Raw genomic sequence first — 121,896 nt, 5'->3', positions numbered from 1 at the left:
ATCGCAACCCCACTGCGATGAGCTCCAATAATGTGAATTTGAAATGGTGCCTTCCGCCTCCCGGGCGCTGTGTGCCTTGGCCCAGGTAGAGCTCAGAGAAGGATTTGGCATTTTGAGACTGAATGTGAATTGGGTTGGATTGGAAACACTCTCCTAGTTGATGATGAGATGACTGAGGGTCAGCTCCAAGCTGAACTTAACTCTGAATATAAATGACCTCCTACACAAACGTGGTGTTGAATGGTAAGACCAATGCAAACAGAGTAGGGACTAATCCAATTAATGTTTTTATTGTGAACCACTTTGCCTACTCTCCATTTATATATTTTTATTTAAAAAAAAGTATTTATATTTTTAAAATCTTTTTTGTATTCTTTTTTTTTACCCCTTTTTTTCTCCCCAATTTCGTTGTATCCAATTGGTAGTTACAGTCTTGTCTCATCGCTGCAATTCCCATACGAACTTGGGAGAGGCGAAGGCCAAGAGCCGTGTGTCCTCTGAAACACAACTCAGCCAAGCTGCACTGCTTCTTGACACAATGCCCTCTTAACATGGAAGCCAGCCGCACCAATGTGTTGGAGGAAACACCGTACACCTGGTGACCGTGTCAGCATGCACTGCGCCCGGCCCGCCACAGGAATCGCTAGTGCGCGGAAGGACAACCCTGCAACAAACCCAGAATCTCTAGTGGCACAGCTAGCACTGCGATGCTGTGCCTTAGACCACTGCCCCACTCGGGAGGCCCCCTACTCTCCATTTGACCTCTCCTCTGCATTGCTGTCCTAGTGTTTAAAACATAGATGAAACACACACAAGAGAGCAATAACTATCCCAAGGTCACCTCTGAGAGTGATTTTGCCAGAGCATTGATGCTCAAACGGTTTGATAGCCACCCATAAGGTCTTTATAACCACGCTGTCAACACTCTGAGTAAGGCTAAAGGAACTGGGGTTTCCCTCTCCACTGCATTAACAGCTGTTTAATGTGTACCCATAAATATTTCACATTTCAACCATCACACCTCAGTTTTCACAGAAAAAAGAAAGACGTAAAAAACCCTGTGACTGTGACTACTGTAGCTTCTGGCGCTTTCATCAGAAACACTTCCAGAGAGAAAGGCTTAACGCTCAGTTTAGAATGAGTGAAATGGAGCTATGGAAGACACCTGCTGCTTCTCTCCACTCTATTTTTATGCAAATACATCAATCAGTCTTTCAGCAAACGCAATATGAAAGTACTTTTTGAAACAAAACAGTCTCAACACTTCTCCCACCAAATCCACTCACTATGCAAAAGAGAGCTGCAAGCAAGGCTTGTTTTCAATGCAGCACCCCACCCTTATCACAACACACCCCACCCCAGCACAACACACCCCACCCCTATCACAACACACCCTACCCCTATCACAACACAACACACCCCATCACAACACACCCCACCCTTATCACAACATACCCCACCCTTATCACAACACACCCCACCCCTATCACAACACACCCCACCCCATCACAACACACCCCACCCCTATCACAACACAACACACCCCATCACAACACACCCCACCCTTATCACAACACACCCCACCCCTATCACAACACACCCCACCCCATCACAACACACCCCACCCCTATCACAACACAACACACCCCATCACAACACACCCCACCCTTATCACAACACACCCCACCCTTATCACAACACACCCCACCCCTATCACAACACACCCCACCCCTATCACAACACACCCCACCCTATCACAACACACCCTACCCCTATCACAACACAACACACCCCATCACAACACACCCCACCCTTATCACAACACACCCCACCCTTATCACAACACACCCCACCCCTATCACAACACACCCCACCCTTATCACAACACACCCCACCCTTATCACAACACACCCCACCCCATCACAACACACCCCACCCCTATCACAACACACCCCACCCAAATCACAACACACCCCACCCCTATCACAACACACCCTACCCCTATCACAACACACCCCACCCCAATCACAACACACCCCACCCCAGCACAACACACCCCACCCCTATTACAACACACCCTACCCCTATCACAACACACCCCACCCTTATCACAACACACCCCACCCCATCACAACACACCCCACCCCTATCACAACACACCCCACCCCTATCACAACACACCCCACCCTTATCACAACACGCCCCACCCCTATCACAACACACCCTACCCCTATCACAACACACCTCACCCTTATCACAACACACCCCACCCCTATCACAACACACCACACCCCAATCACAACACACCCCACCCCAGCACAACACACCCCACCCCTATCACAACACACCCTACCCCTATCACAACACAACACACCCCATCACAACACACCCCACCCCTATCACAACACAGCGACAGTGATTGAGTGGGGGTCAAATACTTATTTCCCTCATTAAAATGCTAATCAATTTATAACATTTTTGACATGCATTTTTCTGGATTTTTTTGTTGTTATTCTGTCTCTCACTGTTCAAATAAACCTACCATTAAAATTATAGACTGATTATTTCTTTGTCAATGGGCAAACGTACAAAATCAGCAGGGGATCAAATACTTTTTTCCCTCACTGTATTGTACATCTTCCTAAAATCTTCCCTGTGCCATTGCAACACATGGTAGGTAACTTATGCAAGTGTTTTTGAAACTGAATACAGATGCACACATAAACACAGTCTTCTATCAGTCATTTCTTGCCATGCTTACTGGAGGCAAGTCAACAAGAGCCACTGAACAGATTCCAGTGGTAGTCACACTAGAGTGATCTCACTGGCCCATATCATCCACCATTACAAACCCATTAGGACAGTTGGAAATCCACATCTCACCCCACAACATGGATTGGCTATAACATTATGCTAATGAAACCTACAAAGGCCACATAGCTATAAAGCTATTTACATAAGCACCCAGACAGCAGCTCTGGGCAAATAGAAAATGAGCAAGCAGGGGAGAGAGGTGAGGCTAGTACTCCATTTTTCATCACATATTACATTCTGTAATATTTGCAGTCATATTGTCCTGTGTCTTCAGTTCCATGTCCATGTTTTTCTGAGACTCGTCTCCAGACTAAATGACACTGACAGTGGTGGCACCATGTGAGTTCTGGTAGTTGAATAGTTGGTCTAATCAAAGTGTCTAATCACGTTAACATGCAAATAGGTTCATTAGGGTTTAATTGCGTCTGTAAGAACCATGGCTTTTTTTATGTTGTTGTTGATGAACACAACAAGAGGTATCAGAGTGATTCAATATACATATGTTTCTGTATGAAGCTAGTTGAGAACGTATGGGTGCCATAGGAGGCAGATGGGATACTATGGCTCATCACGTAAGGAAAGATACAAAATACAAATTGTTCTGGAGGACTTTGGTAGCCTGGGCCTAGATGTTTGTGCTCTTGCCTACTCCATTGTCATTGTAAATGTAGGCATGACAATTCCATGAGGAGTTGGTAAGATAGTAGAAACAGACTGGAAACCAGGCTAGGACTTGGCCACTGGCAGTCCAGACAGATGTAACAGTGTAGGTTCCGTCCCTCTCTTCGCCCCAACCCGGGCTCGAACCAGGGACCCTTGCACACATCAACAACTGACACCCACGAAGCATCGTTACCCATCGCGCCACAAAAGCCGCGGCCCTTGCAACGCAAGGGGAAACCCTACTTCAAGTCTCAGAGCGAGTGACGTCACTGATTGAAACGCTATTAGCGCGCACCACCGCTAACTAACTAGCCATTTCACATCGGTTACACAGACATGCATCAGAGGGTCACGGAATGGCATGGGCATCTTGGAGCCAGTGGAGGGGGACATGTCGTGACAGGAGCAGAAGGGCCCTGCCAAGTCCACGATGAGCTACTCCTCCTGCCTGGCAAGCTGTGCCAGCTGAACGGCTGTCCTAGTCATCGTGACACTGCAGTCCTTCTGATGACAATGCCCGCAGTGTACAGCAGGGTTTCCCAAACTCGGTCCGCTGTGTAGTGCTAGGGTAAAAACCAAAACATGCACCCTGCGGGGTCCCCAGGACCGAGTTTGGGAAACCCTGCTGTACACCATGTTCAAAATCAGTCTGACTCATTTTTCACATGGCCAACTCTGAGATGGGTTTATGGGAAGAAAAATCCACTAATAATAGGTTTGAGTCTCCACGCCCCGAGAGTTTGGCATTGAAAGATCCATGCAATTAAATTTCTAATTTCAGGAGGGTAATCGGGTCAGACCAGCCTGACTTCAAGCTAGTGCAAACCGCCCAGTTAAATCAATTCTACAAAGACAGATGCATGATCGTGACATTAGGGGGAAGAGGGGTTGAGGGGTGCATCTCACTCCGCTAATTATATTTACCATTTTAAACCCATGTCGTGGATGGAGTGTATCAAGTGATACATTATTAGGTTGTTATTGTCAGCATTAGCTACCTGCTTGCTCTTCTCCCGTTTGATCAAAGACATGATTTGGGCTCCCTTTTGAGATTTAAATGATTGTATTCATACACACTGATTTGATTTTGACCAGTGTGTTTGAGTTGACAGACACACACACACACGTCTCTCAGGGCATCTGGGAGTAGTGTCATCTCAGGGGAATCAAATATCTGATCATAAAAACAGTACGGTTCCCTATTCTCTCCTAGTCTATACTCCAGGACACAAACACCTCCACATCTGAAATATTCTGTATGTTTGTATGCATGTGTGTATGTGTGTGGGCCTCCAGCTGCATGTGAATGAATGCATCTCCGAGGCAGCCAAATACAGGACAAAAGGTGAGCGTGGCTTTGATGGAGATGGAGCAGCTTTCATGTGCTGCCAGAGGGGAAAGTGCCTTGGCAGTACAAGTCATCTACCCCCCCCCCGTCTGTTCCCCTGCTGCAAGAAGTGGTAAGACCCTAAGGCAGAGAGACAGACAGACATCCAAAAAACAGCAGACAAATAGACTGAAAATATATATACAAACACACGCAGTCAGACAGACACATGAAGGAATATTCCTTAAATGGTATTGCATTGTAACTTCAAAATCTAGTATCATCCACACATCAGGACAATAGTGATAATGAAAAAGCTTTCCTCATTGGTTGAAAATACCTGGATTTCTGCATAAATTGGTCATAACATTTAATCTGATCTGCATCTAGGTCACAACAATAGACAAACACAGTCTGCTTAAACTAATAACACACAAAGAATTATACGTTTTCATGTCTTTAATGAACACACCGTGTAAACATTCACAGCGCAGGGTGGGGAAAGTATGTGAACCCTTGGATTTAATAACTGGTTGACCCTCCTTTGGCAGCAATAACCTCAACCAAACATTTTCTGTAGTTGTGGATCAGACCTGCACCACGGTCAGGAGGATTTTTTGACCATTCCTCTTTACAAAACTGTTTCAGTTCAGCAATATTCTTGGGATGTCTGGTGTGAACTGCTCTCTTGAGGTCATGCCACAGCATCTCAATCAGGTTCAGGTCAGGACTCTGACTGGGCCACTCCAGAAGGCGTACATTTGTCTTTCTGGCTTTTAGAGATAATTTTGTTACCCTTTCCAGCTTTATGCAAGTCAACAATTCTTCATCTAAGGTCTTCTGAGATCTATCAGGCAATGCTTCTTGTGAATAGCAAACTCAAAAGCTCTAACCAACATCTCCAATCTCGTCGCATTGATTGGACTCCAGGTTAGTTGACTCCTGACTCCAATTATCTTTTGGAGAAGTCATTAGCCTAGGGGTTCACATACTTTTCCCAACCTACACTGTGAATGTTTAAATGATGTATTCAATATAGACAAGAAAAATACAATAATTTGTGTGTTATTAGTTTAAGCACACTGTGTTTGTCTATTGTTGTGACTTAGATGAAGATCAAAACAAATTTGATGACCAATTTATGCAGAAATTCCAAATGGTTCACATACTTTTTCTTACCACTGTACCTTCCCTTTCACATGATGTATTGTTTAAATGGACCCAATCAAACAACAAATGCAGGAGTAAACCAGTCTGTTATGAACTAGGGCAGTCCTTAATTGGGGTATCTGTTCAAATAAAGCAAGTGTTGAAATGTTCTTATTCTGTACACACATTGAAGAAAAAAAACAAAGAAGAAAAAACAAAGGAGAGGCGTGTTTCCATCATAACATTTCCCAAGCGGTTACCGAGTCTATTCTGGCGTCTGACGATATGGTCATGTGACGTCATGTGGAGGCAGAGTGTGTTTGTTACACCCATACTGTGGAGACAGCTTGTCATGGTTATTCATGTTGTCAACCCGATGTATCACTGTGTGTCAGAAGAATATCTCAGAGCAATAGCTCTCTCTTGCTACTAAACAATACCTTTGAAATATTCGCTAGTGCATTCCTTCACTTCTCTGCTGGGAGAGAAAAGATAGAAAGGAGGGGTCAGGTGGTTGTTTCCCATCTGATTACCGCCATCCCAAATACAAATCAACAGCTAGGAAAAACATAGTCAGTTGCTGCCGTAGTTAAAACACCAATTCCTCTGTTGTTGATCAATAGATTAGTTGGGAGACCGTTAAAAAAAGGGAAATAAAAAATAAATAACATCTAAATTCACCATTATGTATTTTATCTTTAATAAGAAACTGAAATGAAAGCTAAGGCACTACATGGGGATATCTAACAGGATCTATAAGTTATTCAATCCAATATTTTTAGTTAAGAGGGCCTGTAAGAGGCTGATAATCAAATGGTCACAGATAAGAGGGGCTTTTCAAATGTCTGTCTCTCTGAGGGGTGAGGAAGGGGGCGGGTTGTAGTCATGAAGGACCTCGCTCTGCAAGCCACATAGATACACTGTTACACTGGCCCGGCCCACCCCCGCTGTGTGGTGCGGCCCGGTTGGGTCTCTTTGGAGCAGTACAGGGCATGAGTCTGTGTCTGGGTCATGGGGGTGTTTCCAGCTCTGTCTGTGGGCCCCCAGGGCACAGCGGTCCAGAAACGTTTCTTTTGTGACAGGATGCTGGATGCTGTTACACAGAGCTGGAAGACAAGATACACACAGACAGGAAGTTAGTTCAGACATGATGATGGACCCTTCCTGGGCTTGGTCCACCTCTAATGCAGGCTGTTTCTGCAGTTACATGAAAAAAATACAATAAATCCAGGCCATGTTCACTTCATAGTGGAGGTAGTATTAAACCCTTTGACCAGCACTGTTGCAGCTGTACCTTGCATTTACATCTGAAACCCTGTGCATGTGACTAATAAACTCTCAAAATCTCTAAACCTTTTCCTTACCTCAGGGCACAAGTGTACTCCAGCAACTAAACTACAATATAACTCCTCAAATTCCATTAAAGAAGATTCAGTAACTTAAAAATACATATTTTTTATGTTTGGACTGCCTTGACATTTGCAGTTATAAGGTTGGCAGAATTCAAGCATTAAACATAGATTTGGGAAACCAAGAAGATAAAAAGCCTTGAAGCGTAGAAGAAAGAGTATGGTATTCAATCAGTGGACATTTCTACAATAAAATAAACACAATAAAATAAACATAATAATCTCACACACACACACACACACACACACACACACACACACACACACACACACACAGACACACACACACACACACACACACACACACACACACACACACACACACACACACGAGTAATGCAAAAAAACTGGCATTAAAGTAAGACGGCATGTGTGAAATATAGATGAAGTAAGCCATTAATCTAATAGGCCCAGTGATTGTCTTATTGCAGACAGAGATAAAGAGGCTGTAGATATTAATACAGATTGCTCCAGGGCTGGCCAGGCAGGCAGGTACTCTCACCCAGCTGTGAGCCAAATAGCCCACTACTTACAACTACACTGAACAAAAATATAAACGCAACATGTTGGTCCCATGTTTCATGAGCTGAAATTAATTCCAGAAATTCTCCATATGCACACATTTCGTGCACAAATTTATTTACATCACTGTTAGTGAAAATGTCTCCTTTGTCAAGGTAATCTATCCACCTGACAGGTGTGGCATATGAAGAAGCTGATTAAACAGGTGCACCATGGTCATTAAACAGGTGCACCATGTGCTGGGGACAATAAAAGGCCACTTCAAAATGTGCAGTTTTGTCACACAACACAATGCCAAGTTTTAAAAGGAGCTTGTAATTGGAATGCTGACTTGCAGGATTGTCTACCAGAGCGGTTGCCAGAGAATTTCATGTTCATTTTTCTACCATAAGCTGCCTCCAACGTCGTTTTAGTGAATTTGGCAGTACGTCCAACTGGCCTTACAACCACAGACCACATGTAACCACGCTAGCTCAGGACCTCCACACCCGGCTTCTTCACCTGCGGGATCGTCTGAGGGGGTGTGGGGGGGGGGGGGGGGTGCTTCCGAGTATTACTGTATGTAATTAAGTCTTTTTGTGGGGAAAAACTCATTCTGGCTGGGCCTTGCTCCCCAGTGGGTAGACCTGGCTCCCATATACAGTTGAAGTCAGAAGTTTACATACACTTAGGTTGGAGTCATTCAAATTTGTTTTCAACCACTCCACAAATGTCTTGTTAACAAACTATAGCATTGGCAAGTCGGTTAGGACATCTACTTTGTGCATGACACAAGTAATTTTTCCAACAATTGTTTACAGGCAGATTATTTCACTTATAATTCACTGTATCACAATTCCAGTGGGTCAGAAGTTTACATACACTAAGTTGACTGTGCCATTAAACAGCTTGGAAAAATCCAGAAAATGATGACATGGCTTTATAAGCTTCTGATTGACTCAAATGGTGTCAATTAGCCTATTAGAGGTGTACCTTTGGATGTATTTCAAGGTCTACCTTCAAACTCAGTGCCTCTTTGCTTGACATCATGGAAAAAGCTAAAGAAATCAGCCAAGGCCTCAGAAAAAAATTGTAGACCTCCACAAGTCTGGTTCATCCTTGGGAGCAATTTCCAAATGCCTCAAGGTACCACGTTCATCTGTACAAACAATAGTACGCAAGTATAAACACCATGGGACCACGCAGCCGTCATACCGTTCAGGAAGAAGACGCATTCTGTCTCCTAGAGATGAATGCACTTGGTGCGAAAAGTGCAAATCAATCCCAGAACAACAGCAAAAGACCTTGTGAAGATGCTGGAGGAAAAAGGTACAAAAGTATCTATATCCACATAACCTGGCCGCTCAGCAAGGAAGAAGCCACTGCTCCAAAACCGCCATAAAAAAGCCAGACTATGGATTGCAACTGCAAATGGGGACAAATATTGTACTTTTTGGAGAAATGTCCTCTGGTCTGATGAAACAAAAATAGAACTGTTTGGCCATAATGACCATCGTTATGTTTGGAGGAAAAAGGGGGAGGCTTGCAAGCCGAAGAACACCATCCCAACCGTGAAGCACGGGGTGGCAGCATCATGTTGTGGGGGTGCTTTGCTGCAGGAGGGCCTGGTGCACTTCACAAAATAGATGGCATCATGAGGGAGGAAAATTATGTGGATATATTGAAGCAACATCTCAAGACATCAGTCAGGAAGTTAAAGCTTGGTCGCAAATGGGTCTTCCAAATGGACAATGACCCCAAGCATACTTCCAAAGTTGTGGCAAAATGGCTTAAGGACAACAAAGTCAAGGTATTGGAGTGGTCACCACAAAGCCCTGACCTCAATCCTATAGAAAATGTGTGGCAGAACAGAAAATGCGTGTGCGAGCAAGGAGGCCTACAAACCTGACTCAGTTACACCAGCTCTGTTAGGAGGAATGGGCCAAAATTCACCCAACTTATTGTGGGAAGCTTGTGGAAGGCTACCCGAAATGTTTGACCCAAGTTAAAAAAATTAAAAAGGCAATGCTACCAAATACAAATTGAGTGTATGTAAACTTCTGATCCACTGGGAATGTGATGAAAGAAATAAAAGCTGAAATAAATAATTCTCTCTACTATTATTGTGACATTTCACATTCTTAAAATAAAGTGGTGATCCTAACTGACCTAAAACAGGGAATTTTTACTAGGATTAAATGTCAGGAATTGTGAAAAACTAAATTTAAAAGTATTTGGCTAAGGTGTATGTAAACTTCCAACTTCAACTGTAGGTGGACCTATTCCCTCCCAAGACCACCCATGGCTGCACCCCTGCCCAGTCATTTTAAATCCATAGATTAGGGCCTAATTCATTAATGACAATTGACTGATTTCCTTATATGAACTGTAACTCAGTAAAATCTTTGTTGCGTTTATATTTTTGTTCAGTATGTGGCTAGCTACTTAATTGACTTCAAATTGGGGAGAATCAATTGATTTGATTTTGAATGGCTGCTCACTCATCCATGGCTGTGTCGTAGGAGTTGGAGAAGCTCTTGTCCACCCTGTGTCACATGAGCACCCAGGTGTCTTTGTTAAAGGACCACTCGATTATCTTGTTGTCGTACTGCTTCAGCTCCTTCGAGGCCTAGAGAAGGAGAAAGGAGTCAAAGTGGTTGGTTTAGAATGTCAACATTTACTGGATATTATTTCCAGTATATTATACAGTCTACAATCATTCTGGTCCTCCTATCGCAATACTGGAACTTACATTATACAGCAATATAACGGTTTGACAATTGAATTAAGAATGTACTGTACACTTTGAATTATGAGTCAGGCAAGACATTTGTGTATCGGTTACCCATTTGTCATGAGCTTGATTTGCCTAGCTTCCCCTAGCTGCTGTTCTCAAACACTTGTGCTCTAAAGTAGCTGGATTTCATCACACCAAAGACAGACACATTCTACTGAATGCAAACAGCTGATGGTAATACAGGAACACTTTATTAAGAAACTCATCATCAACTTGCGCTTTAGCTTCACTGATATTGACTGTTCTGTTCAACAAATCATGAATCATTGAGTATGTATCTATATGGGTGAGGTGGTGCTAAAGGAGATACAGAGAGGGGAGCAGAGCTGCACTGGACCTCCAGGGCTCAGAGGACTGGCGAGGGCCCACTGCCAGGCTGCCCCTGAGCAGATGAAGGCCCGGCAGACACCAGGGAGTGGGCGGCTCTGCCAGGAACACACCACCGTGCCTGGCAAGAGGACCGAGCGCTCCGTAAAAGCCTGTCTGCTCCTGGAGAGAAGGGCATCTGGGTGCTCAAGTGGGGAGGGAGTGTGGATGAAAGTGTGTTGATGACTGTGTGTGAAGAGAGGGAGGCGTCATGCTCAGAACACATCACACCACACCACAGTTTGCATGACCATGAGAAAAGTGGGATGAAACCACAATTATACACATTAGACCTACGGGTACATGTTGTCACACTACCCTCATCACCAGTGTCTGTACCAACTGCCAGAGAAGATGGCTGACGTTTTACATGCTCCTAATCAACTGTGCAATTTTGTTCTGCACTGTTGGTTAAGGGCTTGTAAGTAAGCATTTCACGGTAAGGTCTATTCGGCACATGTGACAAATAAACTTTGATTTGAAGTAGCAGCACTGTACTATTAAAATGAATGAGAACAAGCACACATTTAGCTGTCAAGATCTGTTGATTCAGTTCCATTTCCAAACCAAACTATTATTTCAGACCTTCCGAATAACAGCTGAGAGACAAAACTCTGGAGAAGAGACAGAATGGGCGATGCTCAGAGTTTAACACAAAGCCAAGAGAGCTGCCAAATAACAATGCAGGAGGCAACTTTTTGGCAGGCAGGGATGAGTCTGTCCTGTTTGCTGTGGTGTTTTCTGGGATCCCTTCCCTAGGTGTGTGTGTGTGTGTGTGTGTGTGTGTGTGAGACATGCTGGCTGCCATGTCTCCCCTCCCACCGCTTGGTGTTTAATCCATCCAAATCCACTTCATTATGGTCTCACACCTGCAGCCAGCTAGTAGGTGACTCTGGCGAAGGACCCCCCCCCAGCTATTATTATGTGTAATGCCGGTGTATTCAACCTCACATCATAGTAATAACTACGACAATCTATCCTCCATACCCCTCTATTCCAATCATGGCGTTTGGAACCAGAAACTTGGCTATTTGGGAAAAATAATATTGTGCTTCATCATACCATTATGCCAAGCGGTTGCCTCCGGTGAGCTTGTGATTAGTTTTCAGAGCACAAAAATTCTTAGAGAAATATCAAGTTAGACTGATCTTAAATAAAAATCGTATGCCCATCCAAAGTACCCTACAGCTCACGGTATTTGATTCTACCAGACAGGTGTCAATAGTCTAGACTTAGTAGTTTCTACCAGTAGTGCACTACATAGGAAATAGGGTGCCATATAGGATGCATCCAGTGTCTGTCTGTATGCCCCCAACTGTCCTCCCGTTGGCCTTCTGAGGGCATACTGATTACAGCAGAGAGGACAAGTAGAGCCTACTGCTTTATGAGCTGGAGGGGATTTTATGACAAAGCTCCCTGGTCGCTGCGGCGTTGTGAAGACTTGTTGTATTACTGAGCCTTTACAAGTCAGATGTTGACAGAGGAAGGCATTCTATTACACGGCCAGGATATTTCTCATTCCCCTCCGTCTGGGCGGATCTTTCTTTCATTCTGGACTTAATCAAAGCTGGCCCGGAGGTCTGGGACTCTGTGGTGGCACTTGGGTCCCTTTTAATAAGAAAGCAGTGCTCTGTATAGACGGAGGACTGTTATACGATGCAGGGGATGCTGATGCAGGAACTCTGAGACCGTGTAGGTGTCGATAGACAACAATCACAATTCAAGGTTAACACAGTCCTTTGATATCGACACATAAATAAAAGGCTGCTCTTAGCTATTGATATGATATGAGACAGACGGCCCCTAGCGACCTTTGTGTTGCTATGATGATGTGACGGTTAGGCGCAGGAAGGACTGTGCCATTAATTTCAGCCTCCCAACCAAACCCATCCCATCTGTAGGGATGTCAACATCATGACTCAGCTAAGAACAACAGCGCATTAACGCCTCTACACATCCACCTCATGCGCTATTGAGTAGTCTTATTCTACTAGATGCTTTGTAATTACACAGAATTACTGATAACCCCAGGAACTGTAATAGCCGTGTAGAGGCTGAAACTGTTTTAAATGGGAACACCGTTAACAGTTTCGCACTGTGCCATTACTTGTTGTCAATGTCTGGCTACTGGAGGGTCATACCAATCGTTACCCACTTCTCTCAAAGACGGATAATAATGTATTTGAAATTAGAGGAAGAGGCGTGAGTACACACTAATTGGTAGACTAAAGCAGAAAGCTAAGTTGAGAATTTTGAGGAAAGGTGTGACTGATAAGCTAAAGACAAAGCATCCAAACAAAACCACACTAACAACAAGTCAACACAGACAGAGGCTGTTGTACCCATGCAAACTTTTAAAAGATACCAATTTGTTTGGTTTGGGAGATAAGACTGTGAAGGGTATATTGAGTTGTGTCTCCATTAAAGAAAGTCAATTATATACTGGAAAATATCCAGGGCCTTAAAATAACAAACTGGCATCTCCTAAGAGGCGGCTTCTGTACTCGACAAAAAATAACTATTGCAATTACCTAACAATTAAAGCATATCAAATTAAAGTGTGTTTGGCAAATTATTCTTCCTGAAATGACTGAGGAGTTGAGTCGGAAATTACCCAAACAATCTCGAGGTACCTACGCATACAGAAAATGTATCCCATTAACTCAGATATAAGCATTCAACAGTGAAACTGAGATAAGAGCCCCCCCGTAAATGCATCGATGAATAAAAAGATGGATCACTATCTGGGAAGGTGACGAACACATTTGCACACTCCCACACTGCCTGCCATCAAAGGGTCCTCTCGTTTCCCTGCTACCGGCTGCTTTCACTAGAAACGGTAATGTCTGACTTCAACAGATCTGTCATGGATGGTGCAGCGGGCTATGTATGATTAATGAGTTAGCTCCTCTTCCACAGGCCTCATATGGCTCTGCTCTGTATAGGGAGCCTGGTACTCTACCAGACCCAGAGACACTCTACGAATAAAGTTAAATGAGACATAAGTGGGCATTAACTTGAACAGGCTTTTAACAAATGCCATACAGAAAGCTTGTGTGGTGGAGAAAATTCCATGATTGGCCACACAGTAGAGTGCATTGGAGGGAATATCTGTGAAAATCTTTTAAATTTATAAAATCTATAACCTTTTCATGTCTCAAGAAAGGTTGAGTATCCAACTTTGGGTTTATCGATGATGTTTACATGAGCCGGGTACTGGTGTGTTGGATGCAGACTGTATGTATGACATTTCTATGGCATATTATATAATTCCTAAATCTTTACCATGGAGTCTTCGTTGTAAATCCCTGTTAAAAACAAAGGCTCACTTGGTGTTTTTAGGCAAACATTTGTAAGGGCTTGGGCTTACAGCATTTCCTTGTGTGTGTAGGTGAGGTTGAATTTAGTAGCACATCCAGCTCCTTGTCTCACCGTCTTTGTAAAGGGCATGTCATAGCTGCTGACGTAGAGCAATCCAACAGTCTTGGGGAGCAACATGCAAAGACAAAACATCTTCATTAACACCTCCAGACTCCCTGAGGTCACACCCTAAGCGCCAAGCCCCACACAGACAATATCCCCTGCTCCTTAATGAGAGAGGGAACAACGTTTCTCAGAGAGTTAGCTTACTACAACACACCACTGTTAACCAGCTAGAGACCTGGCCGTGTGGTGCCAGGACAGCAACCTCTCCCTCAACGTGATCAAGACAAAGGAGATGATTGTCAACTACAGGAAAAAGAGGACCCGAGCACGGCCCCATTCTCATTGACGGGCTGCAGTGGAGCAGGTTGAGAGCTTCAAGTTCCTTGGTGTCCACATCACCAACAAACTAACATGGTCCAAGCACACGATGACAGTCATGAAGCGGGCACGACAAAACCTTTCCTCCTCAGGAGACTGAAAAGACTTGGCATGGGTCCTCAGACTCTCAAAAGGTTCTACAGCTGCACCATCGAGAGCATCCTGACTGGTTGCATCACTGCTCGGCAAGCGGTACCGGAGCGCCAAGTCTAGGTCCAAGAGGCTTCTAAACAGCTTCTACCCCCAAGCCATAAGACTCCTGAACATCTAGTCAAATGGCTACCCAGACAATTTGCATTGCCCCCCTCCCCTCTCCACACCACTGCCACTCTCTGTTGTCATCTATGCATAGACACTTTAATAACTCTACCTACATGTACATACTACCTCAACTAACCGGTGCCCCCGCACATTGACTCTGTACCGGCCCCCCCTGTATATATTGTTATTTTTTACTGCTGCTCTTTAATTACTTGTTACTTTTATCTCTTATTCTTATCCATTGTTGTTGAAACTGCACTGTTGGTTAGGGGCTCGTAAGTAAGCATTTCACTGTAACCTGTTGTATTCGGCGCATGTGACTAATACAATTAAATTTGATTTAGTAACAGAATGAAAAAGCGCTCTTTAATTGGAATCACACCTCCCATCCCCTCTCTCTGGGTGTGTCACATTAATACCTCCTTTCTCCTAAAGTGAGCATTTGTTCCTATACCAGTCATTTCCTTCCAAATTAGTGAAGGGAAGTGAAGAAATACACTTGTATACACTTTGGGAAGAACTGGAGATGATTGGGATGTAGCCAATCTCTCAGTGCATCTGGAGGCTTCAACATGTAGGTTACCCAACGCAAACACACGACGGCGACGATGCCATGTCTGGAGGACAATTATAGCTCCATTCAAAACCACACAGGCATCAAACTGACCACCTGCTTGCAACGACTTTACATTCTTTCCCTACATCATCCGTCTGTCTTTAGGTCAGCTATATTAATTGTGACTTCTGATTGCCAGCTGTGAGCACTCAGCAGTTAATGCACCGTAATGTGGCGCAGAATCAGGGTTTTTGCTGTGTGTGTGTGAAGCTTTGTGTGTATGTGAGGCCCCAAACAAGCCCCCCCGTCCTGTGACCATGTGCTTTTCCGTCTCATCCCAGGGTTCACGCCCCACAGCTGGCCTTAATGACACACTGACACACCCCCTGCCTGGCTACTCATGGTTATTTCAGGAAGCATTGTCTGCTTTTGTTACGCACCCAAACCCTCCTCCCCAGACCTAAATACTGTTACTGATGATACCGCCACTGGCTTCCTGTTCCTGGCTCTCCCTAACTAGTGAGAAGCACAGGCGGAAATGAGGGGGCTATCTGGGCTGATCTGATGTTCAAACCGCAGTGGCAGGGTTCTACACTAACTTTAAAAATTAGTGTCACTGGTGCTACCAACTTTTTCAGATGGCACAAACACATGACTTGGTCGCACCAATTTATTTAATAAAAAATGATATTGATAATGACCTGACCGGTGTCCCATAACGCGCCTGTATTCCATACAAAATTAGGCTAATAATGACGAGCCATCTTTTACATTAGCATACCCTTGTGTTCTTACATTGATTTGGATAGATTTACTGTAACAGCAAATTAAACAGACTTCAGATTTCAGTGCGCCATGTGTTCTTTACTGCGAAATCCTCTAGAGGGCAACATTTGAAAAAACAATACTTAATACCAAAACGATACCACGGCAGACAAAAAGAAAGCGAGAAGAAGGACCCATTTCCCCCATTTTTGTTGAAAGGTTTTTGCTCTCAAAATCACACTTTTTTAATAGAAAAACAACTATGCTTAAAACACATCAGGGGACCACTTTTGAGGTCTGTAGATGCCAGACAGTTGTGTTTGGCCAGCACACTTGTGATTGATGCAAATAATTATGATTCTTCCAGGTAGGCATAGGCTACTTTGTAGTTACCTTTTAATTGCCTTTCCATCTTCCCAAAGAAGGTTAGGCTATCATTAGCACACACAGGGCTCGACACAGGGTCGGCCATAGCCTTTTGGGAACGCTAAGCGAGATTTGGTTGGGGGGCTCCCCACCTTGCGGCAAAACATTATAGTGCCCCCCCCCCCCCCCCCTTGACAGTAGAGAAAAAAACATTCCAAATTGCACCAGGTGTATTATACTATTCTAATAGTAATTTGAGACCCTGATTGAATTGCGCATCGCAAATATTCAACCAAGACATTGAACTTTTTAAATACATCGTTTGCATACCTATTCTTGCATTAGAATTTACTGACTGCTAGAGATCATAACTTGGAACATCTTTCCTATACAGTTGAAGTCAGAAGTTTACATACACCTTAGTTAAATACATTTAAATTCAGTTTTTCACAATTCCTGACATTTAATCCTAGTAAAAAAATCCCAACTTTAGGTCAGTTAGGATCACCACTTTATTTTAAGAATGTGAAATGTCAGAATAATAGTAGAGAGAATGATTTATTTCAGCTTTTATTTCTTTCATCACATTCCCAGTGGGTCAGAAGTTTACATACACTCAATTAGCATTTGGTAGCATTGCCTTTAAATTGCTTAACTTGGGTCAGACGTTTCGGGTAGCCTTCCACAAGCTTCCCACAATAAGTTGGGTGAATTTTGGCCCATTCCTCCTGACAGAGCTGGTGTAACTGAGTCAGGTTTGTAGGCCTCCTTGCTCACACACGCTTTTTCAGTTCTGACCACAAATGTTCTATAGGATTGAGGTCAGGGCTTTGTGATGGCCACTCCAATACCTTGACTTTGTAGTCCTTAAGCCATTTGTCCATTGTCCATTTGGAAGACCCATTTGCGACCAAGCTTTAACTTCCTGACTGATGTCTTGAGATGTTGCTTCAATATATCCACATAAATTTTCCATCCTCATGATGCCATCTATTTTGTGACGTGCACCAGACCCTCCTGCAGCAAAGCACCCCCACAACATGATGCTGCCACCCCGTGCTTCACGGTTGGGATGGTGTTCTTCGGCTTGCAAGCATCCCCCTTCTTCCTCCAAACATAACGATGGTCATTATGGCCAAACAGTTCTATTTTTGCTGCATCAGACCTGCGGACATTTCTCCAAAAACTACGATCTTTGTCCCCATTTGCAGTTGCAAACCGTAGTCTGGCTTTTTTTATGGTGCTTTGGAGCAGTGGCATCTTCCTTGCTGAGCAGCCTTTCAGGTTATGTCGATATAGGACTTGTTTTACTGTGGATATAGATACTTTTGTACCGGTTTCCTCCAGCATCTTCACAAGGGCTTTTGCTGTTGTTCTGGGATTTATTTGCACTTTTCGCACCAAAGTACGTTCATCTCTAGGAGACAGAACGCGTCTCCTTCCTGAGCGGTATGACGGCTGCGTGGTCCCATGGTGTTTATACTTGCGTACTATTGTTTGTACAGATGAACGTGGTACCTTCAGGTGTTTGGAAAGTGCTCCCGAGGATGAACCAGACTTGTGGAGGTCTACAATTTTCTTTCTGAGGTCTTGGCTGATTTATTTAGATTTTCCCATGATGTCAAGCAAGGAAGCACTGAGTTTGAAGGTAGGCCTTGAAATACATCCACAGGTACACCTCTAATTGACTCAAATTATGTCAATTAGCCTATCAGAAGCTTCTAAACCCATGACATCATTTTCTGAAATTTTACAAGCTGTTTAAAGGCACAGTCATCTTAGTGTATGTAAACTTCTGACCCATTGGAATTGTGATACAGTGAATTATAAGTGAAATAATCTGTCTGTAAACAATTGTTGGAAAAATTACTTGTGTCTTATGTAACCGATTTGAAATGGCTAGCTAGTTAGCGGTGGTGCGCGCTAATAGCGTTTCAATCGGTGACGTCACTCGCTCTGAGACCTTGAAGTAGTTGTTCCCCTTGCTCTGCAAGGTCCGTGGCTTTTGTGGCGCGATGGGTAACGATGCTTCGAGGGTGGCTGTTGTCGATGTGTGCAGAGGGTCCCTGGTTCGAGCCCAGGTTGGGGCGAGGAGAGGGACGGAAGCTATACTGTTACACATACACTAAGTAGATGTCCTAACCGACTTGCCAAAACTATAGTTTGTTAACAAGAAATTTGTGGAGTGGTTGAAAAACAAGTTTGAATGACTCCTACCTAAGTGTATGTAAACTTCCGACTTCAACTGTACCTACCCCTACCCACTGTCGAGCTGCTCCACGCAACAACCAGCTGTTTAAGAGCTGCACGCTCTCTCTGACCGACAGATTACCTATAGGCTATAAGTGTGGAGCTCACGTGATAAATAATCAACATAATGAACGCATAAAAAAGCTTCGGAAATCCATGTTTTTTAAAAATGAATTATATAGCCTAGATTAAAAATAGCATTATTACAATATTATTTTCACTGAGGATTTGTGACTCCCGGCAGAGGATTTCCTGCCGGGAGTCACACACAGACGGGGGCATTTCTGTGTCGTTGTTGCCTCTTCAGAAAGTTGGTTTATTTTTTGTCAATTGCACATTACTGTTTGAATAAATCCTGATAATAACCACAAAAAAAGCAAATTGTGAACCAAAAACTAACGTGACCAGGTAAAAAAAATTCACTGGCACCCAATAAAAATTGTCGCACTGGTGGCAAACGCCACTGTTTTGGCTGCAGTATCGAACCCTGAGTGGATAGATTTCATCTCACCCACCATGTTGGGTCACCCTGTTGGAGGCTGCCTTTTGGGTATGAAGTGGTTTGGGTAGGCAGAGCACTCATTAGGGGGGGGGCTGCCTCTCCACTCCCTCTTGGGGGGGGGGGGGGGGGGGGCTGCCTCTCCACTCCCTCTTCCTCTGTAATGACGGTGAGGAGAGGGGAGGCAGGAAGCAGCCGTCAACACCACCATGGAGCCCTCCGGCCATCCATGAACTGAGGGAAACAACTGCAGAGCAACCCTGAGTTCACAACATAACCTTTCACTTCACACCCGCCCGCACTCACACACTTTACCCATCCTCTGTCTGACATAAAACATTCCTAAAATAGCCTACTTTGCCGTCGTAAACTGTATGGTCTGTGTATTTACCAAGACCTCTGGTCACTGACAAAAAAGTTAAACCATGACAAAAAGTTAAATTGTATTGACATGGTGATCCGAAAATAACCTGGATGTTGTCAATTTTTTGTTTGATCAAAGTCATTGAGGCAGACTGCAAGACTGATGCTGTGAAATGATGGACTGCCTGTGGCCTATTGTTTGTCATTTCAATTTCTGAATCTAAGTTGATGTTCCACTGCAATCTGAATGTGTTACTCTGTGTTATTAAGCATTTCATGCTGCATTTGATGATTGATTCATTGATTTGAATCAGTCCCAGATAAAAACGACCTAAAATCCACTGAGTAAAGGTGATAATAATGTGCTGATTACATTTATGGCCTACATTACTTAAATCTAATGAAACACATTGGGAACGGGACTTAGTATGAACCCCAAATCACAGAGCGCAACAGTCAACAGGTCAGCTCTTCTATATTCAAATGGCATTTGTCCAACAAGCTCCAAATGGACTGGGGCTGAGCTGTCAGCAAGGGCTGTGGGCCACATGGCCATTCCCGATAACTTGTTATACATGCAGAACAGTCATTTCTCAGAGTGAAAACAGTCCAAATTAACATGTTTTGCCCTGCACATCTCCTTCTGAGTGCTGAGCGTGTTGGAACCAGATGAACCTCTGACTACATCCCAAATGGCACTCTATTCCCTATATAGTGCACTTCTTTTGACCAGGGCCCATAGGGGTCTTGTCAAAAGTAGTGAACTACATAGGGAATATGGTGCTATTGAAGACGCACACTCTGTCTCTTCTCAATGCAGCTGGCTGAGAGGCTGGACCGGGTCTGTAAAGCCTCTAACCCATGCCCGCCGGCTATAAGCTGCAAGGCCACCAAGCCCAGCCTATTCTCACTGGGGTTCTGCTCAGCAGCTGGTAAAAGTGGAACATTGAGATTCTACTTTTATCAGCTTGTTTGTGTCCGACAACTGGAATTTCATTTCAGACGGAATGAATGTTTACACAAGCACAAATTCCTCCAAGCTTTAATCCAAAAAATCCACAAAGAAGTTTGAGAGACATTGTTTCCCCATGACATGGAAAATGGTTTGCATTCTCTCCCTACATCGTCTATGTCCATTTTTTAAAATGGTGACTTCTGATTTCCAGGTGTGAGCACACAGCAGTTAATCCACTGTATTGTGGTGCAGAATCAAATACGTCTGGTCCTTGGGAAGCAGGTCCAGTCCATCTTTACGCCCTGGCTGCCGGCCTTCATATATCTCACAGGTTTTATTCATTTAATGACCAACGATTGGTTGAATTTACAATGACATATGTAGAAACTGTTTTAATGGACCGATTCGAGGTAGCCAATGTCTCTCCATAATTCAAGTTGCTACGGTAAAAACCTATGTGCCTCTTCCATGCCCACCTGGGAAAACTCCCTTTATCATTTGCTGTCTCTTTCCCTCACTGTCTTGTTCTCTCGCACTCTGTCTTCTTCCTCTCTATCCTCTAACTATCCACCCTTTTCTCTCAGCTTCTCAACCTGTTTTTCAGTCGAGGTAATGAAAGTGGTGAGACTGTAAGCTGCTTCTTCTCTGAAGCACAGAGAGCAGAGAAACGCTGAGGGATGGAGTGCGTGGGCAGATAAAAACAAGCGCTCGTTCCTTCTCTGTCTCCTCTAACAAAGACAAAGACAGACTTAATGACCTGGACCACTACCACTGGGCTCTGAGGAGGAGCAGTACACTGCCAGCTAACAGCTCTTTCAGAACTACATCAGAACATTCTCAAACAGGATGGAACAATGATCACTTGTGCTCTCAAAAGTAGAGACAGAGACGGAAGCCTGGCAACACTGGCATGCCAGAGTCTGGTGTAGCGGTCTAAGCTCCTCACACACACTACCGTTCAAAAGTTTGGGGTCACTTAAAAATTAACTTGTTTTTGAAAGAAAAGCACATTTTTTGTCCATTAAAATAACATCAAATTGATCAGAAATACAGTGTAGACATTGTTAATGTTGTAAATGCCTATTGTAGCTGGAAACGGCAGATGTTTTTATGGGATATCTACACAGGCGTACAGAGGCCCATTATCAGCAACCATCACTCCTGTGTTCCAATGGCACGTTGTGTTAGCTAATCCAAGTTTATCATTTTAAAAGGCTGACTGATCATTAGAAAACCCTTTTGCTGTTAGCACAGCTGAAAACTGTTGTGCTGATTTAAAGAAGCATTAAAACTGGCCTTCTTTAGATGAGTTGAGGATTTGGAGTATCAGCATTTTTTGGGTTCGATTGCAGGCTCAAAATCTTCTGAAAATCTTCTTCTGATACTTGTCAGTCTATTCTTGTTCTGAGAAATGAAGGATATTCCATGTGAGAAATTGCCAAGAAACTGAAGAACATACAACACTGTGTACTACTCCCTTCACAGAACAGCGCAAACTGTCTCTAACCAGAATAGAAAGAGGAGTGGGAGGCCCGGTGCACAACTAGGCAAGAGGACAAGTACATTAGAGTGTCTAGGTTGAGAAACAGACACCTCATAAGTCATCAACTGGCAGCTTTATTAAATAGTACCCGCAAAACACCAGTCAACATCAACAGTGAAGAGGCGACTCCGTGATGCTGGCCTTCTAGGCCTCCCACTTTCTATTCTGGTTGGAGACAGTTTGCGCTGTTCTGTGAAGGGAGTAATACACAGCGTTGTACGAGATCTTCAGTTTCTTGGCAATTTCTCGCATGGAATAGCCTTCATTTCTCAGAACAAGAATAGACTGACGAGTTTCAGAAGAAAGTTCTTTGTTTCTGGCCATTTTGAGCCTGTAATCGAACCCACAAATGCTGCTGCTCCAGATACTCAACTAGTCTAATGAAGGCCAGTTTTATTACTTCTTTAATCAGCACAATAGTTTTCAGCTGTGCTAACATAATTGCAAAAGGGTTTTCTAATGATCAATTAGCCTTTTAAAATGATAAACTTGGATTAGCTAACACAACGTGCCATTGGAACACAGGAGTGATGGTTGCTGATTATGGGCCTCTGTACACCTATGTAGATATTCCATAAACAAATCAGCCATTTTCAGCTACAATAGTCATTTACAACATTAACAATATCTACACTGTATTTCTGATCAATTTGATGTTATTTTAAAATGCTTTGTTTCAAAAACAAGGTCATATCTAAGTGACCCCAAACTTTTGAACGGTAGTGGATATGCCCCCCTGGCGACATGGTTCGACCTCCTCTGTGTTCATCTCCCTCTCTAACGTCCTACTGTACTGTCAAAAATAAATAAATATGTAAGGTGGTCAGAAGTCTGTTTGCCTTAACAAAAACACAGAGTGGCTGTGCTCAGATCCTCTTAGTCAGTTGTATGCGACAGTGTATGACCTGTGGTTGGCTGATTGTGAGAATGCTGGGGAGGTTGGTCACAGGGTTCAGCTGTCTCTCAGAGAGCAGGGGCTACATGTACTGTCAGCACCGAGATATTGATCTGTTTACGATCACAGCAGTGAGTCTTACTCAGTGTACCAACTTAGAAACACCTCACCTACAGCAATACACAGCATAAACGTGCCTGGGAAGGTTTTATTTAAAAAAAAATAATACAAAAAATGTATCCTTTATTTAACTAGGCAAGTCAGTTAAGAACAAATTATTATTTACAATGATGACCTACCCCGGCCAAACCCAGACAACGCTGGGCCAATTGTGCGCCGCCCTATTGGACTCCCAATCACGGTCGGATGTGATGCAGCCTGGATTCAAACCAGGTACTGCAGTGACGCCTCTTGCATTGAGATGCAGTGTCTTAGACCACTGTGCCACTCGGGTACAGAGGGATTGATTAGCAAGCAGGCATTTTTTCTCAAATATACTCCCAACATTATTTATTTAGCATGTATGATGTATTAGCTGTGCTGACAGCACAGTAAAGCACAGAATAGCACAGCAGTGCCTGGGTAGGTACAGTTGAAGTAGGAAGTTTACATCCACCTTAGCCAACTATATTTAAACTCAGTTTTTCACAATTCCTGACATTTAATCCGAGCAAAAATGCCCTGTCTTAGGTTAGTTAGGATCCCCACTTTATTTTAAGAATGTGAAATGTCAGAATAATAGTACAGAGAATGATTTATTTCAGGTTTTATTTTTTTCATCACATTCCCAGTGGGTCAGAAGTTTACATACGCTCAATTACTATTTGGTAGCATTGCCTTTAAATTGTTTAACTTGGGTCAAACGTTTCGTGTACACCCATTTGCGACCAAGCTTTAACTTCCTGACTGATGTCTTTTTTATGGCGGTTTTGGAGCAGTGGCTTCTTCCTTGCTGAGCGGCCAGGTTATGTGGATATAGATACTTTTGTACCTTTTTCCTCCAGCATTTTCACAAGGTCTTTTGCTGTTGTTCTGGGATTGATTTGCACTTTTCGCACCAAGTGCATTCATCTCTAGGAGACAGAACGTGTCTCCTTCCTGAGCGGTATGACGACTGCGTGGTCCCATGGTGTTTATACTTGCATACTATTGTTTGTACAGTTGAACGTGGTACCTTCAGGTGTTTGGAATTTGCTCCCAAGGATGAACCAGACTTGTGGAGGTCTACAATTTTTTTTCTTAGGTCTTGGCTGATTTCTTTAGCTTTTTCCATGATGTCAAGCAAAGAGGCACTGAGTTTGAAGGTAGGCCTTGAAATACATCCACAGGTACACCTCCAATTGATTCAAATTATGTCAATTACCCTATCAGAAGCTTCTAAAGCATGGCATAATTTTCTGGATTTTTCTAAGCTGTTTAATGGCACAGTCAACTTAGTGTATGTAAACTTCTGACCCACTGGAATTGTGATGCAGTGAATTATAAGTGAAATAATCTGTCTGTAAACAATTGTTGGAAAAATTACTTGTGTCATGGACAAAGTAGATGTCCTAACCGACTTGCCAAAACTATAGTTTGTTAACAAGAAATTTGTGGAGTAGTTGAAAAACCAAGTTTTAATAACTCCAACCTAAGTGTATGTAAACTTCCGACTTCAACTGTAGGTAGTAAGTACAGAGGAATTGAGAATGGTTCCACCATTTCTTTAGCATGTTTGTAAGATGAGATGTGAATTTGTTGATAATAAATATGGTGTTTTCTAATCTAATACACAGGTCCAGACGAAGAAAGTAAAAGAGAGCTAGAGGAAAAGTGCCTATCAGAGGGAAAACAACCGATTCATCTGTGGAGTGCAAAATGAATAAATAGATCCAATTTTGTTTTTCAGGTAATAACGAGAACAACCATAACATTATTGAACATAAAACCTTCCTGAGGCTAGAATTAAAGTCTGCAGTTTAGGTAATATCCTGACTCATGTATTCCTTCATTATCTGAAAAGTGGCAATAAAAGACAAATGTGTCTGGGACAGATATTGTAGTTGAATTCAATAAGGCCCTATGGCAAAGCATAATATCAGTGATTCAAGGTATAGCTCATTTGGAAGAAATACTTACTATATAAGAATGATACACAAATCTCTTAAAGTTACAGAACCAATGATTTATATATACACTAGATGACTGTAGTGGACGCTGTGTTGAAGCCATAGTGCCTCCATCTTGGCACTCACCCACCGTTTAAAAAAAAACATTTTGGAAGCTATAGAAATGAATATCTACATTTGTTTTTGCTACATTTATTCTATTACAGACACCGTAATGCATACTTTAAAATTACATTATGTGAGCTAAACATACAAAATATATATATATATATATATATATATATACAGTCCCAGTCAAAAGTTTAGACACACTTACTCATTCAAGGGTTTTTATTTATTTTTTACTATTTTCTACATTGTAGAATAATAGTGAAGACATCAATATTATGAAATAACACACATGGAATCATGTAGTAACCAAGAAAGTGTTAAACAAATCAAAATATATTTTACATTTGAGATTCTTCAAAGTAACACCCCTTTGCCTTGATGACAGCTTTGAACACTCTTGGCATTCTCTCAACCAGCTTCATGAGGTAGTCACTTGGAATGCATTTCAATTATTAGGTGTGCCTTGTTAAAAGTTAATTTGTGGAATTTCTTTCCTTCTTAATGTGTTTGATCCAATCAGTTGTGCTGTGACAAGGTAGGGGTGGTATACATTTTTACATTTTAGTAATTTAGCAGACGCTCTAATCCAGAGCGACTTACAGTAGTGAATGCATACATTTCATTTCATGCATTTTGTTTTGTACTGGCCCCCCGTGGGAAATCGAACACACAACCCTGGCGTTGCACACACCTTGCTGGCGTTGCAAACACCATGCTCTACCAACTGAGCCACATGTATACAGAATATAGCCCTATTTGGTAAAAGACCAAGTCCATATTATGGCAAGAACAGCTTAAATAAGCAAAGAGAAATGACAGTCCATCATTACTTTAAGACATGAAGGTCAGTCAATCTGGAAAATGTCAAGAACTTTGAAAGTTTCTTCAAGTGCAGTTGCAAAAACCACTAAGAGCTATGATGAAACTGCCTCTCATGAGGACCACCCCAGGAAAGGAAGACCCAGAGTTACCTCTGCTGCAGAGGAAAAGTTCAATAGAGTTAACTGCACCTCAAATTGCAGCCCTAATAAATGCTTCAGAGTTCAAGTAACAGACACCTCTCAACATCAACTGTTCAGAGGAGACTGCGTGAATCAGGCCTGTGGAAACTCCTTCAAGACTGTTGGAAAAGCATTCCAAGTGAAGCTGGTGGAGAAAATGCCAAGAGTGTGCAAAGCTGTCATCAAGGCAAAGGGTGGCTACTTTGAAGAATCTAAAATCTAAATAATATTTTGATTTGTTTAACACTTTTTTGGTTAGTAAATGATTCCATATGTATTATTTCATATTTTCTAAGTCTTCTGCAGAGACACGAGGAGAGAGACTGACATTAGACTAGATTGATGTTTATTGTCCTACAAGAGGAAAGTATTCGCACACCGTACACATATAATCCACATAGGAACACAGCAGGAAATAAACAACAGTAGACAGTGAAAGATAAATAGTACACCCCTGTCCCACACCTGCACATTAGAGGAAGTTACATGACATGCCAGTGTGTCAGATCGTTCATTCCAAACACAAAGCACGCTGGCATGCACTCAGACAGTTTTTTAGAACATGACCCAGTCCTGAAATGACAGGCTCATAATGTTTCTGTTACCTTGGTTTGACAACCCTGCAAACGTAAAACTCTGTGCCAGTGAGTTTCTGGGGCACGCCCCATACACTTTAACAAGCTTATTTCAACCTAATGTCACCTTGGGGATTAATAAAGTACAATGAATCTCATCTCATTGATTTCTCAATCCATAAACATAACGAATAACACATACAGTGGATCTACATTCACACTCTTCAGAGAAATTGACTGAATGTTAAGGTATTTTACACTGCTCTCTTCAAAAAATCAACACATTTTTCAAAAGGCAGCCAATATGTCTGAAGGTAAGCTCCATTCGTAATCGATTTGGAGAGCAGAAAAGAACATATTGTTCGGGGAATGGCTCCAAACCGTGACTTTGTTGACTTTGTTCCACTGAGTTTAGTGGAAAAATGGTAGTCAGGTTATATTGTCTGTAACTTAGCAACCTGGAGTAAGAGACAGACAAAATACATTATGTTCATAACAGGGAAAATGTTTTATTTGTCACATGCAATACAGTGAAATTCTTAACTTGCAAGCCCTTCACAACAATGCAGCATTTAGAAAAAAATCGATATAAATCTACATATAGAAGAGAAAGAAAACATTAGCATGTCCAATTGTTGCGCTATCTGACATATGACAGTGGGGTGGTTGGTGATAGAGATGGTGGCACTATGATGCCAGTGTGTCTGAGTGGTCTTTAGCTCATCTCTGAGGATCGCTTGTAGGGCCCTACTCTTGAGGAATCCTGCCTGTTCCCACACCAGAGGTGGTTGGTGGGAGGAGATATCGGAGGAAGAGCTCAATGTAATGGCTTGAATGGAACGAATGATACGGTATTAAACACATGGAAACCATGTGTTTGATACCTTTCTATTTATTGTCTTCAGTCATAAAAGCCGGTATCTCCTCCCACCAGCCACCACTGCCCACACAGTCCCTGGGAGCATAGTTCTGCTACTGGGCAACCTGATATTTACACCATTGGCTCATCTGTTCCAATCCCGCCTCCACTTTACTCTATGGCTTTACATTGTAAATACCACATTCACACCCTTTAGTCTACAACTAGTTGCATACGAGTCATCTTAAATCCCAGGTATTGTATGTACAGTTCCGTGAAAAAGTATTAGCCCCCTTTCTGATCTTCTCTATTTTTGATACTGAATGTTATCAGATCTTCAACCAAAACCTCATATTAGATAAAGGGAACCTGAGTTTACAAATAACACGAAAAGCCTGTACTGACTGAGGGACAAGAGTCACGTAGGAGTGACGCCACCACTCACCACTATTCCAGAGAGAACAAGGAAGACAATACATTTCCTGGAAGAATGTATAGTACAATTCCCCAAATTCCAAGAAACCAATTCCTATGACTTGGGAAAGGATGGAGCAAGGAATTTGGCAAGAATTGAAAGGAGAAGTAGAGGAATATATGATTACAGACAGAAACTAAAATTACGAAACCCATTTCACCATTGAACAAAGAAACTGGCAAAAGGACAAACTCTCTACCTTACATTGCTCTGGATCTGAAATAAATATACTACCCACAGACTGAGTAGAGCAAACCCTATGTATCTATAGACTAATCTCCAACTCATTCCAGCAGAGTCCCGGAGTCCCTTCACACAATACCTGCTTATACACAGCAGCACACTTGAGGCCTGTTGTCTTGGTGTGACAGCCTGCTCTCCTATAGTCAGATATGATCAAGGTCTGTGCTCTGACATCTTCGTCTGAGACCCTCTCTCCCAGGGGCTGTTGATTCATTCAGGGTCACGGCCACTTCGATTTGCTGCCTGGGAGGAACAATGTTATGGTTTCCTCCACCTGTACGCTGCCTGTTTCATCCACCTGTACACTGGGCCCTCTCAGGGGAATGCATGGCTGGAGATCAGTCACAGGAAGACAGGCATCAACCACTGAGCTCTGCTGACTGGATGGAGGATCTCTGGATAGCAACACAGGCTTGCAGAGCAAGGTTAAGCAGCCAATCAATATGTAGGAGGTTCAAACTTAAATTCTTTAATAAATTGTTACAAGAAACGTTTCAGCTTCCTAGCATTTCTCATTCTTCAAGTTAGAGTAAAACTAAGAGCTTGAAGTTTCTTGGAGCTAAAGTGGCAATCGATCAATGTGATCCAGTCCACACACTCCTCTGCCGAGGCCCCCATCGGTAATTAAATAAGCTTATTGATAGTATAGGTCAGTGAGGTGAACTTTTTTTCAATTTTCTGTTCGCTTGAGTGAAAGCCTCACTTTGTGTCATTCAGTCCAAAGAGAGTAGAGCAGAGCACAGCGTCTCCTTTTCCTGTATCCCTGATGTAGCGTTGCATGTAGGTGGAGGCCTTCACCAACCTTCACAATGGCCATTCAGCAGAGGCTGCCAGACAGGGCACTGCACTCTTCAGGACATCCACGTCGCAAACATCTTTTCTTATGAAAAGGTGGGAGTAGAGGGAACATTCTTCAATAAAGGCAGTTATGTGGTACGGTGGATAAACAGGTTTAAGGTACAAACACAAAACAACTCTCAGCAAGGTGAATTATTCTGTCTGAAAACTCGGTTCAGTCGTCAGTTGGAGCAAATGAAAAGCCGGTACCTATTATACAAGGCTCTGCAGTTCTGTCGGAGGGTACATAGTTGACCAAACTGCACATCAACAACTGTGAAACATTTTAATAATGTTTTTTGTCCCCAAACTTTAGCACTTTAACACTATGCAGTTGCAACTTGACAAAAACATTTGATAACACTACATCAATACAAACGAAGTGGCGAAAGCTCGCCTGTGACGTTCTTGACTTCACATCAAGTCACAACCACTTGCATAATACATATGTGACAAATATGAGTCTAAAATGCTCTGCAGAGATCTGTAATATAGCCTTCCTACACTACTGCACCGGAGAATCTTAACCATATCTACCATCGACGCATCTACAAACAAAGATAAGAAATGAGACCAAACTCCCTTATCAATACACTGAGTGCCAGTCGGGTTGTGCCATCATGCCAACTTTTTGTGTCACTTATTGTCATGACAAACATGTTTTAGGACAACTGACGTAATATTGGACAAACTTGAGCTGTGTCCTGTACAAAGACAGAAATGATAACAGCAGGAACAGAATAAACGCTGGACACAGATAATGAGATTAGATAATCTATAGCACATTAATTTCACACACACTGGATGGGTAAAGGGTTAAATCAATCAATACAGGCCTGAAGGAAGGAATTATGCTGTCCTCAATGCAACCATGGCAACTAACGTACCCCTTAAAACTAGACTCCTCGATAACCTTCGAGTTGATTCTCTGATTGAAAAGTACTTATTTTCATTACTGTTGGTCTGCATGTCAAAAACCAAGGACAGATACAAAACGATGTCTGAGTTTCTACATTATTAAAGTGCAAAACAGACCCTTCGACTTGAATTCAGGCAAATACTGCTAGCAATTTCATTTCTATGTGATGGATCACACATTGCATATGAATTGCCAACTGTCACTGCCAATGAATTCAGTGTCTACCATAGTAAGGCAGACAACGTGAGGGAGTTGCCCAGTGGAAAGGTACCACTGAGTGGGTATACTCCATCCTGTTTCTGGCCGGTTCTCTATGCCATCTGGACATACTGAGGAGTAGCACCAGGGAGTCCTACTATACTGCTGTTAGCCTGCTGAGACGTAAAGATCACTCTCCACACTGCCAGTAAAGATCACTCTCCGCATATAACTGCCAGGATGACGGAACAGTTAGGGATATCATCAGAGGCCGATGATGATGGTTCACTCAGGAATGAGGTGTTCCTGGTAGAGTTCTGCTACTCGACCCAAGCCCGACGGGCCCTGACATTATACATTGGGTTAGGGCCGGGTAGGACCTGTTTTTTCATCAATAACTAGCGTACGGGCAGGGCATAACTAAATTGATAGCTAACACTTTGAAGCCAAGTCATTTGCGTGTGCTCTGCTGCACAGTAGTCATATCTGACTAAGATCATAACATGGTGTCAGAAGTGCTTCAACGTTGTCAAATAAAAGACAGGAGAGACTATTTCACAGAAAATAAATGTTCCTTGAGTTTTGTCAGAGTTTAGTTTGACGAAAAGTATCTAACAGCTAACTGCTCTCTCGTGTCTCGTCATTGAGCAGAGCAGCCCAAGCGAAGTCGTTGCTATGGATACTCACAGACTCAGAGAGCCATGAGCAGAGCGCATGCAGAGCGAGCTGCGTGCGAAGGAGCGAGTGACAGAGAGGATTTCCCATTTTGGGCAGGGCCTTAAATTTGGCATAAGCAATCGTGCCTGGGTAGGGTAGAACCTGAACGTTGCGGACATGGGTAGGGCTTGGGTTTAGAATGAATGCCCGTGCAGAGCTCTAGTTCCTGGTGCCCATAGAGAACACATGGTAACCATAGAGAACACATGGTAACCATAGAGAAAAAATGGTGCCCAGTGCCACCTACACAGTAAACCCCTTTCAGGATTATAATGTGATGAACAGAAATATAGATTATAGTATAATAGCAGAATACTGCTCTCTATCATCTGACACAAGTGCAGAAATGGCAATTCTGAATTGTGAAATAGATTATGTATTTTCTTGAAGATCTGTCAAATGATTATCTATGGCTTGGAGATCACTCCCCTCCCACAGTAATACTCAAAAAGAGTTGTCTCATTAGAACAGCTTTTTGATTGCTCCAAGGCAGGCTTTGTCAGAGTGTTGCTGAGGATTAAAGACAAAAAGAGGGACCACTCCACTAAATCCCATCCCCTGAGAGGAGCCGTCTCGGTCAACGCTCACACGTGCACACAAACAAGCAGGGCCTAGGGAAACTACATTGCAGCATAAATCATGCAACAAACACCCCGCAGAGATGTGCACACACCCACCCTCACAGCGTATGATTTATAAACCACAGAGCCGAAAGGTAAAATGAAAACGATCCATCTAAATCGATGACATCAATTATCTCAGAGACAATTTACCCAAAATGAGAAGAATGTATTAACAGGAAGTGAGGGTTAAAGGAGGCAGTCATTTATAAAACCAAATGAATCTGATATTTACTAAGATCATATTGAAGTAACAATATTTCAGGATAATCACTCCAATCTACCACAGCCCTCCCACACCGGGACCAGATAAGAAGTCCCTCCATGATATTTTGTCTTATTTTTCGTCTTCTTCCTTTAGAAATTAAGCATTATTTGAAATGAACACAGTGCATGGAGTGAAGGGGAGTTGGTGCGGGTTTTAGTACATGCAACAACTCCCCTTCGCTCTATGCACCGTACAAAGATCACCATCTGGAGCGTTGGCCCATTTGCTATTCAGCCATCTGTGGCAATGACACTCTTCTGTTATTACTAATGCTCAATTTCTGTTTTTTTCCTTCTTAGCCCCCCACACAAAGAAACATTTTCCAAGGACGCAATGTGTTGGGCAAGATAACAACCAAAGTGCAGTGATGAAGAACCACTGCTGTGTTGTGGTGGTGTACCCTGTTTATATTACTGCATGGACATCTGAGCAGTCAAATCCAAGCACTGGCATTAATACCCTGTTAAACTCCACCCTGTCTGTGTCCCAAATGCAGGGCCCATAGGGCTCTGGTCAAAAGAAGTGCACTATATAGGGATTGGGGTGCCACCCAGTTCACTTTAAAACTAGGAGAATATACTGTGGTACTGACAGAAGTTAAGGTGAGAAAAGAAACATCACATTCTTTAAAATGTTTTAAAATATTTATTCATGTCATAAATCCTAACTCAGTCTTTCACATTCCGTTCTCCTGCAGAATCGACAAAGCACTGGCCCTAAAGATCAAAAGCCATGTCTTGTCTGTGATAGGCTATTCCTCCTTGCCACCATGGCATGTCTGTGTTTATTGGGTGTAGTATCGATGTTTGGGGTCAGGAGAGAGGTGTGTGTGAGCGGCTCTGTTCTGCTATGCAGAGGTAATACTGCGTGACATTTGTTTGTTTGGAGGGGTTCACCACCCGGGCCACTAAGGTCCAGCTTATCATTCTGATGGATTACTCCTAAGTGGCTCCCACAGTCAAAGGTGGTATCCCTCTATGCAGATAAAATATATTGAATAAAAATATAAACGCAACATGTAAAGAGTTGGTCCCATTTCTCATGAGCTGAAATAAAAGTTCCCAGAAATGTTCCATACGCACAAAATGCTACTTTCTCTCAAATTTTGTGCACCAATTGCTTATATCCCTGTTAGCGAGCATTTCTCCTTTGCCAAGATAATCCATCCACCTGACAGGTGTGGCATATCAAGAAGCTGATTAAACAGCATGATCATTACACAGGTGCACCTTGCGCTGGGGGCAATAAAAGGCCACTCTAAAATGTGCAGTTCTGTCACACAACACAATGCCACAGATGTCTCAAGTTTAAAAAGAGCTTGCAATTGGCATTCTGACTGCAGGAATGTCCATTAGAGCTGTTGCCAGAGAATTTAATGTAAATTTCTCTACTATAAGCCGCCTCCAACGTCGTTTTATAGTATTTGGCAGTACGTCCAACCGGCCTCACAACCACAGACCACATGTAAGCACGCCAGCCCAGGACCTCCACATCCGGCTTCTTCACCTGAGGGATCGTCTGGGACCAGCCACCCGGACAGCTGATAAACTGAGGAGTATTTCTGTCTGTAATAAAGCCTTTTTTGGGGAAAATATTATTTCTGATTGGCTGGGCCTAGCTTTCCAGTGGGTGGGCCTATGCCCTTCCAGGCCAACCCATGGCTGCGCCCCTGCACAGTCATGTGAAATCCATAGATTAGGGCATAATGAATGTATTTCAATTGACTGATTTCCTTATATGAACTGTAACTTGTTGAAATTGTTGCATGTTGCGTTTACAGTAAAACGTACTACCCTTCCTTGACTTCTGCTCGCTTTAGCACAAGCTAATGGAAAACTCTCACACCTAGGGTTAAGCTTCTAACATTTGTTGGTCTTTTTAGGATACTCAATTGTTTGCCTTGAAGGAAATTAAAGCAGTTAAACAAAAGAAGTACTTTTTAGCTTATTCCAATGCAGTAGCACCTCCAGAGAACTGGATGTTTGACAGGCTGCTTGTCATGAGGAGAATGTGCTTTCACACGGACCACTACATCAAGACACCAGCTAGCTCGAAGACATCACACATGATAAAACACACATCAACGCTATGACCTTACTCACACGATAACCAGTACATTTGAGAAATTGTAAATAGACTGTTTGTCAATCTACGCTTCATCAAGTTATGGGAGAGAAAAGTCTTTGTAAAATGAGAGAAATGTAGCTTCACTATATAGAATCCATCCATCTATACCCATCTCTGAAATGGCATATATCAATAAGGAGGTCAGGCATGATTGTACTTCTTGGAAAGCTCCATTTAATGAATAGCCGGGTCAGACAGGGACAGGCCTAAAAATAGAAGGACTACAATCACAATCCCCCATTTGCACAATGGATGGATGGACACATCCTTGCTGGTGGTGACACAGATAAGAGGGAGGGAATAACAGGGGTTCTGGCTCTCCCTGTCACCAGTACAGAGAGGAGACTATTGATGCACACCCACTGAGGGAGCTGATGGTTCAGCCGGAGGGCAAATAGTGGTGATAGGATAAACAGAGGAGGAGCTCCATGGTTGAACACACCCTGGCTACATGCGCACCCTATTCCTTTTATAGAGCACTACTTTTGACCAGGACCCAAAGGATAGTACACTATATAGGGAACAGGGTGCCATTTGGGACGCACACCCTGCGCCCTCCCTGGGCATGTGGCCAGCTCCCTGCAATACATATAACACCTATCTCTCTGCAGGACATATAACATCTCTCTGCAGGACATATAAGATCTCTCTGCAGGACATATAACATCTCTCTGCAGGACATACAGCATCTCTCTGCAGGACATATAACATCTCTCTGCAGGACATATAACATCTCTCTGCAGGACATATAACATCTCTCTGCAGGACATATAGCATCTCTCTGCAGGACATATAGCATCTCACTGCAGGACATATAACATCTCTCTGCAGGACATATAGCATCTCACTGCAGGACATATAACATCTCTCTGCAGGACATATAACATCTCTCTGCAGGACATATAACATCTCTCTGCAGGACATATAACATCTCTCTGCAGGACTTATAGCATCTCACTGCAGGACATATAACATCTCTCTGCAGGACATATAACATCACTCTGCAGGACATTTAACACATCTGTAGGACATTTAACACATCTCTCTGCAAGACATTTAACCTCTACGGGATTGGTGTGTCCCCCGCGGGACGGTTGAGCTAACGTAGGCTAATGTGATTAGCATGAGGTTGTAAGTAACAAGAAGATTTGCCAGGACATAGACATATCTGATATGGGCAGAAAGCTAAAATTCTTGTTCATCTAACTGCACTGTCCAATTTACAGTAGCTATTACAGTGAAAGAATACCATGCTATTGTTTGAGGAGAGTGCACAGTTATGAACTTGAAAATGTATTAATAAACGAATTAGGCACATTTGGGCAGTCTTGATAAAACATTTTGAATAGAAATATAATGGTTCATTGAATCAGTCTAAAACTTTGCACATACACTGCCACCATTTAGTGGCCAAAATCTAAATTGTGCTTAACCTGGAATAGTACATTATGGCCTTTCTCTTGCATTTCAAAGATTACAGAATAAAATAAAAAAATGCATGTTTTTTTCTTTGTATTATCTTTTACCAGATCTAATGTGTTATATTCTCCAGATTAATTTCACATTTCCACAAACTTCAAAGTATTTCCTTTCAAATGGTATCAAGAATATGCATATCCTCGCTTCAGGTCCTGAGCTGCAGGCAGTTAGATTTGGTATGTCATTTTAGGCGAGAATTTAAAAAAAGGGTCCAATCCTTAAGCTCTCACTGCAGGACATTTAACACATCTCTCTCTGCAGGACATTTAACACATCTCTCTCTGCAGGATATTTACCACATCTCTCTCTGCAGGACATTTAACAGATCTCTCTGCAGGACATTTCACACGCATCTCTCGGTGAGTAGAGAGGCCTTGATGTAGTAACACATGAAATATGTATAAGCCTCCTGGTGACATAAGTCTGAATTAGAAAAGTCATTTATTTCATGCAGCGATGTGATATAAGTAAACTTTTCAATTTAACTGTGAGAATGAAGTACATTGGCCTACAGAAATGTAGAGACCTACTGACAAGATGGATGGTATGGACAGCTGTCTGTCTGTTGTCCTGTACTTGTCTTAAACATTTTCACACTGCCCACAGCTTCAAAGCACACTGACAGTTCAATTCACACATGATGAAAAGCAATCACGGCAGGCTGTTCACTGAAGGCTCATCAACACAAACTATAAAGAGTTGTTCTTTAATGGAATGTTTGAATGTGAACTTCACTGTTGGTTTGAGCTGGGAAGAAGGTCATTCAGTCTCATTATGCAGGCAGCTCGGCCAGGTTGGGTCGCACATCAGACCACCACATAAGCATCCAAACCTCGGAAAAGGCCAGTGTGTATCCAATCCTCCTCTCATTCAGTGCTGAGAACCCATCAGGTACCCTGAAAATATTAATGAGACTCTCAATAGAACTGGACTTTAGTCATAGAGGGCACTCTGACCCTCCGCTAGGCTACATCAATTGACAATGCCGACGGAGGCTTATTGTGGGGGAGCCAGGCAGGGCTAGGCTATTTCTACAAATGAAAATTCAAATGAAGGCTGCCAAACATATTCATTGTGGAGCATGTTGTGCCCAAGGGCTAGTGCTGAGCGATTAGTGCTTTTTGAAGTTGGTTCAGTAAGATTATAGAAAAAAGAAATCACAGAATCCCAGAATAAAACAATTAATAATAGTCCCATGATGGTAGTGACTGTCCATTACGGCATATCACTTATCAACCACCATTTATTCACATTACTTTACTTTAATCAAATATTTCAGTTGGTGTGTACATTACATTTGTTTTATTTGATGGCTATCATTTCATTCCAAGTCACCATCTCATCTCTATTGAGCTGCTGCATATGCTGTCTGACAAAATCACTATTTTGTAGTTCTCCAAAGTAAATAAGGCATACTTTTATGACTGCTGAATACCAACTATCAATCACTTAGATAATGTATTTTCAGGAAGAGATACCTCGCCAAGCAACAGCTGCTCTCTATATCCCCTCAAGATTGTGCATTCTTCTGCCTCTTCCGTAGCAGTCTTAAATAAACAGACCGGACAAGTATTATGCAATAGATTATGGTCATTGTAGTTAATTACCACGTTTTATGCGCTAAACTATGTAGAATATTGGCCTGTTGGTAACTACAACACTAACTAAATCGCACAGTTCAGTCTGGATCTGATTTATCTCTAGAGAATCTGTGCAATGTGCACATTGAGCTCACAGAAAAAATCCTGAACAAAATGGAATTCAAATAATCGAACCAAAGTTGGTCAATTAGTTGTTCTCTCAACAGTATGTGCATATGTCAGCTGAATCCAACAAACTCAACTCCCTTATTTTTTTATAAATACATCTATAAATTATCATCACGATGTGCATGTAAGTGCCAAAATAAAGGAAACACCAACATAAAGTGTCTTAATAGGGCGTTGGGCCACCACAAGACAGAACAGCTTCAATGCACCTTGGCATAGATTCTATAAGTGTCTGGAACTCTATTGGAGGGATGCTCCATTCTTCCATGAGAAATTCCATAATTTGGTGTTTTGTTGATGGTGGTGGAAAACGCCGTCTCAGGCACCACTCCAGAAATTCCCATAAGTATTCAATTGGGTTGAGATCTGGTGACTGAGACAGACACACACACACACACCAGGGTTCTAGACTAACTTTTTCAACTGGTGGCACTGGTGCTACCAACCTTTTCAGTTGATGGCACCAGCACATGATTTGGTTGCATCAATTCTTTGCTGCTGTGGGGAGATAATGACCTGACCTGTGTCCCATAATGTGCCTATATTCCATACAGAACCAGGCTAATAATGACTAGCCATCTTTTACATTAGCATGCCCTTGCAGAGCTTGATAATTCAGGTGAATTTGTGCCAACTGAAAGCTACTGGGCCGGATGAAAAGAATACTGGGCCGGATGAAAAGAATACTGGGCCGGATGAAAAGAATCCTGGGCCGGATGAAAAGAATCCTGGGCCGGATGAAAAGAATACTGGGCCGGATGAAAAGAATACTGGGCCGGATGAAAAGAATACTGGGCCGGATGAAAAGAATCCTGGGCCGGATGAAAAGAATACTGGCCGGATGAAAAGAATACTGGGCCGGATGAAAAGAATCCTGGGCCGGATGAAAAGAATACTGGGCCGGATGAAAAGAATACTGGGCCGGATGAAAAGAATACTGGGCCGGACGAAAAGAATACTGGGCCGGACGAAAAGAATACTGGCCGGATGAAAAGAATACTGGCCGGATGAAAAGAATCCTGGGCCGGATGAAAAGAATCCTGGGCCGGATGAAAAGAATACTGGCCGGATGAAAAGAATACTGGCCGGATGAAAAGAATCCTGGGCCGGATGAAAAGAATACTGGCCGGATGAAAAGAATCCTGGGCCGGATGAAAAGAATACTGGCCGGATGAAAAGAATACTGGGCCGGATGAAAAGAATCCTGGGCCGGATGAAAAGAATACTGGCCGGATGAAAAGAATACTGGGCCGGATGAAAAGAATACTGGGCCGGATGAAAAGAATCCTGGGCCGGATGAAAAGAATACTGGCCGGATGAAAAGAATACTGGGCCGGATGAAAAGAATACTGGGCCGGATGAAAAGAATTCTGGGCCGGATGAAAAGAATACTGGGCCGGATGAAAAGAATACTGGGCCGGATGAAAATAATCCTGGGCCGGATGAAAAGAATACTGGGCCGGATGAAAAGAATACTGGGCCGGATGAAAAGAATACTGGGCCGGATGAAAAGAATACTGGGCCGGGAAAGCGGAGGACGCAAACATCATTTAAATGTTATCTTTCATTTGCGGGCTCAGCAAGTAGCCTATAATGACCTACCCTCCATACACAAATAATGACATTTTAACTTGACAATATCAGATTTACACTGATTGTTTGTGGGAAAAATGTAACCTTTGCACAATCTCAAAAGGGTGTTATTGTTAGCGATTTTGTCTAAGTTGTGGAGCCCTATAAAATCAGTTATCTTTTGGTAAAAAAAAAAAAAATCCAGTTTTTCCAGGTTTTCACTCTTAAAATCACACTATTTATATTGAAGACTACAAATAGATCATGTTCTAAGTCCACCGCTTATTAAACCACATCAGGAGACCACTTTTGAAGTCTGGGAACATTTCTCCCAAAATGTTGGGGAAGCTGTAGTTGCCCTATAATTCAACTGTGCACATAGCAAGAGACTGTTATGTTTGGCTAGCGGTGTTTTTGTACTGTACAATGTACAGTCTACAAGCAGAGCTTGACACAAACTTTTTCATCCACTTATCTTACGGACAAGTAGGACTAATTTCTTACTTGTCCCCCCCACAAAAAATGTGCTGACACCATGGGCCAAAAAGGTGACTGAAAATTGTGTTGTATGACGCAAGGAACCATTTCACAAAATAACCTAACGTTATTATCACTGGTATTGACAATGGACGGCTGTTGGTCTCTGATCCCATGTATTATATGTCTGGCCATTGTGCCCTTGAGCAAAACACTTAACCCCCCTCCCACAAAGTAAAATACTGCACTAGGCTACTGTATGAAACACATATGGTCCGTCAACCTTCCATCTGGAGAGCTACTGGGAGTGCAGGCTTTTGATCCAACCCTGCTCAAACACAGTTTAACAAGGTCCTGTTGAGTAACTGATTTTAAAACGTTTTTTTTTTATGTGGTATGTTCGAGCAGGGCTGGAGCAAAAGCCTGAACACCCAGTATCTCTCCTGGACTCTCTTGGAGGAGTCCAGGAATGGTTGGCCACCCTGCAACATTACAATTACAACCAAATACTTTTGTCTTTATAAAAAAATTCCCTCATTCAATGAGCCAGGGATCAAATGGCTAAGGTGGGCGAGGTAGCCAACTAAGTTGTAAGGTTAAAATATTCAGTGTTCAGGGGTGACCTTGACAGCATAGGAGTTACTTGCCAATTAGGCTATTCTAAGAATATTTTTTTACTTTCTCAGAATTACATGGCCAGTATTGAATAGAGGAGAATTCTAGACAATTTTGAGCACTTAAAAGATAGTTTTACAACCAGAGTATGCAGCATTAGTTTCATCAACTGCGCACCCGAATCAACTGCGTGTTGGCCATTTGCAGTAATACACGAGTGCCGGTGGAAAGTTATTTTAGGACATGACAATGAAATGCACGCTAATAGCTAAATAGTTAACTAGCGAGTAAAAATAAAAAATGGTGTAGTTTGGCTGGTTATCTAGTTAGTCTGTTGTCTCCCTCTCTTTGTTTTCTTTTTAACATGTATTTAACTACAAATACTTATTTACAATGACGGCCTACCGGGGAACAGTGTTCAGGAGCAGAATGACAGATTTTTACCTTGTCAGCTTGGGGATTCAATCCAGTAACCCAATGCTCTAACCACTAGGCTACCTGCCTTTATTTTGGCAAATACCTGTACAGTCTTCCTGGCTTTAATAGCAACAGCAAAAATATGAACACCGAAAATGGAATGGAATCAGTATTTTCCACACAGCCCTCCTTTACTCCTAAAGTGGAGCTTACGCTCCAAAGCTAACCACAAAATGGCTTTAAGAAAACAAAGATTCCCAAGCCGGAACTGTCAAAAAATAGGGAGAACAAGAGGGGGCAGGACCAAAGCGGAAATAAGGCAAACACAGTGGTTCTGTCACAAATTGCACTCTATTATTCACTATATAGTGCACTACTTTGACCAGAGCCCTATGGACTCTGGTCAAAAGTAGTGCACTATAAAGGAATAGGGTGCCATTTGGGAGCACCACAGTGACCGGCTATAATGGGAGAACAGGAAATTACCTCTGTGATAATAACGTAAATGACACATCAATTAGTTCCCCTGAAAGAGATGCCTGTTCACGTCAGAGAGCCAGCAAATCTCCATTTGTGTTCCGGTGCAGTGTGGGGCTGTTGCCACCCCTCCAAACCTCCAGTTTGCAGCCTAATCTCATTCTCAGCCCAGCACACCCAGGAGACTGCCTCCCACTAACTGATAGGTACTGAGATTTTCATATCCTCCATTATAAAATCTGAAATCAAAGAGCGATGCAAAACCAAAACGGTTTTACAGAGAGGAGGACTCAGACAGAGCGTGCTGTAAAGGCTGGGGGAAAGCTCTGAATGAATCCCAGGTGGGTGATCTCAGACTGCTGCTGCTGCTTTCAGACAAAATGGACCGACTTAAAAATGGCTGACGCTGTTATCTCGTGGCAAAACTTGATTCCTTAGTCACGGTCACTTGAGTGGCAATCTAATCTGACAACTTGGATAATAAGACAATGCATGGCCATTGTTTTGCCCATAGGGAAGTGTTTCATCAGGCTTAAACTGGACTGTATGACAACATGATTTGAAAAGCTGCTCTTCTAGCAGGTGCAGGGCTGGACAAGCTCTCCCTCCGGCCCAAATATTTCTCTATTATCCATTTACCACATTTCACCTGTGATTGTGTGACAATTGATTAAAGGCACATTCAGCTCAAGGGATATTGGCAAACAGGTTGGATTTTTAGCTTGAGTCCAAATCTACCCTCATTTCCTAGTTGGGGACAGATTCTATATAATTTCCTAGTTGGGGATAGGTTCTATATAATTTTATAGTTGGGGATTGGTTCTAGGTCATTTTACTTCCCTTCTATACTGAACAAAAATATAAACGTGATACAAACATGATACAATTTCAAAGATTTTACTGAGTTACAGTTCATAGAAGGAAATCAGTCAATTTAAATAAATAAATTAGGCCATAATCTATGGATTTCACATGACTGAGCAGGGGTGCAGCCATGGGTGGGCCTGGGAGGGCAAAGGCCCACCCACTTGGGAGCCAGGTCTACCCACTGGGGAGCCAGGCCCCATGCCCCCCATTTGTGGCATTGTGTTGTGTGACAAAACTGCACATTTTAGAGTGGCATTTTATTGTCCACAGCACAACACGCACCTTTGTAATGATCATGCTGTTTAATTTAAGTGACTATCAATGACATTGCTGTTGCTACCGTATGATTTGCAGCTGGACCAGGGATATCAATATTGTAGCACACCGTCATAAAGAAGAAGACAAGGCTCAAATAGATGAGACCTCCGAGAGAAGAGAACAGAAACGTTCCTGAGGTCAGAGGAAAAAAGCACCCAACACCAGAGAGGAGGTACTTAAATACATAGACACGGTTTGATAGTTTGTTTGACACCTACCGTAGCAACTGACTAAAGAACAGACTGACTGGAGTATATTTTATATGAAATTGATGTCGAACACCTGTGGCACCAAACTAGAGAACTCCTGAAGGTGGTACTTCATCAGTATTTGGAAGAGACGGGTTTGACACACAATGTGCATCATCAGTGATAAGACGCTGAGTCAGCAATTTATATGTAAAATACTCCATGCCCCATTACTCTGAGTGCCTGCAGGTGTGCACGGCTGCACGCCACCTCTACTTATCGCGAGCACGCCTCTCTCTGAATTCCATCACTTCCATTACGCTGTGAAGACACCATCTGTCATGTGCCTGAGGTGATGATGTTGTGCTAATTAATTTACTATGTACAGAGCCATGTTGTATTACATTTCCATTTGAGTCATTTAGCACAGAGTTTCCCAACTCGGTCATGGGGCCCCCCTGGGTGTTGGTTTTTACCCTACACAGCTGATTTAAATAACCAACTCATCATCAAGCTTTGATTATTTGAAAATCAACAGTGTAGTGCTACGGCAAAAAATAAATGTGCACCCAGGGGGGGCCCCAGGAACGAGTTTGGCAAACCCTGGTTTAGCAGAGACTCTTATCCAGAGAAACTTAAAGGAGCAATTAGGCTTAAGTGCCTTGGTCAACGGCACATTGACATAATTTTCACCTAGTCGGCTCAGCGATTCAAACCAGCAACCTTTCGGTTACTGGCCCAACACTCTAAACCGCTAGGCTACCTGCCACCCCAGATAAAAACACATCCTCTTCAAACAATCCAAATAGGGGATACGGTGTCTCCTTGAGGGAGGGAGATGATCGAAGACCAGGATTATTGCCCCAGATAGGGTAATCTTCCCCGGGACCGCTGCTGTAATAATAACATCATCATAACATCGTTACAGTGGTGCCCGGCAGAGATGGCTATTTCCCTCCAACACAAAGCAGAGATGGTGTATCTATCTTCCACCTTTTATTGTGTAGACAGTGGCTGTTCCACACAGATACTGGACCTGTTGACTGTCAGAGTGCAGGTTTGGGCATCCCTCCCTTCCTTCACAATGACAGGAGGACACGGAGAGATGACTTTGACACAGAGTGAGCTTGACAAATACATTTCTCCAGAGACCTGAGGGCCGAGTCCTACCCCACTGTCTTATTATTAGAGGGAGGTCGTTAAAAAGTTGGTGCTGCGGTGCAATCAGCCTGTAGAGACAGGCCAGTGACTCTGACACAAATAACAGTGTTTAAGACAGACTCACCCCGCAAGGCTGGAAGATAAGGTCGTTGACTTCCTAGCTGACCGGGGACATGAAGCTGCCTTCCAGGAGCTGAAAAAAACACAACAGGAGATTTCGTCAGCAACAGGACAGATACTGTAACACTGTACAGCAAGGAATCAAAATAAGCTGGAGTCTGGGGAATAGAATGACATCTATAGCCTCCTATAAGAACGCACAGAAACCCATAGCCTACGTCCCAAACTGCACCCTATTCCCTTTATAGTGCACTACTTTGACCAGAGCCCTATAGGCCATAGTAAGGCTCGAGGTTAAAAGTAGTGCACTATGTAGGGTAGTGTTGCACAGTATACCGAAACTTCGGTACTTTTTCGATACTAGTACAATAATTTTTGTTACTTCAGGTACTTCTGTCAAATGTGTCTCACGCCATACAGGTTGAGAGGATCGAAACTGTCTAGTAATTTGTCTGAATATTTTTAAGGAGGCAGTAGTAAGCTAGTCAGGCTACATGCGCATGCAGCTGACAGCGCAAGACACTTTTGAGGAGCAAGCGCAGAGGAGAGAGAATGCCAACAGCATAGCTTATAACGAAAATATCTCTACACCCACAGCTTGACAAAACTGGCTCCAGAAGCGAACTATGGGAATACTTTGCTAGCAGAGAAGATGAGGGCCAGCTCACTGAAACAACTATGCAAAAGGTGTTACAATACAGTGCAGTGCATGGGAGGTTTAGTAGAAAAACGACAAAAAAAACTATTTTACACATGACATCAGGGCTGCCAACTTTTGAAGAATGCATGGAGTGAGATTTGCTATGTGAATTTCATTACCCCCTGGCACAACCCTTAGATGGGGCACTGGGGTCCTCCCACAAGAAAATGTGACTTTTAAAGCTAATTTCCTGCAATTATACGTATTTTGAAATGGCTTAGGCCTAGATCCAGGGTAAAAAAAACAGGTCATGTGTATTCAGGATGCTTTGAAAATTAATTGAACTCAAAATTTGACAACTTTATTACCTTGAGAGTTTTGGGGGATGAAATTGAAAGTATGCTAATATTTTGGTAAACATATTTTTTTAGGTGGTTTGACGCTTTATTCAGATCATAATAACATGAGATATGGAGGCAGGCAAATGGTAGAAACAGTGGGAAGGTTGGAAGCAGGGACTGATCCCTGTTTTCAGGTGGAAACTTGTATATGTGACACGTGTCAGGAGTGTTACCACTACGCCAAGGCTCTGCACAGGTAATGTTAATATTAATGGTTGAATGGCAGTAGGTAACCAAATCATAGACTGCAGTCTCCTTGTCAATAGACTGCTTTCAAGGTAAGGACAAACATTTTGTAATTTGGGTGAATTGTCTCTTAGGGCTAGAAGAAAATCCTGATCTGTTTCCCAAGTGCTGGGTGTTTGAAAATATTCATTTCTCTAAATCACCCAACCTTCAAAACAAATAGAATGAATATCAATATTCAGGTGGTTTATGCCTACTAGTCGAAGATCCTTGACATCATCTTACTCTACATAGACAAAATGTGTGTTCATGAGATGTGAGTCCCCCTACCATCTCTGCCTAGCATGTGCACGATACTAAAATGTCCAAAACTATATTTGATTCCTGGAGCATTTAATATCCCATGCTTATTTGTATGACTTATTCAACACTTGTAACGCCCTGGCCATAGAGAGGGTTTTTTTGTTCTTTATTTTGGTTAGGCCAGGGTGTTACATTGAGTGGGCGTTCTATGTTCATTTTTCTATGTTGGCTGGTTTCTTTGGTTTGGCCGTGTGTGGCTCCCAATCAGGCACAGCTGTAGTTCATTGTTGCTGATTGGGACTCACACATAAGTAGCCTGTTTTTCCTTTGGGTTTTTGTGGGTGATTGTTTCTGTTTAGAGTTTTTCCTGACAGGACTGTTTGGCTGTCGTTTTTGTTTATTTTTGTAAAGTGTTCTCTTTTCATTAAATACCAAAGATGAATACACATCCTCCGCTGCACCTTGGTCTCCTACTTTCACCGACGACAGCCCTTACAACACTGTCCATGAATGGCAGCAGAAATACAAAGCCTCATATAATTAATTTTCAAAGTAGGTATATCAGATTTCAAATATGTGATTGCACTGGGAAAATGAGAATTGTTCCACTGATCAGACTAAATAAAGAAAATAGATAAAATATCCTGAAGACAAGATTACATAATTCTGCCCCTACATTCTAGCCAAATTATTAGTCTATTTATTATCCCCCCTCTAGAATCAAATTCACACTTGTGGGTTTGGTATTTTTCGGCATTTTATTAGGATCCCCATCAGCTGTTGCAAATCAGCAGCAACTCTTCCTGGGGTCCACACAAAACATAATTACATAATACAGAACATCAATAGACAAGAACAGCTCAAGGACAGAACTATATACATTTTTAAAAAGGTACACGTAGCCTACATATCAATGCATACACACAAACTATCTAGGTCAAATAGGGGAGCGGCGTTGTGCCGTGAGGTGTTGTTTTATCTGTTTTTTGAAATCAGGTTTGCTGTTTATTTGAGCAATATGAGCTGGAAGGAAGTTCCATGCAATAAGGGCTCTATATAATACTGTATGCTTTGGGGATTTGGGGACTGTGAAAAGACCCCTGGTGGCATGTCTGGTGGGATAAGTGTGTGTGTCAGAGCTGTGTGTAAGTTGACTATGCAAACAATTTGGGATTTTCAACACATTGTTTCTTATAAAACGAAGAAATGATGCAGTCAGACTCTCCTCAACTCTTAGCCAAGAGAGACTGGCATGCATAATATTTATATCAGTCCTCTGATTACAATGAAGAGCAAACCGTGCCACTGTTCTGGGCCAGCTGCAGCTTAACTAGGTCTTTCCTTGCAGCACTGGACCACACGACTGGACAATAATCAAGATTAGACAAAACTAGAGCCTGCAGAACTTGCTTTTTGGAGTGTGGTGTCAAAAAAGCAGAGCATAAGGAATGGTTTGTACCAAATAGAATGCTCTTAGTTTTAGAGATGTTCAGGACCAGTTTATTACTGGCCACACATTCCAAAACAGACTGCAACTCTTTGTTAAGGGTTTCAGTGACTTCATTAGCTGTGGTTGCTGATGCGTATATGGTTAAATCATCAGCATACATGGACACACATGCTTTGCTTAATGCCAGTGGCAGGTCATTGATAAAAATAGAAAATAGTAGAGGGCCTAGAGAGCTGCCCTGCAGTACAGCACACTTTCCATGTTTGACATTAGAGAAGCTTCCATTAAAGAAAACCCTTGGCGTTATATTAGATAGATAGCTCTGAATCCACGATATGGCAGAGGTTGAAAAGCCTTAACACATTCGTTTTTTCAATAGGTTATGATAAATAATATCAAAGGCTGCACTGAAATCTAACAGTACAGCTCCCACAATCTTCTTATTATCAATTTCTTTCAAACAATCATCTGTCATTTGTGTCAGTGCAGTACAAGTTGAGTGCCCTTCTCTATAAGCAGGCTGAAAGTCTTCATTTGTTTACAGAGAAATAGCATTGTATTTGGTCAAACACATTTTTTCCCAACAGTTTGCTAAGAGCTGGCAGCAAGCTGTTAGAACTAGTAAAGGCCGCTTTACCACTCTTGGGTAGCGGAATTACCTTGGCTTCCCTCCATGTCTGAGGACAAAGACATTCCTCTAGGCTCAGATTAAAAATATGACAGATAGGAGTGGCTATAGAGTCAGCTACCATCCTCAGTAGCTTTTCATATAAGTTGTCAATGCCAGGAAGTTTGTCATTATTGATCAACAAACAAAAAAATCAAACTCTCCCACACAAACTTTATAAAATTCAAACTTGCAACGCTTTTCTTTCATTATTAGTTTTTTTATGCATGAACTGTCACTGTTTGTTGGCATTTTCTGTCTAAGTTTGCCCACTTTTCCAATGAAATAATCATTAAAATAATTTGCAACATTAAAGGGTTTTGTGATGAATAAGCCATCTGATTCGATGAAAGATGCAGTTGAATTTGTCTTTCTGCCCATAATTTCATTTAAAGTAAGCCAGTCAGATGTGCAGCCAGACTTATTAGCCACTCCTTTGCCCCATCTCTTTCAACCATACAGTTTTTCAATTCCTCATCAAATCATGGAGTCTTTAACAGTTCCAAACAGTCAGTTTCTTAACCTGTCTGGGCTAGGGGGCAGTATTTTCACGGCTGGATAAAAAACGTACCCGATTTAAACTGGTTACTACTCTTGCCCAGAAACGAGAATATGCATATTATTAGATTTGGATAGAAAACACTCTAAAGTTTCTAAAACTGTTTGAATGGTGTCTGTGAGTATAACAGAACTCATATGGCAGGCAAAAACCTGACAAAATTACAAGCAGGAAGTGGCCTGTCTGACAATTTGTAGTCCTTCTGTTGCATCTCCATTGAAATTACAGTATCTGTGCTGTTACGTGACACTTTCTAAGGCTTCCATTGGCTCTCTAAAGCCTCCAGAAACCGGATTGACGCATCTCCTGTCTCCGGGCAGATAACAGGAGCAGAGTTTGTCAGTGGACTGCCTGGAGACAGTGAGACTGGAGATGCGCATTCACGAGACCTCGCCATTTTTTTCTTTCCCTCTTTGAATGAATACAACATTGTCCGGTTGGAATATTATCGCTATTTTACGAGAAAAATAGCATAAACATTTATTTTAAACAGCGTTTGACATGCTTCTAAGTACGGTAAAGGAAAATGTTGAATTTTTTTGTCACGAAATGCGCTCGCGCGTTACACTTTGGGTAGTGACCTGAACGCATGAACAAAACGGAGGTATTTGGATATAACTATGGATTATTTGGAACCAAAGCAACATTTGTTGTTGAAGTAGAAGTCCTGGGAGTGCATTCTGACGAAGAACAGCAAAGGTAATCCAATTTTTCTAATAGTAATTCTGAGTTTAGGTTGCCCCAAACTTGGTGGGTGTCAAATTATCTAGCCGTGATGGCTGAGCTATGTACTCAGAATATTGCAAAATGTGCTTTCGCCGAAAAGCTATTTTAAAATCTGACATAGCGATTGCATAAAGGAGTTCTGTATCTATAATTCTTAAAATAATTGTTATGTATTTTGTCAACGTTTACGATGAGTAATTTAGTAAATTCACCGGAAGTTTTCGGTGGGTATGCTAGTTCTGAACATTACATGTTAATGTAAAAAGCATTTTTTTGATATAAATATGTACTTGATTGAACAAAACATGCATGTATTGTATAACATAATGTCCTAGGAGTGTCATCTGATGAAGATCAAAGGTTAGTGCTGCATTTAGCTGTGGTTTGAGTTTTTGTGACATATATGCTTGCTTTGAAAATGGCTGTGTGATTATTTTTGGCTGGGTACTCTCCTGACATAATCTAATGTTTTGCTTTTGCTGTAAAGCCTTTTTGAAATCGGACAATGTGGTTGGATTAACGAGAGTCTTATCTTTCAAATGGTGTAAAATAGTCATATGTTTGAGAAATTGAAGTTAGCATTTTTGAGGTATTTGTATTTTACGCCACGCGATTCCATTGGCTGTTGAATAGAGTGGGACGCTAACGTCCCACCTTGCCCAGTTAACAGGTGCATGTTTATCAATAATTGGAAGAAGCAACTTCATAAATTCATCAAGGAGAATTTATTTTTTTGCATTTTGTTAATGCAACATCTGGATGCTCCTCATTAATCACACCAGACCAACACATATTTGTAACATCATCCACAGAAAAATATTTTGTATGATCTCTTATACACTGTTTTTGGCCCAGCTGTTGAAACTTTGGCTTTCCCACTTCAGGGATACCTTCTTGAGCACAAACTTATTTTTGAACTACAATCCGGCTTCAGAACAGCTCATTCCACTGATACTTGCCATATCCACCTTTTTGACCACATTAAGCAGGAAAGTGAGAAGGGGAACTATACAGGTATGGTCATTGTAGACTTGTGTAACCCTCTCACCAGGCTCGAATATGACTCTCACAATATTAACTTATGCAGAGTATCTCAGCAGCATAGGATGTTAGGTGAGAAGGACATCTCCAATAAGAATTCCTATTGTAAACTATCTAGGGTTATGACAATAGGGTATTAACTTCAGAATAAATGATTATAGGTTTTTGTTATTGAATCAGGATAGACCATCCCATGCATTAAATTAAATTGAGACAATCAATGACTCCACCAACTCAATATACATAACGTTCCATATGTGTATTAGAACATTGTCAAACACAAATACATTTTCAGACACAACAAAAGAAATAGAAAATAATAAACCCCAATGAGTCCAAATTATTTCAAGTTCGCTTAAATAAACCGTTGGCGCGCGTTGGAGCTCAAAAAATGATGACACCCAAAAATATCTTGAAGCACCTCACGTGGTGGTTACTCACTGCTTGGTAGATATTCCCTCAGCGAAGTATGGCAATTCCATGTAGGTTTCCTCACAAAGTCCAAGGCAAGCACAGCTACCCATGCAGACCGTACTCCTTAGCCGTAACCGATATCCCATGGGAACACGAACTCGTTAAGCTTCCCAAGCAATTATCTCCCAGTGTCACACGATGCTAGGCTAACCTCAATGCTGACAAATACCTCCACGACGAGACGGTAGCTTCAGTCTTTACTGAGTTTTAACAAAATTATAACAACTCTTTTATAAAATAAAACATGTATTTCCCTTCATATCCTAGTAGGTATGGGTTTTGTTCTAGTTCTGTCGTCTTCTTTTATCATTAATTTACCAACCGTCCTAAGGTAAAAACGTCCATCCTTCTCATCAACGTCTTTTTTTCCTCTTTTTTTTCTACCCAGGCCTCTCGTTAACCAGGTCAAATCCCATTGGCCACAACTTAACGAGCAACCTTATTGGTCAAAACTTACAATTCAAAGTAAAACAAACTATTCACTTATACATTAAATAAATATTTCTTCAAAAGCATAATGCATTAACAACATTACAGGTTAGGAGTAATTCAATTATCTTTTAAATATATAACCAATTAATTATAACAAATAAACTCAATACCTGGTTCAAACAAGGGTATTACACTCTCCCCCCACCAAAATTAGGCATGTCCTCATGACTTGTAAACACACAGTTGAAAAGTAATAAGTAACCGTGTCAACTCTTAACTGTCTACAACCTACAACTAAGACAAATCTTGTTAGATAATTGAAAAGGAGATACATTTGTATTTCCCTTATCCAATCCACTTGTATAGTGTGGAACAATATCTGACAACTGGGGCTAGACTTGAAACTCCAGGTTTATCATAGGTAAGTAGTACAGGAGCTTTCTTTATTCTCTGAGATCTTCGTATCCCTGGTCCTATTTCCTCTGAAATTTCTACTTCTCCTTGAACTTCTTGTTCCTCTTCTTGAATCTCCTCCATTGAATTAGATGTCTCAATATCATCTGCTTCAACTCCAGTTGCGACCTTAGCTTCTTGACTGGACTCTATTGCTTCTCCAACTTGTTCTGTTCTTTCAGATTCCCCTGTCATTTGATTCCAGACTATGTCTAGGTCCAAGCTAAACGGTTCCGACATCTCTTCCACTTCTCGGCTCATACAATTTGTATTAGGCACGTCATACCATACTCCGATGTCCTCATCTTCTGAGTCAAAATCCTTCTCATCTTTTGGATTCTTAACCTCTTCAACTTTCTCATTATTCTGAGGAGTACATTTCCCAGGCAACTTTTCATTTCCCTTTCTCGTCCTCCTTCTTTGCAGGGTCCTTCTACTAGGAGTTAGTTCTATGTTAACCACAGGTTCTAGGCGCACTTTCTGCCCCAGTGGTAGCAGGTGATTCCGATGAAGAATCTTATTGGGTCCATCTCCACTTTCAGGCTTCAAACGAAACACAGGTACGTTTGACATCTGACTCTCCACCACATATGGCGTAGAAACCCAGCGATCTGCCAGCTTATGTTTTCCATGCAGTCCTAGATTCCGTATAAGAACTCTGTCTCCAGGCATAAGTTGCGTGTAGCGAATCTTCTTATCATATCGCTGTTTGTTTTCATGGTTTTGCTTTCCAGCAGTGCTCTCAGCAACTTTGTAAGCAGCTTGTAACTGTTTCTTCATATCAGATACATACTTGAGGTATGTTCTCTCTGATGAGCTATCACTCGAGACTCCAAAACAGATATCAACGGGCAATCTAGCTTCACGTCCAAACATCAGAAAATAGGGCGAGTAGCCAGTCGCTTCATTCCGAGTACAGTTATACGAGTGCACTAGATGACCAATATACTGACTCCATTTTTTCTTTTGAGTAGGATCAAGAGTTCCAAGCATGTTCAACAAGGTTCGGTTGAATCTCTCGGGTTGTGGATCTCCTTGAGGGTGATATGGTGTTGTCCTTGACTTCTCCACTCCAAGCATATTCAGTAGCTCACGGATGAGTCGACTTTCAAAATCTCTACCTTGATCGCTATGCATCCTCTTCGGAAGACCATAATGGATGAAGAACCTTTCCCACAATACTTTGGCGACAGTGGATGCTTTCTGATCCTTCGTAGGAAAAGCTTGAGCGTATCTCGTGTAATGATCCGTAATGACCAGGACATTCTCTATGTTACTTGAGTCAGGCTCAATGGACAGGAAATCCATACACACAAGGTCCATAGGTCCCTCACTTTGCATATGACCAAGTGGAGCAACAATCTTTGGAAGTGTTTTCCTCTGTACACAGCGAGCACAGGATTTACAGTAGTCCTCTACTTCCATCTTCATGCGTGGCCAGTAGAACCGGTCTCTGACAAGTCCATAAGTCTTGTCAAATCCTAAATGACCTGAGTCATCATGCAGCGACTTGAGAACAATAGTTCTGAACTTCTCTGGAAGTAGTAACTGAGCACGACGAGTTTCGTTTGGCGGATGCGTGATCCTGTACATAACTCCATCTTCCATCTTTAGCTTCTCCCACTCTCTCAGGAGCAAAGAGATTAATGGATGTTTGGTCTTTGTCACCCTGGTAACATCATGTTTATTAAGAGCAACCCACATCTCTCCCAAACAAGGGTCTTCTTGTTGCGATGCAGAAAGTTCCACAGTGCTCAATCTGGGCATTTGAGACTTCAACATGCTCAGGTTACAGTATGCTTGAGGCAAAGCATGCATAGAGGCTCCCAACTGATCAATCACTCTACTAGATAATCCAGGAGTTACTCTAACAACATTAGACATCTGGCACATGGCTCGGACACCAGATGCAGGAATGTCTCTCCAATCTTGTTCCACTGCAGATTGCTGATGAGAGCGGCGAGATAAAGCATCGGCATCTATGTTCTGCCTGCCGGGCCTGTACTTGAGACTAAAGTCATAGGTAGACAACGCAGCTAGCCAACGATGACCAGTGGCATCCAATTTTGCGGACGTGAGGACATATGTCAATGGGTTGTTGTCTGTTCTAACCTCAAACTTGGCCCCATACAGGTAATCGTGTAGTTTGTCAACCACGGCCCACTTCAACGCAAGAAACTCTAACTTGTGAGCTGGGTAGTTCCGTTCAGAAGCGGTTAGGCTTCGACTCACAAATGCCACGGGACGCGGACCCTCACCTTGATCTTGGTACAGTACTCCTCCTAACCCTTCGCGGCTAGCATCTACATGGAGAACGTATGGTAACTGAGGATCAGCAAAACCCAACACAGGAGCTTTTGTGAGGCTTTCCTTCAGTGTCTCGAATGCTAATTCACACTTCGCATCCCACCTTGATCCAAATGGTTCTGAGGGGTTAAGGTAGGCTTTCTCCTCCTTAGACTTTCTTCCTTTCTTGGCAGAGGGAAGATATCCACATAAGAGCTGATTCAGGGGGTAACTGACTTTAGAATAGTCTTTCACAAATCTTCTGTAATATCCACAGAATCCTAGGAAAGAACGCAGAGCAGTCACAGTTTCAGGCTTTGGCCACGTGGTGACAGCTTCAATCTTTGAGGGGTCTGTAGCCACTCCATTCTGGGATATGATATGTCCAACATAGTTGACAGATGTGCGGCAAAACTGACACTTGTCAAGGGACAGTTTTAGACCTTCACTTTTCAAGCGGTCTAACACCTTCAGTAACCTCTGCTCGTGTTCCTCTAGCGTCCTTCCAAACACGATTAAGTCATCGAGGTACACAAGAACTTCGAGTAGGTTCATGTCTCCAACTGTCTTTTCCATGACACGTTGAAATGTTGCAGGTGCTCCGGACACACCCTGTGGCATCCTCTCAAATTGGTAAAATCCAACTGGACAGATAAATGCAGTCTTCTCTTTATCTGTATCGCCCATCGGAATCTGATAGTATCCACTTCTGAGATCTAACACACTGAACCATTTGCTTCCACTCAAACATGTCAGAGCGTCCTCCACACGTGGGACTGTGTACTGATCTGGAACAGTGCGCTTGTTGAGAGTCCTATAATCAACACACATACGTATGGTGCCATTTTTTTTCCTCACCACCACAATAGGAGACGCATAGGGGCTTCTCGACTCAGATATGATCCCAGAACTTTTCAAGTTATTAAGGTGCTTCCTCACATCTTCAACGTCAGCTGGGGCCAAGCGGCGAGATCTCTCCCTAAACGGTTTGTCTTCAGTAACTCTGATGGTGTGGTGAGTACTCTTTGAACAACCCACATCAAACTCATGTGTTGAGAACACTTCTTTCCGTTCCATCATCTTTTCACATAACCTCTTCTTCCATCCTTCAGGCACTGAAGAATCTCCAAAGTTGAATGAAGAAGACGTCAGTCTCTCAGATGAATCCTGCTTACTTTTCAATGGGACACCCGGAGCAACATCTACAGGAAACAGATGAGCAATAGGCGTACCTCGTTTAAGGGTGATCTCCTTTGTCGAGACATTCCTGACAGTAAGAGTGATTCTTCTAGATGACACAACTGCAACCGTCTGGATTTCAGGCCTCACTAGAAGTTCGTCGGGGAACCGGGGTTCTTCAGGCCTCTCTACCAGAATGGCTTGAGTAGAAGGTATCCCAGGAAACTTTGGAATTCCAGTAACTCTCATCTGCCCACCAGGTGGCAGGGTGACAGGTTTTGTCTGTGCGAACCAGACCGTTCCTCTTTTCTCTTCATCATCAGTTGAGCTTTCTATCAGCCTCTCATATGCCTCTTTGATAGCAGGATGAACTTGTAGTGTGCTAAGGAAACCTTCACCTTCCTTTTCTTTGCAAGCAGTCATAAGTCTCCTCACTACAGATGTATTGGTGCCGACCAGAATAGAAACGTCACCTTTCATGGCCGGATCTGGACATACCAACACAAGTGCTTCCATGGTCTCTGCTACACCCACAACCGATCCTGAGAACTCCAGCTTGAGTGACAAATAGCCATCATATGGATACTGATCAGAGCTAAGGCCCCATATCTCTAAGTTTCCTATAGGAATCAATGGCAAATGCGTCAAGTACTTGTCATAAAAGGATCTGTACAGTAGAGTAATCTGAGAACCACTATCTAGTAAAGCTTTAGCATAGATACCTTCAATCTGTACAGGAACGACAGAACTTGGACCAACTAAACCTGTAGGTAGCATGTCTTTCATGTCTTCATACTTGTGGCACTTGGTGGAACGTATCTTCACCGGGACGTCAGGCCGCTCCTTTACTGGGTCCCTCTGTAGTTTCCCATAGACCGCTTTTGTTTGATTAGGCGTGTGTTGACTTTCCTCAAGTTCTCCTCACCTTCACAGTTTCTCTTGAAATGGCCATCTTCTCCACATCTATAACAGAACACTCCTGGGTTGCTGTCGGCTTGTGTCTGTTCTTGGGATGGATTAATTCTCTTCTTTTTGCTTTTAAATGCCACATCTGACCTTTGTATGTCAGATGGAGCTGCTGTGACGTTAGCAGACATGAGACGTGTCATTTCAGTTTTTAAACCATTCAGCTCTTTCCTCAGCACTTCTATCTCAGAATTAGCTTCTTTGCAAACTGTGGCAACAGGAGCAACAGCTGATGACTTCACAACACTCTTTGTTGTGTTCCTGTCTTGAATCATGTCCTCCTCCTTTTCCGCAGCAACCAATGATCCGGGTCAACAGCATCAATGTAACAGTGTAGGTTCCGTCCCTCTCTTCGCCCCAACCCGGGCTCGAACCAGGGACCCTTGCACACATCAACAACTGACACCCACCGAAGCATCGTTACCCATCGCGCCACAAGAGCCACGGCAAGCACAGCTACCCATGCAGACCGTACTCCTTAGCCGTAACCGATATCCCATGGGAACACGAACTCGTTAAGCTTCCCAAGCAATTATCTCCCAGTGTCACACGATGCTAGGCTAACCTCAATGCTGACAAATACCTCCACGACGAGACGGTAGCTTCAGTCTTTACTGAGTTTTAACAAAATTATAACAACTCTTTTATAAAATAAAACATGTATTTCCCTTCATATCCTAGTAGGTATGGGTTTTGTTCTAGTTCTGTCGTCTTCTTTTATCATTAATTTACCAACCGTCCTAAGGTAAAAACGTCCATCCTTCTCATCAACGTCTTTTTTTCCTCTTTTTTTTCTACCCAGGCCTCTCGTTAACCAGGTCAAATCCCATTGGCCACAACTTAACGAGCAACCTTATTGGTCAAAACTTACAATTCAAAGTAAAACAAACTATTCACTTATACATTAAATAAATATTTCTTCAAAAGCATAATGCATTAACAACATTACAGGTTAGGAGTAATTCAATTATCTTTTAAATATATAACCAATTAATTATAACAAATAAACTCAATACCTGGTTCAAACAAGGGTATTACACTTGCAGAAAGCTTTTGAAACTGTAGACCATGATATTCTCCTAATGAAACTGACATGCATGGATCTAAATTATGTAGAAGTGAATTGGTTTAGGTCTTATCTGACCAACATAACGCAAGTATGTAATGTTGGTGATGTTCTGTCAGAGGCCAAATAAATATCCTGTGGAGTACCGCAGGGATCAATTTTAGGGCCTCTCTTATTTCTTATATATGTTAAAGATATTCCAGATACAGTAAAGTACAAACTCTTGCATTAAGCCGATGATTCAGCCATACTGGTATCAGGGAAGGATACAGTTTACATAGAGGAGACCCTGAATAAGGAATTGCATTTTGTTAGAGATTGGTTGTCTGACAACAAATTGTCACTACATTTGGGAAAAACTGAATCGATTTTGGTTGGAACAAAACGTAGATTGCTTAGGGCTGACAATATAAGTAAACTGTGTAGGCAAGGAAATTGATTCTAAAACAAGTATCTTATCTTGGTGTGACCATAGATCAATCCCTTTCTGGAGGCCTGATTGCTGCAAAAATTCTTACTAAAATGGAAAACAAATGTACATTTTTATATCGTAACACTAGATAATTTACCATTAAAAGTTAAGAAACTGCTTGTCTCAAGCTTGATTCAGTGTCATTTTGATTATGCCTGATCTGCTTGGTATAGTGGGCTATCAAAAAAGCTGAAAAAGATAATTTAGGTCATGCAAAATAATGTTATCAGGTATATGCTGAATGTCACCCCTAGGACCCACATAGGGGTACAGGAGTTCTGGGAGGTGGGCTTGTTGCCTTTGGAGTCCAGAGTGGACCAACTGTTGCCCAAAGTAAAAAAAAAAAAATCCTGGATATAGCCACTATATTGTGATCACTGCATCCAATGGGTACGGATATAGAATTGGCTTCCTATTTCACAACAAAGCATCCTTCACTCATGCTGCCAAACATACCCTCGTAAAACTGACCATCCTACCAATCCTCGACTTCGGCGATGTCATTTACAAAATAGCCTCCAATACCCTACTCAACAAGCTGGATGCAGTCTATCACAGTGCCATCCGTTTTGTCACCAAAGCCCCATATACTACCCACCACTGCGACCTGTACGCTCTCGTTGGCTGGCCTTCGCTTCATAATCGTCGCCAAACACATTGGCTGCAGGTCATCTACAAGACCCTGCTAGGTAAAGTCCCCCCTTATCTCCGCTCACTGGTCACCATAGCAGCACCCACCTGTAGCATGCGCTCCAGCAGGTATATCTCTCTGGTCACCCCTAAAGCCAACTCCTCCTTTGGCCGTCTCTCCTTCCAGTTCTCTGCTGCCAATGACTGGAACGAACTACAAAAATCTCTGAAACTGGAAACACTTATCTCACCAGCTATCAGAGCAGCTCCCAGATCACTGCACCTGTACATAGCCCATCTATAATTTAGCCCAAACTACTACCTCTTCCCCTACCGTATTTATTTATTTTATTTATTTTGCTCCTTTGCACCATATTATTTATATTTTAACTTTGAACTTTCTTCAAACTACAAATCTACCATTCCAGTGTTTTACTTGCTATACTTTATTTACTTTGCCACCATGGCCTTTTTTGCCTTTACCTCCCTTATCTCACATCATTTGCTCACATTGTATATAGTCTTATTTTTTTCTACTGCATCATTGATTGTATGTTGTTTTACTCCATGTGTAACTCTGTGTTTTTGTATGTTGTCGAACTGCTTTGCTTTATCTTGGCCAGGTCGCAATTGTAAATGAGAACTTGTTCTCAACTTGCCTACCTGGTTAAATAAAGGTGAAATAAAATAAATAAATAAATACAGCTTTAGAACAAAGTTCTACAGTATTAGTAAAAATGTGATCGATACATGTGGATGATCTTGTTCCTGTAGTGTTTTTAAACACCCCGGTAGGTTGATTAATAACCTGAACCAGACTACAGGCACTGGTTAAAGTAAGAAGCTTCCTCTTGAGCAGACAGCTTGATGAAAACCAGCCAATATTCAGGTCCCCAAGAAAGTAGACAACTCTGGTTACATCACATACACTTGAAAAGAAAAGGAGAGCCGCACACTCAAAGAGCTCAGATGCAATACTTTAATAACCGAATATCCAACGTTTCGACAGACAAGCTGTCTTCATCAGGATATAATGAGCCAGCACCTCGCCTAAACAGGTGTGCGTTTCTTTCGCCTCCAGATACATCACATACACTATCAAACACTTCACACATATTATTTAGATACTGATTGTTGGCACTTGATGGCCTATAGAAACACCCCAAAAGAAAATGATTTAGATGTGCCAGGTGAACCTGCAACCACAACACTTCAATAACACTTGACATAAGATCTTCTCTGAGCATTACAGGGATATGGCTCTGAATATATACAGGAACACCTCCCCCATAAGCATTTCGGTCTCTTCTATAGATGTTGTATTGTTGTATTGCTACTGCTGTATCATCAAATGAATTATCTAAGTGAGTCTCAAACATGGCTAATTCATGAATGTTATCTGATGTTAGCAAGTTATTGATTTCATGAACCTTATTTCTAAGGCTACATATATTAATATGGGCTATTTTCAGCCCTTTCCTGGGTAGCTTATCAGAGATAGACATAATACTGAAAAGAGCAAACAAAGCAAGAGAAAAAAAATACACATTCAGCAGTCCGTTAATCAATTGGTGTGTGTGTGTGTGTGCTCTCCGGAGTTGAAGCTACGAACCCATAAGCCTGGCTCTCTCATCCCTTCCAGGCTTCTGGGAGGGAGGGTGGACAATGAGCCTGTCATAGGGAGGGTGGATAACGAGCCTGTCATTGGGAATGTAAGCAATGTCTCTACGCGTTCTGGCAGCTTTCATGGCTGGTATCAGTGCTTTGCTCTTCTGGCGCACAGCTTCAGGATAGTCCTTGTTGAGGAAGATATACGTTCCTCTCATGTTCTTGGCTCTTTCTAGAACGGCTACCTTGTCCTTGAACCTCAGAAACTTGACCACTATCAGCCTGGGCCTATCACCTGGGCCGGTGGTGGGTTTTCCAGTCCTGTGGGCGCACGCCACCTCAATCTTCCTGTGGTCCATCTTCAATTTCTCAGAGATAATTTCCCTCACTTTGTCCTCAGACTCCATCCAGGTCTCATGTGGAGATTCTGCAATTCCATCCACAACCATGTTGTTCCGCCTTGATTGTCCCTCGAGATAATCTGATTTATCTGTCATTGTTATCATGGATTCATACACAGAGCTGATGTCCTCTCTCAATGACTTACAGATTGCTGTCATCTGCCGTTCTCCTATTTCAACATATCGAGCTGACCCTGGGAGAACTGCAAACTGTTCTTCAGGTCCTGGACCTCTCTGGTCAGGTCGTCCATTATTTTATTAGTGGAATCCACAAGTATTTGGACAAAACACTTCAAGCTATTTTCTTGTTGTAACAACTGCTTGTAGGTCTCTTTTTGTTTGTTTAAAATATCCTTCACGTGTGATAGAGAGACACCAGTGTCCTCAAGGGTACTCCCACCGGCTTTGGTCTTTGTCATGGTAGCTAGCAACGTAGGTTACGCTGTTGCTCCTCCCAGTACCAGACAGGGCAGGTCACAGGGAAGATTGAAAACAACAAACAGTAGGGATCTAGACAGCCACAAACCCGGGACAATCCGCCGTCCCAGCCACAATGGCTAACCGCATCGCGGGCTGCATTCAGGTGACCCCGCAATTTTTTTTAAAACCCTTTTTCTCCCCAATTTCGTGGTATCTAATTGGTAGTTACAGTCTTGTCTCATTGCTGCAACTCCCATACGGACTCGGGAGAGGGGAAGGTTGAGAGACGTGCGTCCCACGAAACACAACCCAACCAAGACGCACTGCTTCTTGACACAATGCCCACTTAACCCGGAAGTCAGCCACACCAACGTGTCGGAGGAAACACCATACACCTGGCGACCGTGTCAGTGTGCACTGCGCCCGGCACGCCACAGGAGTCGCTATCGCGCGATGGGACATGGACATCCCTGCCGGCCAAACCTTCCTCTAACCAGGACAACGCTGGGCCAATAGTGCGCCGCCCCATGGGTCTCCCGGTCGCAGCCGGTTGCGACAGAGCCTGGACTCAAACCCAGAATCTCTAGTGATGCAGTGCCTTAGACCACTGTGCCACTCGGGAGGCCAAACCCCCCCAGCAAGCTAGCTGTGACACCAAATAGCTCCTCAGACCTATCCGTGGTCGGCAGAATCCTTGGAAAGAGACAAGCAGTCCCAGCAACTGATGCCAACTGCATTGCGGGATCCAAAATCTGTTTGACAAAATGATTTTCATAGTTATTACACATCAGGTCACCCTACCAAACTTCCCTCCTAAACATACTATAGGTCTGTCTGTTACACACTGTATTTGGGGAGCTTCACCCATTCTTCTCTGCAGATCCTCTCAAGCTCCGTCAGGTTGGATGTGGAGTTTCGCTGCACAGCTATTTTCAGGTCTCTCCAGAGATGTTCGATCAGGTTCAAGTCCGGGCTCTGGCCGGGCCACTCAAGGACATTCAGAGACTTGTCCTGATGCCACTCCTGCGTTGTCTTGGCTGTGTGCTTAGGGTCATTGTCCTGTTGGAAGGTGAACCTTCGCCCCAGTCTGAGGTCCCAAACACTCTGGAGCAGGTTTTCATCAAGGATCTCTCTGTACTTTGCTCTGTTCATCTTTCAATCGATCCTGATTAATCCCTGCCGCTGAAAAACATCCCCACAGCATGATGCTGCTACCGCCATGCTTCACCGTAGGGATGGTGCCAGGTTTCCACCAGATGTGACGTTTGGCATTCAGGCCAAAGAGTTCAATCTTGGTTTCATCAAACCAGAGAATCTTGTTTCCCATGGTCTGAGTCTTTGGGTGCCTTTTGACAAACTCCAAGAAGGCTGTCACGTGCCTTTTACTAAGGAGTGGCTTCCATCTGGCAACTCTACAATAAAGGCCTGATTGGTGGAGTGCTGCAGAGATGGTTGTCCTTCTGGAAGGTTCTCCCATCTGCACAGAGGAACTCTGGAGCTCTGTCACAGTGACCATCGGGTCCTTGGTCACCACCCTGAACAAGGCCCTTCTCCCCCGATTGCTCAGTTTGGCCAGGCGGCCAGCTCTAGGAAGAGTCTTGGTGGTTCCAAACTTCTTCCATTTAAGAATGATGGAGGCCTTATATAGACAGGTGTGTGCCTTTCCAAATCATGTCCAATCAATTCAATTTACCACAGGTGGACTCCAATCAACTTGTAGAAACATCTCAAGGATGATCAATGGAAACAGCATGCACCTCAGCTAAATTTCGAGTCACATAGCAAAGGGTCTGAATACTTACGTAAATAAGGTATTTATGTTTTTCTTTTTAAATCTAAAAACCTGTTTTCGCTTTGTCATTATGGGGTATTGTGTGTAGGTTGATGAGGAACAAAAATGTACTTAATCCATTTTAGAATAAGGCTGTAATGTAACAAAATGTGGAAAAAGGGGTCTGAATACTTTCTGAATGCAGTGTAGCTGTAATGAGTCATAGCTCTAATGAATGAAAGGTCGCTGGTTCAAATCCCAGAGTAGATTAGGTGAAAATTCTGTCAATGTGCCCTTGAGCAAGGCACTTAACCCTAATTGCTTTTGTTAAGTGGCTCTGGATAAGAGTGTCTGCTAAATGACTAACATGTAATGTAAATTGACCCAATATTATGGCTATAGTTGAGCAAATTAACCCTGATATGTAATAGATGTAATTGTAAAATAATTTTGCATGCTCAGAGTCTCATATGGTTTTTCAAGGAACATTTAAGACATTATTCTGTTATTTAATATGGTGTTTTATTTTTGAAAGAAATTGTTGTTTCAACATCAACATATTGCTCAATGTTCAAAAAAATTAAGCCCAGTAGTTATTCTGTGACTTTAGCTAATACGTTTTTTTTTGTTGCCGTGATATCGTTTCGGGTTGCAAAACTCAGGGAACTTTTGGAAGACTCCGGAATTCCTGCTTATTCCCTCCCGATTCCGGGAATCCTCCAACCGGGAAAACAAGGTAATTTATTGAAAGTTCCCAGAATTTTGAAACCCCAATCGTGTTACTTTATCAGTATCAAGCACTCATCACAGTAATTGATAATGCATCAATCAAGTTGCAAACATCAATGCCGAGTTGCACACCATTTGACAGCTTATGCTTAGGTCAAAGACCAAAACAACAAATCATTAGGTTCATGGAGGGAGCAGAGAAGTTTGCCCAGAGACATGTATAGAATGCATTAATACTGTACGACAGATGTTCAGAGAAAGAATCTACAGTACCATATGGCGGAGGCAACGCCAAGAGAGGAGGCAGAGACAGGCTTCTGTAGAAACTCAAACTCAATTACTAATATTACAATCGGCAAGCTGGTCTGAATGAAAATGGTCTTAAAAAAACAAGAGCAGTCAAGAGCAGTACAATCTGAGGCTAATGGAAAAGCTCAGGGCCAGAGAGTTTAGTTTAAGATTATGTTCACTGCAGATTTGCTTGGCAGCGTTGGAAATCTTTAGTACCTATGTTCACCCAGGAACGAAGAGGACTAAAGCTTCGAACATACCGACAGCGTTATTGCGCAAAATAGTACGCAGCATCATCTGGATACGTATGCAACAAAAGTTCAACATTTACCTTCTGCTACCATTTCTGTCACGCCGTCTATGCATACAGTTTGGCGCATAAGTTAAATTGACGCATACGTTAAATCCAACGTATGCACCACATCCAACGCACTGCAACTGCCTCTTCAACGCAATGCTGCAAAGCAAAAGCAGAGTTTCATTGGAAATGAATGTAATTCTGGTGTACCAAAATGCAATGACGCTGTCGGTGTGTTCGAAGAGTTTGTAAGAAAGAATTTGCAAAGCACATTCATAACTTAATGTACAAATATGAACAAGGCGTTAGAGCATAACAATATAACCAAAATAAAGGAGTCGTGTTCTGTTCCACTGTTGCAGTGCGGTGGGGAAGCGGCACAAATATTCTCAGTCTTTGCGTATGGATAGAGAGAGGCACACAATGAGAAGCACCCAGTCAAGGTTGAATCGAACACTGTGAGGATGAATCTAAGTACATTAGTGACACTGGCTGAAAACAAAGCCCAAGCCTGCACAATGATGCCAAGGTTCAAGGCAGAAAACTGTGATAACATTTGTAGACCAATTTGTGACCAACCAAAGGAGTATATAAACAAAACGTTTTACTTTTAGTTTGTGCGACTTTGAGAAATTGGTTATGACTAAGTCATCTTTATTTTGTCAAGCTTATTTTGTCCTGTGTTATTGAACTGGAACCAACTGGGTGCCAGTCATACATAATATAACATGACTAATTTCTGTTTTCTGGACCGTGCCAATACAACTCAGCTAGGCGTAACATTAAAAAGGACAATTTCTCATTATGTTTCACTGTGTGGCCGAATATAAAAGAGCGGAACTGGAGCAGCCTGTGGCGACGAGCAGACTTGCGGTATTATTATTAGTAAATGCTGGCCCTGATGCGAGAAGGAAGCAGCTAGAAGGGGCCCTTCAGGCAGTCTGGGCCCCTGTGGTAAAAAGCCTAGATGAGAGAATCTATATCAGGCGGTGTTACGTCCTGACTAGTATAAGGGGTTATTTGTTATTGTAGTTTGGTCAGGGCGTGGCAGGGGGTGTTTGTTTAGTGTGTTTCGGGGTTTTTGGTTTATGTTCTATGTTTTCTATTTCTATGTGGTTTTTCTAGGTTTTCTATGTCTATGTTAGTTTTGTCAATGACCTCCAATCAGAGGCAGCTGTTTGTTGTTATCTCTGATTGGAGGCCATATTTAAGTGTGTTCGTTTTCACTTGTGTTTGTGGGTGGTTGTTTCCGGTTTAGTCGGTGCACCTTACTGGACTGTTATCGTCGTTATTTTGTTTAAGTGTGTTTACCTTCAATAAATACGAAGATGAGCAATATACCGCTGCATATTGGTCCGATGATTTCTCCTCTTCAGACGACGAAGAATATGACAGGCGGTGTGGAAGGAAGGCACGGAAAATCCAACCACCCAAGCCATAGTCTTTTCTCTCTGCTTCCGCACGGCAAGCGGTACATCAAGTCTGGCACCAACAGGCTCTTGAACAGCTTCTATCTCCAAGCAATAAGACTGATAAATAGCTAACCTATCTTTATTGAACTTTTATTTGTGAACTATTTTTGTCTCTATGCACACTCACAGGGCTCTACACACTCACTCCATCTGCTCACTCACATATAATATGCACATACATTTACACTGACTCTACACACCCACACACCCACTTACATACAAGCTGCTGCTACTCTGTTTATCTTATATCCTGTTGCCTATTCACCTTACCCCTATACATATCTGCCTCCATCACTCCAGTGTCCCTGCACATTGTAAATATGGTATTGGATCTGACTTTTTAAATATTTCCTGTATATATTATGCTTGCCTACTTAGTGTATTTCATATTCTTATTTCTTGTGTGTTTTTTCAAGTATTACATTGTTATTGATTATTGCATTGTTGGGTTTTGAGTTTGCAAGAAAGGCATTTCACTGCACTTGTGCATGTGACATCGAAACTTGAAACTCGATAAAGCAGACAAGTTTGGTAGACTTCCAGTCATGTTTAAAACTGGCTGCCTTCAGGTGAGTCTTGTGAGGCTTGCAGGCACCCTAGAGCAAAATAACCTACATGTACGTGCTTGTAAGATACGCACATTTCCATAGAGGGTTCATATTATGACTGACAAACAGACAAACAGACAGCCAGCCAGCCAGAGTAGCTTGCATACAAAGCTACCACTGTATTAAACAAACATCAATTTACTGTACCAGTCAAAAGTTTGGATACACCTTCTCATGCAAGGTTTACCTTTATTTAAAAAAAAACTATTTTCTACATTGTAGAATAATAGTGAAGACATCAACACTATGAAATAACACATACGGAATCATGTTGTAACCAAAAAAGCGTTAAACAAATAAAAATATATTTATATTTTAGAATTTTCAAAGTAGCCACCATTTGCCTTGGACAGCTTTGCCCACTCTTGGCATTCTCTCAACCAGCTCCACCTGGAATGCTTTTCCAATAGTCTCCAATAGTTCCCACATATGCTGAGCAAATGTTGGCTGCTTTCCCTTCACTCTGCGGTCCAACTCATCCCAAACCATCTCAATTGGGTTGAAGTCGGGTGATTGTGGAGGCCAGGTCATCTGATGCAGCACTCCATCACTCTCCTTCTTGGTCAAATAGCCCTTACAGGTTGACTACACCATTGCAAATTACATTTAGAAATCTATATTATTCAATTATTGCACCCACACTGCTCACGAGCGTCTGCGTTGCCAAGGGCTAAAATAGAAGTCAGTTCTATTTGTGACGCTGATCGCGCTGCAAGTCCTGCCTCTCCCATCTCCTCATTGGTTTATAGAAGCAGGTACCCACATGCCATCTCCTCATTGGTTATACCCACGTGAGTGACTGAAACACGGATGAGGTCAGTGGCAGTAATGCACCTAATTTATGAAAGTTGCCAATCGCAATATAAAGTCAAGAGAAGAGGAGAGATGAAGGAGGAGAGATGACTAGAAATGATTCGGTTGGCCGTTTTGTGTGTGGATTAATTGTCGGAGTAGAGGACCTTGTGCATTCCAGGTAAAATAGCAACTCAACGTTTATATCCCAGGACAAATTAGCTAGCAACAGCAAGCTAGCTAAATAGGCCAAATTAGCTAGCAAGTGCAAGCTAGCTTGCAAAATTGCCATAAATGTTTAACTTCTTTGGGGTAGGGGGCAGTATTTTCAAGTCCGGATGAAAAGCGTGCCCAGAGTAAACTGCCTGCTACTCAGGCCCAGAAGCTAGGATATGCATATTATTAGTATATTTGGATAGAAAATACTCAGAAGTTTCTAAAACAGTTTGAATGATGTCTGTGAGTATAACAGAACTCATACGGCAAGCAAAAAACGGAGAAAAATCCAACCAGGAAGTGGGAAATCTGAGGTTTGTAGTTTTTCAAGTGATTGCTTATCCAATATACAGTGTCTGTGGGGTCATATTGCACTTCCTAAGGCTTCCACTAGATGCCAACAGTCTTTAGAACATTGTTTCAGCCCTCTATTGTAAAGGGGGAGAGAATAAGACCACCTAGAGTAAGTGGACCAGCTGAAAGCTATGAGTTGTTTATCGCGTGCGGCCGTGTGCACGAGATCCGTTCCTTTTCATTTCTAAAGACAAAGGAATTGTCCAGTTGGAATATTATTGATGATTTATGATAAAAAGATCCTAAAGATTGATTCTATACATCGTTTGACATGTTTCTACAAACTGTAATAGAACTTTTTTGACTTTCGTCTGGACTCAGTGAGCGCGCCTTGTGCATTTGGAATAGTGAACCTAATGCGCGAACAAAATGGAGGTATTTGGACATAAAGATTAACTTTATCAAACAAAACAAACATTTATTGTGGAACTGGGATTCCTGGGAGTGCATTCCGATGAAGATAATCAAAGGTAAGTGAATATTTATAACACTATTTCTGACTTTTGTTGACTCCACAACATGGCGAGTATGTGTATGGCTTGTTTTGGTGGCTGAGCGCTGTACTCAGATTATCGCATGGTGTGCTTTCACGTAAATCTTTTTTGAAATCTAACACAGCGGTTGCATTAAGGAGACGTGTATCTATAATCCTATGCATAACACTTGTATCTTTCATCAAAGTTTATAATGAGTATTTCTGTAAATTGATGAGGCTCTCTGCAAAATCACCGGATGTTTTTTAGAGGCATTACTGAACATAACGCGCCAATGTAAACTGAGATTTTTGGATATAAATATGAACTTTATCGAACAAAACATACATGTATTGTGTAACATGAAGTCCTATGAGTGCCATCTGATGAAGATCATCAAAGGTTAGTGATTAATTATCTCTCTATTTCTGCTTTTTTGTGACTCCTCTCTTTGGCTGGAAAATGGCTGTATGTTTTTTTGTGACTAGGCACTGACCTAACATAATCATATGGTATGCTTTCGCCGTAAAGCCTTTTTGAAATCAGACACTGTGGCTGGATTAACAAGAAGTTTATCTTTAAAATGGTGTATAATACTTGTATGTTTGAGGAATTTTAATTATGAGATTTGTTGTTTTGAATTTAGCGCCCTGCAATTTCACTGGCTGTTGTCGAGTGGCTGTTGTCGCTAGCGTCCCACATAGCCCAGAGAAGTTAATGCTTTTCGACCTGTCCCCAAATTAATGTAATTGGTTCAGAGTTTGTTTTGATATTTTAACCTGCATGTTGTGATCGCGTTTGGTGTGGGGGGACAAAATAAATGTATGCACGATGGCGCACACGCGCAGCCGGTTTGGGTTCCGTGTTACAATCTCACATTTGGACTCATCAGACCAAAGGACAGATTTCCACCAGTCTGATGTCCATTGCTTGTGTTTCCTGGCCCAAGCACACCTCTTCTTCTTATTGGTGTCTTTAGTAGTGGTTTCTTTGCAGCAATTTGACCATGAAGGCCTGATTCACGCAGTCTCCTCGGAACAGTTGATGTTGAGATGTTTGTTACTTCAACTCTGTGAAGCATTTATTTGGGCTGCAATTTCTGAGGCTGGTAACTCTAATGAACTTATCCTCTGCAGCAGAGGTAACTCTGGGTCTTCCTTTCCTGTGGCGGTCCTCATGAGAGCCAGTTTCATCATAGCGCTTGATAGTTTTTGCAAGTACACTTGAAGAAACTTTCAAAGTTTTCAAAATTTTCCAGATTGACTGACCTTCATGTCTTAAAGTCATGATGGACAGTCGTTTCTCTTTGCTTATTTGAGCTGTTCTTACCATAATATTGACTTGGTCTTTTACCAAATAGGGCTTTCTTCTGTATACCACTCCTACCTGGTCACAACACAACTGATTGGCTCAAACGCATTAAGAAGGAAAGAAATTCCACAAATTAACTTATAAGAAGGCACACCTGTTAATTGAAATGCATTCCAGGTGACTATGAAGCTAGTTGTGAGAGAATGCCAAGAGTGTGTAAAGCTGTCATCAAAGCAAAGAGTGGCTACTTTGAATATAAAACCTATTCTGATTTGTTTAACACTTTTTTGGTTACTACATGATTCCATGTGTTATTTTATAGTTTTGATGTCTTCACTATTATTCTACAATGTAGAAAATTGTCAAAATACAACAACAAAAAATTGATTGAGTAGGTGTGTCCAAAATTTTGACTGGTATTGTACATGTACAACTTTTTACAGTGCAATATAAATGAAAGTGAACTTAAATTACACTGCCATGACAGCTCATCATATAGTATAGTTATTATCCCTATAAATTGCATATTACACACACAGAGAACAAAGCTGAAAATAGCTGACAGTGCACGACACCTTTAAAATGTCACCACAGGTGATGGTAGCAATGCAATGTGGCTGTTTAAATATCTTTCGTAAGTCATATTGCACTCTCTATACAAGAACCAGATTGTGAGTCAAGGCCAACATAAGTCATGAAAATGCCACCTCACCCATTTTTTTATTTATTTTTATTTCACCTTTATTTAACCAGGTGAGCTAGTTGAGAACAAGTTCTCATTTACAACTGCGACCTGGCCAAGATAAAGCAAAGCAGTGCGACACAAACAACAACACAGAGTTACACATGGAATAAACAAGCGTAAGGTCAATAACACAATAGAAAAAAAGAAAGTCTATATACAGTGTTTGCAAATGGCATGAGGAGGTAAGGCAATAAATTGGCCATAGTAGTGAAGAAATTACAATTTAGCAAATTAACAATGGAGTGACAGATGTGCAGATGATGATGTGCAAGTAGAAATACTTGTGTGCAAAAGAGCAGAAAAGTAAATAAAAACAATAGAGGGATGAGGTAGGTAGATTGGATGGGCTATTTACAGATGGGCTATGTACAGCTGCAGCGATCGATTAGCTGCTCAGATAGCTGATGTTTAAAATTAGTGAGGGAAATATAAGTCTCCAGCTTCAACGATTTTTGCAATTCGTTCCAGTCATTGGCAGCAGAAAACTGGAAGGAAAGGCGGCCAAAGCAGTTGTTGGCTTTGGGGATGACCAGTGAGATATACAGTGGGGGAAAAAAGTATTTGATCCCCTGCTGATTTTGTACGTTTGCCCACTGATAAAGAAAGGATCAGTCTATAATTTTAATTGTAGGTTTATTTGAACAGTGAGAGACAGAATAACAACAAAAATATCCAGAAAAACGCATGCGAAAAATGTTATAAATTGATTTGCATTTTAATGAGGGAAATAAGTATTTGAGGTTGAACAGACTAGTAATAGGGATTGCAACAATGGCGGCGGATAATTTTAGAAAGAGAGGGTCCAAATTGTCAAGCCCAGCTGAATTGTACGGGTCCAGGTTTTGTAGCTCTTTCAGAAAATCTGCTATCTCGATTTGGGTGAAGGAGAAGCTGGGGAGGCTTGGGCAAGTAGCTGCGGGGGGTGCGGAGCTGTTGGCCGGGGTTGGGGTAGCCAGGAGGAAAGAATGGCCAGCCGTAGAGAAATGCTTATTGAAATTCTCGATTATCGTGGATTTAGCGGTGAGGAACCATGAGCTGTACAACAAAGGAAGACCACAGAGTCATTTTTGCCTGTCTTTCCCATCCATGGTTTTACAATCTCTTCAATGGTTTTCAAACAATTACCCAGGAGGGATGTTTCTACCTGAGCCATAAGTGCTGTAACATGAGTGGTAAATGGGTTAACGTGCAGGAAATGGCATTGCTCCTCTATAATTACAGTCCTGCATTAGCCACAAAGCAGGGTTAGGTATCATATCCACTAAGAGAGAGGAGACTGAGCTGAAACACAAGCAGCAACGCACAACAAGGCAGAAACAACAATCATATTCATACAGCACTATCATCACCACTTATAGCATCATACCAGCTGAGTGACTGGAGTTCAGTGACACTTCTAACAAAAGTCATCATTAACTAATCGTGGAGAACGAAGACACTCTCTGTGTCGTCAGAATCTGACATTTCACTTAGAGGATTGGGCTGTGTCCCTAGTACTAGAGCCTGTAGCTAGGAGACAAAGGCGCTTCAGCAATCTGAAGTTGGGAGGGGAGGGTAGAGGAGAGATTAGGAACCTTTCAACAAGCTGCCTCAGCCAACACTCGGGAACTGTGAGGTATCATCTGCCTGCTGATTACATAGAAACAACACTTCATCACAATGGAGCTCAACACACAACAGACTTGCAGCAGCCAGATTTAATTATCGTGACGGCACGCAATTGATTTGGGAATTCATTCTTTAATGTCAAACACTGCATGCACAGACTGAGTCAGGGGGAAATAATGAAATGAGCCCCCAAACAGAATGGCTTCTTGGTGGCTAAGTGAAGATCTACCAGCTGTCACAGGTGGAAAATTTGATAAAGTAGTGGTAATGGTTCCTTCAGCTGGCAGTAGATAACCCAAGACAATACTTGACAGTGACTATTGCCACTAGGGCTGTCCCCGACTAAATAAAATACTGGTTGACCGAAATCGATTGGTCAAAATGTTTTTGTGTATTTTTCCATATATAGACACACCCTGTGTGTTATAATAAAATCAACTATATGCATTGAGCTTGTCAGATGCATTAAGCTTACGCTTTGATGAAATAAGACAAATGCCTCAAGAGGGCGCCAGAGATCTAGACAACCAGAAGCGAAACCTTAACCTGTCCCAACTATTATCCTCCCGCTCCTGCTGGCTTTCGCAGATTCTGCCACTACTCTCCTGAAGTTACCAACCTTTCTCACGTGGAATGCCAATTTATCTTACCATTTATACCGATCTGCGTGCCAGTTATGGTTTCATATGCAAATGTTCATTAAACAGTTTCATTTAATTTATAATAACATCTTCATATCGCAAAATCAATGTCATGTGGTTAATCTGAATTCTATTAAAATCTAAATGAAAATTATGAACTTAAAAACCAACTTCTAATGCCATTACCAACTATGTAAAAATAGCCAATAAATATCCTTTAAATAACACTGCCTACACATGGCCTGTCTGCAACGAACTTGAAACATTGTATCAACTATTTAACTTGGGTCCAGCCCAAAGCTTTCATGAGCGAACTTTCAACAATGTATAAAATATTCTGGGTCGCCAAGAGTTTCCAGCGCTAGTGAGATCGGGACATACACAGCTGTAGGTTATTTGTGCAAGGGATAAGAAGCAGTGCTTGACTTGGGCAGGAGCTCACTGGAGCCGAGTATCAGCACCTCAAGTTTTCTTGAGGTGCCGGTACCCCAGAGTGGAGCCCTGGCTTTCATGGTAAAGTCAACAGTGAAGAGGCAACTCCGGGATGCTGGCCTTCTAGGCAGAGTTGCAAAGAAAAAGACATATCTCAGACTGGCCAATAAAAAATAAAAAATTAAGATGGGCAAAAGAACAGACACTGGACAGAGGAACTCTACCTAGAATTCCAGCATCCCGGAGTCGCCTCTTCACTGTTGACGTTGAGACTGGTGTTTCGCGGGTACTATTTAATGAAGCTGCCAGTTGAGGACTTGTGAGGTGTCTGTTTCTCAAACCAGATACTCTAATGTACTTGTCCTCTTGCTCAGTTGTGCACCGGGGCCACCCACTCCTCATTCTATTCTGGTTAGAGACAGTTTGCGCTGTTCTGTGAAGGAAGTAGTACACAGCGTTGTACGAGATCTTCAGTTTCTTGGCAATTTCTCGCATGGAATAGCCTTCATTTCTCAGAACAAGAATAGACTGATTATTTTCAGAAGAAAGTTCTTTGTTACTGGCCATTTCGAGCCTGCAATCAAACCCACAAATGCTGATGCTCCAGATACTCAACTAGTCTAAAGGCCAGTTTTATTGCTTCTTTAATCAGAACAACAGTTTTCAGCTGTGCTAACATAATTGCAAAAGGGTTTTCTAATGATCAATTAGCCTTTTAAAATGATAAACTTGGATTAGCTAACACAACGTACCATTGCTAATAATTGTAACGGCCGTCGTCAGAATTAGACCAAGGTGCAGCGGCGGATGTGTTCATCATTAGAATTTTAATAGACTGAACGAACACAATACAAAAACGAAACAAAAACGATCAGAAACAGTTCTGTCAGGAAAACACACTAACAGAATACAATCACCCACAAAACACAAAGGAAAAACAGGCTACTTATGTGTGACTCCCAATCAGCAACAACGAACTACAGCTGTGCCTGATTGGGAGCCACACACGGCCAAACCAAAGAAACCAGCCAACATAGAAAAATGAACATAGAACGCCCACCCAATGTAACACCCTGGCCTAACCAAAATAAAGAACAAAAAACCCATATGGCCAGGGCGTTACAATAATGGGCCTCTGTAGATATTCCATAAACAAATCAGCCGTTTCCAGCTACAATAGTCATTTACAACATTAACAATGTCTACACTGTATTTCTGATCAATTTGATGTTATTTTAAAAGGGACAAAGAAATGTGCTTTTTCTTTAAAAAACAAGGACATTTCTAAATTACCCCAAACTTTTCAACGGTAGTGTATATTTGTTACTGCTCGACTAAAACAATCTCGGTCGACCAACAGCCTAACGACCAAACAATCGACCAGTCAACTAATTGGAGTGAGCCTTAATTACCACTAAAGAGAAGCACCAGGGCAACCTGGAATGGAATAGGAGTGAGTCATTCCGGTTCCATACTGAAGCTTAACTTTCATATGAAGTTCTGCTTCTAGAAGTGTATATGATACAACTGTATGTACGTCTATCTGGAGTTCCCTTTCAGTTCTTTGACACCATAGAAAACCCACCATCCCCACTGCATCTCAGATCCCTCACACACACACACAGCGAAAATAACCCGAGGCGGTGGAGAGGTGAGCTGAGGGTGACTTCCACCGATGCACCCCGGAGATATGGTTGCTTGGAAGCATAAGAGGACAGTGCAGCCCTGGCTTTCATTGTAAACCTGTTAAGACAGGATTCACCCACCTTCGCCTGGTAGGCCTGTGGAGGAGATGAAACCACACATCCCTATTAGGAGATCCATCAGGGTTCCACAGGAGACGTCAGGGTGAAGGAGGGAATCGCTACTGTACCGGATGACTAGTGTTGCATTCAGCTTTCTAATGAGAGAATATTTTCATGCCAAGGTGATGGAATGGAAGTCAGTGCATTTTTCTGCCCTACTGTCGAACGTCCAGGCTCATTTCACATAGTGGCACCGTGATGAATCATAGTTGGGTCGGAGATGGGCTGAGTAACATTAAAAGGACAATGAGCATGCCATCCTCCCAGCCTTCTTTCTCTTCCATCTATCCCTCCCAGCAATCTGTCTTCCACAGGTCTGACAGCAGCGCACGCCTTGGCAACAAGTCACAACTGAAAAACACTTACCATCAACCATCCTGCTGGGGTCGTTTTATATCGATGTGCAAACAAAGGAGTACATAATGATATTCATGGTAAAGCAGGAATACTGTACACTATTTCAATTAACAAATGTCCCAATTACGCCTTTATGGAATACAATGGTGGGTTGAGAACGTCATGGAAGGTGCTTGCTGTTTTGTGGGATTTACAATGCCCAACTCACCCTTCTCCATAAAAATAAACACTGCCACTGCAACCTCCATGCTTTATTGAACCGTCCCTGAGACAATCGAGTGCTTGGGTTATCATCCACCCTGAACTCGTATAATCTACCAAATATAATACAAGCATGTTTTACAAGGGCTATGATGGAAACAATCATAAGGAACGAGCCCTTTCCACTACTCATGCCTGTTTCTATTACGTGGGTAAGAACTGGGAATGGTGCTAGAGGACTGCTAGAGGATCACAACCATAAGAGAGATAAAACAAGGGCACCCTATTACCTATGTAGTGCACTACTTTTGACCAGGGCCCATAGAATTCTGGTCAAAAGAAATGCTCTATATAAAAGAGGGCTGGTAATTGCCAGGGACCTCAAGTTATGATATCACAATACTTAGTGCTTTCAGAAAGTATTCACACCCCAGGAATTTCCCCCACATTTTGCTGTGTTACAAAGAGGGATTAAAATGGATTAAATAAATAAAAATTCAACGATCGATACAAAATACTCTAAAGTAAAAAAGAAAAGAAAAAAATTCTCTCTATATATATACACACACATCTCAATGGAAAAGAAATCACTAATGTATTTTGATTAGGTAAGTATTCAACCCAGAGTCAATACAATCACCTTTGGCAGCAATTACAGCTGTGTCTTTCTGGGTAAGTCTCTAAGAGCTTTGCAAACCTGGAATGTACAATATTTGCCCAATATTAATTTTTAAATTATTCAAGCTCTGTCAAGTTGGTTGTTGAATATTGCTGGACAGCCATTTTCAAGTCTTCCTATAGATTTTCAAGCTGATTTACAGTACCAGTCAAAGTTTGGACACACAAGGCACAATTGCTAATTGAAATTAATTCCAGGTGACTACCTCATGAAGCTGGTTGAGAGAATGACAAGTGTGTGCAAAGCGGTCATCAAGGCAAAGGGTGGCTACTTTGAAGAATCTCAAATATAAAATATATTTTGATTTGTTAACACTTCATTTGTTACTACAGCTGCAGTCAGAAGTTTACACACACTTAAGGTTGGAGTCATTAAAACTCGTTTTTCAACCACTCCACAAATTTCTTGTTAACAAACTATAGATTTGGCAAGTCGGTTAGGACATCTACTTTGGGCATGACAAGCAATTTTTCCAACAATTGTTTACAGACAGATTATTTCACTTATAATGCACTGTATCACAATTCCAGTGGGTCAGAAGTTTACATACACTAAGTTGACTGTGCCTTTAAACAGCTTGGAAAATCCCAGAAAATGATGTCATGGCTTTAGAAGCTTCTGATAGGCTAAATTACATCATTTGAGTCAATTGGAGGTGTACCTGTGGATGTATTTCAAGGCCTACCTTTAAACTCAGTACCTCTTTGCTTGACATCATGGGGAAAATCAAAAGAAATCAGCCAAGACCTCAGAAAAAAATGTGCAGACCGCCACAAGTCTGGTTCATCCTTGGGAGTAATTTCCAAACACCTGAAGGTACCACGTTCATCTGTACACGCAATAGTACGCAAGTATAAACACCATGGGACCACGCAGACGTCATACCGCTCAGGAAGGAGACACGTTCTGTCTCCTAGAGATGAACGTACTTTGGTGTGAAAAGTGCAAATCAATCCCAGAACAGCAGCAAAGGACCTTGTGAAGATGCTGGATCAAACAGGTACAAAAGTATCTATATCCTGTCACGCCCTGACCAGGTGAACTCTGCTATTTTGGTCAGGGTGTGGCATTTCTATGCTTTATTTTCTATGTTTTGGTTATAGCCTTTCTTTGTGTTTTATTTCTATGTTGGGCTCGGGGGTGATTTCCCAATCAGACAGCTGTCGCTTGTGAAGTCTGATTGGGAATCACATTTAAGTTCCTTTTCCCCCACGATGTTTGTGGGTTGTTGTCTCGTTATTTGAGCACGTAACGTATTGGCAGTTTTCCTTGATTTTGTGTACATGTTTAATTCTAGTGTGTTAAATAAACATGTATTCGCTCCCAGCTGCGTTTTGGTCCGCTTCCTCGTCTCCCGACGACAAACGTTACAGAACAACCCACCGAACCAGGACCAAGCAGCAGGAGGAAAAGGAGCGCGAGAGATGGGCTCGCGAGGGAAAGGAGTTCTGGACCTGGGAGGAGATCATGTCGGGGAAAGGACCCTGGCGGACGGACTCCCAGGTCGAGGAGGAAAAGCCAGCCGGTAGACGGAGTCGCAGGCGGCGGTCGAGGAGGCCCGGAAAACAGCCCCAAGAAAATTTTGGGGGGGGGCTAATGGGGTGGTCCGGAAGGGCAGAGGAAGAGCCCAGACCACTGCTCTCGTGGGGGATGACGGCGGAGGAAGAGACGAAGATGATGAGGCAGTTGATTGAGGACCTGCAGAGGGAAGATCTGGAGGAGGAGCCATGGTATGCGGAGTTGCGCGCTGTGTCGCCAGTGCGCCCACACAGCCCGGTGCGTCCGGTGGACATGCCCAGCACATGCCGTGCTAGGATGGGCATCCAGCCAGGACGAGTGGCTAAACCGGCTCCACGCTTCAGTTCACCAGTGCGTGTTCACAGTCCTGTCTGGCCCGTTCCTGCTCCCCGCACCAAGCCCACGGTGCGTATCCACAGTCCTGCCCGGCCCGTCCCTGCTCCCCGCACCAAGCCATGGTATGCAGAGTTGCGCGCTGTGTCGCCAGTGCGCCCGCACAGCCCAGTGCGTCCGGTGGACATGCCCAGCACATGCCGTGCTAGGATGGGCATCCAGCCAGGACGAGTGGCTAAACCGGCTCCACGCTTCAGGTCACCAGTACGTGTTCACAGTCCTGTCTGGCCCGTCCCTGCTCCCCGCACCAGGTTAGTGGTGCGTGTCCCCAGTCCTGTCCGGCCCGTCCCTGCTCCCCGCACCAGGTTAGTGGTGCGTGTCCCCAGTCCTGTCCGGCCCGTCCCTGCTCCCCGCACCAGGTTAGTGGTGCGTGTCCCCAGTCCTGTCCGGCCCGTCCCTGCTCCCCGCACCAAGTCAGTGGTGCGTGTCCCCAGTCCTGTCCGGCCCGTCCCTGCTCCCCGCACCAGGTTAGTGGTGCGTGTCCCCAGTCCTGTCCGGCCCGTCCCTGCTCCCCGCACCAGGTTAGTGGTGCGTGTCCCCAGTCCTGTCCGGCCCGTCCCTGCTCCCCGCACCAGGTTAGTGGTGCGTGTCCCCAGTCCTGTCCGGCCCGTCCCTGCTCCCCGCACCAGGTTAGTGGTGCGTGTCCCCAGTCCTGTCCGGCCCATCCCTGTTCCCCGCACCAAGCCCACGGTGCGTGTCCACAGTCCTGTCCGGCCCGTCCCTGTTCCCCGCACCAAGCCCACGGTGCGTGTCCACAGTCCTGTCCGGCCCGTCCCTGTTCCCCGCACCAAGCCCACGGTGCGTGTCCACAGTCCTGTCCGGCCCGTCCCTGTTCCCCGCACCAAGCCCACGGTGTGTGTCCACAGTCCTGTCCGGCCCGTTCCTGTTCCCCGCACCAAGCCCACGGTGCGTGTCCACAGTCCGGCACGGCCCGTGTCTGGTCCACCGGTGCCCAATCCTGTTCCGGTCGACGGCTCCGCTCCGGAGCCTGAGCATGCCGCTCCACAGTGGTCCAGTCCGGGCCAGAGGGGTAGGGCTAGGGTGGAGGCAGGGGGAGAAACATGCCCGGGGCCAGAGCCTCCACCGAGGGTGAGGCGCCCACCCGGGTCCCCCCCCTAATAGACTTTAGGTTGGTGCGCCGGGAGTACGCACCGTTGGAGGGGGGGTACTGTCACGCCCTGACCAGGTGAACTCTGCTATTTTGGTCAGGGTGTGGCATTTCTATGCTTTATTTTCTATGTTTTGGTTATAGCCTTTCTTTGTGTTTTATTTCTATGTTGGGCTCGGGGGTGATTTCCCAATCAGACAGCTGTCGCTTGTGAAGTCTGATTGGGAATCACATTTAAGTTCCTTTTCCCCCACGATGTTTGTGGGTTGTTGTCTCGTTATTTGAGCACGTAACGTATTGGCAGTTTTCCTTGATTTTGTGTACATGTTTAATTCTAGTGTGTTAAATAAACATGTATTCGCTCCCAGCTGCGTTTTGGTCCGCTTCCTCGTCTCCCGACGACAAATGTTACATATCCACAGTAAAACGAGTCCTAAATCGACATAACCTGAAAGGCCGCTCAGCAAGGAAGAAACCACTGCTCAAAAACCGCCATAAAAAGCCAGACTACGGTTTGCAACTGCACATGGGAACAAAGATCGTACTTTTTGGAGAAATGTCCTCTGGTCTGATGAAACAAAAATAGAACTGTTTGACCAAAATGAACATCGTTATGTTTGGAGGAAAAAGGGGGAGACTTGCAAGCCGAAGAACACCATCCCAACCGTGAAGCACGGGGGTGGCAGCATCATGTTGTGGGGGTGCTTTGCTGCAGGAGGGACTGGTGCACTTCACAAAATAGATGGCATCATGAGGAATGGAAATTATGCGGATATATTGAAGGAACATCTCAAGACATCAGTCAGGAAGTTAAAGCTTGGTTGCAAATGGGTCTTCCAAATGGACAATGACCCCAAGCATACTTCCAAAGTTGTGGCAAAATGGCTTAAGGACAACAAAGTCAAGGTATTGGAGTGGCCATCACAAAGCCCTGACCTCAATCCTATAGAAAATTTGTGGGCAGAACTGAAAAAGCGTGTGCAAGCAAGGAGGCCTACAAACCTGACTCAGTTACACCAGCTCTGTCAGGGGGAATGGGCCAACATTCACCCAACTTATTGTGGGAAGCTTGTGGAAGGCTACCCAAAACGTTTGACCCAAGTTAAACAATTTAAAGGCAATGCTACCAAATACTAATTGAGTGTATGTAAACTTCTCACCCACTGGGAATGTGAAGAAATAAAAGCTGAAATAAATCTCTTTTTTATTATTCTGACATTTCACATTCTTAAAATAAAGTGGTGATCCTAACTGACCTAAAACAGGGAATTTCTACTAGGATTAAATGTCAGGAATTGTCAAAAACGGAGATTAAATATATTTGGCTAAGGTGTATCTAAACTTCCGACTTCAACTGTACATAATTCCATATGTGTCATTTGATAGATTTGATGTCTTTACTATTATTCTATAATGTTGAAAATAGAAAAGAAAGAAAGAAAAACCCTTGAATGAGTAGTTGTGGTACTGTAAGTCAAAACTGTAACTAGGCCACTCAGGAACATTCTATGTCATCTTGGTAACTAACTCCAGTGTATATTTGACCTTGCGTTTTAGGTTATTGTCCTGCTGAAACGTGGATTTGTCTCCCAGTGTCTGTTGGAAAGCAGACAACAGACCCTAGTCTATAAAATATGAAGAGTGGTACTCAGTAATGTGTTGTGTTTGTCCCAAACATAATGCTTTGTATTGTATTCAAGACAAAAAAATGAATTACTTTGACATATATTTTGCAGTATTACTTTAGTGCCTTGTAAACAGGATGCATGTTTTGGAATATTATGTATTCTGTACAGGCTTCCTTTTCAATCCCATTTAGGTTAGTATTGTGGAGTAACAACAATGTTTTGATCCATCCTCAGTGTTGTCCTATCACACTCAATTAACTCTAACTGGTTTAGAATCAGTTTCCTTCGTCTTCGTAAACTGAGTTATGAAGGACGCCGGTATCTTTGTAGTGACTGGGTGTATTGATACACCATCGAAAGTGTAATTAATAACTTCACCATGCTCAGGGATATTCAATGTCAGCTTTTTTTTTATTTATTACCCATATACCAATAGGTGCCCTTCTTTGCGAGGCATTGGAAAACCTCCCTGGTCTTTGCTGTTGAGTCTGTGCTTGAAATTCACTGCTCGACGGAGGGACCTTTGTATGTGTGGGGTAGAGATGGGGTAGTCATTCAAAAATGTTAAACACCATTATTGCACACAGTTAGTCCATGCAACTTATCTGACTTAAGCAATTTTTTATTCATGAAGTTATTTAGGCTTGCCATAACAAAGAGGTTGAATACTTATTGACTCAATATTTTCTCTTCATTTTTTCATTATTTTTAATATTTCTAAAAACCAAATTCCACTTTGACCTTATGGGGTATTTTGTGTAGATCAGTGACACAATCCCAATTTAATTTGATGTTCCGAATATTTTGCTCACATAGTGTTTTAATATTGAGTTGCATCCCCTTTTACCTTCAGAACAGCCTCAATTCGTTGGGGCAAGGACTCTTCAAGGTGTCGAAAGCGTTCCACAGGGATGCTGGCCCATGTCAACTCCAATGCTTCCCACAGTTGTGTCAAGTTGGCTGGATGTGCTTTGGGTAGTGGACCATTCTTGATATACACGTGAAACTGTTGAGCGTGAAAAAACCCAGCAGCATTGCAGTTCTTAACGCAACGGAACGCACAAAAGACCACATCCCTCCTCCTAGCAGCCAGCTGCCCCGCCCCTCCCGGTCTTCTCTCAGAGACAACAGCATATCAGGAGGCAGCCATTGTCTGAACTGAGAAGTGGGAGTGTTGGAGGATATTGACATTTAACACATTCAATAAATAATGTATAATTAACAAAAGGCTCTTAATTAATTTCACAACCACAGCTGTTGTTTTTCTTCCCACATGAGCAATGGGCGTGTCTAGGAGATATCATCACTGAGCACTAATCAGTAGCTTAGGTATGGAAACAGACCGCTCCGCCAACTATGGCCCTGTGACCAAGCCTTGGGTACCGCATAGAATACCCACAGAATAAAAAAGACTCAATCTTCTCTGAAGCTTATGAAGGCAGCTCCAACGGATGCTCCCCGAGCATCCGGGGACAGACTTATTCTCCAGATAGAGAGACAAATTAAGAGACACACAAGATAAGCTTTACTTGTCAAAAAATATAAATCAATTCTGTAAGTGGTTGTAGTTCAGTGGCACAGCACCCCTGCGAGACTGAGATTCCCACTAATCAGGCTTCTAAGGCAAGACACATAAGCATTGTAGAATAAATTCTCAAACACCATGCATTAACACATTTTTCATTCAAGTTATGTACAATACAGTTTTTCTAAAGAACGCTATTAAAGAGTTTACTTTTTCTGTTGTGTTGCAATTGTATTCATGGAGAATGGCATACTACCCATCCATACACCGTCTGTGAAGAGAGAAAAATAATTATCAGTAAAAGCACAATAAATCACATTAAGCGTTAAAAAGCCATCAAAACGTATTACTTTATATGCTTATCTTTTATTATTTGTCATTGTTGTTGCAATGTCAAGACGAAACATGCAAATAAGCATTGTGTTGGACAGTGTATACCATTGTGTATCCTGTACATACAACTAATAAAACTTTGACAACTGTGTACAAACCATCAGGGCTTTCACAGAATCCCAGCACGTAAAGCTTGAGTGATTCAGGAACAGAATTCATAACACTGACACTTTATTTCCTCATTATTTCTTCCATACCTGCAATTTCCCCTCCATACACTTGAGTGAAATTATGCATTTTCCCTTCCCAGGCACCGTCTTAGTCCAAAATGGCACCCTATTCCCTATGTAGCGCACTACTTCTTACCAGGGCCTTGGTCAAAAGCAGTGCACTAAATAGGGAATAGGTTGTCATTTCGGATGTACACTTATTTCTCCACCTCCACCGGCCTGCTCGCTGCACCTCATCACTCTGAGAGCTTCAGGTGCGGAGGGATATAATGAAAGGAGGAAGAGGATAGATTGATATTCTAGTCAGTCTACAGGGCTGTTGCCGGAGGCTGCTTTCATGTCTAATGTGACGACTGGCCCTCTGTAGCAGGCTTGAACCTCCCTGTTAAATATACAAGCCAACACACACATACGTGTGTGTGAGTGTGAGTGTGTGTGTGAGTGAGAGAGTGAGAGAGTGAGAGAGTGAGAGAGTGAGAGAAAGCTATGCAACTAGGCTACTGCCTGCCGGCCGAGAGTCAAACAAGGTTACAGTGTGAAGAAACTGAAGCGGAAGACTTTTGGGGGTTTGGCATTGACGGATGGATTTAATAAAACCATAACTTAGCAAAGACATTCATGAGCAGGGAAAACATGAAGATTAATAGACACTCCCACACTGGATTTGGTCAGTTGAGTGTTGCGATCACTGAAGGTGACAAAATGCCACTGTGTGTATCCCAAACTCACTGATCTCAGGTGACTGTCCAAGACTGTTCGAGATGGCCACGTAATGTATGGCTACAGTCTTGCGAGCTCTGATCCAACTTTGCTATTTTGTGATTGTTTAGGCATTTGTAACTTTTTTTGTTGTTGCACAAAATGCATTATTTCTTGTGTTTTTGTTTCATATTGTATAGTACTACTGATATTGATCATACTTTCTGGTCTTGTTACCATTTGATCTGAACGAACCGTGCCTCGAGTATGTCGGCAGAATCAAGCCTCTAGATGTTCATGTTAATTATCCTACATTATATTTGTTGAACATGACTGGCGTTGAGTCTATATTTATGTAACTAAAAGTCTCAATGTTTGGCTACATTTTTTGCAGCCTCTCTCAGTCAATATGCATATGACCTACACTTTGACACGCAGGCTTTTAATTTATGTACATGAAAAATAAACATTATTCAAACATTGGCTTCTTTGATCCAATTCTGATTGGAGTAATTGTATGATATTGTGATTTTTCTTACTTGTTCATATAGACAACTTAAATCTATATTATTTTTTACTAGTCCCCGGACAAGTGTACAAGGGTTAATGTCGAGCCATGAGAGTGATTATTTTCTATTGCAAATCCAATTGAGGATGGTGGCAGTAGCACATCCACTTACTGCAGCCATTATGAGTGCAGGCAGGCAGCCGATCCCTCCCTCTAACATAAGAGCAGAGTCCATTTCTATTATGCCTCTGTGAACACATTCCCCGGTGGTGCCTGCTGCCCTGCCTCAGGAACTCTTCAGTTCTGTGATACATATGACCTCTATTTGTAGTATTGTTGCTTGGATCCCGTGTGGCTCAGTAAGTAGAGCATGGCGCTTGCGATGCCAGGGTTGTGAGTTCAATTCCCTGGGGAACCAGTATGAAAATGTATGCACTCAGCAATGTAAATTGCTCTGGATAAGAGTATCTGCTAAATTACTAAAATGTAAATAGTGGAAGCTTGATGACTGAATTTCACCCAACTGAAAAGTGATCTGGGATGTGACGGGAGCCCGAGGTGCCAATCAAAGATTTCGCTCTGTCTGGAGTAATTGAGCACCAAATGAGCACTTCTGGTCGAACACACACAAGTTATGGATTGCTTGAGGTGTATCTTATACTTGTGTTCATCTTCCATTTGATGAAGGTAATGATGGGGATAATGATGTTTATTGCATAATCTCCCAGAAAGTGCCCTGTCACTGAGGTCCTTACATATGACTGTCTGACAGAGCTTACAGAGACGACAGAAAGAGCCTGTCCTTTTCAAAGAGCTTTAATGTCAATATAAGAGTCCCACAAGGCATAACTGTCCAAAAGCATGGCAGAACACATACAGTGCCTTCTCATAGAATTTATACCCCTCAACGTTTTCCACATTTTGTTGTTACAGTCTGAATTTAAAATGGATTAAATTTAGATATCTTTGTCATTGTCCTACACACAATATCCCCATAATGTCAAAGTGGAATTATGTTTTTCAAAATGTTAATAAAAAATGTGAAGCTGAAATGTCTTGAGTAAATAAGTATTCAACCCCTTTGTTATGGCAAGACTAAATAAGTTCAGGAGTAAACATTAGCTTCACAAGTCATAAGTTGCATGGACTCACGTACAATAAGAGTGTTTAACATGATTTTTGAACGACTACCTCATCTCTGTACCCCACACAAACAATTATCTGTAAGGTCCCTCAGTTGAACAGTCAATATCAAACAGACTCAACCAAAAAGACCAGGGAGGTTTTCCAATGTCTCGCAAAGGACAACTATTGGTAGATGGGTAAAACTAAAAAAAGCAGACATTGAATATCCCTTTGAGCATGGTGAAGTTATTAATTACAGTTCAGATGGTGTATCAATATACCTAGTCACTACAAAGATAGACGTCCTTCCTACCTCAGTTGCAGGGGGGAAGGAAACCGCTCAGGGATTTCTCTATGAGGCCAATGGTGACTTTAAAACAGTTACAGGGTTTAAAGGCTGTGATAGGAGAAAACTGTGGATGGATCAACAACATTGTAGTTACTCCACAATCCTAACCTAATTGACAGAGTGAAAAGGAAGCCTGTACAAAATTAAAATATTCCAAAACATGCATCCTGTTTGCAACATGGCACTAAAGTTATACTGCAAAAAATGTGCCAATGCAATTCACTTTTTGCCCTGAATACAAAGTGTTATGTTTGGGGCAAATCCAATGCAACACATAACTGTTAGCACTCTCCATATTTTCAAGCATAGTGGTGGCTGCATCATGTTATGGGTGTGCTTGTAATAGTTCAGGACAGGGGAGTTTTTCCAGGATAAAAAGGAAACGGAATGGAGCAAAACATAGAAAAAAAAATGTAGTCCACTTTGTAACAGCAAAATGTGGAAAAGATCTGAAGGCACTGTATGCGCATATTGTTTTTAGACAAGAGTGAATGAACTGTGTTCTGAGTGCTAGGCAAACAGGCACACAGTGGGCAGATCACTGGGGGATCCTGAGCTGGGAGTGAAAGCAGCAGCTGCGTCCCAAAGGGCAAACTATGCCCTATAAAGTGCACTACTATGGACCCTTGTCAAAAGTAGTGTACTTTAAAGAGAATAGGGTGCCTTTTAGGATGCAGCCAGGAGGAGAGGAGGGCGTTATGAGTCATCCACTGAGGGCGGCAGAGCAGAGGCCTGACTGACGAGGTGGTGTCTGACTGCAATATTGGAGATAGCTCTGAATCCCACCGAGAGGCAGGCTTTCTGAGCACTTCTGAAGATTGACGGACACCCGCTGACTTCATACAGAGAGCTCAGGGTTCTCTCCAACTGTAGTGTACAAGCTCTCTCTCGCACTAAGCCCGGAGGGCATGTAAGTAAAAAAACAAAAAACAAACTAAAGACAGAAAATGCACTGTTTAAATATATTGGTATTGCAATCACAAACCCTCAGCCCTCTAAATAATTAATCATTGACTATATTAAAGGGGCAATCCTTAGTTGAAACAATAACAAAGCGGGCAATCCACTTCGGTTTTGGTAAAAAGCTGAGGGTTTGGCCTGGAGAAATGTAAGCACTCTCAAATTCAGACAGAGCTATTGATGCAAGGACTGACCATCTACGATATAAAAAGTATAGTTTAAAGGGGTTAGCATACGTTCAGATGGACAGTAATTGTGTCACCTTACATTGTAATAAACAGCAATTCTTACATTGCAGAATAAACAGAATAAAATAATTATGTAAGGTAAGGCTATTTCATTACTTATACTGTGAGGCTATTTCATTACTTACAGTTGAAGTCGGAAGTTTACACACACTTAAGGTTGGAGTCATTAAAATTTGTTTTCAACCACTCCACAAATTTCTTGTTAACAAACTATAGCATTGGCAAGTCGGTTAGGACATCTACTTTGTGCATGACACAGATATTTTTTCCAACAATTGTTTACAGACAGATTATTTCACTTATAATTCACTGTATCACAAAACCAGTGGGTCAGAACTTTACATACACTAAGTTGACTGTGCCTTTAAACAGCTTGGAAAATTCCAGAAAATGATGTCATGGGTTTAGAAGCTTCTGATAGGCTAATTGACATCATTTGAGTCAATTGGAGGTGTACCTGTGGATGTATTTTAAGGCCTACCTTCAAACTCAGTGCCTCTTTGCTTGACATCATGGGAAAATCAAAAGAAATCAGCCAAGACCTCAGAAAATAAATGTAGACCTCCACAAGTCTGGTTCATCCTTGGGAGCAATTTCCAAACACCTGAAGGTACCACGTTCATCTGTACAAACAATAGTTATGCAAGTATAAACACCATGGGACCACGCAGACATCATACCGCTCAGGAAGGAGACGCGTTCTGTCTCCTAGAGATTCATGTATTTTGGTGCAAAAAGTACAAATCAATCCCAGAACAGCAGCAAAGGACCTTGTGAAGACGCTGGAGGAAATAGGTACAAAAGTATCTATATCCACAGTAAAACAAGTCCTATATCGACATAACCTGAAAGGCAGTTCAGCAAGGAAGAAGCCACTGCTCCAAAACCGCCATAAAAAAAACCAGACTACGGTTTGCAACTGCACATGGGAACAAAGATCGTACTTTTTGGAGAAATGTCCTCTGGTCTGATGAAACAAAAATAGAACTGTTTGACCATAATGAACATCGTTAGGTTTGGAGGTAAAAGGGGGAGGCTTGCAAGCCAAAGAACACCATCCCAACCGTGAAGCACGGGGCTGGCAGCATCATGCTGTGGGGGTGCTTTGCTGCAGGAGGGACTGGTGCACTTCACAAAATAGATGGCATCATGAGGAACGGAAATTATGTGGATATATTGAAGCAACATCTCAAGACATCAGTCAGGAAGTTAAAGCTTGGTCACAAATGGGTCTTCCAAATGGACAATGACCCCAAGCATACTTCTAAAGTTGTGTCAAAATGGCTTAAGGACAACAAAGTCAATGTATTGGAGTGGTCGTCACAAAGCCCTGACCTCAATCCTATAGAAAATTTGTGGGCAGAACTGAAAAAGCGTGTGCGAACAAGGAGGCCTACAAACCTGACTCAGTTACACCAGCTCTGTCAGGAGGAAATGGGCCAAAATTCACCCAACTTATTGTGGGAAGCTTGTGGAAGGCTACCCAAAACGTTTGACCCAAGTTAAACAATTTAAAGGCTATGCTACAAAATACTAATTGGGTGTATGTAAACTTCTGACCCACTGGGAATGTGATGAAAGAAATTAAAGCTGAAATAAATCACTCTACTATAATTCTGACATTACACATTAAAATAAAGTGGTGATCCTAACTGACCTAAAACAGGGATTTAAAAAATATATATATTTGGCTAAGGTGCATGTAAACTTCTGACTTCAACTGTATACTGTGAGGTTATTTCAATACTTATACTGTGAGGGTATTGAATTACTTATACTGAGTTTAGTCACTTTCTTTCCCTAATCATAATGTCCAATGTCTGATGTGTTGGCCAACCATGTTTCATTTGGATGACATTTCATGCTTTTAACAACTGTATAGCCTTGCATGGAATACATGGCCCCAGGAACCACCTGGGGTAGGCCTATTTGGTTGCATGTAGTCTGGTCTATTGTGTATTCGTAACCCCCACCTCCCCCTGTCGATAGTGGTTGTGTATACTAACAATACAATTCCCTTTAGCCCTATATTTTTTAAAATCTCAGATTATAAACATTGGCGTCCCTCCAGTAGTTTTCTTCATCACTAACGAGTACTTCGTCGTCAGACATGTTTGTAAATTGTTGTTTACTTCGTATAACTAATCTGTGATGCTAGGCTTCTGTCCTCACTTCTCCACCGTATTATTATTTTTTTGCCTTTGTGAATAAGGGCTTTACGTTCAGTTTTTACATAAAGGGATTCCCCCACGAGACTGCACGTACGCAGTTGTTACCCATTTACACTGTTGATGCAGTCGCCACAAAATAATCTCAATTGTTTTAGGTGGAAAAGTACACATCTGACTCAAAACCGATAGTACTTTTGATCAAAAATAGCTAATGCAGCCGTACGCTTTAAATAAATAATTTGTCCTAATTTGTAGATTTCTCAATCGCTCTTTGACTGACAACGGAGCAGAGCTAACAGCACAGACACGTCACATGACCCGTTTTTGCAGCTTTCCAGTTGTAGACTGTAGGGAAAGAGAGGAGAAGGCAAACTCCACTTAACCAGTTACAATGTATGGAATCACTTGAGAAATTTTTGATTTTAGGTCAACTCCCCTCCCCCCCAACATGAGCCTTGAAGAAAGCTTTTTATTCCCGTAACTAACTAATTCCCGTAACTATGAATGTTGCTAGCAACACAATAACCACATTTTGAATTACATACCTCCAGCAGAAAAGAGGAGAATATAATAAATATCGCTTTGATGTCATACAAGCAAGCCAAACACCTGTAAGTCAATTAGTGCACTTCACGCTTATATATCATAAAAGTCATGGCATATACAGTGTCAATGTTTACGATCACCATGTTTGACGTACAGTTACCAGTTGACATGTCGTCATTTCCTGGGTTGTTCTGAACAAAATGAGCCTGTTTATTTATTGTGAAAAAAATTTGCCTGACCTGAATCCACTTATGAGTCCTTTCTATGCCACCAACATGATGATCTGTTTCTCTGAATTGCCCTGTGAAAGCCTAACACTTTATAACTTAGCTAGTCATATTGGCAAAAGAACAAGCTTTGAAATTATGCCCACTGGACCCAGATTGATTTATAATAGACCGTTTTTGGATTGCGTAAACAGTAACTGTGTGATGATTGGGATGCAGGGTTGTGCTCCAAACAAAACAACTACAAGTGTGCTTGCTCTAGTTCCTCAACGGTACAGATAGGAGAGCTCAAAAAATACTTATGAGTCATAAAATGACATTGAAATTACTTAGGAACCGTGCACACTTTGGAGAGGTGTGTGGCCACTTGGAGATACCAGTTAGGTCTCTCACTCAAACCAGTGTCATTTTTTTGTCTTATGTCGCACCCTACATTTTCCACTAATATTCTTATACGTTACCAAATGTATCCGGAGTATTTTCAGATTTCGTTATTAACAAATGCAGCGAAAAGTACAATAAATGTAAAATGCACATCAAATCAAGAGTGTAATGTTTGGATTCAGTCTTGTGAACTGTTGTGTCCTCAACTTTGGTCTAATAATTGTCCCATAATCGCCAAACTGTTCCCTGTCAACTGCTACCATGCATATGCTTTTAATATTTCTTCTGTAAGAAACATTTCAATTTAGCCCTTTCCATATAGGCCAATTCCCATGAGTGTAAAGGGTTAACCAGCTAAACAGCTGCTCTTAGCAAAAATGTGTTTGGAGTTACCCGTCTAGCTAATAGGCTATGTTAGAGTTTACACTTCCTCTTCCAATTAGAATGTGGCTGGTGAGGTCAAAATAATGAAAAACTATATACCAAATCTATTCATTTTAAAATGTTGATTACTTCTCCTTGCCATTATCATTCACCTGATGAGAAAAAGTGAATTATGTTTTTGTTAATGTATGATGGGGTCCCTAGGTTCCGGTTTGCCTGGGAGGAGGTCCCTGGGCAAGAAAAGGTTGAAGACCCCTGTTCTAAGGCAGTGTCAACACAACATTCTCTGTATGTTCTATTGGTTGTGTTGTGTGTGGCCTTCTAGTTATCAGATAGGAGAAGTTTGTGCAAGACTGTAGAGGAAAACAGACCTGAAAAACTGGATTTGCTTTAAGAGTTTGCTGCAAGCGAATCAATGATTACACGCTTCTATGGTTTGCAATGAATTGAATATCGATAAGGGGAAGCAGGGGTTTCATCTGCAACTCAACATTTGTAATTAGGCTAAATATAATTTCATTACAACGCAAATTACTTCTGTAATGATGGAGTTTACAAAATGGCACACTGAACATTGTCAAAATCTTCTGATTCAAAGATGGCAATCTGGACAATACCTTTGTATTGTTAACATGCACACAAAAGCAAAACATTTACTAAAACTTCTGATTCAAAAATGGCACTCTGGACAAGATCTTGGAATTGTTTAACATAGGCATACCTAGATAAGGGAAGGACAGAACACTTTCCATTGACATGCATTCACATGCATGATGCAGTAACACACACAAAACACAGACTGCGTCTCCCTCCCCAGTCCCCACCACATTCACCTTGAGCTGCTGGAGGGCAGACGAGCAAGGGGGCGGTGCTAGGCGGGCAATGCTAGGCGGGCGGTAGCAGGTCTGTGAGGCTGCCTAGCAAGGATAGGAGGCAGCATGTAGACTGATAGACAGCCAGCGATTGCTCAGCTAAGGAATCACACAGTTAAGACCGGTTTACTCTCCTTTAGTCTGCCTTTTTGAATTCCCTTTGACAGTCAGCAACACTAGCCCGGGCCCAGAACAGCTACCAAGCCCAGGTACAAATGATGTATCTGTTGTGTTGAGATAAGGCATTGAACTGACAAGGAGGGATGGGAGTTTAAACTGAACCCCAATCACTAACACAGTCAGTACAAGGTCCTCACAAAAGAGTTGAGGTAATTCCATAGTGCTGCATTAGAAGTGTGAAAGTGGCTCTTTCATGGTGCAACACAGATACATGACTGCAGTTTGTGACTCATAGCTCCTCACAGAAAACAAATGAGTGCTTTGGAGTACGCCCCCAGAGATAGAAATTGCATTCTTCAGTCGTCCCCCAGTTAACTCTCTTTTAAAGTCCAATTCTCCCAGCAGTCAATATATCACCTAAGCTTTATTCTTGTCCTCCACCATAAGTCTGCATTCGGCGAAAATAAACTAATCTCATAAGGTAGGAAAATGAACTAGGCCCACATTTTAGGTCCCTAAGAAAATTCAATTGCAGATAAACAGGTATCCCATTTCCAAGATGAGAATGGCTCGCTGGCAGGAAGAAATCCATCTGTTCCCTTGCTTTCGCTTGAAAGTCGTTTCTCGATGCCGGCCATAAGAAACACTGCAGTTTTGAAGAACCATTCCACTTAGGTAGCATTAAGCTAGTGTTATTGAAGGGGTTAAAGGTCAAGGTTTGCTGATACTGATCACACTGCTTTAATGATCAAATTAAACAGTGTATTGAACTAATTGGTGGCAGTGTTGAGGTGTGGAAAGGCATGGAAAGATTACCAATCACTTCATTAAATCTGGGTACATTACATTCAGCCACAGATTCGATACGTATCTATAGTAGACACATGGGCTCCGATATGATACAGGAACTATATGTTCTCATTTGAAACGATTCGGTTTGAGACTAGGCATCTACCACCCCACTACCACTATCTGATTAGGGTCATAAAAGAGACTAGACATCTACCACCTATAAGATTAGGGGGGGGACAATTTAGCTTGTGTTTTTTGTCCCCCCCCACTTTGGTTCTGAAATCACCATCACCCACTAATTAACTTGTCATTTTTGTGTTTGAGCTAGTAATGCATCAATATTTACCATTTACAAATTAGCTATGACATAGCCAATGAATATATAGCACAACTTTAGATTTCTCCCCCAATCTCAATATCGAAAGGTTTTGACCATTTGGACATTTTTAAATGGAGCGATCTTTTCTTCTCCTCTCGCGTCGGCAATGCAGTGCGCCTCGTAACAGTGATTGCTGTCCTCATTATGAAATTATCAACTTTACCCTGCATATCTAACCATTACCATATACACTGAGTGTTTAACGCAAAACTACCAAAACTATTGCTGATGGTGAACCTGATCAAAATAAAAATCTATTGTAAGCCCCGTTCAGCAGGTATACAGCAGGTATACAGCAGGTATACAGCAGGTATACAGCAGGTATACAGCTAGTATACAGCAGGTATACAGCAGGTATACAGCAGGTATACAGCAGGTATACAGCAGGTATACAGCAGGTATACAGCAGGTATACAGCAGGTATAGCCAGATGAGAGTTGTCTCCGGTAGCTCACTTTTATTCCGGTAAAACACAACAACGCACAGATAACAATAAGCTAGAAAATTACATAGGCTTTATTAGTTGAGTGACAACCTAATATCGCGCAAGCCATTTTAGCATTTGAATGCTGAAGGTGCCGTACGCAAAGCTGGGCAGTTTGACTAGGCTACTGATATTGCCTGGGTTGTTCGGCATGCAAAATGACTTGCAGATCAATGACTGTCAACACAGTTACATGCAGATCGACACTGAAGGAGAGGACGCTTCAGTTGTCATAAAATATTAGGCATTTTCAGAAGGTAGAATGTAATATGAGCAAGAAAAACAGAATTGTGAACCAGCGATTCATAATGTTTGAATACCTTTTCTGACCAACGCATGCTACATTTGGATCGGTTTGTGGTCCGCGTATTGATGCACCTGTATCTTTTAAACATTTGAATAGGGGACCGATGCGTATCGGTGAATCGTTACATTCCTAGAGAGAACCAATCAAAACCGTTGCCCAATATCTGAGTGAATATTGCATTAACAAACTGCCTCCTTCCCAGACCAGTGTGTCACGGCTCTCTGTGCGCTGAGTCACTTAGGTCCCGTCAGCCAGGCTAATTCAGGAGGACTTCTCAACTAAAAAGGGCATCTCCGTAGAACAACATTTCCTCAATAAATTCAATAGTCCAAGAGCTGTTATGAGTAATCTGAACTTTGGCCCTTTTTGGAAAAAAATGACAGTCTAGAATTTACACATAAGAACCTCGAACTCCAACCACATACCAGACAATGGTTTCCCGCTTTGGGCAAATCAATTTCAGACAAATCCAATCAAACAGGCTATAATATTGTTGAATACCTGCTAAGTAAATGAAGTAAGATGGTGGCTAACAAAGTTCAATGACAACTGCACCAATTTGTGTGCGCAAGTGTGTATGCATATGTGGGTGGGGGTTATTAGGGGCCTCAGCACACAGCTCAATTAAAACCAGTGAGTGACCACATCTAGCTGGTGTGAAAGAGCATTCAGTGTCACTCTTCATTAAGTCCAGATCTTTTCCTCATCTACCGTCAGCCATTTGAAATGACCAGAGGGCTCTCCATCGCCTCCAACTGAACCCTCTCTCATACTCCAGTCTGCTAATGGGCCCTTAACTTAGACCAGAGCCAAGGCAAATCTAATCTAAAACCTCATCTTCCACTCAGCAAATGCTTTTTTGCCTCCTAGGAGTCCATTTTCCAGTCCCATCCACTTCACTGCAAAATGCTCAAATAAAACAGAGTGACTCGATAAGTCCTTTGTATTCTAACAAAACACAGGCTATTGCGGTTAATGCAAAACTATTTCCCAAACAAAATAAAATAGATAGTCCAATATACTCCCATTTAAAGGGAAAATTGCACATTAAATGAGCAGAGCTGGAAACATGAGGGAGTCGGGACACAATCCAGCCGCACAGCAATAGACAAAAGCCATCACACAGCTTTGGCCTCTCATTGAAATATCATTGAAGGAATTTCCGGCAAACATGCCATGAAGTGGAGAGCTGCGCCTCTGTGAATGAATAAACCAGATTCCAATTCCCCCCCCGTTTCATGTTGGCTCAAACAGAGATATGGCTGTATGCAGAGGCTCTGGAGCAGATGGCCTCAGCAGCTGAACCAAGACAGTGAGTGAGGCAGGCATAATTCCAATCAAATGTTATTAATCACATGCGCCGAATACAACAGGTGTAGACCTTACAGTGAAATGCTTACTTACAAGCCCTAAACCAACAATTCAGTTAAGAAAAATAAAGTGTAAAAATAAAAAAATGTAAGTAACAAATAATTAAAGAGCAGCAGTAATATAACACTAGCGAGGCTATATACAGGGGGTACCGGTACAGAGTCATGTGCAGGGGGGCACCAGTTAGTTGAGGTAATATGTACATGTTGGAAGAGTTAAAGTGACTATTCATAGATAATAAACAGAGTAGCAGCAGTGTAAAAGCAGGGGGGGGGGGAAGGAGGGGCAATGCAAATTGTCTGGGTAGCTCTTTGATTAGCTGTTCAGGAGTCTTATGGCTTGGGGGGTAGAAGCTGTTAAGAAGCCATTTGGACCTAGACTTGGCGCTCCAGTGCCGCTTGCCGTGCGGTAACAGAGAGAACAGTCTATGACTAGGGTGGCTGGTGTCTTTGATCATTTTTAGGGCCTTCCTCTGACACCGCCTGGTTGAGGTCCTGGATGGCAGGAAGCTTGGCCCCAGTGATGTACTGGGCCGTGATCACTACCCTCTGTAGTGCCTTGCGGTCGGAGGCCGAGCAGTTGCCATACCAGGCAGTGATGCAACCAGTCAGGATGCTCTCGATGGTGCAGCTGTAGAACCTTTTCAGGATCTGAGGACCCATGCCAAATCTTTTCAGCCTCCTGAGGCAGAATAGGCTTTGTTGTGCCATTTTCACAACTGACTTGGTATGTTTGGACCATGATAGTCCGTTGGTGAAGTGTACACCAAGGAACTTGAAGCTCTCAACCTGCTCCACTACAGCCCAGTCGATGAGAAGGGGGGCGTGCTTGGTCCTCCTTTTCCTGTAGTCCACAATCATCTCCTTTGTCAAGACCACATTGAGGGAGAGGTTGTTATCCTGGCACCACACGGGCAGGTCTTTGACCTCTTCCATATAGGCTGTCTCATCGTTGTTGGTGATCAGGCCTACCACTGTTGTCATCGGCAAAATTAATGATGGTGTTGGAGTCGTGCCTGGTCATGCAGGCATGAGTGAACAGGGAGTACAGGAGGGGACTGAGCATGCACCCGAGGGGCCCCCGTGTTGAAGATCAGTGTGTCGGATGTGTTGTTACCTACACTTACCACTTGGGGGCGGCCCATCAGGAAGTCCAGGATCCAATTGCAGAGGGAGGTGTTTTGTTCCAGGGTCCTTAGCTTAGTGATGAGCTTTGAGGGCACTATGGTGTTGAACATTGAGCTGTAGTCAATGAATAGCATTCTCACATAAGTGTTCCTTTTGTCCAGGTGGGAATGGGCAGTGTGGAGTGCATTAGAGATTGCGTCATCTGTGAATCTGTTGGGGCGGTATGGAAATTGGAGTGGGTCTAGGGTTTCTGGGATAATGGTGTTGATGTGAGCCATGACCAGCCTTTCAAAGCACTTAACGGCTACAGACGTGAGTGCTACGGGTCAGTATTCATTTAGGCAGGTCACCTTAGTGTTTTTGGGCACAGGTTGAAAATGTCAGTGAAGACACTTGCCAGTTGGTCAGCGCATGCTAGGAGTACACGTCCTGGTAATCTGTCTGGCCCTGCGGCCTTGTGAATGTTGACCTGTTTAAAGGTCTTACTCACATTGGCTACAGAAAGCGTGATCACAGAGTCGTCCGGAACAACTAATGCTCTCATGCATGTTTCAGTGTTGATTGCCTCGAAGCGAGCATAGAAGAAATTTAGCTCGTCTGGTAGGTTTGTGTCACTGGGCAGCTCGCGGCTGTGCTTCCCTTTGTAGTCTGTAGTAGTTTGCAAGCCCTGCCACATCCGACGAGCGTCAGAGCCGGTGGAGTACGATTCAATCTTAGTCCTGTATTGACCCTTTGCTTGTTTGATGGTTCATTGGAGGTCATAGCGGGATTTCTTATAAGCTTCCGGGTTAGAGTCCCGTTCCTTGAAAGCAGCAGCTCTACCCTTTAGCTCAGTGCGAATGTTGCCTGTAATCAATGGCTTCTGGTTGGGGTATGTACGTACGGTCACTCTGGGGACGACCTCATCGATGCACTTATTGACAAAGCCAGTGACTGATGTGGTGTACTCCTCAATGCCATCGGAAGAATCCCGTATTCCAGTCTGTGGGAGCAAAACAGTCCTGTAGCTTAGCATCCGCTTCATCTGACCACTTTTTTATTGAACAAGTCACTGGAGCTTCCTGCTTTGCTTTTTGCTTGTAAGCAGGAATCAGGAGGATATAATTATGGTCAGAGTCGCCAAATGGAGGGCAAGGGAGAGCTTTGTACACAGATCTGTGTGTGGAGTAAAGGTGGTGTAAGAGTTTTTTCCCCCTCTGGTTGCACATTTAACATGCTGGTAGAAAGGAGGTAAAACAGATTAAAGTTTCCCTGCATTAAAGTCCCCGGCCATTAGGAGCACCGCCTCTGGATGAGTGTTTTCCTGTTTGCTTATGGCCATATACAGCTCATTGAGTGTGGTCTTAGTGCCAGCATCAGTTTGTGGTGGTAAATAGGCAGCTACGAAGAATATACATGAAAACTCTCTTAGTAAATAGTGTGGTCTACAGCTTATCATGAGATACTCTACCTCAGACGAGCAAAACCCCAAGACTTCATTAGATTTCGTGCACCAGCTGTTGTTTACAAATATAGATAGACATCGACATCCCTCTAACAAGAGACTGGGCGATCTATGATCTGTCATAAAGGCCTCAGATAGTACTGGTTGGAAGTCGAAACAGGGTTTACCAGGGGAGGTAACCCAGTCATTCACGGCTAACATTTCATACAGGACAAAAACAGGCTTCAGCACAAAGAGAACAGTGATAGTAGCTGGGAGTGGGGCTGTTCCCTGCTCCTGCCATGACCAGCCAAGACAAATGAACAGTGGTGGGAGAAATGTGAAGACTGACAGAACTGCTAGAAACCTTCACTCTCCTCTATTCTGTTATCAGGCATTTAATGTGAACATACAGAGCTAGTTTCTCACTGATCCAGCGCGGTGCATATCTAGTTAATTGCACCCTACCCTTCAGCGGAGACATTACAGGGCAGAGGTTGCAGGGCCTTGAATGGGAGGTTTAATAGCTTTTGGAGAATAAAAACACTTGTCCTTGGCCTTTTCAGAAAACGGTAGTACATGAGCAGCATTCTAACAAACACAAATATAGATGTGGCTGCTCAATATTACTAGATTTACTAGTATAATCTGATAAGAAATATGACTAGATTTACTAGTATAATCTGATAAGAATCTAGTCATTATTTGATTTTCTAGAGAAATCTAGTTATCAATCTGTTCATTTATAGAACTAGTAGTAAAAAGTTTTTTTTAGATATTATACTTGTGATCTGTGAATAACCAATCAGATTGAGTGAACTTTACAGGAATACACTCCCAAAGAAACATCTGCCATTTCCACAGTTTCTTTTTGTTGATTATTTAGAGTACCATAAATATTCTTACTGATTAAAGGGATTGATTTTCAAATCAAAGCTTTGATAATTCCACTTTTTCTTTTAATGGTGATAAGAGGCATCTACAAAGCCTTTTGGTACGAAGGCAGTCAAACTACAGTAACTAAAAGCACAACAAGCAATGGAAACTGGAATTAGTAGAACAGCGTAGGAAGCAAATACAATAGTAGCCTAGTGGTTAGAGCATTGGACTAGTAACCGAAAGGTTGCAAGATCGAATCCCCAAGATCGAATCCCCGAGCTGACAAGGTAAATATCTGTCATTCTGCCCCTGAACAAGGCAGTTAACCCAGTGTTCCTAGGACGTCATTGAAAATAAGAACTTGTTCTTAACTTGCCTAGTTAAATAAAAGGTAAAAAAAAAAAAAAATGTACCCATCATCACTTTATGAAAGTGGATTAATACTTCAAAATTAATAATACAGATTTGTTTCAAAGTGAGAAAAAAAAATCGGAGACTAAAATGTCATCAGAAGTTTATCTATCCTGTTGTTTCGATTAGACCTTAGATGAGTCACTAAGTCACGAATTAGGCTCTGCAGATTTTGCTGTGAGGAAGCAGAGTCATTAGATAATTTATTTTGGTATTGTCCATATGTAGCTCGTTTTTGGTCACAGGTCCAGGAATGGCTGAAGAATTGCAACATTTGCCTAGAACTAACGCTGCCGATAGCAATACTGGGTGATTTGAAAAACCATAGTCAATCAATTAATAATATAATAATTATTTTAGCAAAAATGTTTATTTTTAATTTACAATCCGTAGAAGCTATGAGAATAGCAGCTGCGGTCATCCCCCTCTTCCAAGGGGGGGATACTCTTGACCCAAACTGCTACAGACCTATATCTATCCTACACTGCCTTTCGAAGGTCTTCGAAAGCCAAGTTAACAAACAGATCACCGACCATTTCGAATCCCACTGTACCTTCTCCGCTACGCAATCTGGTTTCAGAGCTGGTCATGGGTGCACCTCAGCCACGCTCAAGGTCCTAAACGATATCTTAATCACCATCGATAAGAAACAGTACTTTGCAGCCCTATTCATTGACCTGGCGAAGGCTTTCGACTCTGTCAATCACCACATCCTCATCGGCAGACTCAACAGCCTTGGTTTCTCAAATGATTGCCTCGACTGGTTCACCAACTACTTCTCCGACAGAGTTCAATGTGTCAAATCTGAGGGCCTGTTGTCCGGGCCTCTGGCAGTCTCTATGGGGGTGCCACAGGGTTTAATTCTTGGGCCGACTCTCTTCTCTGTATATATCAATGATGTCGCTCTTGCTGCTGGTGAGTCTCTGATCCACCTCTACACAGACGACACCATTCTGTATACTTCTGGCCCATCTTTGGACACTGTTAACAACCCTCCAGACGAGCTTCAATGCCATACAACTCTCCTTCCGTGGCCTACAACTGCTCTTAAATACAAGTAAAACTAAATGCATGCTCTTCAACCGATCGCTGCCTGCACCTGCCCGCCCGTCCAGCATCACTACTCTGGACAGTTCTGACTTAGAATATGTAGACAACTACAAATAACTAGGTGTCTGGTTAGACTAAACTCTCCTTCCAGACTCACATAAAACATCTCCAATCCAAAGTTAAATCTAGAATTGGCTTCCTATTTCGCAACAAAGCATCCTTCACTCATGCTGCCAAACATACCCTCGTAAAAGGGTATGATCTTACCGATCCTCGACTTTGGCGATGCCATTTACAAAATAGCCTCCAACACCCTACTCAACAAATTGGATGCAGTCTATCACATTGCCATCCGTTTTGTCACCAAAGCCCCATATACTACCCACCACTGCGACCTGTACGCTCTCGTTGGCTGGCCCTCGCTTCATACTCGTCGCCAAACCCACTGGCTCCAGGTCATCTACAAGACCCTGCTAGGTAAAGTCCCGCCTTATCTCTGCTCGCTGGTCACCATAGCTGCACCCACCCGTAGCACGCGTTCCAGCAGGTATATCTCACTTGTCACTCCCAAAGCCAATTCCTCCTTTGGCCGCCTCTCCTTCCAGTTCTCTGCTGCCAATGACTGGAACAAACTACAAAAATCTCTGAAACTGGAAACACTCATCTCCCTCACTAGCTTTAACCTCTCTGGGCTAACCAGAGGCTTTAACCTCTCTCTACTCAACAGCCAGTTGAATCCCGTGGCGCGTTATTCAAATACCTTAGAAATGCTATTACTTCAATTTCTCAAACATATGACTATTTTACAGCATTTTAAAGACAAGACTCTCGTTAATCTAACCACACTGTCCGATTTCAAAAAGGCTTTACAATGAAAACAAAACATTAGATTATGTCAGCAGAGTACCCAGCCAGAAATAATCAGACACCCATTTTTCAAGCTAGCATATAATGTCACATAAACCCAAACCACAGCTAAATGCAGCACTAACCTTTGATGATCTTCATCAGATGACAATCTTAGGACATTATGTTATACAATACATGCGTGTCTGTTCAATCAAGTTCATATTTATATAAAAAAAACAGCTTTTTACATTAGCAGGTGACTAGCATGTGACTAGCATTCCCACCGAACACTTCCGGTGAATTTACTAAATTACTCACGATAAACGTTCACAAAAAACATAACAATTATTTTAAGAATTATAGATACAGAACTCCTCTATGCACTCGATATGTCCGATTTTAAAATAGCTTTTCGGTGAAAACACATTTTGCAATATTCTAAGTAGATAGCCCGGCATCACAGGGCTAGCTATTTAGACACCCAGCAAGTTTAGCATTCACCAAAGTCAGATTTACTATAAGAAAAATGTTATTACCTTTGCTGTCTTCGTCAGAATGCACTCCCAGGACTTCTACTTCAATAACAAATGTTGGTTTGGTCTCAAATAATCCATTGTTATATCCAAATAGCGGCGTTTTGTTCGTGCGTTCAAGACACTATCCGAAAGGGTAAATAAGGGTTACGAGCACGACGCATTTCGTGACAAAAAATGTCTAAATATTCCATTACCGTACTTCGAAGCATGTCAACCGCTGTTTAAAATCAATTTTTATACCATTTTTCTCGTAAAAAAGCGATAATATTCCGACTGGGAAATCGTTTTTTATTACAAAGAGAGTGAAAGTAAAAGCATGCTAAACCCTCATGCACGAGCCTCAGTCTGATGGCCCTCTGATAGAGCACTTGCCAAACGCGCTAGTGTGTTTCAGCCTGGGCCTTGAATTACGTCATTCAGCTTTTTCCCGGGTTCTGAGAGCCTATGGGAGCCGTAGGAAGTGTCACGTTACAGCAAAGATCCTAAATGTTCAATAAACAGAGGCAAGAAGGCCAAGGAATGGTCAGAGAGGGCACTTCCTGTTTGGAATCTTCTCAGGTTTTTGCCTGCCATGAGTTCTGTTATACTCACAGACACCATTCAAACAGTTTTAGAAACTTTAGGGTGTTTTCTATCCAAAGCTAATAATTATATGCATATTCTAGTTTCTGGGCAGGAGTAGTAACCAGATTAAATCGGGTACGTTTTTTATCCAGCCGTGCAAATACTGCCCCCTATCCCCAACAGGTTAAGCACCAGCTGTCAGAGCAGCTCACAGATCACTGCACCTGTACATAGCCCATCTATAAATAGCCCAAACAACTACGTCTTCCCCTACTGTATTTATTTATTTTGCTCCTTTGCACCCCAGTATTTCTACTTTGCACACACATCTACTGTCAAATCTACCATTCCAGTGTCTTAATTGCTATATTGTATTTACATCGCCACGATGGCCTATTTATTGCCTTTACCTCCCTTATCTCACCTCATTTGCTCACATTGTATATAGACTTATTTTTCTACTGTATTATTGACTGTATGTTTGTTTTACTCCATGTGTAACTCTGTTGTTATATGTGTCGAACTGCTTTGCTTTATCTTGGCCAGGTCGCAGTTGTAAATGAGAACTTATTCTCAACTTGCCTACCTGGTTAAATAAAGGTGAAATAAAAAAATATACACTGCTCAATAAAATAAAGGGAACACTTAAACAACACAATGTAACTCCAAGTCAATCACACTTCTGTGAAATCAAACTGTCCACTTAGGAAGCAACACTGATTGACAATAAAATTTCACATGCTGTTGTGCAAATGGAATAGACAACAGGTGGAAATTATAGGCAATTAGCAAGACACCCCCAATAAAGGAGTGGTTCAGCAGGTGGTGACCACAGACCACTTCTCAGTTCCTATGCTTCCTGGCTGATGTTTTGGTCACTTTTGAATGCTGGCGGTGCTTTCACTCTAGTGGTAGCATGAGACGGAGTCTACAACCCACACAAGTGGCTCAGGTAGTGCAGCTCATCCAGGATGGCACATCAATGCGAGCTGTGGCAAGAAGGTTTGCTGTGTCTGCCAGCGTAGTGTCCAGAGCATGGAGGCGCTACCAGGAGACAGGCCAGTACATCAGGAGACGTGGAGGAGGCCGTAGGAGGGCAACAACCCAGCAGCAGGACCGCTACCTCCGCCTTTGTGCAAGGAGGAGCAGGAGGAGCACTGCCAGAGCCCTGCAAATTGACCTCCAGCAGGCCACAAATGTGCATGTGTCTGCTCAAACGGTCAGAAACAGACTCCATGAGGGTGGTATGAGGGCTCGACGTCCACAGGTGGGGGTTGTGCTTACAGCCCAACACCTTGCAGGACATTTGGCGTTTGCCAGAGAACACCAAGATTGGCAAATTCGCCACTGGGGCCCTGTGCTCTTCACAGATGAAAGCAGGTTCACACTGAGCACATGTGACAGACGTGACAGAGTCTGGAGACGCCGTGGAGAACGTTCTGCTGCCTGCAACATCCTCCAGCATGACCGGTTTGGCGGTGGGTCAGTCATGGTGTGGGGTGGCATTTCTTTGGGGGGCCGCACAGCCCTCCATGTGCTCGCCAGAGGTAGCCCGACTGCCATTAGGTACCGAGATGAGATCCTCAGACCCCTTGTGAGACCATATGCTGGTGCGGTTGGCCCTGGGTTCCTCCTAATGCAAGACAATGCTAGACCTCATGTGGCTGGAGTGTGTCAGCAGTTCCTGCAAGAGGAAGGCATTGATGCTATGGATTGGCCCGCCCGTTCCCCAGACCTGAATCCAATTGAGCACATCTGGGACATCATGTCTCGCTCCATCCACCAAGGCCACGTTGCACCACAGACTGTCCAGGAGTTGGCGGATGCTTTAGTCCAGGTCTGGGAGTAGATCCCTCAGGAGACCATCCGCCACCTTATCAGGAGCATGCCCAGGCGTTGTAGGGAGGTCATACAGGCACGTGAAGGCCACACACACTACTGAGCCTCATTTTGACTTGTTTTAAGGACATTACATCAAAGTTGGATCAGCCTGTAGTTTGGTTTTCCACTTTAATTTTGAGTGTGACTCCAAATCCAGACCTCCATGGGTTGATAAATTGGATTTCCATTGATTATTTGTGTGTGATTTTGTTGTCAGCACATTCAACTATGTAAAGAAAAAAGTATTTAATAAGATTATTTCATTCATTCAGATCTAGGATGTGTTATTTTAGTGTTCCCTTTATTTTTTTGAGCAGTGTATAAAAAGCATCACAGCACAGTTGAAAAATATATGGCAAATAGAAATCCAAAATGGATGGTGTTAAGAGATAGATGGGAGGGGTTGAACGGAGCTGAAGGGTGGGACTAATAACAAGATAACCAATGTAAAACATATGGGGCCTGTAAAATGTATATAGGTTCAGAACTTTTGAAATAGCAAAGTTACAAATATAAATCAAACTGGATGGACATCAGAAATAGAGGAAGGACTAAAAACAAACAAAATATAACTATTGTAAAATAGATTGTGTCTGTAAAATGTGTATAATATGTATAAACTGAAGGTAGAAGCCTAAGTGTTATTGTTTATTAGTTTACTGCAATTGGGGGAAGGGTGGTAGGGTTTGCGGGGAATAATAAAGGTAAATTCAAAAAAAAAGTATGTTTGTCTATATAGGTATGTGTATATGTATGTATGCATATGTGTATGGATGTATATATTTACCCCCCAAAATATATGGGGGATTGGAAATGCAGACAATTACATTGATGGAAGCAACAATCTTTCCACAACATTAAGCTGACCCACCCCTTAAAAAAAATGTGAACAAAAAAAAAAATCACAAATTAGGAACTTGTAGCATGTCATACCACCACCACCTCAGACTTGGGATGAGCTGGCACAGTGTGTGTGTGTGTGTGTGTTACCTTTCGTGCTGCGTGGATGTCGAAGAATGGCTTGTTCCTGACACTAAAGGGCTCCTTGGTCTTGTCGATCTGTCCCGTCTTCATCTTCTCCACCCTAGGGGAGATCTCTTTCTCTTTTCACAATAGCCAAATACTGAAATCACACTGGCCTACCCTGAAAGACAAACAGACAAACAAATTAATAATAATCTTGGAATGTAAGGCTTTGTGTTGCCATAATTTGAGAAGGAACGGATGCAAAACCTGACTTACTAATGAAATGTCAAATCAAAGTAGGGCTAATATCTCCCCACAGTTCAATGGTACAGTGAATACCAATGCATTTGGATATTTTCAAATGAAATCCAATCTTTCTTATCTTCCGCTTGATAGATTGTCTAGATATGACAAGGAGATGAGCTGCCAATCCAGTGCCATGGCAACTGTGAACAGGTCTGAATAATCATGAACTGATGAACTGAATAGAGAGAGAGAGAGAGAGAGAGAGAGAGAGAGAGAGAGAGAGAGAGAGAGAAGAGGGACAGAAAAAGAGAAAAGACAGCGAGAGAGATAGAGATATTGTTGAGTTCTCTTGGGGTAGCTAGACCCAGAGTCATCTTATCTATAAGGCAGCTAGAAGCCACAGGCAATGAGCGTCTATTCAATAAACATTTTAGTGAGGTCACCATGCCAACGGGTCTCGTCTAATGTCCTCCACTCCTGTTTTTCACACAGTTTCTGAGAAAAGGAGCTGTTAGCTTCAGACGGACCACAGTAACATTTTACGTCTCCCAAACCTCAAGGCTCACAACGGCAACACTCCAGGGTCGTATTCATTAGGCACCAAACGGTCTGTCCGTTTTCTTCCGTTTGGTGCCTAATGAATACGACCCTGAAAACGGGCAGAAACAAGGACAACTACCCAGCCTGAATTTGCTAAGGAAGGAGCTGTATGTAGCTGAGACAGAAGCAACTTATTAGTAAAACGAAAACACAGCATCTTAGTGGCTTCATAAAGGCTCTTATCCTGTTGGGGATAGGGGGCAGTATTTGCACGTCGGATAAAAAACTTACCCGATTTAATCTGGTTATTACTACTGCCCAGAAACTAGAATATGCATATAATTATTGGCTTTGGATAGAAAACACCCTAAAGTTTCTAAAACTGTTTGAATGGTGTCTGTGAGTATAACAGAACTCATATGGCAGGCAAAAACCTGAGAAGATTCCTTACAGGAAGTGCCCTCTCTGACCATTTCTTGGGCTTCTACACTCTCTTTATTGAAAACTGAGGATCTCTGCTGTAACGTGACACTTCCTACGGCTCCCATAGGCTCTCAGAAGGCGGCAAAATGCTGAATGATGTCTTTGCAGGCCCTGGCTGAAAAACAGTAGCGCATTTGGATAATGGTCGATCAGAGAACAATGAGACTGAGGCGCATGCACGAGGCGACACCATGTTTTTATTTTTTTGTCTTTGAACGTAAACAGGGTTTCCCGGTCGGAATATTATCGTTTTTTTTACGAGAAAAATCGCATAAAAATTGATTTTAAACAGCGGTTGACATGCTTCGAAGTACGGTAATGGAATATTTCGAATTTTTTTGTCACGAAACGCGTCGGGCGCGTCACACTTCGGATAGTGTCTTGAACGCACGAACAAAACAGAGGATATTTGAACATAACTATGGATTATTTTGAACCAAACCAACATTTGTTATTGAAGTAGAAGTCCTGGGAGTGCATTCTGACGAAGAACAGCAAAGGTAATCACATTTTTCTAATAGTAAATCGGAGTTTGGTGAGGGCCAAACTTGGTGGGTGTCAAATTAGCTAGCCCGTGATGGCTGGGCTATCTACTCAGAATATTGCAAAATGTGCTTTTGCCGAAAAGCTATTTTAAAATCGGACATAGCGATTGCATAAAGGAGTTCTGTATCTATAATTCTTAAAATAATTGTTATGTTTTTTGTGAACGTTTATCGTGAGTAATTTAGTAAATTCACCAGAAGTTTGCGGTGGGTATGCTAGTTCTGAACGTCACATGCTAATGTAAAAAGCTGGTTTTTGATATAAATATGAACTTGATTGAACAAAACATGCATGTATTGTATAACATAATGTCCTAGGAGTGTCATCTGATGAAGATCATCAAAGGTTAGTGCTGCATTTAGCTGTGGTTTGGGTTTATGTGACATTATATGCTAGCTTGAAAAATGGGTGTCTGATTATTTCTGGCTGGGTACTCTGCTGACATAATCTAATGTTTTGCTTTCGTTGTAAAGCCTTTTTGAAAAATCGGACAGTGTGGTTAGATTAACGAGAGTCTTGTCTTTAAAATGCTGTAAAATAGTCATATGTTTGAGAAATTGAAGTAATAGCATTTCTAAGGTATTTGAATAACGCGCCACGGGATTCAACTGGCTGTTGAGTAGGTGGGACGATTTCGTCCCACATACCCTAGAGAGGTTATCTCAGTTACTGTAATGTCCCAGGGAAGTCAAGTTAACATTCAAATTCCAACGCTTAGTTATACATACAGGAAAGGGAATACAAAACTCTGCAGCAAGAAAATAGCACAGAAAATAATATTCACTAAAGTGAATGAAAAAGAATGAGAATAAAGAAATGATGAAGTACTAATAATAATCAGAGAGCTGCAGAGTGACAATATGGCGTCAGTTAATGGGGATCCTAATACAAATTATAATTTCTACAGTAGCCTTCCCTTTCCGATGGCAGTCTTGTCTGCTTGGATCTGCTTCATTAAAAACACCAGCACCATTGACTCATTAGCAGGAGCGGCCTACTGGAGGTTCTGACAGGCAGGCTGAGTGTTAACTGCATTACAGACTATGCACCATCTTTATCATTCACTATCATCATCCTAGTCATCTTCATGTTCTTCATCATCATAGACTCAGTATTCTACTTTCTATTGACTTCTCATAGGGCCTTGATGTAGCGTAGCCTACATGCAAAAAGCATTGACAATGATTGTGGGTTTTCTGATCTGGCTGCAGTAACACTCCGGTAAGCAAAATGAAAGACATGACTGGCTGGCTGACTGCTTCAAGTGTAAATTCCGGTAGAGTAGTTGGAAGGCACTCCTATTGGGTTTATAATTGAGTTTTTACACAAGCTATGTATTCCTTGTTAAAAACTGGGTGGGTCGAGCCCTGAATGCAGATTGTCTGACAGCCGTGCTATATCTGAACGTATACCACGAGTATAACAAAACATTTGTTTTTACTGCTGTAATTATGTTGGTAACCAGTTTAAGGCACCTCGGTGATTTGTGGTATATGGCCAATATACCACGACTAAGGGCTGTTCTTATGCATGACGCATGGTGGAATGCCTTGATACAGCCCTTAGCCGTGAAATATTGGCCATATGTCAAACCCCTGAGGTGCCTTATTACTATTATAAACTGGTTACCAACATAATTACAGCAGTAAATTAATTGGATAGTGTATAAATACACCCAGTCACTACAAAGATACAGGTGTCCTTCCTAACTCAGTTGCCGGGGGAGGAAGGAAACCATGAGGCCAATGGTAACTTTAAAACAGTGTTTAATGGCTGTGATAGCAGAAAACTGAGGATGGATCAACATTGTAGTTCTCCACAATACTAACCTAATTGACAGAGTAAAAAGAAGAAAGCCTGTACATACTACTAATATTCCAAAACATGCATCCTGTTTGGGGATACAGGGAGACCTTATGGTGGTGTGTTGGGTTAGCGATAGTATGCTTTTGGAGCCGACTGTGCTCTATAGGCTACTTTTGGGTCATTTCAATACTTTTCTGCTTGGAGACTGACCTACCAAAATGAAGAACTGATGGACTGACTGCATTTAGGGCCTCTTGGTGCTAGCAGGAGTCATAGCTGAGGAGATCATCACTGTGTAGGGATGGAGGACCATCAACGACTGAACCTTCTATAAAACAGCTCAGGGAATAATACCCCACATATCAAGTGCGCTGCTGTGAGGGCTAATTACAATGCTGTTTGATTCAACTTTAGCGAGAGTGAAGCTCTTCAGAAGCTGTATATTACCTCAGCAGCAGCTTCTATGACATGGCTCGCCTCCAACTCTTTAATATTCTGTATGCGTACCAAATGGCACCCTATCCCCTATGTAGTGCACAACATTTAACCAGGTCCCATAGGGCTCTTGTCAAAAGTAGTGCACTATATTGGAAATAGGGTGCCACCTGGGATGAAGCCACAACCTCTAAAGATGCCTATGCCTGGTAGGCTCAGCAATGTTGGTTAGGCTTTGTGAGGGCAAATACAATTACTGCTATTTTTAATGGATGATGGGAAGAAGGGATTATGTGAACACACAGTGAGACGAAAAGCGAGAGTATAGTTCATTTATTTTAAGAAGATTTATCAGCTTTGAGTGAGAATTTAATCCAATGCACAGCAACTCAAAGCAGAGCTTCATGTTCCTGGAGCAACAACTGGTATCAAAGCCAACCAGTTTTACACCATCTGTCAGATGCGTCATCAGGCGGAGAGAACCAGAAAGACGTGACACAGCTACAAGTGATTAAAAACAATTATTCTGGGCATGTGCAGTCCTCCCTTCAGACTCTCTGCTCAGGTACAGTATACCTGCTGTCAGAGGTAGCCTAGTGCAAGAAAGACCACCTTTTTCCAACCTTGTTTTTACTTATCCATTTTGTTTTTCCCTCAAAAAATAGTAAATGCAAAGTGGAACCTTTTGAAAGTTTGAAAAGCGCATAAACCTGACCCAGGCAAAGTACAAATCTCTATATGAGTCGATTATCATAATTCATTTAATGGGACTTTATTTGTACAGTCAGAAAAGCCAAAAATTATGCAAGGAAGAGACATGCATGACAAATGCATGACATCAATGCATGACAAATGTATGCGAGATAGAAAATAACCTAATTCAATTAACGCCCCCCCCCCCCAAAAAAAACAAATATCGTCTTAGTATACTGAATTAATTGGAAAAGCTGCATAGAATGAAGCAAGGAAATCCGCTTATAATCTCAGGAATGGGTTCATTAATACAGAAATAGTACTATGCAAGCCACAATCCAGGGCATCATATAAGAGCTCTTAGGGAGTAAGTCAACCAAGGATGTAGGAAGGAATCTACAGTACCAGTAAAAGTTTGGACACCTACTCATGGACAACTTTATTTTTACTATTTTCTACATTGTGGAATATTAGGGAAGACATTCAAACTATGAAATAACATGTAGTAACCAAACATACTTGAGATTCTTCAAAGTAGCCAACCTTTGCCTTGATGACAGCTTTGCACACTCTTGGCATTCTCTCAACCAGCTTCATGAGGTAGTCACCTGGAATGCATTTTCATTTACAGGTGTGCTTTGTAAAAAGTTAATTTGTGGAATTTCTTTCCTTGTCAATGCGTTTGAGCCAATCAGTTGTGTTGTGACAAGTTAGGGATGGTATACAAAAGATAGCCCTATTTGGTAAAAGACCAAGTCCATATTATGGCAAGAAGAGCTCAAATAAACAAATAGAAACGACAGTCCGTCACTACTTAAGACATAAAGGTCAGTCAATCTGGAAATGTTTAAGAACTTCAAATGTTTCTTCAAGTGCAGTCGCAAAATCCATCAAGAGCTATGATGAAACTGGCTCTCATGAGGACCGCCACAGGAAAGAAACACCCAGAGTTACCTCTGCTGCAGAGTATAAGTTCATTAGTTACCAGCCTCCGAAATTGCAGCACAAATAATTGCTTAATAGAGTTCAAGTAACAGACATCTCAACATCAACTGTTCAGAGGAGACTGTGTGAATCAAGCCTTCATGGTCAAATTGCTGCAAAGAAACCACTACTAAAGGACACCAATAATAAGAAGAGACTTGTTGGGCCAGGAAACACGAGCAATGGACATTAGACCAGTGTAAATCTGTCCTTTGGTCTGATGAGTCCAAATTTGAGATTTTTAGTTCCAACCTCCGTGTCTTTGTGAGACGCGGAGTAGGTGAATGGATGATCTCATCAAGTGTGTTTCCCACCGTGAAGCAGGGAGGAGGTGGTGTGATGGTGCTTTGCTGGTGACACCGTCTGATTTATTTAGAATTCAGGGCACACTTAACCAGCATGGCTACCACAGCATTCTGCAGCGATATGCCATTCATGGGACTTTATTTGTACAGTCAGAAAAGCCAAAAATGATGCAAGGAAGAGACATGCATGACAAATGTATGCGAGATGGAAAGTAACCTAATTCAAAAGAAAGGTGTTCATGAGTAGGTGTCCAAACTTTTGACTGGTACTGTAGATTCCTTCGTGCATCCTTGGTTGACTTACACCCCCCCCCACACACAGTGAGACAGATGACCCCCCCGGAGATGCTGCTAACGTGACATATGCTGAGTGGTCGAGCCCTGGCTCTATACTCAGGAGCAGATCTCCCATGCCACTTACCGTAGCCACCAGGTGACTGGTGAGGCGGAAGGGACAGGTGACAAGGCTTCACACGCCTGTGGACCAGTTACCTTAGTATGCACGACAGAGTAATGAGTCCTTCCGGGTTACAACGCAACGGCCTCCCTCTGAGCGTTCCCTCAAACACACATGCCTTACACAATGAGAACATAATTTTATTCTGCCACACCTGACCGCAATAGGAAAATTAGGGGGACATCTGTGTATAATGTCAATTGCAGAAATGACTTGGCCATTGGCTGTTTAATTTCAAGTCAATGTCTCTCCATTACAAAATCCAATAAGCAGAAACGGTGATGAAATATATTAAATATGGAGATAAATCTACAGTGACATTGTGTCTTTATTAGAGGTCGACCGATTAATCGGAATGGCCAATTAATTAGGGCCGATTTCAAGTTTTCATAACAATCGGTAATCGGTATTTTTGGACACCGATTTGCCAATTTTTTTTTTTTTTACACCTTCATTTAACTAGGCAAGTCAGTTAAGAACACATTCTTATTTTCAATGTCGGCCTAGGAACGGTGGGTTAACTGCCTTGTTCAGGGGCAGAACGACAGATTCTTACCTTGTCAGCTCTGGGATTCAGTCTTGCAACCTTATGGTTAACTAGTCCAACGCTCTAACCACCTGCTTTACATTGTACTCCACGAGGAGCGTGCCTGTTACATGAATGTAGTAAGAAGCCAAGGTAAGTTGCTAGCTAGCATTAAACTGATCTTATAAAAAAAACAATCAATCAATCATAATCACTAGTTAACTACACATGGTTGATGATATTACTAGTTTATCTAGCCTGTCCTGCGTTGCATATAATCGGTGCTGTGCGCTTTCGCGAAAAAGGACTGTCATTGCTCCAACGTGTACCTAACCATAAACATCAATGTCTTTCTTAAAATCAATACACAAGTATATATTTTTAAACCTGCATATTTAGGTAATATTGCCTGCTAACATGAATTTCTTTTAACTAGGGAAAATGTGTCACCTCTTGGAACAAAGTCAGGGTATAAGCAGCAGTTTGGGCCGCCTGGCTCGTTGCGAACTGTGTTTAGACTATTTCTTCCTAACAAAGACAGCCAACTTCGCCAAACGGGGGATGATTTAACAAAAGCGCATTCACGAAAAAAGCACAATCGTTGCACGACTGTACCTAACCATAAACATCAATGCCTTTCTTAAAATCAATACACAGAAGTATATATTTTTAAACCTGCATATTTAGCTAAAAGAAATCCCGGTTAGCAGGCAATATTAACCAGGTGAAATTGTGTCACTTCTCTTGCGTTCATTGCACGCATTTTGGGCCGCCTGGCTCGTTGCGAACTAATTTGCCAGAATTTTACGTAATTATGACATAACATTGAAGGTTGTGCAATGTAACAGGAATATTTAGACTTAGGGATGCCACCCGTTAGATAAAATACGGAACGGTTCCATATTTCACTGAAAGAAAAAACGTTTTGTTTTCGAGATGATAGTTTCCGGATTCGACCATATTAATGACCTAAGGCTTGTATTTCTGTGTGTTTATTATATTATAATTAAGTCTATGATTTGATAGAGCAGTCTGACTGAGCGGTGGTAGGCACCAGCAGGCTCGTAAGCATTCATTCAAACAGCACTTTTGTGCGTTTTGCCAGCAGCTCTTCGCAATGCTTCAAGCATTGCGCTGTTTCTGACTTCAAGCCTATCAACTCCCAAGATTAGGCTGGTGTAACCGATGTGAAATGGCTAGCTAGTTAGCGGGGTGCGCGCAAATAGCGTTTCAAACGTCACTCGCTCTGAGACTTGGAGTAGTTGTTCCCCTTGCTCTGCATGGGTAACGCTGCTTCGAGGGTGGCTGTTGTCGATGTGTTCCTGGTTCGAGCCCAGGTAGGGGCGAAGAGAGGGACGGAAGCTATACTGTTACACTGGCAATACTAAAGTTCCTATAAGAACATCCAATAGTCAAAGGTATATGAAATACAAATCGTATAGAGAGAAATAGTCCTATAATAACTACAACCTAAAACTTCTTACCTGGGAATATTGAAGACTCATGTTAAAAGGAACCACCAGCTTTCATATGTTCTCATGTTCTGAGCAAGGAACTTAAACGTTAGCTTTCTTACATGGCACATAATGCACTTTTACTTTCTTCTCCAACACTTTTGCATTATTTAAACCAAATTGAACATGTTTCATTATTTATTTGAGGCTAAATTGATTTTATTGATGTATTATATTAAGTTAAAATAAGTGTTCATTCAGTATTGTTGTAATTGTCATTATTACAAATAAATAAATAATAATAAAAAACAAAAAACATTTAATCGTCCGATTAATCGGTATCGGCTTTTTTTGGTCCTCCAATAATCGGTATCGGTGTTGAAAAATCATAAATTGGTCGACCTCTAGTCTTTATCATGACACCGTTCTTGAATTCTCGTTGGTGGCTGACAGTGAGTGGCATGGTTTAACTCTGGAGCAGACACCGACAAGACCTTTTCAGGAAAACAAACAAAAAAATGCTTATTTCATAACCCCAGGCAACAGCAGAAAATATCATTTTCTCCCCCTTGTCTCCAGGTGTTGATTGAGGTCAAGCAATGTCATGTTTTCGAGAGGCACCTATTCATAGACAAGGGACCAGCATTGTGGCATCGTGTAGGATGACTGTTGAGGTAATGTACCGTAACAGAGTAATGCAGCATGGAGTGATAATCCATATCAAACAAACTGTAACAGTAGCCAATCAACTCTGTTCTACTGCACACAACTCCAACCTAAGCTTGGTAACCTCATCCTTTCCTTTCAAAGAGTACAGCCACATAGGCCCGAATGAATAGATCATTATTACAACCCACTTGTCTTCAAGAACACATTGTCTTCTACAATAATGATCTGACCAAGGAGCAATGATTCTGGCAGCAAAGCAGACAAGTGATTAGCGAATAGTGGCGATTGATTGTGTCTTGACAAAATAAGTTGTGACTGTCTCAGTGTGGAGCCTGGTGCCTAGGCTGGGCAGTCTGACTGGGATGATAGAGCAGGCCAATAATGGGCTGGGTACTGGGGATCAATTCTGCAGTGCTTAATGATGGCTCGGGGAGCTACACAGCGCTGCTAACCTCTGTACCGCCACCTCCACTGCCTCCCTCCTAGCCCCCACCACTGCCTTCACCAAGACCCTCTACTTCCCTCCCTGTGTGATCCGCTGATCGATGGCGGCAGGAGGCGACACACTCCACATAATGGCCTCAATCCATCCTCCTGGAATCCATCCTCCTGGAATCCATCCTTTCTATTATTAGGACAGAACAGGGAATGGCAGACTGTTTCATGCAAGCGCGTTTATCTCTGAGCCTGCCTGGTAAAGGCCTAGCTAGCCTAGCATTGAGATTGGCATCAGCACCGGCTATGAGTTCATTAGACATCAGTAGGAATATTATCTGTTAATAGCCTATATGCCATGTCCCCCTGAAATAAACCCGCAGCAATCTCACAGCTCAGTGAAAATGTGTGATGTGGATGAAGCCAGGGAATACATAATCAACGTGCCTCCCAAATAGTACCCTATTCCTTACTGGGACCATAGGGCTCTGGTCAAAGGTAGTGTACTATGTTGGGAATAGGGTGCCATTTGAGATTCAGCTTTAGTCTTCTATACCAAATATTCTCTGTACATAGATGTCAGTGTGAATGATCGCCCAGGTAACTAATTAGCAGTAAATTGATAATTAGTTTCAGTTGAGAAGAACACCATCAAGCTCAATGCTCCTTAGCTGAGTGTCTTCAGTAGTTGGTGTATACAACAGAACTTGTGAAATAGAAAAACAAACATGCGATTTGTGGAAGCAGTTAAACATTCAGAAAGTCTGAGGACTGCAAACATGTCAAACTGGATTGTGGTCCAGGGAGGCTACTCTGAAATGGCTGTGATAGAGATTTACTTTTAAATGTTTTTGCAAAAACATGTTTAGTGATTTCAGATTGGCTGCTGTGACGTTAGCACGTGTGTCCTGGACAGTGTCCTGGATCTTTATGGTCAGGTTTTACTGAGTCCTGCTGGCTGGCTGACCAGAGAGTGGAGGGGTCTGGGGAGCAGACAGATTGAGCTCCGCTCCTCTCCTCCAAGGCAGCATTCATCAGTCTGACACACAGACTGGCTGCCACCATGGCTAACAATGTAGATCGAGATATTAACTATTAAACACAGGGGTCAGAGGGGCTGCTGATGGGGCTTTAGTGTGCCAATGGACCTGGTGTACTGGCTGACCTTGGGCGTACTGACTAAGGCCTGGTATGTCTGGCACCTCGTCAGGGAATGACAGGGGAAACACAGAGGCAACACATTTTCGGCTGACCAGGCACGGCACTACTCACGTTGAATTGAATGATGTCATAGGTCAGGTAGTGCGGGACAGGCTGGCCGTTCACCTTGTCAATAAACATCTCCTGTGGAAACAAGAGACAGAAAAGTGTTCAGAGGGGGTGGTGAGGACATTTTAGACAGACAAAGACACAGAGAGACAGACAAAGACACAGAGAGAGCGACAGATAGAAAGTGGCAGAGAGCGACAGACAGGCCAGAGCAAGGTGTTGAAGGGAAAACTTTCCCACTCAGACAATGAGAGGAGCATCCTGGAACGTGCCAGTCCAACAGCGGGGGGTAACTAAGCCCTCTCAAAGGTGCCGGCTGCGTCTCCTGAGGAGTGCGCACGGCAGCCTGCGGCACAGACCAGGAAGTACCGGGGAGAGGAACGGCAAATGGCAGGCAGCGGCAGAAATAGATTTAAACATTCATTATTCAACAGCGTGGAGTTGAGAATCAGGTACATCAGAGCTGGGGAGAGGCCCAACTGACACATGACTGAGTTTACAGTGACGTCATGCAACTAGGTGGTGCAGGGGGAGGGAGAGAAAGAGAGAGTATAAATTATACAGTACGCACCACCATTCTGACACATTTCCTTAGGAACATTAAGGGAAATACTGCTTTACTGTTATGACATTCACTCTAGTTTGTCCTTTTAAGGGATTTTACTCATCAACTATTAACTCAAATGTGAGTGTATAATCGCAGGCAAATATAAGACAACACTTACTCAAATGATGACACTACAGCGGTGAACTATAGGGCAAACAGCTAGCTTTTATTCTCACTGACATTGGACAAGTTGTTGTGAATTGCTCTGGGGGAGATGAAGACAGTTCTGTAGACATGAGTTGACATACAACCCATTGAGACACCAAGCCTATCCTGCCTCTTTTACGCTGCTGCTACTCTGTTAATCATCTATGCATAGTCACTTTAACTCTACCTACATGTACATATTACCTCAACAAACCTGTGCCCCCGCTGTTATTTTACTGCTGCTCTTTAATTATTTGTTATTATTATTTAAATGTATTTATTTTTTACCTAACACCTATTTTTCTTAAAACTGCATTGTTAGTTAAGGGCTTGTAAGTAAGCATTTCATTGTAAGGTAATACCTGTTGTATTCGGCGCATGAGACAGATACAATTTGATGATTGCAAAGTTGAACATAAAACTCTATGAACAAAGACTACTTTTAACAAAAACATTTTTTACGCAAACCTTGGAGAATTCATCTGAAGAAAAGAGATTGATGGCTAAGCAAACTCACCTCCCACATAACTGGGCTGCTGTACAGAATGCAGGGCTGTGTACACAGGCATGAGGCATAAAGACAGCTAGCTTCTTCTCTCCTTGGTTCCCATTAGGGAGGGTGATAAGTGACTGGTGTCTTGTGCACCTGCTGTTTGGGGAGCACTGAGACCTGGGTGAGGTGACCTAGGCGGCGTCTAAAATGGCACCCTATTCCCTATATAGTGCACTATTTTTGACCAGGGTTCATAGTAAAGAGCACTATATAGGGAACAGGGTGCCATTTCAGATGCCGCCTAGGTCACCTCACCCAGGTCCCAGCACAAGAGAGAGATGGGACAGAAATCCCAGGAAAGTATAAATCCCAGGAACGGTTCCGTATTTCACTGAAAGAATAAACGTGATAGTTTCCGGATTCGACCATATTAATGACCTAAGGCTCGTGTTTGTTTGTCTTATGTTATAATTAAGTCTATGATTTGATAGAGCAGTCTGACTGAGCGATGGTAGGCAGTAGCAGGCTCGTAAGCATTCATTCAAGCAGCTCTTCGCAATGCATTGCGCTGTTTATGACTTCAAGCCTGTCAACTCCCAAGATGAGGCTGGTGTAACCGATGTGAAATGGCTAGCTAGTTAGCAGGTGCGCGCTAATAGCGTTTCAAACGTCACTCGCTCTGAGACTTGGAGTAGTTGTTTCCCTTGCTCTACATGGGTAACGCTGCTTCGAGGGTGGCTGTTGTCGATGTGTTCCTGGTTCGAGCCCAGGTAGGAGCGAGGAGAGGGACGGAAGCTATACTGTTACACTGGCAATACTAAAGTGCCTATAAGAACATCCAATAGTCAAAGGTATATGAAATACAAATCGTAGAGAGAAATAGTCCTATAATTCCTATAATAACTACAACCTAAAACTTCTTGCCTGGGAATATTGAAGACTCATGTTAAAAGGAACCACCAGCTTTCATATGTTCTCATGTTCTGAGCAAGGAACTTAAACGTTAGCTTTCTTACATGGCACATAATGCACTTTTACTTTCTTCTCCAACTTTGTTTTTGCATTATTTAAACCAAATTGAACATGTTTCATTATTTATTTGAGGCTAAATTGATTTTATTGATGTATTATATTAAGTTAAAATAAGTGTTCATTAAGTATTGTTGCAATTGTCATTATTACAAATAAAGAATATTTTTCAAATCTATATAAAAAAATAAAAAAATAAATAAATATAGAATCTTTTTTTTAAAATCGGCATCGGCTTTTTTTGGTCCTCCAATAATCGGTACCGGCGTTGAAAAATCATAATCGGTCGACCTCTAATAAAGACAGGGTGGGCATGCCTCTAATTTCATCGCGGCCTTGGCGGCCATGCACGTCGATGCCCCCCTTGTGTGGCCGGAATGCCCCTAAAAAAAATCCATGCCTTTTTCGGCCAAAGTGGCCTTTGTGCCCTTGGGCTGAATATAATAATTATAATTCCCTTCTCCCGGCTGCCAATCGCACCTCCTCGAAGCACCTTTTACTCACATGGCTCTCTCAGATATATCAATTCTTATTAGCCAATGCCCGTCATGTGATCGGGTCTTTCTAACAAGAATCGGAGCTTCGAAGAAGGCTACAAGAAAAGACAGACACGTCGAGGATGCAACGGCGCGTGCCCTTCTTATCAAAATCTGAGGCACATATTGAAGATGTTACTTTTCATCAGCAAACAAGATGAGTAACGAACATTTTGGTTAATAGCCTTGGTGCCCTGGCAGATTGGGCCCCTCTTGAAGGCCTGAGGGAAGAGAGAGAGGAAGAGAGAGGAAGAGAGAGAGGGAGAGAGAGAGAGAGAGAGGAAGAGAGAGAGAGAGAGAGAGAGAGGAAGAGAGAGAGAGAGAGAGAAACAGACACAGACAGAAAAGAGAGAGAAAGACAAAGAGAGGGGAGAGAGTGTGTAGCAAATCAGATACATATCGAATGCAGTAGATCAATTGCATGAAATCTAACTTCAAAGTTTCACTCCAACTGAAATTGACTTGCTTTTTACATGGATTTAATCATATTCAAAAACAGCTGCTTCAGAATTACTCAGAGCCACAGATTCAATGGCATCTTTTACAGTTTAAATCAAAACATGGTTGGGTTAATAAAGTATCTGGGGAACAAAACTGCATCAAACTCCAAACACTGAACTCACCTCAACCTCTACCTACAGAAACAACCACATTATATTCTACAGCACGTAGACACTTTCAAACCAATTCTCTCCTCTACTGACAAAACTGGATGACAAAAAAAGTCAGACTGATATCTTGTGATGTTATTTACATCCTAAAGCCGCTCTACTTCAATGCAAATGTGCCAGCCTGCAGTTAGAGACAGCCATATCTTCAAATAGCATGATGTGCTGCTACATTCACCAGCAGTGACGAGGTAGGCGAGTTGTTTCACTCATTGAGGAAGTTTTAGCACTAATCCTGAATTAGTTCTCAGGCTTTTGCAGGTGAGATACGGGACATGGTTTGCATTAAGAAATACGCTGCACTTTCCTTGGCCTCCGGAAGACCACATAAGCCTGCAGTACAAAGACAGTCCTTCTGGATGCATATTAACGTTTGATTATGAGGAACTTTGAGAAAGCTCTGACTGCATCTACAGTACAGGACTGGAGGCAAAGCCATGAAAACAATGTTGATCCAGTCATCCAAGAGGAGTGGTGTTAGGCCTTAATGTAGTCATACGCTCAAGCACTACTTTGATTCCTATCATTCTTCAATGCCCCTGTCAGGACACTCAGCACCAGATGCAGAAAGTTCCTCATGGTTACTCATTCAAACCATCCCAGTGAAACACATCAGATCTAATCCTACTGCTGAGGACCTTCGTGTAATTACAATATTGTCATGCAATAGAGAGGCGTGTAAAACAGGATATTTCTGAAAGTCAAGTTAATCTGGGTTCTCTAAGACGTTCCATTAACATGGATGGTGATGGAGAGAGAACTGTGGGAGAATGGTGGTGCAGACTGCAGACCCCAACTGTTATGTATCCCACAGCCTGCCACGCCACCTCCGTTCTTACTGCCTGATCCCTCCATCAGATTGTTCTTTGCATTCTATTGAAGGCAAGGCAAAGAGCAAAGCACAAACAAAAGCTGTCATGCCAACTGCTCCTCTGTTTATTAATTTACCGAAACAATCTAAGTCAACATGAAAACTGAGGAGAAAAGTCAACCCATGAAAGTCAACAACAGGAGAGCTGAGAGGATAGGATCAAACACAAATCGCGGACACACACTTCCTCCTACAATCAACACAAACAAAAAACCTGTGCAATTACATGGCAGAGTTGATTAATCCAATTATATGCTTCCAGTAGGCTGACCGGCAGCAGTTCTCTCTCCATCAACAAATGCCAAGTGAAGCAGGATGTTTTAATGAGCAACACTGTATCGGTTAGCGTTTTATTCCTAAAGGTTAAGTAGCCTAATCAACGCATCCTAAAACAGTGGCAAATGAGCTTGCACCCCATTACACCACTTTATAACATTAGTGCAATCATGTAGCGCTGACTGCACCAAGCTTTTTCTGCAAACTTCTAAATGAATACAAAGGCAGGCCGTGCCTGGCCTGTTGGATGGCGATGTGAACCCCTTCTAAAATGCAGTGACAGATGTACAGCTCCCCAGAGGAGAGGGGACTGGTGACAGATGGACTGCTCCCCAGAGGAGAGGGGACTGGTGACAGATGGACTGCTCCCCAGAGGAGAGGGAACTGGTGACCGAGACGGACAACTCTCCAGGGGAGAGGGGACTGGTGACCGAGACGGACAACTCTCCAGGGGAGAGGGGACTGGTGACAGATGGACTGCTCCCCAGAGGAGAGGGGACTGGTGACAGAGACGGACAGCTCTCCAAAGGAGAGGGGACTGGTGACAGAGATGGATGGCAGATCACTGCCAACTTTACTGCATTTCCTACAGTGTGAGCAGCAGAAAGAACAAAAAAAAAGCCTTAATCATATGGATTAGACCTAATTAATTTGCCATCTATACCAGCTGGTTCAGAGAGCTCTAGAAGGCATCCAGGTCACTGAGTTGTGTGGAATACAAAAGGGTCTGTCCCAAATGGCACCCTATTTCCTAATCTACTAAATAGAGGAAAGGATGCATTTGGAATGCAGACAATATGAGACAGGCCCAGAGAGAGAACTCATGAGAGAGCCTCTCAGCCAATGAAAGATGGGCATGCACTCTCATAGCCAACCAAGACCTCCAAAGAGCTGGATACGACACCTCCACTTCTGACCAGCTACAGGATTACGAGCAGGGCCATGAAAAACTCCTGGCCCCAATTATGAGATACAACAGCATGGCGTTAAAGTAAGAGGCATATAATCTTCCAGTGGAAGGTCTGCTGGAGCTATACTAGTCCATAGACAGGATGTCAGTTGAGCTCCTCATCCCTGTGACTGAGGAGTGGTGGGCCACATCTGCCTTGCCTTGGGGTCTTCTGCTCCTATAGGCTCTGTTCTGGGAGAACCACTGACTACCTGCACCTGCTCTGCTGCTACTCTGACAAAGACTCAGGAGTCTGGTGTCCCATTAGCAGTGCTCTCTTTAAAAAGCTTACACACAGACACACATTAATCATGTTCAGTCATCCTCTAATCTAGTCATTTTATTCTACCCTTCATTCCCATTTTCAACAATTCCCTTTCGGTGCTCATCAGGTATAACTCCATGATGTCAAATCTGAAAGACTCACTGACAAAATAAAGGCAACTGCATTGTATGTAGGTTCTGAACAGCAGTACGCTGTTGAACAGTGCCTGTGGATGCCATGTGCACATGATTACCACAAGGCCCTCAGCCTTGAGTAGAGTGTAGGCTATAGCCATTCTCATCCACACATAATCAACAAAAAAAGCTAACCGTCTCTAGCTTAATGGAGGGCTTTTAAAACACTGTGGGGGCCAGGCACTGACATATAGTCTCATCGTCACTTTTATATTGAAACGGTTCAAGGTGGACCTGGCCCCTTGAAACTGTACTAGTCCTTCATACCTCTCCTCCACTGGAGGGGATCAATACTGGGAGGTGAGGTTGATTCTGTTCTCTAGGGCTGTATCCCAAATGGCACCATTTTCCCTATATAGTGCACTACATAGGGAATAGGGTGCCATTTGTAACGTGTCCTAGCTCTGCTGTTCTCCACTACCACTGATCAGAAGAGATGGAGGAAAAAGCTAGTCACTAAGCCCAGAGATACTTTTTACATATTATTTGACCCACTTCATATGTATATACTGTATTCTAGTCAAGGCCACCCTATTTAACTATTACTACACATATACTATTCTATCCACGTATTCTTCAGATATACTATATATTCTATCCACATACTGTCCATAAATACCATTACACACACACCTATTTATACTCTGGACTTAGACATTGCTCGTCCTAATATTTCTTAATTCCATTCTTTTACTTTTTAGATGTGTGTAGTGTTGTTTATTGTTAGATATTACTGCATTGTTGGAGTTAGGAAGACAAGCATTTCGCTAAACCCGCAATAACATCTGCTAATATGTCAAAAATCAAAACTCCAAAACCTACAACCCAATTTGGACCAAAATTAACCGGAGAGATTACAGCAACCAAGGTTTCCTTTTTCCAAGCTATACAGAGGGTGCTCTAGGAAACAAACAGCAGAGACCTGAGATGACAGGCTTGCAAGGACAGACCAGATACAATTTCAATTAGCACTAAGGTGTGAAGTAAAAGGCGTCGAGGCCTTTGGGCCCAACAAGTGGCAGGAGTCTTTGAAGCGCCCTTTGAAGCCCCCTCCTGCTGTTCAAAGACCATTCACTGGGATTTTCTACAAGAAATTTGCCTCCAGAAATAAAAGCTTCTCCGAAGTCGGTGTGACACCTACTGACGTTGCCTGCTGCACTGCGGCTTGGATTCCACCTGGCAATCTGTTCACCTTTTGCCTTGGCCTGTCTCCCTCTGTCTGGTACTGGTACCCCCATCACTGCAACCTTAAAGGTCCTCAATGATGTCACCATTGCCCTTGATTCTAAGCAATATTGTACTGCTATTTTTATTGACTTGGACAAAGCCTTTGATATGGTAGACCATTCCATTCTTGTGGGCCGGCTAAGGAGTATTGGTGTCTCTGAGGGATCTTTGGCCTGGTTTGCTAACTACCACTCTCAAAGAGTACAGTTAATAAAGTCAGAAAATCTGCTGTCTCAGCCACTGCCTGTCACCAAGAGAGTACCCCAAGGCTCAATCCTAGGCCCCACATTCTTCTCAATTTAAATCAACATAGCTCAGGTAGTAGGAATCTCTCTCGTCTATTTATATGCAGATGATACAGTCTTATACACGCTGGCCCCTCCCTGGATTTTGTGTTGAATGCTCTACAACAAAGCTTTCTTAGAGTCCAACAAGCTTTCTCTACCCTTTACCTTTGTTTTGGAAGTGTTCAGAACAAGGTTGTGTGGTTTGGTA

The 121,896-nt window shown here is 42.5% G+C and overlaps 1 long non-coding RNA gene across 1 annotated transcript; it reads right to left on the bottom strand.

Annotated features, from left to right (window-relative positions):
• Window positions 1–6,970: 6,970 nt before the first annotated feature.
• Window positions 6,971–103,657, bottom strand: LOC115174927 (uncharacterized). The gene is made up of 5 exons (XR_003871886.1): window positions 103,568–103,657; window positions 103,316–103,469; window positions 43,806–43,874; window positions 10,365–10,492; window positions 6,971–7,059 (listed from the first exon to the last, which is right to left on the bottom strand). It is a non-coding gene; the product is annotated as an uncharacterized LOC115174927 (long non-coding RNA).
• Window positions 103,658–121,896: the final 18,239 nt, after the last annotated feature.

This window comes from Salmo trutta, chromosome 35, assembly GCF_901001165.1.
Source record: "Salmo trutta chromosome 35, fSalTru1.1, whole genome shotgun sequence".
NCBI classification, from domain to species: Eukaryota; Metazoa; Chordata; class Actinopteri; order Salmoniformes; family Salmonidae; genus Salmo; species Salmo trutta.
The sequence above is the reverse complement of the archived record's forward strand: the minus strand, read 5'-3'. Positions and strand labels throughout refer to the sequence as shown.